General features: G+C 33.1%; 11 protein-coding genes across 14 annotated transcripts; 3 read left to right on the top strand and 8 right to left on the bottom strand.

The window, feature by feature from the left end:
• The first annotated feature begins 12,678 nt into the window (after window positions 1–12,678).
• LOC112791635 (DELLA protein 1) lies at window positions 12,679–15,639 on the top strand. The gene has a single exon (XM_025834546.3). The coding sequence runs from the start codon at window positions 13,577–13,579 to the stop codon at window positions 15,323–15,325; it is 1,749 nt and encodes a 582-aa protein (XP_025690331.1). The 5' UTR covers window positions 12,679–13,576; the 3' UTR covers window positions 15,326–15,639.
• Window positions 15,640–33,213: 17,574 nt separating this feature from the next.
• On the bottom strand, window positions 33,214–35,910 carry LOC112791634 (uncharacterized protein At4g22758). Its single transcript, XM_025834544.3, has 2 exons — window positions 35,267–35,910; window positions 33,214–33,641 (listed from the first exon to the last, which is right to left on the bottom strand). Exons 1-2 carry the CDS (start codon window positions 35,553–35,555, stop codon window positions 33,457–33,459), a joined length of 474 nt encoding a protein of 157 aa, XP_025690329.1. The 5' UTR covers window positions 35,556–35,910; the 3' UTR covers window positions 33,214–33,456.
• A 21,837-nt stretch (window positions 35,911–57,747) lies between these two features.
• Window positions 57,748–58,714, bottom strand: LOC112782643 (uncharacterized). The gene is made up of 3 exons (XM_072232068.1): window positions 58,447–58,714; window positions 58,071–58,252; window positions 57,748–57,804 (listed from the first exon to the last, which is right to left on the bottom strand). Exons 1-3 carry the CDS (start codon window positions 58,712–58,714, stop codon window positions 57,748–57,750), a joined length of 507 nt encoding a protein of 168 aa, XP_072088169.1.
• A 724-nt stretch (window positions 58,715–59,438) lies between these two features.
• Window positions 59,439–60,668, bottom strand: LOC112782635 (putative F-box protein At1g65770). Its single transcript, XM_025825117.1, has one exon. It carries the CDS (start codon window positions 60,666–60,668, stop codon window positions 59,439–59,441), a length of 1,230 nt encoding a protein of 409 aa, XP_025680902.1.
• Window positions 60,669–66,910: 6,242 nt separating this feature from the next.
• On the bottom strand, window positions 66,911–68,328 carry LOC112771423 (uncharacterized protein At4g22758-like). Its single transcript, XM_025816169.3, has 2 exons — window positions 67,818–68,328; window positions 66,911–67,367 (listed from the first exon to the last, which is right to left on the bottom strand). Exons 1-2 carry the CDS (start codon window positions 68,083–68,085, stop codon window positions 67,186–67,188), a joined length of 450 nt encoding a protein of 149 aa, XP_025671954.1. The 5' UTR covers window positions 68,086–68,328; the 3' UTR covers window positions 66,911–67,185.
• A 5,520-nt stretch (window positions 68,329–73,848) lies between these two features.
• On the bottom strand, window positions 73,849–77,751 carry LOC112791630 (protein PTST, chloroplastic). Of its 4 annotated transcripts, none has more exons than XM_025834541.3 (9): window positions 77,439–77,751; window positions 77,176–77,221; window positions 76,684–77,025; window positions 76,094–76,183; window positions 75,512–75,580; window positions 75,066–75,171; window positions 74,786–74,874; window positions 74,277–74,389; window positions 73,849–74,162 (listed from the first exon to the last, which is right to left on the bottom strand). In XM_025834541.3, the coding sequence occupies exons 3-9, from the start codon at window positions 76,930–76,932 to the stop codon at window positions 74,060–74,062; spliced, it is 819 nt and encodes a 272-aa protein (XP_025690326.1). In that variant the 5' UTR covers window positions 76,933–77,025; window positions 77,176–77,221; window positions 77,439–77,751; the 3' UTR covers window positions 73,849–74,059. The 4 variants fall into 4 exon arrangements, with proteins under 4 accessions (XP_025690326.1, XP_025690325.1, XP_072089637.1 ...); XM_025834540.3 differs by having other exon boundaries at window positions 76,684–76,996; window positions 77,439–77,750; XM_072233536.1 differs by having other exon boundaries at window positions 76,684–76,996; window positions 77,344–77,591.
• Window positions 77,752–77,901: 150 nt separating this feature from the next.
• Window positions 77,902–80,955, bottom strand: LOC112791633 (protein C2-DOMAIN ABA-RELATED 1). Its single transcript, XM_025834543.3, has 3 exons — window positions 79,634–80,955; window positions 78,796–78,891; window positions 77,902–78,474 (listed from the first exon to the last, which is right to left on the bottom strand). Exons 1-3 carry the CDS (start codon window positions 79,742–79,744, stop codon window positions 78,184–78,186), a joined length of 498 nt encoding a protein of 165 aa, XP_025690328.1. The 5' UTR covers window positions 79,745–80,955; the 3' UTR covers window positions 77,902–78,183.
• LOC112791632 (protein C2-DOMAIN ABA-RELATED 1) lies at window positions 80,438–82,395 on the bottom strand. The gene is made up of 3 exons (XM_025834542.3): window positions 81,953–82,395; window positions 81,106–81,201; window positions 80,438–80,955 (listed from the first exon to the last, which is right to left on the bottom strand). The coding sequence occupies exons 1-3, from the start codon at window positions 82,061–82,063 to the stop codon at window positions 80,665–80,667; spliced, it is 498 nt and encodes a 165-aa protein (XP_025690327.1). The 5' UTR covers window positions 82,064–82,395; the 3' UTR covers window positions 80,438–80,664.
• Window positions 82,396–104,476: 22,081 nt separating this feature from the next.
• On the top strand, window positions 104,477–106,902 carry LOC112791627 (GDP-L-galactose phosphorylase 1-like). The gene is made up of 5 exons (XM_025834537.3): window positions 104,477–104,776; window positions 104,901–105,319; window positions 105,399–105,584; window positions 105,658–105,927; window positions 106,403–106,902. Exons 1-5 carry the CDS (start codon window positions 104,659–104,661, stop codon window positions 106,706–106,708), a joined length of 1,299 nt encoding a protein of 432 aa, XP_025690322.1. The 5' UTR covers window positions 104,477–104,658; the 3' UTR covers window positions 106,709–106,902.
• Window positions 106,903–108,089: 1,187 nt separating this feature from the next.
• LOC112791628 (uncharacterized) lies at window positions 108,090–109,924 on the top strand. The gene is made up of 4 exons (XM_025834538.3): window positions 108,090–108,314; window positions 108,438–108,555; window positions 108,750–108,902; window positions 109,474–109,924. The coding sequence occupies exons 1-4, from the start codon at window positions 108,307–108,309 to the stop codon at window positions 109,630–109,632; spliced, it is 438 nt and encodes a 145-aa protein (XP_025690323.1). The 5' UTR covers window positions 108,090–108,306; the 3' UTR covers window positions 109,633–109,924.
• Window positions 109,925–112,132: 2,208 nt separating this feature from the next.
• Window positions 112,133–115,381, bottom strand: LOC112791626 (probable serine/threonine-protein kinase PBL7). The gene is made up of 6 exons (XM_025834536.2): window positions 114,376–115,381; window positions 113,885–114,142; window positions 113,619–113,791; window positions 113,450–113,529; window positions 113,178–113,325; window positions 112,133–112,867 (listed from the first exon to the last, which is right to left on the bottom strand). The coding sequence occupies exons 1-6, from the start codon at window positions 114,974–114,976 to the stop codon at window positions 112,514–112,516; spliced, it is 1,614 nt and encodes a 537-aa protein (XP_025690321.1). The 5' UTR covers window positions 114,977–115,381; the 3' UTR covers window positions 112,133–112,513.
• Window positions 115,382–115,622: the final 241 nt, after the last annotated feature.

Here is a 115,622-nt window from a genome sequence, read left to right as displayed (position 1 = left end):
AAAGGGAGGGTCATTTTTGTAACTATTCAAAGGGCCAATGCATGCATGCCCATGAGACTTATTTCAATTTTGAACCACACAATAATAGCATAGGATTCCTCATTGTTGGTTCATGTATGTCAGTCCAGTGGAATTGGAATCTCTCTTCCCCCCTTATATTAGATTGAAGATTTTGCAGCCAAATTCCGATTCACTCAATTCACACATCAATCCAAATCCAAATCCATAATGGGAGAGAGAATAATTTTGAAAATTTGCACAAATTAAAGGGTTCTTGGTGCTCTATATATACACAAGCTAAGCTAAGCAAAGTAGACCCACATAATTCCATTCATCCATCTCACATGCTCTTGCTTTATCAAATCCGAACACTCATCAAAGGGTTTTATTGCGCCTAGTACGGAGTTTAACTATATCTATTCATGTGTTTGCGGATAAAATCTAACGGACAAAGGTAACCGATTGGAGTCATCATGGAGATCTATATATCAATATCAGTATTTAATTATATATATTTGTACATGGAAATGAAATCATAGCTCAATTCTCAAATTAAGCGGCAACAAAATATATGTTTTGATCAAGTATTACCACAAAACAATGACAACATATTTGTGTTATGGTTTTCTGATCTTGTTGATCAATTTTTGTTTTAATAAATATTAAATATTTTATTTTTAAAGAATTGGTTCGTTGATTCAGTTGATTTAATAATTTTTTGCTTAATCAATTCCGATTCAATTATTTTCTTTTTTTTTTTACTAAAGATAGGAGACTTGAACTCGTAACCTCTTAATTGAGTATGGAAAAACTATGCCATTTGAGTTATTACTCATTTGCCGATTCAATTATTTTCGGCTCAGTTAAAAATTAAGTTTATCAATATTCCATATAAATAAATTTTAGAATAATGTAAAACCGATAAAATGGATTTATATATAATACTGATAAACTTAAAAGATATATAATTATTTCATAGCTTAACTAATTAGTTAATCAATAATACTATTTGAAAAAGCAATAAAAGCAATAAATCATCACTTTTTTAAAAATGGTAATATAAATATTTGTTTAGTTATTTATTAGAAAAAATAATTTAGTTGAATTGATGACTTGCATTGAGCATAATCAATGTGTTTCGTAATACCAATTAATATTGTTATAAAGAGCTCATTGAACAATAATTAAGTGGGTAATGCTAGGTAGATAAAACAAACAGTTAGAATTTGCTTTATTTAACATTAATTAGTTATCACAACAATTAATGAATGCTAAATAAGACAAGTTATGACTATTTTTTGTTACCAAATATTTTCTTAATTGAGTAGTGATAGGAATGATACAACTAACCTTACTGGGTTTCATTTCATATGGTCATTTGGTTGCTTAGTTTTGTGAGTTTCCTTATATTTGAGATTATATATATTGTTACTGATATTTTGAGTTTTTAATTATTTTTTAATATTATTATTTATACTCAACTAGAATCAATGACAAATATAAGAATATCCTGAAAATAGAAATAACTGAAGTCAATCAGTTATCATAACAGAAAGTCAAATTAGAATCAAAATCTAAATTTAAAATTGACAAAGAAATAAAGACAAAATAATAAAAATATGCAAATTACATTTTCATCAATATGATCTAATAACTCACTGCCATAGTGCTATTTTCTAAACATTATATTATTGATTAAAACTATATAATAAGTTTCCAATCATAAAATTATTATCTCCAAATCATGTTATCAAGTAACATTTTTATATAATTTTCTTATAATAATGAACATTTTGTACTATTTATTTTGCTTGCAAGACTAATGTATCTATATATACCCATAAATTGTAAAAAAAAAATAAAATAAAATTCACATGCAATTAATTTTATGTGAAATTAAGAGTTAAAATTATTAGATAATGATTTATTCAAATTTATCAAAATTTTTAATAAATTTTAAATATCAATTTCACATGAAAATAATTATATTTCTACCAAATAAAAATAGTTTAATTATAGTGATCATATTTTAGTCGTTAAATATTAAAATTTATTTGATGATTATATTATTATTTTTCAATAAATTTATTTAGTTATTTTTAAAATATATAAAAATGTCTATTAAAAAATAACTACCAGCCATGGATATTAAACTTGACACATGGTTATTAAACTTTTTTAATTAATACAATGAAGAATTTTCTTCGTCAGTGTCTATTTTTTTTCTATAATACATTTCTTAATATATTAGTATTCCTTTTTTATCAAAAAATTATATCATAACATTTTTTCAAATAATTCAAAATCTTGAATTCCATACTACTGGTAAAAAAATAAAAAATGTTTTTTATTTTGACAAAACACAAAACTAAGTAATATACTTTTCAACTCTATATATATTTTCGTCTTTTATTAGCACATACATGACAATTGACCAATTTAATTGAATTCCTAATCAAATTAAACCCAAGTGTAATCATTAATCAATAATCTTCTAACTACTGGATATATAGCGCTATAATGTATCTAGTATGTATATTTGAATTTTATTTGTTTGATGGGTAGTAGCTCCTAGCTAGCCTCCTAGTGGTGCAGTTCTAGAGTAGTAGTGTAGTACTGTTAATTGTTAAAGGATGGCATTGGCATGGTAATGCCATGGACATGCACCTTATTCAGGGAGGGCCTCCTCGCTTCCCGTCCCTACCACCCGCCGTGGTCCCTTTTCCTTCCTCTCCTAAACTATTTGTATACGGTGAATCTTATGAAACACGAATACTTCGCTGAATTAGTGTGTTTGTGTGTTAAATACATTTCGAATACTATCTTATTGATATCCGTCTAACACGCATATTTGTTGTATTTAATGGTATTTTATTAAAAATAATTTAAATACACTTAAACACATTTAAATAATACCATCACATATCAGTGTGTCTAACTTTATTCTTAATATATATTTTGGAAATAAATTTAAAAATAATATGTATTATTATTTATTAAAAATTATTAAAAATTTAATTTATATTTTAATATCAATAAAATATCAAAATATCGTGATGATTTATTTAAAAAATACTTTATATTTGATATATATGTGCTCCTGTATGTATCTTATAAGAATTTAAATTTCGTGTATCGACATATTTCATATCGTATTATGTTTTATATCTGTATCCATATCCGTGCATATAGTGATTAGTATTAACTAATATTTTATTTTTTAGTCTCTTTCCTTGTTATATATCCTTGCCTATATAGTATATATACCTTCTAAGGATTTTTAAAATTTTCTATTATATATCTTATTTTCTAGTTTTCCCACATGATATGATTCCCCCAAATAAAAAAAAAAAAAGCATAAAAGTATATAAGAGCATGGCATGTTTGGGTACTCAACTAAAAAAATGCTTCAAAAGTTTCAACATGTTTAGTTATTTTTCTGAAATGATTTTTTTAGAGAGAGAGATAGAGAGAGAGAGAATGATGTTATTTGAGTTTTTTACATATAAAATTGTTGTATAGTATAATCTTTTTCCCCTAAAACTTACCTAATTGATCACCTAAATATAAAATACATAATATAAATTATTATTGTCATTCTGTATAAAACATATTTTTTTATGCAATTTAAAACCTTAATATTTTTCTATACACAACATAAGGTTATGTTGTTGAATTTAAATTCAAGTATAATTCAAGTTCCATATTATTTAAAATTAAAAATCAGATAATCTTTATAAATGTGAGATCATTTTTATTTCTTGAATTTGTTTTTGAAAAAAAATTAAACACACTTAATTTCTAATAATAATTTTATTAAAACTTCTAGAATTCGAAATTCAAATAGAATAATTCTTATCTTTTGAGCTAATTTTTTGAGTAAGTTAAATTCATTTAATTTTTAATAAGAATGTTATTAAAACTTATAAAATTCAAATAGAACAGCTTATCTCTTGAACTAATCTTTTCAATAAATTAAATTTACTTAATTTCTAATAATAATTTTATAAAAAGTCAAAATTCAAATAGAACAATTTTCATAAACATTCTCTAATGGCGGGGAGATTTTTTTTGTTCATCTGATCAAAGGGTATAGTATTTGGGACTTGCCCCTTACGTGTCCAAAATTAAAGAAATGCCCCTAATTTACGTCTGAAACATTGAAATTTAAAACTTTTGAACAAAATGGAAAGTGTATTAGTTCGCAAAAATTCCCCAATGACAATACAATAGCGAAAGGAACAAACTAATGACTAGTATACATAAATGCATGTGAGCGATGAATCCCTTTGGTTTGAAGGGAAAATCTGCAGTTCCATTAATTAATTTATTCATTTGTTGATTTCATGTTTGGCCAGTTGGGCACCCCCACCCACCTATGTAGCTAGCTTAGCTTTTTAGAGACAACTAAGCCAAAAGTCTTGGGGTCAATGCCTCATACTACTCTCTCTATTTAATTTCTTATTCAATAAATAAATGTTATGTTGTTCCTCACAACCCATTCCCCAACCAAATGCTCTTAAATTATTTTCAAAGTGATCTCATCGATCGAATGCGTCAACTTATGTGGTGTCTATTTATGCATTCAATAATAATTATTCTAATCCCAATAATGAAAGAGAAATATATAATAGATAGATCTTAGATTAGGACATGCCATTATTTAACTACTAATTAATCACTTGGTGAAATGTATCTTGTTTGTATGATTTGCTGCCGGCGCAAACTATTAAGCGACAATAACCTATGGCTTAGCAATTATGTTCAATAATTAAGTGATATAATATGGCACTTCATGCACTGAGATTGGTGTTTAATTATATATTATTCGGATTTAATTTAATAACGATTTTTAAGATGTTGGTTTAACGTAAAGGTACAACACAGTATCTGCAGGACTCGGGAACTTTATCAGCAACCGAAGGAATCTCGTGGAGTTGTATTTCAACGAGGAAGAAGAATTGCACATCTGGGATGAAATGACAAACAGGAAAAAAAAAAAAAATTAAAAGAGAACCGCATGTGCATATGCATATGCATGAGTATTTAATTAATTAGCTGTTAACAAACTTTGTTTCATTCTTATTTAATTTGAAATTATGGAACTATGAAAAATATAACTAAATTCCAATAACATATAGGTTGATAAGAGAGAAAGAAATGAAAAATTGACATGGCCCGCGATGTGATATATATAATTTTTGAGAGGATGGTGACTATCTTAGCTAGAAAGTGTTGTGGCGATTATTTTATGTATTTTATCATCATCGCTAACTTTTTAATTGCAGATATATATAATGGAACCACACAGATATTAAAATATTTTTTTAAGATATTTTTCAATAATTAAAATTTAACATATATAATCGATTAAATTATATTATTTTTGTCAAAATTAGGCTAGACAAATTAATTTAATCGAAGAAATGGTTAATCAAATCTTAAATTGATCTAAATTAATATTTTTTTATAAAAAATGACTATAATATCCTTATTATATATAGAAAATGATTAAAATACTCTTATTTTATATATATATATATATATATATATATATATTAATTTTAAAAATTCTAAATTCTAACTCTACGATTGAAAAATAAAAGACTAAAATTTAGGATTCTCAAAATTAATATATATATATATATATATATAATAAAAATATTTTAGTCATTTTCTATAATAGGGTATTATAGTCATTTTCTATAAAAAATAATATTGATTTAGACCAGTTTAAGATTTGATTCACTATTTTTCGGTCAAATCAATTTATCTATCTTAATTTTGATAAAAATAACACGATTTAATTGATTATATGTGTTAAATTTTAATTATTAAAAAATATTTTTATAAAAAGATATTTTTAACATCTTTATCTAAATGGCTCTCATATATAATTACCTTAGGACTCCGGCGTACAGGGTCTGGTTGATCCTCGACCGTCCAATTCATTTTAGATCAAGGCAATATTTGGAGGAAAAAATAAATAAATAAAGAAAAGCAACCAGGCCAGTAACATAAATTTAAGAAGTAAATCAATTATTATAATTAAAGTAGCTTTTTCTGCTTGGAGCAATATATTTGGTTTGTGTAACTTAGAAAAACACAGAAATGACTAGATTCCCATTTCTTTGGATTTGATATGTCAACTTTCAAGAAAGTGAGAACAAATCGTTATCCGTTTGAAAGGACTACTATTTTTTTTTCCTTGTTTAAAAAAGAATATATCTAAACTGGCTTCCAATTATTAGTGCTCCCTCTTGTTTATTGATGAGGGTCAATCTTTAATAGTATGTATCAAAAGATCGATAACAAAGTTTTGCTATAATTTGATTCCAATTTCCATAAGTTAATACAAACTACATAAGATATATAACTTGCACATTAATATCCTTTTGGCTATTACTTATATTTGGTTTTCGGATGGTCTGATTTGTTTAAATTTATCAAAATTTAAATATATATTCTGAGTTTACCAATTGTTTATTTGTTCTCCAATTATAATAAGGTTTTCATTTCTTGGCATGCATAATCAATAGGATAAAATCAAGGTAATTATACAGTACCGCTCTTAATAATTAGTTCTATGGATTTGTCGCATTACTACATACTAGTTAGTGGCCCATACAATTTCGTAAACTTTGTGAACTAAACATACGTAATAGTCAACACTTATTTATGAAGAGCGGTACTTCTTGCATAGCTTAATAGTTAATACCATTCATTTTGATACGTTTTGCCTCAACACAAGGACATAGTCGGCACAAGAAGTAGGTCATATAGTACGTTATTTTCTCTGTCTTCATTGCCTAGGGTTCACCCTAACCTATTGCATTTAGCTACCTCTTGAATAATGCAAACAATGATATTAGCATCATATATACTACATGCTTAGATATATAGTTAATGTATGTATTATAATATTAACATGATGATATTTTAATGGGCATTAGTTAATAATTAGTAACTTGAGTTTTACAATGATGAAGTCGTCATATAGACATATACTCCTCTATATATCATAATTCATAATCCTATATATATGCGATGAGATCAATAATATGCTTACTTCCTAAGCCAAGTAGGTGGCATGAATATCCATTGTTTTGCACGTATATTAATAGACTATTATTACCATCCCAATTCAAAGTTTATGTTGCAAACTATATCCTTAACTTGGTGTATATACATAGATTATTACTATTATTATTATTATTATGTCAAGATACTACAGTAACACGTTTTTCAGAAATTTAAATTGATATAAAAACTATATAAATAATTATATATCTAATATATTCTTTTAAATAATTTTTTTTGAATTTATTTAAATTTTTATAAACTTTATTTTTTTTTCTTTGTTTTCTATCGTATGCCGAGCTTTTTTTTTTAGTCTAGACTTTTTAATTATAGAATTTTTAACACTATATTATAATATCGATATTATTTTTTTAAAGATTTAAGTTGATAGAAAAATATCTAATATATTTTAATTAGTTTTTTAAATCACAAGGGTGCGACGTATTATGATAGTTATTTTATCATCATTAAGTATTTTGTGAAATTTTTGGGGTTTAATTTCGACTTTTTCAGAGTTGCAAATAAAAGTATTAATTTAGTCAGCTTTGTAACGCTTTTTAATTTTAATATATATTGGAGAATAGTGTTGTGTGTTTTTGCTGTATTTGTTATTGGGGTGAAGAGTGTACCACGAAATTATGGAGGACAGTTAAAAAAAAAAAATCTAATTGCCCGGTTTTCTATTTTTGAATGAATCATGAAATCCAATCTTCCGATTTTCTCAATTACCATTAAAAAAAAAAGAAAAGTATTAAGAGATCAATAAATTTTATAATTTGTAATTATTAATTAATAATTATTAATTTTTTAATTATACAATAATAGTACGTAATTATTTGTTTTTTTTTGTTAGTTAAAAATATACGAGAATTTACAATAATAGAGAATAACACGTGAATACATTTCATTTAAAAAAATCGTAATATAACCCTTAAATAAAGGTATCAATAATAACTAATGCTTCTAAAGGGTTGTTCGTGTGAGTTTTTAAGAAATTTTTTTTTGAGTTATATTTTTTTAAAATATTTTATAAAAAAATAAAAGTAATTTTATGTTTGGATATTTTATGCAAAAAGATATTTTTATTTATTAATTATGTTTAGATATAACAGTATAAAAATATTTTTTGTTTATTTATTACATAAAAAACATATTTTTTTAAGAAAAAAAATCATTTAAAAAAGATGTAAATTACAACTTCTCAAAAATAATATTTTTTATTTTTTTAATATTTTTACTTTTATTACTAAAAATTTGTCAAATACTCTAAAAAATAATATTATAATATAATATTAAAATTTTTATGTCAAACAAAAAAATTAATATAAAATAAATAAAAAAATAAATTTAAAAGAGACTCTTGCATGAAAAATAAAAATATCAATCTCTCCCTTTAGTGTTCATGAAACCCAGTGTGATAAAGGAATATATATAATTGTGAAATTCGGTTTTTGCAGATAATATATATAGAGTACAAAAAAGTTTGAACTGTAGATATATGGAAGCATGATGAGTTGAGTAGGTAAGATGATGGTGAACCACAAGTTGAAAAACTAGAGCACTGAAATCTGTCGGCAATTCTTCTCATACTAATTAATTTTCATCATCACAGTGGTAATTTTAGTGACGAGTGGGAATATATATGTATTTGAAGGGGGCCAAGGTCCACTAATTCCAGAAACAGAGAAACAGGATAAGGCATTTGCATTTACGGGTTTTTCTTGTGGGGTTACACCAACATATATATAACGTGCACCAGAAAAAATGAAGGGCCTCAGTTCCCTGCGTTAATACCAAGTGGCCTAATAACTTCGTCACTTGTTTTGTGTCGGGATTTCGAATCCCGCCTTGTGCATACAACAATTCATTGGCCAGTGACATACCCTTAAATAGAGCCCAGATTCGCAATGGATTAATTTTTGACCTATCGGGTTGAGAAATACGGTGGACAAAAAAAAACTTCACCACTTGCTTTCAGTGCGGGACGACCTTCAAAGATTTTTATCATGATTTAAAATCACTTCTCGTCCTTTTGGTGGGGCTTTTCTTAACAAGTCACTGGTTACTGTTGGTAAATGTTTTAAGTGAAAAACACTAAAATAGTGAGGGGAGTTTTTGGAACTTTAAGAGCAATAAGAATATTATAATTTCTTCGATTCTTACTCTAATATTTTCCATAATTAAAAAAGAACAAGGAATGACTTGCAAAACTAACATCATATGATAGCAAGGGAATAAAGTAGGGGGAAAAAAAGAGAAAAGTTTCTGTCTTCAAGGTAAATTTCTTTTACAAAATAGAGCAAAAGTATGGGACTGAATCTGCCACATTGGTGATCAAATGTAGAATATGGTCATATATACACATAAATAGCATCATTTTGTTTATAATATTTCACTCTATTCGTTACCATGAATTACCAAAAGTAACACAACAACATAAATGAATTTTGAACATTTGGAATTACTTTTTCATAGAAAGAAAAAAGACTGTAAAAAACGTTATAATATTTTAGTCTTAGCAATGTGGATCAGGGTTGGCGTACGGTGTTTGAGATGTTACATTATTATCATCCATTATTATATATTTTTGGGGAAAAGATAATTAGATACCCCTTAATTGAGATTGCGACGACCATGTCCGCCATGTTTAATCTATATGAAGTGTTGACATGATCTTACTAATAAGAAAGCTAACAATTTTTTAGGGTTGATTCGGTAAAATATTGATTTCTTTAAAATAATTTTATTTTTTTAAATAATTTCCAAATGTTATAAAAGTTAAAATTGTATTTGATAAAATTATTTTTATTATTTAAAATGGTTTTAATAAATATAAATATAATAAAAAGTAAACATAAGTAAGCATATTTATTAAAATTTAAAAAATATTTTTGTTAAATACTTTTAAAAGCATATATCTCTAATTTCTCAAAGTTAAAAGTACCAATATATAATTTTTTTAATTTATCAAACGTAAAATAGGGTTAAAAAACACAAATATTTCTTCTAAAATGGTTCTCCGGTCCATATGAACGCAGAAAAAAATTATCCAACGAAAGTTTTCCAGAGAAGTTAAAGAAATACATAAAGACAATTAAATATTAAAAAAAGAATGAATGTTACTGTATTTCTATTACTACTGATTATATTTTTTTAAGCACTTTTCAATTAAACTAATGGTAGCTAGAGAGTAGAGAGCATAATATTAATATGTTCATTTTAAATATTAGATCATTTATTTATTTTTATTAATGTGAATTGTAAAAATATATGTTAAAATTATTAAGTAAAAAATTTATTATAAAAAATATATAAAATTTAATTTTCAATCATTGTTTTATATTTATTAAATAAAATATTTAAAAGTTTTTTACTAATAATAATCTTAATTGATATGTATAGGTCTAGGATACATGATAGTGAAATCCTACAATATAAGTATGCGTATACAGCAGTGATTGAACTGAAGGTTAGGATGGTAAAATAAGGGGAAAGAAAGAGTGAGAGTGAAAGTGAAACAGAGGACGCAGGTGCAGGAAGGGACCACGGGGACAAGAGAATCTGTGAAACGTGGCAGAATCACATGGCCATGGCCCTCTCTTTCTTGCTCTCACTGCTGCCCACTCCCACCTGTCACAGCCTCGCCCCACTTCCTAATTATCAACATTCCACATTGCTCTCTCTTACCACATGCTTATATTTCTTCTTTTGTTCAAATTAATGATCATAATCTGAAGATTTCAGAGCAAAGAAACGAGGGCACCACTAAATACTAATACTAATATTAAGTGCTCGCACTGATACTAATAACAAATCAATCTAAATTAAATTAGGAGGCCCCTTATCTGTAATGTGTTCCTCCGATAACGTCCCCGTCCGGATGAGGATGCCACCCTTGCGCGTAACGGAGACTCACCTAATGCCGTTTCTTCCTCATCCACCATCGTCACCTTAATTAGTTTTTAGCCAAAATTTTCTTCGAAAAAGTCTCTAGTTATTTACACACGAGTCATGTAACTTTTTCTTACCAACAAAACTCAGACTTTGTGAAGTGATAGCAATAATTGATATTTTACAGGATTTGTTTTCCAAATTAAACCAGCATGAAAAACAGAAAAAGATTAAAACGCGTAATCTCGTTAACATATGGATTTTCCTATTTATGTTGCATAATCAGTCCTAATAGTAAGAGTTAATGACGAATTGTGTTGTGAAAAATGGAAGATGATAACAACGTTACCCTGGACGTGCTTGGCTGGCAATCCCTTTTCATTTGAGAGCGAGCGCGAGAGAATAGAGCAGTAATGTTTTGTTACTGGGTCAGTGGGTCCCACGTCGGATGGTCCTAAAATCGATGTTGACGTCTGAATCCCCGTCCTCTTTGATCTTCTCTCCCCAGACCCTCTCAATCCGTGGGGCCCTCCCGTTGCTCCTCAGCTACACAATCCCCGTTCTCAAACGTAGCGCGTGAAACTATACTCGCTCTTTCAGCTCACCACTTGGCTTGTGAAGTGCACCAAGCTGCCTGTGGCTCGCTGCATGTTACCACGTGTAATATGGCGCGTGGGGGCCAAAGTTGACCCGTCCCCTTGATCTCTCCTTCATGTGCGTTGCGGGATGTTATTCCCCACTCGAACCTACGGAAGCCGATTACACACACTTGCCATAGGTCCGTCCATGGCCATGCCACCCCCTTTCTCTTCAGTGATGTATAATGACTCCTTTGTCCTTAGGTCTAAAATTTTTATTTATTTTTAGTTCGAGATTAGTCGTTGATTAGTGTCTTCGTTTTTTAAATGTTTTATAAGAAAAAACTAAAGGGTGTTTATAAGCTGAGGTATTTGGGAAAAAAATGACTTTGAATAAAGTGAAATATATTTTTCTTCCAAAATTTCAACTACAAAATACTCTTAATTGCTTTGAAATATTTCACTAGTAAAATTATTTGCTCGTAGGTAGACTCTATTGTGGTTTACTAGGAAAATATGGTGAATTTCAAAATTGTACTAATTCATCAATATTCCTCTCAAATTACTTTCATGGATGTATCTATTTTTTCTTACTGGTTAGTTTCCTTACAAACAAGATGCAGCAGATATGGCAAAAGGGATGCTAACTTTCAGAAAGCAAGAAAGAGTGATACTAAAAATAGCAAGCCTATGTGCCCCCCCTCCCAAAATAAAAGAGGAAGTGGTGTTCATTGTTGATCGAATAATTGAGGTAGCTGGAGAAGTTGCAATAATGTCATTTCAGATATTAAAGTTGCATTTTCTTTTCCCTATTCATGAGAATGGTGTCCATTTTCCCGGTCCTAATTAATATTGGAGCCCAAGATAAATTAGGGAGAACCATTTCTGTAGGAATGATATTTGAACTTTGAGTATCTAAACTACAGTTGTCATTGCTTATTTAGAAGAGTGGAGAATAAATATTATTGTCAAGTTGACTTGATTTAACAAACTCGAATATCAAATTCTATCGTTATTGTTCACTAACAACGTAACATTTAATTTGAACCCATCATGAAGTTGATATTTTTGTAAAGTGGAACTCAACTATATATAGTCCTAGTCGGGATAGTCCTCCTGAACGTACAGAAGCGTGAAATATATCCATTACAGCGTCGCCCCACACTAGGTGGCTAACTGGCTATAGTATGGGGGGACATTGGACATAGTTGTACCGGAAAATAATGAGGGAGGGGACATTAGCAGGCATAAACTTTCCAAGTCAAAATTAATAATGATGGTACTCAATCAGATACACTAATTTCTAATACTAAGGATAAGCACATTTGACACTGGCATTCGCCTGCATTATTATCTCTAACTTGAATCACTGAATCACATAATGAGCCCCCTAGAGAGTGTAAGAGACGCGCGTGGGGGAAAGGAGAAGGGGCGCGTGAGGGAGGGTGGAGCCCACTATCATTCTCGGTCCCCAAGGCTCTCAATCGATGAAGCGTACGGCCACCTGATTTTCTAGTGTATGGTGTCTGGGGTATGCACGAGCTGTACACTATCATGGGCATCTTTCTTGCCATTGCGGTGCTGCCACGGCTCTTTGATGCCCTTTTTAACTATTTTGCCGCACCCCCTCTTCATTTTCTATTAATTCTTTTTATCTCAAAAAAAAAAAAACAAAATATCAAGCTCAATATTAGAAATTTTATGAAATGAAATATCAGAAAATATAAAGGAGGAAGAGAAAAATAAGAGAGTTCCATTATTATTATGGCTTCCGTTGTTCCTTATCTTTTTCCACTCTGAGGTTTCTCTCTCTCTCGTTTCGCGTTTGGACCTCTCACCCTTTTTTCAACCCATTTTCTTCTCTTCTCTCACGGCTCATACCAATTTTCAAACCTCATAACCTCCTTCTCCTTCCCCCTTCCCTCCATTCTCCCACTGCTATGTGACCCGATTGGAACCCCAATTCTAATCCTATCTCCATTCCCATCGTTTTCGGATTCTGCCTTTCTCTTGTTGCAATCAAAGAGATGAAGAGGGATCACAGTGAAGCTGGCTCCAGCTATGGCCAGCAAGGTAGCAGCAGCAGCAGCGTGGCCAAAGGCGAATGCTCGTCAATGTCGAGCGGGAAGGCCAAGATGTGGGAGGAAGACCATGACCCAAGCTCCGGCGGCGGCGGCGGCGGCATGGACGAGCTCCTCGCTGCTCTTGGTTACAAGGTTCGCAACTCAGACATGGCTGACGTGGCCCAGAAGCTGGAGCAGCTGGAGATGGTTATGGGTACCGCGCAAGAAGACGGAATTTCACACCTGGCTACTGACACCGTTCACTACGACCCTACGGATCTATACTCCTGGGTGCAGAGCATGATCAATGAGCTCAACCCTCCCCCAAGCACCGCTGCCGCAAACGGAACAAGCAGCTCACTGCTGTGCAGCTCCCAAATCGAGGAGAACCCCTCACGCGCCTTCACGGACGACTCTGAGTACGACCTGAGAGCGATACCTGGCATCGCCGTTTACCCTCAAAACGACGAACCCAGCAACAAACGGCTGAAAACGAATCGTGTTCCAGAAATTGGGTCAGAGGGTGTTCAAGAACCGACCCGGCCAGTTGTGCTTGTGGATTCCCAAGAAACAGGTGTCCGTCTAGTCCACACCCTCTTAGCCTGCGCGGAGGCAGTCCAGCAAGAAAACCTAAAGCTGGCAGACGCGCTAGTGAAGCACGTGGGGCTACTCGCGCAGTCGCAGGCCGGTGCCATGAAGAAAGTTGCATCTTACTTTGCACAGGCACTTGCGAGGAGGATTTACCAGATTTACCCTCAAGAAGCCATGGACTCTTCTTTCTCAGATGTGCTCCACATGCACTTCTACGAGTCCTGCCCTTACCTCAAATTCGCCCACTTCACAGCCAATCAGGCCATACTCGAGGCCTTCGCTTCTGCCACCAGGGTCCACGTCATCGATTTCGGCCTCAAGCAAGGGATGCAGTGGCCCGCACTCCTGCAAGCCCTCACATTGCGTCCCGGCGGCCCACCCACTTTCCGTTTGACTGGAATAGGCCCGCCGCAGACCGACAACACTGACTCCCTGCAGCAAGTCGGATGGAAGCTTGCACAACTGGCACAAACCATAGGCGTTCAGTTCGAGTTTCGCGGCTTCGTCTGCTCTAGCCTCTCGGATCTTGACCCCGAAATGCTTGAGATCCGACCCGGAGAAGCCGTTGCGGTTAACTCCGTTTTCGAGTTGCATCGCATGCTGGCCCGCCCCGGCTCCATCGAGAAAGTTCTTGGCACGGTTAAGAAGATCAAGCCGAAGATCTTCACGGTGGTGGAGCAGGAAGCCAACCACAACGGTCCAGTTTTTGTGGATCGGTTCACGGAGGCGTTGCATTATTACTCGAGTTTGTTTGACTCGCTGGAGGGATCGGTGGCGACGGGGTTGGCGGCGCCGCCGCCGACTGAGGACCTATTGATGTCGGAGCTGTACCTCGGGAGGCAAATTTGCAACGTGGTGGCGTGCGAGGGCACAGACCGGGTGGAGCGGCACGAGACGCTGACGCAGTGGCGGGCCAGGATGGGGTCGGCCGGGTTCGAGGCGGTCCACTTGGGGTCGAACGCGTTCAAGCAAGCGAGCATGTTGCTGGCGCTGTTTGCGGGTGGGGATGGGTACAGGGTGGAGGAGAACAATGGGTGCCTCATGCTTGGGTGGCACACCAGGTCCCTGATTGCGACCTCGGCGTGGAAGCTTCCACCCCTTTCTTCTGGCGGCGAGTCTTAGTGAGTTGACTCGGCGCGTGGGGCCTGAGTTGGATGGATGGATGGTGACCTTAATTATTACTACTGTTACTACTACTACTACTATTATATACTCTGTAGATTAATTGGGGATTATTATTGGGGAAATGGCATGGTTTGAAGAAAACTTTGGAAGAAGAGTGACTCAGTAACCGAGTGAAGTGAGTGAGAGAGTGAGCGAGTCAGAGGCAGAAGATAAATAAAAGGGGAGGGTAAAAGAAAAACAACCATAGCTTGTAATTTGTAATTGTACTTTTTACTCTGCGTCTCTCTTTAGTGATTTTCGCATTTTCCAAATCACATTTGTTCAATTTTTAAGTTGAATGGCCTTTTTTTTCTTTCTTGAATATGTTTGATTAATTTTTAATTACAGTTTGAAGTCTCCTCTTTCCCTTGTTGGGGACGGAGTGATCTAGGCGAGAAAATTGTATCTAGTCTTTGTTGTTACTGCCCTTTAAGAAAAGAAAAAGACTCTTGTCGTTGTTCCTCTTGGTTACACAATTTTATATATGGATCTGATTATTTTCAAATAATACCAAGATATTTCAGAAATAATGATTCTTTTCGTATAATGCTGATGGAAGATATTAACATCCACTCATCCAGCATAGACAGAATTTTGATCAGATCAGAGTGAGGTTGCACTCCACTAAGGTGAAGCTTTGAGCTTTTGATGATATAAGTCTCTAAACCAAAAAGGTTTAATTAAACGCGATACGCTAAAAGTAAAGGCTCAAATGATAACAATTGGTGTGTTTAATAGTTATAGAAAACTAGAAAAGCTAGTGTTATGTTAAAGTTGTTACATTATTTTACCAACTTGTTTCATTATCAGTGGTAACCCACGACTCTAGATGCCAAAAATTAGGCTGAGAATAATTAAGAACATGGACATCACAATATTCTGGCATTCTGTTAGTGGTTGTTGTCCATTAAACAGGGGAAACTACTCTGCTGCTGCGTTTTGCATGAACTGCAGAGGAAGCTATAGCCATATTTCACTGAACTCAGCTGAACCCATGAACACCAATACATAAATAAACAATCGCTGCAATTTAGTTTTTTTCTGAAGCATCTAAAGTCCTGACAGCCTCAATTGCAGTACCAATCAATATACAAGAATGTTGCCTCCTTAACTTCTAGTTTGTGACTTAAGAGTTATGGCCAAGTCAAAAGAATCAATATTTTTGTTCATGTAAGAGCTAGGAAGATATATATATAATAATAATTAGCCGAATTTCAGGAGTTCGGCACCAATTGGCAAAATAGTTGCAATAATTAGTTATTAGGCAATTACTTAATTATATCAATTTGGCCATAAATTAGTGCAAGTTGCCTCCGATCCTGTTTTAGGATAATGATATCATTTTGTAGTAAGCAACGAAGCATATCCGCATGTTTCTGCCTCTTCAAGCGTACAGCTGCAGTTTTCTGTTTACTTTATTTAAGATAAGTGTCTTTGTTAGCAATATTTCACATGGAACTCCGCTTAATTATTATTATCATCATAATGGCCTTTTGAAGGGTGGAGATTAACGCTTATAACTCCAAGTGGAGTAACAAATTAAAAGTGTGTTTATCGTACATGATATCTCAATAGTTCGCAATAAAGATCATGAAGAGTTCACCATTTGTGAAACATGACAAAATTCTTACCTCAAGGGATGGATTTAACAAATAGATAAACATGTATATGATTGTTCGAATCCTAAGTGCACAATAAAAATTTACTTGAGAATTCTTGTAACTATATCAATACCACTATTTTCATATCAAAACATCAATTATAAAATCTCTGTTTCAAACATGGTTCTAAATTACTAATCTTCCCTTAGCATTTCTCACGTTACTCACAAATATTTGTTACTTTGTTAGAATTGTTGAAAAGTCAAAGACGAAATCATTAAAGTGCAGGAACCATCATAACGAATAGTATACGACCATCCATTACAAATTGACATCTAAATTTACCTTTTATTAAAAGGGGGCACTAGAAAAACGAAAGTTTTAGAGGAAAATTTTCATCCAAGTTGGAGGCCGGGGGGGAAAAAGAGGATTAAGCAATTAGGCTGATCTTAAAACAAAAATTAGTTGCAGCTTTAACTGTTTTACCCAACATTATTATTGAGAATATTTGGTAACAAAAGAATATTCGCTAAAAATTATTAAAACTTAGCATTTTTTATTTTATTTAATATATTATATTATATAATAAATAAATATTAAATAAGATAAATTTAGACCGTTTGAATTAATACGTTATTCTTGAATAAATGAAGGTATGCATATACACAAGAGTGAAAACAAGAAACTATTGAGATTGTCGCTATATATAGTAGCATATTATGTGATATTTACTGTGGTCTTACTGGTGTTTATTATGGCATTTAAAAATTATTTTCTAATTACTAAAAATATTAAATAATTAAATTTAAAAAATAACGATAAATAATAAATCAAACAAAATTTAAGCAGCATATAAAAGAATAGCACCTTTACCCTCGTAATGTGAATATCACACTCACACACATCCTTTTAGCTATTTCTGCTTTGTACTTTATGATCACTAAGGTGAAGGTGGATATACAGAGAAAGAAGCTAGGTTCGTTCCTTATGAACCTAGGTAGGCCACTGTCTACTGATAGCGGTTGCCATCAAAGCCCAAGTTTGGTTATGTTTATCTGTTTCCGTTACTAAGTATATCAAATACATAGTAGGGGCCAGCTAATCTTAGCTTTCAAACTAGTATAAATTAAAGAAAAAAATAATCATTTTTTACACATCTCAAGTTGATGAGTGATTAATTCAGGGATTCAAAAAAAATAAATGTAATAATCCAATAATAATAAGATAAGGTAAGTGTTTATTACTTTTTTTTATATGAAAATAACAACTTGTGTGACTTACATGTCCCTGTTCTTCCTCGATCGTGTGCATTGCTGTCTGATGTATCTTTTTACTGTGAAATTATTGTGATGACACTGTAAGAGTGGACAGCTAGCACTGCATGAATGCATTGTTTATTACTTGAAGTAATTAATCAAAATTCAAAACTGATTATTATAAACATATTTATCAAAATACTTTTATTTAATAATATGTAAATATATAATAACATTACTAGTTTTAACCATTTATTATATTTAAAATGATGTCAAATTAAATTTCCTTACGTTTTCATCATCAAAATTAAACTACCCCTTCTAATTTGAGAAGGAACAAAAGATAAGATTGAAAAATAGTTCTTTTTACATGTCCTTTTCCATTAGAACCTTATAACTTTTGAACTCATGAAAAAAGAGAAGATATTTTCAACTTTCTTCTTTTGTTTGAAAGATTCTTATGTTTTGAAATCGTGGCTTCTTATTGTTGTATCTTTTTCCTATGTCAATAATTTTCCAGAAGTTATGTTGTTTATCACTTCAAGCTACATGTACATATTTACAAAAAAAATAAAAAATAAACTATCAAGTATTCAATTATGTATATAAAGTTATAGACTACATTTACATATAGATTTTTTTCTCTTTCAGGTTACTTTTGGGGTAAGAGAATTCGATGTCTTCCTTCTTAGTTTGATTGCTCCTCTCTTTTAATGTGTTACATCAATGAATATTAGTAGTTAAGAAAACAAGAGTGGTCCATATTAATAATACAACATAAAAAAAATTATATAAATTAAAGTTATTCCATATTCATCAAAAGTCACGACTCATTTTAACAGTCATAATAATTAATTTTTGTTGCATATCTTCATGTTAAATTATCAACGAATGATCATTTTATAAGTAAATCGTCTAACAATATTGAATCAAATTAAATTCCCAAAATTTAATTTAAAAATAAAAAAACTTCACATTTATAAACTATCTAAAAATCACATGTTCAAAAGATATATAAAACTTGTAGTAATTAATAATGCATGCTCCTACAACCCTACAACTTTTAATGTGTTACTACTATCTATTTATAATTATTTTGATATATCTTCTAAGCTATTTATATATAGTAGTTGCTATAGATATCTATCTTAGAGCATTTTGGTGAGTAGATCACCAAATATGTACTTGGAACATTGAACTTGAACTCATATGCGGAAACTAGAAAGAATCCGTATATATACACAAATAAGGCATGAACATGGAGTATCTCTTTTTTGGCCATGAATTTGTTTTCATTCTCTATATATGGTTCTATGTAGTGGAGTGCGGTCTACAATGGCGGCCCTTTATTGCTTCCTTGTGATGAATGGTTTCTCGTGTGTGTCTTTGTGGGGATATATATATAATAAAGCAACCATATAGCTAGCTTAGCTCCTAATGAAAGTAAAAGAAATTAAATTGATGGAATTAGCATCCTCCATATGTATCAAACTAAAAGTTTGCATAAGACCGGGGCAAATATATATGCATGAGATGTGTGTGAAATAAATAACAGATTTTCACTTGATATCAATAATTTTTTAAGTAATTACAAGTAAAAGATAAAATTTAAAATCATGATTCTATAAGTGATATGTGAAGTCATTATGAGTTACATATGATGAGCATGCTTATAAGCTAAATATTTAACTGTAAATTGTAATATTATTGGTCAGAAAAGTTTGCAACATAAGGTAAAAGTTTGCAAGTTATTTTACCCGTTCTCCTTTACCTTTCATATACTATGGAAAATTGTATGATAGAATTATTTTCCGAATTATAGAAAATGGTTATCAAGATAAAGAGCAATTATACTCGAATACATGCATGCATTTATGTGGGTAAACACATGCAAGTGCACTACCGTACGTGAAAGCCCCGTAAGAATTAAAAAAACATCTAAAATTTCTCTTAAAAAATAACAAATAGTTTAGAACAAATAGTTCACAGCTAACTAATCATATATGGTCGCAATATTCATTTGTAGTCGTTTTTGTTGTGATAAGGATACTATCATACCTTAGTGGATGCCCATTTTTTATGAGGTGTAGTTTCTCAAGGATGACTATTATTTAATATGATCTTGAAAAGCTACTCATGTACATATATAAATAGGCTTAAGCCTCTGAGTATTATACATAGTGAAAAACAATAATAAAACAAAAACAAATGCTATTTTATCTCTCTTTACTTTTTATATTATTTTTATCTTTATATATATACTTATGTAATTCTCTCTAGTTACTTTTTATACTCCTTTCTATCTTTATATATATATATATATATATATATATATATATATATATATATATATATATATATTACAACATATAATATTATTATATATATAAATTATTATTGAGCTAATTATTTTAATACTAGAGTCTTCTATTTATACATCTTTATTTTATATATCTTTTATTTTACAACACGTTATCAGCACGAGATTTTGATCAAATTTTTAGGAAGACTCAGGTAACAAATTTTCATTATGTCGAAGCTCTCTCATCTTGAATTCAATACTCTTGGTATATCTGGAAACAATTATTTATCATGGATACTAGATGCTGAAATCCATCTTGATTCAATGGATCTTGGAGATACCATTAAGGCTGAAAATAATGCATCCCAGAAGGATAAAGCTAAAGCCATGATTTTTCTCCGTCGTCATCTTGACGAAGGATTGAAAAATGAATATCTCACATTAAAAGATCCTGCAGATCTTTGGAAAGACCTTGAAGAAAGGTATAATCATCAGAAAACGGTGATACTTTCTCAAGCCCGATATGAATGGACGCACTTGCGTTTACAAGATTTTAAATCTATAAATGAATATAATTCTGCAATGTTTCGAATCACCTCACGAATGAAATTATGTGGGGAAAAAATAACTGATCATGATATGTTGGAGAAAACTTTCTCAACCTTCCATGCCTTGAATGTGCTCCTGCAGCAGCAGTATCGAGAGAAAGGGTTTAAAAAATATTTTGAGTTAATTTCTTGCCTTCTTGTTGCTGAACGCAACAATGAGTTGTTATTGAAAAATCATGAAGCGCGCCCAGCTGGCGCCGCCCCATTTCCTGAAGTAAATGCGGCAAATCATTACCTCAGAAGAGGTAAATGGCAAGCTTTTAATAACAAGAAAAATTATGGAAGGAAAAAGAATTATATTCAAAAGAGAGGATCTCACCAGAAGTGGGATAAAGAAAGGAATATTGGGCAGAATAAATCAACAGAGGATAAGTGTTTTCGTTGTGGTGGAAAGGGCCATTGGTCTCGTACCTGTCGTACCCCAAGGCACCTAGTCGATCTTTACTAGGCATCTTTAAAAAAGGATGACAAAGGAAAGGAAACAAATTTTGTTTCAAATGATGCTGAGAACTCCACCACTCATTATGATGTATATGATTTCTTTGAGGATCCTGAAGGAAATATTGGTCATTTGATCAATGATGGAATAGTTTAATATGTGGGATTGTGAAGTATCTATGTAAATAAATAATGTAAAGAATTTATTGTTAAGTTTTATTTTCTATGTATTTAAGTTTCAAATGTGATGTACATAAATAATGAAATATTAATGTTTATGAATTTTGAAATTATTAAATGTGTCAAATTTAAAATAAAATTTTAGTATATGACATTATTTTATGTACAGTGTTTCTTAGAAAAATAATTCTGATCAAGTATTTAATTTAACTGTGCATACTACTCATTTTATTATTATTTGTTTTTTGAAGAGAATGGCAAGGATATGTAATGAAGATGTATGCCTTGTGGATAGTGCAAGTTCACACACTATTCTTAAAAGTGATATATATTTTACCCATCTTGTGCCAAAAGAGGAATATGTTAATACTATTATTGGCTTAGGCAATGTGATAGAAGGCTCTGAAAGAGCTATAATTTTGTTTCCTGGAGGAACAAAATTTATAATAAATAATGCACTGTTGTCTACAAAGTCTCGAAGAAACTTGTTGAGCTTTAAAGATATTCGCCGAAATGGATATCATATTGAGACTATGAATGAGGGAAATCATTAGTATTTATGTATCACAACTTATGATTCAAATAAGAAAGTTATATTAGAAAATTACCCTCACTTTCATTTGGGTTGTATTATACCAAGATTAGTGCAATTGAATCACATGCCACTGTAAACCAGAAGTTTACTAGTCCAAATGAATTCATAACTTGGCACGACCGATTGGGTCATCCGGGAACAATCATGACGAGGAGAATTATTGAAACTCTCATGGACATTCACTAAAGAACCAGAAAATTCTTAAAACTAGTGAATTTTGTTGTGCTGCATGTTCTCAGGGAAAGTTAATTCTAAGGCCATCACCAGTAAAGATTAGATTTGAGTCCCCTGAATTCCTAGAAAGGATTCAAGGTGATATATGTGGACCTATTCATCCACCATGTGCATCTTTTAGATATTTTATGGTTCTAATAGACGTATCTTCGAGATGGTCACATGTGTGCTTATTATCTTCTCGCAACCTGGCATTTGCGAGATTATTGGCTCAAATTATTTGATTAAAAACACAATTTTCAGAAAATCCAATCAAAGTAATTCGTCTTGATAATGCTGGTGAATTTATTTCCAGAAAATTTTATTAAAAATTCAGTAAAATTATAAAAATTAATAAAATAATTAAACATAAATTTAATTATATATGTATTTAAAATTAACAGTTAACACACGAAATAAATTATTTTGTATGTTATTTTATTCAAATTCAAAAAATTATTATGTTTGACTAAATAATTAATTTATTATTTTTATAATATATAAGTTTTACTAACTTAATTTAAAAATAATTATAGTTTTTTTTATATGAGTTTAGGAAATTATTGGCTCAAATTATTTGAGATGGTCACATGTGTGCTTATTATCTTCTCGCAACCTGGCGTTTGCGAGATTATTGGCTCAAATTAGATGATTAAAAGCACAATTTACAGAAAATCCAATCAAAGCAATTCGTCTTGATAATGCTGGTGAATTTACTTTCCAAACTTTTGATGCTTATTGTATGGCTAATGGAATAAGTGTTGAACATCCAATAGCTTATGTTCACACACAAAATGGGTTAGCAGAATCACTTATTAAGTGCCTCCAATTAATTGCTAGACCCTTACTTATGAGAACAAATCTCCCAACCTCGGTTTGAGAGCATGCTATTTTACATGCCGCAGCACTTATTCGTTTGAGACCAACGAGTTATCATCAATTCTCTCTTATGCAATTAGCTTTTGGCCAGCAGCCAAATGTTTCCCATTTAAGAATATTTGGGTGTGCGATATATGTTCCCAGTGCACCACCTAATCGCACCAAAATGGGACTCCAAAGAAAATTGGGAATATATGTTGGATATGATTCTCCCTTTATAGTGAGGTATTTTGAGATACAAACTGGAGATGTATTTAAAGCCCGATTTGCGGATTGTCATTTTGATAAATCAAAATTTCCAACATTAGGGGGGAGAGAATAAGCTTCCTGAAAAGGAGCTTAACTGGAATGCATCATCATTGATGCATTTAGATCCTCGATCAGGGCAATGTGAACTGGAAGTTCAAAAGATTATACATTTGTAAAGAATAGCAAATGATTTGCCTGATGCATTTTTCGATACAAAGAGGATAACTAAATCTTATATACCAGCGAAAAATGGCCCAATACGAATTGATGTCCCAGTAGGACAAGTAGCCACTGAAGCAAATTCACGCCAGAAGCGTGGCAGGCCTGTCGGTTCCAAAGACAAAAATCCTCAAAAGATAAAAGAGGTAAATAATATTCCTGTTGAAAAAGACTTAGTAGAGACACCTGCAGTTGTCCAAAATTCTGATATAACGCCAGAAGACGTTCAGGTACCTAAAAATTGTGAAAATGACGAGATCTCGATAAATTATGTCTTTACAGGAGAGAAATGGGACCGAAATAAGACAATTGTCAATGAAATATTTGCATATAATGTGGCATTAGATATCATGTATGAAAGTAAGGATCTTGAGCCAAGATCAGTCGAAGAATGTCGACAAAGGAATGATTGGCCAAAATGGAAAAAAGCCATGAAGTCTGAATTAGACTCACTTGCAAAACGTGAAGTTTTTAGACCTGTAGTCCGTACACCTGAAGATGTAAAACCTATTGGATATAAGTGGGTATTTATGAGAAAGCGAAATGAGAAAAATGAAGTTGTGCGCTATAAAGCCCGACTTGTGGCACAAGGTTTTTCACAAAGGCCCGGTATAAATTATGAAGAAACGTATTCCCCTATAGTGGATGCGATAACATTGCGTTATTTGGTCAGTTTATCTGCATATCATAAACTGCATATGCATTTAATGGATGTGGTAACAGCCTACTTATACGACTCATTAGATCGGGATATCTATATGAAAGTCCCTGAAGGACTAAAGATATCTAAACCATCCAATGAATATTCGCAAGGGTTATACTCAGTCAAATTGCAAAGATCTTTATATGGTCTGAAGCAATCTGGACGAATGTGGTATAATCGTCTTACTGAGTATCTGGCAAAAAATGGATTCATGAATGATGATATCTGTCCATGTGTTTTCATAAAGAAATTTGTATCTGGATTCATTATAATTGCTGTGTACGTTGATGATTTAAATATCATTGGAACTCGTGAAGAGATTCCAACGATTATAAAAGCTCTGAAAGAAGAGTTTGAGATGAAAGATCTTGGAAATACTAAATTTTGTCTCGGCCTGCAGATCGAGCATACAAAAAATGAGATCTTTATTCATCAAGCGACATACACAGAGAAGATCTTGAAGAGATTTTATATGGATAAGTCACATCCTTTGAGTACCCCAATGATCGTAAGATCTTTGGATGTGAAAAAGGATCAATTTCGTCCTAAAGAAGAGAATGAAGATATCCTTGGTCCTGAAGTACCATATCTTAGTGCCATTGGAGCGCTAATGTATCTTGCTAATAATACGCGACCTGACATATCATTCGCGGTGAATTTACTAGCAAGATATAGTTCCTCTCCAACCAGAAGACATTGGAGTGGAATCAAACAGATCTTTCGATATCTTCATGGAACGATTGATATGGGGTTGTTTTATCCCTATGGATCCAAGTCATAACTAGTTGGCTATGCAGATGCCGGATACTTGTCTGATCCACATAAAGGGAGATCTCAAACAGGATACCTGTTTACATATGGGGGTATAGCTATATCATGGAGGTTCACGAAACAGACAATAGCAGCAACCTCCTCTAATCATGCTGAAATACTAGCAATTCATGAAGCTAGTCGCGAGTGTTTTTGGCTGAGGAGTCTGATTTAATATATTCTGTTATCATGTGGACTGATTGATCATAAGATAGCTCCAACTGTCCTGTTTGAAGATAATACAGCATGCATTGCTCAACTTAAGGGTGGATACATCAAAGGTGATAGAACAAAGCATATTTCTCCCAAATTCTTCTTCACTAATGATCTTCAAAATCAAGGGACAATTGATGTCCAACAGATCCGCTCAAGTGACAATCTGGCATATTTATTTACAAAGTCACTCCTAAAATTTTCCTTTGAAAGATTGGTACATGAGATTGGAATGCGCCGTTTTCAAGACATTAAATGATGTCGGCAAGAGGGGGAGACTGTACTCTTTTTCCTTGGTCAGGTTTTTTCCCATTAGGTTTTTCTTGACAAGGTTTTTAATGAGGCAGTCCCCATCACTAAAGGATATTGTACTCTTTTTCCTTCACTAAGGTTTTTTCCCACTTGGTTTTTCTTTAGTAAGGTTTTAACGAGGCAATAATCCTAAATGGTCATCCAAGTGGGAGTGTTGTGATAAGGATACTATCACACCTTACGTGGATGCCCATTTTCCATGAGGTGTAGTTTCTCAAGGATGACTATTATTTACTATGATCTTGAAAAGCTACTCATGTACATATATAAATAGGCTTAACCCTCTGAGTATTATACATAGTGAAAAGCAATAATAAAACAAAAGCAAATGCTATTCTATCTCTCTTTACTTTTTATATTCCTTTCTATCTTTATATATATACTTATACAATTCTCTCTCTATTTACTTTTTATACTCCTTTCTATCTTTGTATATATATATACATTACAACATATAATATTATATATATATATATATATATATATATATATATATATATATATTATTGAACTAATTATTTTAATACTAGAGTCTTCTATCTATACATCTTTATTTTATATATCTTTTATTTTACAACAGTTTTTGGTGCATATATACGCAACAAACTAAAAATTTTAAACACTGCAACAAAACATTTTTTTGTAACGGTTTTTCTACTGCTTTGCTAAAATTTTTCACAACGGTTAAAAAAACATTGCCGATATGAGCATTCTTAATGAATTTAACGATGGTCTTAGACAACACTTAATAAAATTATCACTAATTTTTTGTAATAATTTTAAAAGTGGTGAAAACTCAGGTGCAGTCGACTTCATGTGAAGTTGATAACCGAGAGTCGTTAGATGATTTAACTGATTTGACTAAATTTTCATCTAACGGCTCTTAGCTATCAACTTTATGTGAAGTCGACTGCACGTCTGCACCTGAGTTTTCACATTTAAAAGTATAAAACAGCCACTATTTTATAACACATATTAAAATATTTTTTTATTATATTTAACAAATTGCCAATAAATTATTAATTTTTATTATATTTAGCAACAGTTTTAAATTACCAGAATTTTTGGGATTATTATTTGAAAAAGCAATGCTAGGGAACCAAAAGGGTATTAGCAAAAAACCAGCCAAATACCTTTGGGTGAATCCAAAATCTCTACGAATTAATATATATGGATGTTTTTTCTGCTAAGTATCAGAATGTTTCTATTTCATACTAAATGGACGTTATTTTATATATTTTTTGAATTTTTTTGTATTGCAAATATGAATGTCTCTATTTCTTTAAAAATTTCATTTTTTTTAATTTTATAGATATTTAATTATTTTTGCTAAAATATAATTAGATGTTTCTTTTGTTAAGTATTAGGATGTTTTTTTTCATATTAAATGAATATTTTTTTTATAATTCTATAATCGTATAGTTTGCAGAAAATAAAATTGTTTAATTTTGTATCCTTTGTTTTATTCAACATCAACAAAGTCTTATTTCATTTAAAAAAAAAAATCCGCCTTGCTGTTATTGACTACATTGTGTGCGATGAAAGCAATGTATTTGTCACTAACAACAATGGCAACATGGCCAAGATTCTTGCCGGTCGAAGGAGGTATATGTGTCACAAAAGAACTATCAGACCAAATGCCAAGAGGCTTAGTACTCTGTTCATGGAGCGGCATCAGATGGATTGGGACACTTTCGCAAAAAAAGTTAAGGCATCTCAACGAGGATTCATAGGAGAGCCAGATGAGATCAGGCTTGGACGCGGCGGCACCTCCAGAGCATTGGAGAGAGAAAGATTTGTGTGTGATTGTTGGAGGTGGGTAGGTTAATGTGAGAGAGAAGAGAAATGCTTTTATAGGTTTTAATTAGATTTACTTAATTAATTTTAAATTTTTTTAATTTTGAATTTAAAAAATTTAAAATTAATTATTAATATAAATTAATGTGATTTTATTTAATTTTTGGCTAATAACCTTTTGGTTCCATCTATTTTTCCTATTTAAAAATTCCAAACTATTGTTAATATTATTCTGATTTTTCAATTTCAAACCAAAGATTCTCATTTTTCAATAAAACTTTCTATATCAAAACATTTATATAATCAAATGATTAAGTGTCAATCAATATAAAAAAAAACGTATTACCGTACACAATATAAGTTTTGCGCTTAATTAAGTGCCAATCAAATATAACATAAAACCTCTAAAATTGTCGATGGTTTTCATAATTTGAAGTAGAAAAACTATGAACAATATCACTTAAGAGTAATGTGAGGAACCTAAAGGGTATTAGCAAAAAATCAGTCAAATATGTTTGGGTGAATCTAAAATTTCTACGAGTTAATATATATAGATGTTTTTTCTGTTAAGTAACAGAATGTTTCTTTTTCATACTAAATGGATGTTCTTTTATATATTTTTCGAATTCTTTTGTATTACAAATGTGAATGTCTCTATTTCTTTAAAATTTTATAATTTTTTTAAAATTATAACTGGATATTTCTTTTATTAAGTATTATGATGTTTTTTTTTCATATTAAATAAATGTTTTTTTATATTTATGTAATTGTTTAAAAAAATTTTTTGACTAAGATCAAGTGTGTAATTTGCAGCCAACATCCTTCTCTTCAATCACCCGTTCATCCTTTCAAAACCACATCCGAAACTAAATTCCCACCCCAACCGAGAGCCCCCTCTGTCTGTCCACCTCCCTTCATCTCTTATACTTCTTCTTTTGTTTAGTCCAGCTAAAAAAAAGCAGAAACCGAAAAAAGAAAAATTTAGCATTACTTTTTATTTTCTTTTATTTAAATTTCTGCATCTCTTTCTTAATTGCTAGCGGTGCTCCGAGGCACATAGTTGCAGTGCTGGCAGCAAGTTCTATAAGCTCTGCGGTAGAGATTAGAACGAGATGATAACTGGCACCTTGTAGTACATATTCTGTTGTAGAAGAGTGGGTTCCAGTGAAGAGGCAGAGAGAGCCTGAGAGAGAGCGATTTGTGTGTATGATTTTTGGAAGTGAGTAGGTTAATATGAGAGAGAAGAGGAAAGTTTTTATAGTTTTAATTAGGTTTTAATTAAGTTTTAAATTTTGAATTTAAAAAATTTAAAATTAATTAATTATTAATGTGATTTTGTTTAGTTTTTGGCCGATAACTTTTTGATTCCATATACTTTTCCTATCACTAATTACATCAAAATTATGCAACAAGCTGCTCCTCACGGGTAGAAGCTTCTTTCTCAGGTACATCTGCAGAGCCATTAATTAACAGAGGCAACCTTTGGTTGTGATCCATCAGCACCAAGTCTAGGTGCTTTCGATTTGGCTTCTTTTCCATTCTTACCCTCTTTGACATCTTTAGTATCTTTAAAGAAGAATAAGTAAACAATTAAGATGTCATTCTCATAAAGTCATCATATAAGTAAAAGCTCCAAATTTGTTTATACTTATAATCCAATTTGATCATATGGGGATCATTTGTGATATGCTTAAAACTGTCAATTACAATTAAACTTCATAATATGAGGAAGCCATGCGGATATTTAGCAAGTCAATATAAGAGTGGTGTTGTTGATAAGCATTACACCAAATTAAAGCAATATATATGACACACACATAAACAAAAGATTAATGATGGATAATAATTAATACTACTATTATTATGTGACAAGCACTGGCTTCCAACACAGAATATATAAGGCTTAATTATCATATCTCTCTGATTGTACATCACTCATAAGTAATTGGAGAGAGGGTCAATATCAATGGAAAATGAAATTAAATTAAAACAAAATAAAGTGAGGAAAGAAATGTTTATGGTGTCGGGTTATTGAAATGGACAAGGAGTTAGCCTCACTTTGACAGCTTCCATCAGAGAGCACTACCCTTTTTCTTCCTTGGAAAAAACATAAGGGTCCCTCCCTCCAACCCCCTTTTTTGCATCACACCCACTTTCAAGTGCTTAAGCCTCTAAGGCCCTTTTCCAACCAACCACTTCTTCAGTTTCTTTCCATTTTTCCATCACTACCTAGTAAATCAACTATCTCATATTCCCCACTTGTGTTGTGTTGAAAGGACCTTTTATATTTTTATTTTTCTTTTCAACGTCACCAATAATAATTACATTGTGATAAAAATAGTCCAGAATTCACTTTGATTAGCAAAACAAAAATTGTATCTTTTATTCTCAAAAGAACTTAAAAAAAAGCACACAACTTAATTAAATAGAACTCAATCAAATCAATTTGATAATAAAACAAAAATACATATACATATTTATACTAATAAAAAAGAGAAAAACCTTCGTGATTTAGATAATATACGACGAACTCATGACACAATATAATAATATATGCAAAATTACATTACTTTAATTAACAATACAAATATAAAGATATAAACTCTTCTACATCATTGTCACTATCATTTATATTCTATTATTTAAAATTTGTATTAACCATTTTCTTATTCATTGGACTTAAGGTAGATATTATTAAAAAAAGTAACAAATTTTGAGCAACTGAAAAGTAGTTAAAATTAATAATAATATTTTAAATTGAAAGTGCATCAAGAAGAAGAAAAGGGTTTTGATTTGATCACCAGTTGTCAAGCCAATATATATAACTCATCCACTACTATACTGATTTAAAGTTTTCCATCATCCAATCAACATCTTCTTTCACCACAGAAACCATTAGTAATGAAGAAAGGTGAGAGCTAATAATTATTGTGAACCTTTTTTAATTAATTAATTAATTAATATACTTTCTTTCTGATTGCATTACAATTTACAGCTGATCCGTCAATAGAATATGAATTAAGTGTTTCCAATGAGTTACAATCTCTACATCGATCCCCACATATTATGTTATAACTTAAAATAATGTTTCATGAACTAGAAGTTGACCCTTCCACTTGAAATTCTTGAAATTGACCTACTATCTTTTGGATGGTCATTTTGTGCCTTATACTTTTTTTTTTATCTCATATCATTCATGTGAACCTTTACTATTTGAAATTTCGATATTCATCGAATTTAGGTCACACATGGCGAGTGGGCAACTCTATCACCATCATAAATTTAGTAATAACCAGCTTTGTTTTCATTCTTCCTAAGCAAAGGGTTTTCTGATATAGACTTCTGCCTTTTTTTTTCTCTTGAAATGAATCTTATTTATTTATTAGTTTCTTATCGGTACTTTCTTTTTTATATAAACGAATATTTGTTTAATAAAAGATAAAGTTCCTTGAATTTTATATCATTTCTAAAGATACTCACATGATTATGCTTATGCGGTTAAAAAATAAGTGCTTGTTAGATTAATTGGGTAAAATATTTTTGGGCATCGCACTTTAACATATGATGTGAAAGCTAATAATCATATGGGATCTTTGATCGTCAATAATGAAGTAATACAAATGGTTTTATATGTTCAATTACCAGAATTATGGGGTTACGGTTGTGACGTAACAATTCAAATTAAGCAATTCTTATCCCTGTCAAAGAAAAAAAAAGGTTAAGCAATATTTATCTCAAAGATAAATTACCCAATTTAAATTAGATTAACTAAAATTTAGTAGCCCTAAGCTAAGCATGGATTAGATTTATCGAATACGTTAAAAATCCTCTTTGCCTAATATTATTAATTTCAACTAGGGAGCCTAATCTGTTTTTTTTTTTGGCTAGTATCTTAACCCTAAAATTTAAACTCTAAACAGTAGTAAATCTTAAATTTTAAATACTTAAACTTTAACCCTTCAAAAAAAAAATTAAAAAGATATATAATTTTACAATAAAAAAGTCGACTAAAATTAACTAATTAAAAGTTGATTTTTTTATACTTATTCCTTTATAAATAAGGCTAATTCACTTAACATGGATTAGATATATCAAATAATTTAAGAGTAGTCTATTATGAAAGATAAATGAATGAGAACATTTTGTTTTAGACGTGAGCGCGTGAGAAAGGTAATAACATGGAACTCCCACTAATTGAATGAGATTGAGACTGAAATAATATCTAGATAAAGTTGTATCTTGAACTCCTTGTCGAATCAAAGTTCAAACTTCAAACAAACACATTGTTTTTGTTGGGCCAATGGGCATTATAGAATAGTTCTTTTCATGAAAGCACTGTGCTGAGGTCTAAAGAACAGTCACACTTAGGGAGTAAAGGACCACCACCCGCGCTTAATGTCTAGTGCATCCTATATTTCTATAAACTTTTCTTTCTCATTCCATCATAAAAGGCCCACTTTTCCCGGCACTTATACATGTGTGCAATTAGAAAAGAATCAAATAAAAAAGCGAAAATAGAATGCATTTGTCTTAGTCATGACGAAAGAAAATAAATTGGAAATTGCTTCTCACTTTCTCTGTAACGCAATAATTCATTAATATATCATTCGGTTGCATTCTTTTTTTTTTTTTTTGGTAAATCGGTTGCAATCTTTATATATACATATATACCTCATTGGAGTGCCTTTCGCGATCCATTTGTTGGGCCCAAATTGCATAAAAGTGGCTATTTGTTGAAGTATTTGGTTGTACGAAATTGTAATCTTGAATTTATATTTTGGACTTTATTTAGATTTTGTCCTATGGGAAGTGGGCTAATAAGTTGTTCAGCTTATCGATCGAAGTCAAATAAGCCTATATATTCCGTCCAAAAATAAGCATACATATTATTATGGGCCAAGGATTCATCTGTTTTTTTCCTACGCATTCATGGTAATACAAATTTTGATGTCATCAGAAAAATATATTTTCGGGTCACGAAGAACATGAAGGGATTCAACGACTACAAGCGGGAAGAGCAGCTAGAGTCCACTGTGCATCATCATCAGCACAAGTTTTTTAGTGATTATTTTTTGTGTTCATGTAATGATGTTAATATTCTTTACTCAGCAATATTCTTTATAATTACATGAATACAATATATATATATATATTCTTAAAAACAACAGACAAATAGCTAAACAATCGTATCAATTGAGTTGTTTGTATAAAATAACATTAGTAACAACAGTTAATTTGTTTTGGAATTTCCACTAATAATCAAGTTGTTCCTTAGATTTTAGTTAATCAAATTTTAAGGTGAGGGGTGCACAAGAACAAGCACTTTTTGCATCAATGATGAATAACATAAAATATAAGGTGAAAATTTATTAGATGCAGGTATTTTTATTTGAAGTTGATAGTTAAAAATAATTAAATAATAATTTCGTTAAATTTATTAAATTAATTACCTAATAGTTTTTGATTATCAATTTCATATAAAAACAAATATGTTTTCACCGTCAATATATAATCTTGTGTTAATAATGTTCTAAGTAACTTGAACAAAGTGGCTAAGCGTTTATAGTGTTTTAAACGCTAAACCAAACACACTCCTAACTAATAGTAGTACACGGCTGCAACAAACACATTATTGGATAATAAAGTACAATCATAGGAAACGACATCATTGTTGTGGAACAACTCAACATGAAATGGATGGATGATGTATCTCTTCAATGGGATGAGATTTTCAATCCAAATGATTTGTTGAACCATGCCTTCCAGCCACTACCACCATTGCGTTTCTGCTGAGATATCAGCTCTGAATGTGGTTGTGTCTTTGATAAGCAAACTTGCTTCTTGCACAGCACAAAATTTCTCACCCCATAAGATCCTATGGCTTCCAAAGGATTCAAAGCTGTTATAAAGTAGTTTTTCCATCAAAATATCAGTAATTATTGTAGATAAATATAACAGATCTTACAAAATTATTCTTTTTAAAATTTACAAAAAGAAATACTCAAAAATATAGTTATAAGAATTAAATTGCAGTTCATCTGGTCATAATACTAAATTACTAATTTAATTATTGAATTACTAATTAAATCGGTTGATCAATTATAATCAAATAATTATATAAAATTTATTTTATTTTTTATACTAAATATTTTTTAGTCTTGTATTTGTGTATAATTAACTATTATTTTTAATTTTAATAATTTATTAAGTAATTTATATTTATTATATATTTTGAATATTTATTAAAAAATCATATAAACATAGAAAAAAATTATGATTAATTGAATATTTTTGCTTTTTTAATTTGTAAATATTTAATAAAATTAATATTTATTTTAATAATGGTAAATAAATTAAAAAATAATTAATTTCAAAAAAATAATAAAAAAACACATAATATGAAATTAAATTAAATTAAATTAATATAATATAAAATAATAATTATATATATACTGATTCACTCATAAAATGATAAAACACATGAAACATATCATCCTGGTGGCTAAGCCTTATCCTTGCAAATCTGCCGTTTGATCGATTCAATTGCAATAACGATCTGTATGTCAAATCGAACTGATTAAACTATCAATTTGGCAACTAACAAGAATTTTACTAATTTTATTATTAAACTCTTGTTTATGGTTGTGTTTAATAGAAGTATTTTTGTGAATGTATGGATGTGCCTTCTTATATATATTAATGCTAATTATAATTAAAATATAATAATTAATTATTATTGACAATAAATTGATAAATAATATATTAGTACTCTATGTTTTTTGATTCATCAGTTTCAAACCGACCAGTCCAGATTGGCTTTACTAACACGGTCCAAAAGGTAGCGTTTGGTAGAGAGACAAAGACAGAAAGACTGAGACTGAAAGACAGAGACCGAGAGACAGAGATTGAAACAAATCTCAGTATTCTGTTTGGTGCAAAATGGGAAACATGAATTGAAATAAGAATGAAACTCTAATTTAATTTGCACAAAGGGTAAAATTGGAATTAATTAATTGAAATGAAAGTGTTTAAGGTATAAAATGTTATTAAAGTTTCAGTCTTCATCTCTAAAAATTTCAGTCTCCTGTGTCTCTACTTTTTGGAGGTACTGAAATACTGAAATTTTGGAGACAGAGACAGAAATTTTAGTACCAGTCTCTGAACTAACAAACACAATATTGAACCTCAGTCTCTCAGTCTCTGTCTCAGTACCTGAAAACAAACGCTACCAAAGAGACCAAATTAAGACTATAACTCTGCAAGAGTTGCCAAAAAACCAGTTTAAGGAACCTATTTTCATGGCCAAAAAAAAAAGGAACCTATTTTATTTTGTTGAGTAGCGAACGAAAAACAAATAATTACGATTTGAGAAAACAGATACGAAAACATGATTACTGCCACTTTAAACTTGTTAAAATGGTAAATAATTTTTTAAAAGAGTTACCATACTCACATATTCAATACTTGTATCCCTATTGATGCACGAAACTAAAAGGGGGGGTGAAAAGTGAAAATGATTAATACCATCAAAGCATGCATTTGCAGAGTAAAGGAGGAAGTTGGTGGGATCAAAACCAAGAAGAGGAAGCCTGCCTTCACGAGCATAGGACTTGAGAGCGGTTTCAATGATAACACAAACACTGTCCTTTTCATTCACCACAAACCTTATTGGCCCTGCGCTCCCAAGTATGTTGATACTCACCAACAACCTCTTACTGCTGCTGCTGTTGTTCCTCTTCTTCTGCTGATCCTCATCATCGTCATAGCTCCTCTTTTGCATCAGCATCTTCTCAAAAGCACTCTTCTTCGTCATGATCTTCTTCTTCTTATTTTGAAGCTTTTTATTTTAATTTCCTTGTTTGAAACTGAGATGGTTCAGTGTTGCGGAAGTACCAAACGGTTTTGGAGGAAGCGAAGGAAGAGGAAGAGGGTGATGGCGCGTGAAGGGTGGTTCCACACGCTGCGAACCTTGGAGAAGAGCATCAAAGACAGAGATATACGCAGCATCCAAGAAACCTTAGCTTGGAGAAAGGAGAAGAGAGAACAGAATGTTTCGGACAAGTGCAACAAAACCCTGCACTCACTTCTTCTTATATACTCTTCTCCTCTCAATTTAACTCCTTCATTCCTTCATATATATCCTGTATCAAATTAAACCAATAAGTTACTCAAATAATTCAACACAAGATATATTACATTTAAACGCCATTATTGCTTACGATGATAATTATTTTGTTAATTTTTATAGTTTTATTAAATTTATAATTAGATTTTTATTTTTTTTAATTGAATCTCTATATTATTTTTAATTTTATAATTAAGTCTTTTTTAGTATAAAAAATATTAGAATTAATTGAATATTTCTTTGCAAATTAAAGGTATTTATAATTAAAAATTTAATTAAATTTTTTATCGTATGTATTTAAAAAAAAATATTCTGTTAATTTTAATATTTTTGACATAAGAATGATCTAATTACAAAATTTAAAACAGTGTAAAAATTTAATTAAAAAATATTATAAAAATTTTATTAAAAATTCAGTAAAATTATAAGAATTAATAGAATAATTAAATATAAATTTAATTATATATGTATTTAAAATTAACAGTTAACACACGAAATAAATTCTTTTGTATGTTATTTTATTCAAATTCAAAAAATTATTATGTTTGACTAAATAAATAATTTATTATTTTTATAATATATAAGTTTTACTAACTTAATTTAAAAATAATTATAGTTTTTTTTTTTTTATATGAGTTTAGGAAAAGTTGATCTAGTTGCACATGATAGATGACGAGTCACACTTCATGTGTCTCGTGTAAGAGTTACTTGGTGTAAGAGTTAATTGGTGTAAGAGTTAATTTGTTGAAACTTGAAAGATTCTATTTGAGAGTTTGGTGGTGCACTGGTGCAGGCAATGGCAGGGAAATGGATGGTGGCAGATAAAGCATCACAATAATAGCCAATAGGATTGAAGTTTCGGTTCGGTACCATAAACAAATTTATCATATTTTGGCATCTAACCTCCTCATGCGGCCATTATTGTATTGTTTATGTTCTTGTCATTGACTTGAGAATTGAGATGGAGTAGAAGATAGCGACACATTGCAATTTGTACCTTAATCATGCATTTGGCCCCTCCCTGCGACATTTTTTTTTCAATTATTATTATTTTGTTGATTGTTGGTTAAATAACTAATGTTTTAACAAAATGGAGCCAAATATTTTATATGATTAATTAAATTTATAAGTGAAAGTTAATTTTATTAATAGTAGGGGCGAAATATACACATATGGCCCCTTCCTGACGTACTTACTCATCAGGTTAATAATTGAAGTTATGGTTATATTATGCATCATTTTTTCTCGTCGTTAGTAATTGATTTACGCTACAAGGAGTGATGTATCTCAAACAAGTTTTTCACATTTTTCCAACGAGCGTCATAATCTTCCTACTATTCTCCCTTCACAAGCATTTACGTCACCATCATTCCCATCCACACATACCCAACCTCTCAAGTTTTAACTAAGTATTTTCAGTACGGTTGTATATTATTCATTTATTTTTGTATTGTCGGTTATTTTATTTCTATTAGTTGAAAAATAATGTTAAATAATATTGTTGAAGTAAAACAGACCTAAACATGATGTATAACGAACAGTTGAAAAGTGGCTTACAAGACCAGAAATAGAAGAAAGTCACGTTGAATAATCACGGTTGGGAATTTCATAGATGACATTTGAGACTTGAGAAGGTGTGAATAAGATGTTGAGTCGAATACAAGGTGTTTGGAATCATCTAAATCAAAGCAACATTATTTCGTGATATGTATGTTGGTTTTGGTTTATTTCCCTGTTATGAAATTAGTGTAGGGAGTGGTATGTGACATTAATTTCTTTTTTCTTTAATAACCCCATCAAATAAGTGGATGAGTATAAGAAAGAAATAATTAATAACAATAATTTTTTGCAATATATTCCTTATATTTTATCTAAATAAAAAATATTTACCTACAATTTTGGAAGTCATAGGATCTAATGGGGTGAGAAATTTTGTGCTGTTGACAAAACAGAACTTATCATATTGAAGACATATGAGCTCCATTTAAGAATTAATAAATTGGTAAATGCACGAGGTGGAATTTGAACTCTCGACATTTAATTAAGTGGACTAGTGAGCAAATTACTAGATCAACTCAACTTAACTCTCAATGATTGAACTTTATTATTATCCAGTGACAAAAATGTTAGAAAGCTGTTAGAATTTATTTATTTATTTTTGATGGTAATCAGTGGTTAAGAGAAAAGGGGTTAAATCTTAGTCTCTTTTTGCTGTGTAATGCTTGCTATCTTTTGGAATGCCTTGAGGAGATATTTTTGTTTTTTGTCTCGTACCCAACCAAGAGACTTTTTCTTTTTGTCTCGTAACCAGGCAAGAGATATTTTTTAGTTTTGTCTCATATGCAGCAGAAACAGAAATGGAGTAGAAGAGAGAGAGAATCACACCAAGAAGTATCCTGGTTCAGCTGCTAAGTGCAATGCAGCCTACATCCAGTCTCCATCACAACAATGATGGAATTTCACTATAATCATGCAGATTACAGACACCAATTCTTCCTAGGAACTATCCTTCCTATCTGAGACAAGTCCAGAATCTAACCTTGAAGGTTGTGGTAGGCTTAGAGAAGGGGGTTGAATCTATGCCTTCCTTTTAAGTTGCTGTTATAACCCTTTTAGATCTACACTTTCAATTCGGATTCTGTTTGTACTCAGCAGCGAAAATTTATGAGACACTTTATTTTTGTCTCATGAATATCAGAAAACAGAACATAGCAGAGAAGAGAAAAGCTAACGCCAGCATATATCCTGGTTCGGTTGCCTTGTGCTATGCAACCTACGTCCAGTCTCCTCCACAACAATGGAGGAATTTCCACTATAGTTAAAAGTATTACATACACCAATTTTCCATTCAAGTTCTAACCTAACTTGACATTGGCTATGCTAACACCTAACTATTCACTCTTAGTGCTAACCCAACTAAGAAAGGGATACCTAACAGGTACAAGATACAAGACACTTAACCAACCTAAAGAAATAAGAAAATAACTACTCCAGGCTTTTCTCTCAAGTGTATCACTCTGCCCTTTTTCACTCATGGCTTTTACTTGAGCTTTCTCACAATGCATTTTCTCACAAGAAATTACAGAAAGATAAACTTAGAAAAGTACATTAGAATCAGTAAAACATGAAGGAGATTGACTTCATCAACAGCCTTTGTGCTATGCGAAAATCAAATTAGCAAGCCTCTGATTCAGTTCTTCATACTGGCAGAATGCACCTTTGATTAGGTTACACTGTCCAGTTAGTTGAACTCTCTCAAAGAACACTTCTCAGAATAAAATCTCAATATTATGGTTTTCTCTCCTTGCCTTCTGAATGAACAGCAAGTTTCTTTTATCTCCTTGCATGTTCCTTGGTCCTTCTTCCAAGGTCAACACCTTGAGCCTTGAGCTTCACCAACCCACAGATTCTCTTTTTCTCCTTAATCCCCAGATTAGAAACTTTACTTCTGACTTCTTCATCTTGCCAAAAGCCATAAAGCAGCAACCACATGAGTCTTCCAATAGTCAACTTGATCTGAGTCCTTGAAAACTAACTTGGTCCCCAAGTCATGTTTAAGACCGTGGATACACAGCAGAGAAGAACAGAAACTAGTTTTCTTTTGTATCCCATTTTGGATAGAGTAGAGAGTTGGGAAGAAGAGAAGAAGATCTGATGCATGCAAGAGAAAATGGGTTACCTTTAACCTAAGCTTGATTTGGTTTGAACTTGGTGATTTGACGTCTGCCTTTCAAGCTTAATCCTTCTCTCTCTTGCTTCTTTGGTGATTAGTTTAGGGAAGAAGCTCTTTCTCTCTTTCTAACTTTTCTGAGTTTCTGACCAACTCACAGAGGTGAACGTTGCTTTTGGTTATACAAAAGAGAGGGATTTGCTTTTCTGAAATCAGATCGGGCTTGGATCGATTAGTGATATGCTTGGCCCGTTTTGATTTCTTTGGCTTCTTTCTTTGCTTTTCCTTTGGCTCTTAATTTTGCTTTCAGCCCAACATCCTTGCTGATTGCTTTTCATTCCATTTGGTCTATTGAATTTTGGCCTGCAACAATAAACAATTAGTAATAAGTAATTATAATTAATCAACACTAATTATTTATTTTGCCCAAAAATAATATTTGTCATCACTAATTAATTTTGTTAATTTCTTAACTCAACAATCTCCCCTTTGATGACAAACATGATTTAAGCAATAATCAAAAGGAAATAAATTTGAGTAAGGTTTAGAAACTCCCTTTGATTGTTGTCATTTGCTTTTATGTTGCTCCCCCTTTCTTTTTCAGAATTAGCTCCCCCTGGATTTATGCTTTCCTCTTTGTTCCTGTTTTCTATAGTACTCAAAGAGAACACTATAGAGAGCTATGCACATTAATCTTGTTTAAGGGATATCACACAAGCAACACCACATTATTAGCCTAACATCTAGCTAATATTAGCAGCTAAAAGATTCAACATGTGATTTCAAATATTAATGCAGCAATCAGACAAAAACTTCAAAAGAAATACTATTAGCTGCAGTAATGCCAAAAAGAAAATTTTTTAAGGACACACATTTACACTCTCTCATTGCTTTTACTCCCCATTTTGTCATCAAGGGCGGATAATAAGCATTATCAACAAAAACAATGCCTTGTATCCTGCAGAAAAGAGTTAGATCACAGTTCAAAGAACTAACTAAACTCCCAAAAGTGCAGCAGTATTTAGAGTTATTACAGTCATTTAAAAAGAAACTGTTAAACAGTAATAAAAGAAACATAAGTCATGAGATAAAACAGAAAGCAGCAATAGCAGTTTTCATGAGATAATTCCTAGGCATCAGAACCATTTTCCTCCGAATCAACTTCCTCTTCAACATCAGTGGCAGGGTCTTCATCCTTTTGAAGGTTATCAATGAAGGTCATGAACACAGCCACTCTATCCCTTGATTTCTTTAGGAAATTCTCATGCTTGCTAGCTAATTTCCTTTGCTCTTTGCTCATCGCAATCATGTGATTTGATTGGGAAACAAACTCCTGAACAACATCTTTTACCACATTCAGCAAAGCAGATTTCTTCCTAGTAGAGATGGATGTACCCTCAGTGGAGAGAGAAGGAGAATCCTCAGGAACAAAGTCATCATCTTCATCATCCAAGACCACCCTTTCAGTTCGAGTAGGTCCTTTGTTCTGTTTCACTGAACCACCCCCTTTTAGGTACAAATGTCTATTTTCATATTCCTCATTGGTCAAGTCAATACCAAAATACTCAAATATGCAAGTTAGAAACATGTCATAAGGAAGTGCTTTGTTCTTTTCACTCCTAACAGAGTCAAACATATATCTAACAATCAAGTATGCAAATGAAATTTTAGTTTTGGTGAGAAGGGCATATAAAACAAGAGTATCAGTGTAGGAAACCCTTTGATATGAGCCGCTTTGAGGCAGAATAATGTGGTTGACCATTCGGTGCAACTGAGCACGCTCATATCCTAGGGCTTTGTGAGTGGGTGTAATACCATCAATTAAAGAAACATGTTCACAAATGTGACCAATGCATCATGATAAGAAATTCCAACTCCTTCATCCCACTTAACCGAAGTGTAAGCACAAGGCCCAACATCAGTATACTTCAAAGCATCACTGATAGTTTCATTATTTAAAACTATGTCTCACCCCTTTACATATGAATGAGCAGTGTCTTCATGATAAGTCATGTTTGCATAAAATTCTTTGACCAATAAGGGATAAACAGGCTTTTTGATGTCAAAAAGAAGATTCCAGTCCAGAAAAATCAAGTTATCAACAAATGGAAAACCTTTTCTTTTCAAAGATGGCAGATCAGCGAGAAAAGATGAACATAGGGTGCGATACTTGATAACCCCATCATAAAAGTCATTATTCATGGCAGATTTGAATCTATAGGGGTTATAGTTCGAGTGAGAGGTCAAAAAATGAGATTTGTGATCAAAAGGTCCAATGTCTGGTTCTTTAACATTTTTGAGAGGGACTCGAGTGTTACCTCGTTGAGAGCGCACAGTAACCGACCTGGATTTGGGTTGTGTTGGTTCGGGAACAGGTTCCTCAGCTGCCGGACGTTTGCCCTTGGAGGAGCTAGGCTTCGCAGGACCAGGTTTTGAGGAGCCTGGCTTGGAAATTGTGACCTTCGGTGGTGGTGTCGGCTTGGCAGGGACAGGGTACCTTGGCGTGGTCTTGGTTCGTGCCATGGGAGTAGTGCGAGGAGGAGAGGTAGGCGGAGAAGGTGAAGGAGTGAAAGTGGGGTCTTGAGAGCGAGTTGATGGTCTAGGATATCCTGGAAGCTTATGGATCTTTTCACGCGGTGCTCTTTTAGCAATAACTTTCTTCCCCATTTGGTTAGATTTAGGCTTTTGATGGAAGAGAAGCAGTGGAGTGAGAGGGAAGAAACCGAAGGGTTTGAGGAGAAGTTATGGAGGGAAGAGAGGGAGTGTTAGTAACCGTACCCAAAAGTAGATTTCCAAAACCATGCAACTGCATCACTTTTGAAATGACATGAAAAGACCTGACCTCATAAAAGAAAGATTTTATTTGATTTAAAAATTAAAACAGGAAATTAATTTTAAATTTTGAAAAATTTTTTTGGATTAAGAACATTAAATGAAAATCCTTTAAAAAAAAATTAAGCACATAGCCCACCAAACACAACAACCAAACAAAAAATGTAACATTCATATATGGGCCCAGAGATGGTTGGATTTAAGGAAACATATTGGACCACTCTAGATCTGATTTTGAGGTTGGCCCAGATTAACTTTCACTTGAAAAAAGCCCAAAATACGCTGATTTGAAGGAAACGTTCATCACCTGCCCAGAATTGTCTCATACCTGTTTATGAGACAAAAAGCTCCAGCAAATACATCAGTATTTTTCAAATAAGGAATCATAGCTCAAAATTCCTAGACAAGTCCTAAGCATGCATATCTATCCTTAGCTAATAATTTTGTGAAAATATCTGCTAATTGCTCCTTTTATTTAACAAATTAAATACTAATATCCCCCTTTAGACATGTTCTCTTATTGAGTGAAATTTCACTTCAATATGCTTAGTCCTAGAGTGCAAAACTGGATTTTTAGAAATATTGCTGGCACTCATATTATCACACATCAAGGGAATATTTTCAGCATTTAATTTGTAATCAGCAAGCTGTGTTTTTAACCATAAAAGCTGAGAACAAGAAGAAGAAGCAGCTATGTACTCAGCCTCTGCAGTGGATAAGGCCACTGTTGGTTGCTTCTTACTTGACCAAACATTTAAGGACTTTCCAAGGAAACAACATAGGCCTGAAGTGCTCCTTCTATCAACTCTATCACCAGCAAAATTTGCATCACAATAACCAACTGCAGAAAAATCATCAATCTTAGGATACCAAAGACCAAAATTGGATATGCCATGAACATATTTAATGATCCTTTTAACTGATGAAATATGTGACTCTTTAGGTTTGGATTGAAACCTTGAACACAATCCAACACTTTGCACAATGTCGGGTCTAGAGGATGTTAAGTACATAAGAGAACCAATCATTCCTCTATACCTAGTCTCATCTACATCTTTCTCTATTTCTCCCTTATCTAATTTAGAATTAGGGTGCATGGGAGTTCACATGGGTTTGGCATTTTTTATACCAAATTTCTTAACTAATTCCTTGGCATACTTCTCTTGATGAATGAAAATACCATTTTCAGTTTGTTTAATTTGCAGCCCAAGGAAAAAATTAAGTTCACCAATCATACTAATGTCAAATTCACTTGTAATGAGTTTTTCAAATTCAGAACAAAGAGATTCATTTGCTGATCCAAAAATAATGTCATTAACATATATTTGGACTAGAATAAAATAATCATTAGAATTCTTGATAAATAGAGTTGTGTCTGTGGTGCCTCTTTGAAAACTATTTTTCAAAAGAAAAGAGCTAAGTCTCTCATACCAAGCTCTAGGAGCTTGTCTTAAACCATAGAGAGCTTTAGATAATTTGAAAATATGATCATAATGCTCTTTATTTTCAAAATCAGGTGGCTGCTTCACATACACTTCTCTATATATCACACCATTTAAAAATGCACATTTCACATCCATTTGATATAATTTAAAACCACAAAATACAGCATGGGCTAAGAGAAGTCTTATGGCTTCCATTCGGGCAACAGGGGCAAAGGATTCATCAAAGTCTATTCATTCTTCTTGGTCATATCCTTGTGCCACAAGCCTTGCCTTGTTTCTTGTAATGCTGCCATCTTCTCCTAACTTGTTCCGAAATATCCACTTGGTGCCGGTCACTTTCTTTCCACTTGGCCTTGGAACCAACGTCCACACTTGGTTCTTCTCAAACTCAAGAAGCTCTTCCTCCATTGCTTTAACCCAAGAAGGGTCACTAAGGGCTTTCTTGACATTTTGAGGCTCTATTTGTGAAAGGAGGGCAATGTTTGATTCTTCATTTTCCTTTCTAGTGGATGACCGAGTTCTAACCCCTTGAGAGACGTCCCCAATGACAAATTCCTCTGGATAATTCTTCAAGAATCTCCCTTCATGATGTCTGGTGGACTTGGAGGCAGATTCAGTTACCAAGGGATTTTGGGTGCTGCTGGCTTCAGGATATCCTTCAGATTCATGAGACAAAATGGAATTATTTCTAGAATTTTTAGCAACTGCAGTTTTTTGGTCAGGTTGAGCAGAATTTCCATTTTCTTGATTTTGCCCAGTTTCAACGTCCTTTTGAGCTTGATTTCCTGCATCACAATCTTCTAAAATGCTTTGCACCAAGTTAGTATCACAAAATGTAACATGTATGGACTCCTTAATAATTCTAGCATCTTGATGATAAACCCTATATGCTTTACTAGTTGTGGAATATCCTACAAACAAACATTCATAAGCCTTTGGATCAAATTTACCCAAATTATCCTTGTTATTTAAGACGAAACATTTGCATCCAAAGATGTGTAAGTAGTCTAAGTTTGGTGGGTAGCCTTTCCAAAGTTCATAAGGGGTTTTCTTCAAAAATTTCCTTATGATTGTTCTATTCAAAATGTGGCAAGCCGTGTTAACCACTTCAGCCCAAAGGAATTTTGGAACATTACTCTCACAAAGCATAGCTCTTGTCATCTCTTGTATGCTTCTATTTCTCCTTTCTACCACACCATTTTGTTGTGGTGTCCTTGGACAAGAGAAGTTGTGAGATATTCCAAATTCCTCACAAAAGGATTCAAACAAATAATTTTCAAATTCAGTTCCATGATTTCTTATAGAAGAGATTTTCAAATCCTTTTCATTTTGAATTTTCTTGCAAAAAGGTTCAAAGGCCGAAAAGGCTTCATTTTTGTGTGCAAGAAATAAAACCCAACCAAACCTAGTATAGTCATCCACAATTACTAAACCATAATGTTTACCACCTAGGCTTTGAGTTCTTGTTGGACCAAATAAATCAATGTGTAGCAACTCAGGTGGTCTTTTAGTAGAGATGTCTTCCTTTGGTTTAAAAGAACTTTTTGTTTGTTTTCCCATTTGGCAAGCATCACAAGTGATGTCTTTGTCAAACTTTATCAAATGAAGACCTCTTACTAATTCTTTCCTTACAAGTTTGTTTATTTGAAACATACTTGTATGGCCCAATCTCTTGTGCCATAACCACTTTTCAGATTCTTTAGAGTGAAGACAAGCTACATTTTGATCCTTTAGTTCATCAAGAGTAAGTCCATACATATTATTAAAACATTTGGCAACAAATATCACTTTATTTGTCTTTTCATTAACAATACAGCATTCAAGTCTCTTGAAGATCACTAAGTATCCTAAATCACACAGCTGACTAATACTCAAAAGATTGTGCTTCAACCCACATACCAAAAGTATATCATCAATAAAAGCAGATTGCTTATTACCTACTTCTCCAACAGCAATAATTTTACCTTTACCATCATCTCCAAAGGTCACAAAACCTCCATCATACTTATTTAGTTTGATGAAGTAGGTTGATCTTCTAGTCATGTGCCTTGAACATCCACTATCTATATATCACATGTCCTTTTTGTTCTTGGATGCTAGGGAAATCTGCATGATGAGTTTCAAGTAGCCTTAGTATCCAAATTAATTTGGATCCTTTGAAGTTAATCCATCTTGGTTGCCCAAGTGCATTGAAATTACAAACAACATTGTAAACTTTGTTTCCTACAACTCTCTTTTCAATGAAGCATTGTGCATATGAGTGACCAAATTTCTTGCAATTAACACAATGATTTTTTGATGTGTGTTGCTGAAATTGAGGTGAGTTATATTGTTTGAAATGATTAAATAGTTGAAATTTTCTGGTTTTTGGAGGAGATGAATTTCTTTTGACAAACTAATTTTTGTTATAATCATTCCTCTTTGCAAAAATATTTTCACCAGAATTTTTGAAACTCTTTGGAGTTTTCGAAAATGAGGTTTTGTTGTAGAAAAATGGTTTTTTGAAAGCAGCCTCATTTTTCGAAAAATATCCCAAACCTGGCCTGTTTGAAGTAGGTTCGGTTCTTGGTGAAGGTTCAGTTTCGCTTGTGTGAACTTCATCAAATTTCTCCTCAAGTGTGGGAACATACCCAATACCAGATTTGTTAGGTGTGTTTTTTGTATTTGATGAAGAGGCCACAAACTTTATAGAGGAAATATTAGAAACTGCATCTTCCTTGGCTATGTAGCCTAAATTAGATTTTTCAAACAATTGTCTTTGACTTGCAAGTAGTTTGTCCAAGTTACTTGAACCTTGAGCAAATTTTGTTAAGTCACCATTCAGCCTTTTAATCATATCATTTAATCTTTCATTTTCAACAATTAACTCATGAGAATGATCCATAATGTGCTTTCCTTTTAATTTTTCAAGTTCAGATTTTAAAAATCTGTTTTCTTCAATAATGTCCAAAGCACATTCAGTTTCCTTCACTTTTTCTTTCAAAAAATCATTTTCAGCTCTTAACACATCTCTTTTAGATCTACACTCCTTGTATTTATCTAGCAACTTTGATGTATTTAATGTGAGATCATCAATAATAGCATGTAAATCATCTATGGTCAAATCATAGTAGTTTACCTCATCAAGATTGTTGTTTCCAGCCATGAAACAATCTTTGTCTTCACCTTCAGATTCTTCTTCTTCATTTGATTCATTCTCAAGATCCTCCTAAGCTACCATGAGTACTCTCTTTCTTTCCTTCTTTTCTTTGTCCTCCTTTTTGAGCTTTAGACAATTTAGCTTGAAGTGTCCAGCCTCCTTGCAGTGATGGCACGTCACCTTGCTTAAGTCAAACTTGTGCTCCTTTGAACTTGAACCCTTGTATTTGCCCTTGTTCTTCATCATCCTTCTAAATCTCCTAGCAAAAAATAAAAGCTCATCATCTGAAATATCATCACTAGACTCACTCTCTTTCAGTTCTATCTGTGATTTGAGGGCTATTCCCTTTTTCTTTGAGTCTGTGTTTGTGTGTGTGGCTTTATAGGCAAGGAGTTTTCCTCTCAACTCATCATAAGTTATGGGACTTATGTTGTTGCTCTCGGTTAGGACAGTGGCAGTGTTTTCCCATTCTTTTGTGAGGCTTCTAAGGAGTTTTCTCACCAAGGTTTGTTATGCATAGTTTGTACCCATAGCATCAAGGTAGTTGATTATGATTGAGAATCTCTCAAACGCTTCATCAATGCTTTCTCCATCCTTCATGCTAAACATCTCGTACTCTTTTCGCAGCATATCGATCCTCGTTTCTTTGACTTGTTTAGTGCCTTCATGTGTAACCTAGAGTTTTTCCCATATTTCTTTGGCTGTCTTGCATCTAGACACCTTCTGGTACTCTTCAAAGCTGATAGCACAGTGAAGAAGGTTGATTGCTTTAGCATTCAGCTTTATCTTCTTCTTGTCATCTTCGTTCCACTCAGCTTATTCTTTTGGAGTCACCATTCCATCAGCACTTATTTTTGTTGGAATCTTGGGACCGCTCACAACAATCTTCCATATATTATAGTCAATGGATTGGATGAAGGTCCTTATCCTTTCTTTCCAATAGGAATAGTTCTTCCCGTTGAAGAAAGGTGGCCGGTTGTTTGACTGGCCTTCAGTGAGGGTGTAGGCAACTGTGGTTGTGCCCAAGTTGTTTGCCATTGGATCTTTGCTCCAAGAAATTAAGCTTGATTCTTGAGACCTTAGCTCTTGATACCAATTGAAGGTTGTGGTAGGCTTAGAGAAGGGGGTTGAATCTATGCCTTCCTTTTAAGTTGCTGTTATAACCCTTTTAGATCTACACTTTCAATTCGGATTCTGTTTGTACTCAGCAGCGAAAATTTATGAGATAATTTATTTTTGTCTCATGAATATCAAAAAACAGAACATAGCAGAGAAGAGAAAAGCTAACGCCAGCATATATCCTGGTTCGGTTGCGTTGTGCTATGCAACCTACGTCCAGTCTCCTCCACAACAATGGAGGAATTTCCACTATAGTTAAAAGTATTACATACACCAATTTCCCATTCAAGTTCTAACCTAACTTGACATTGGCTATGCTAACACCTAACTATTCACTCTTAGTGCTAACCCAACTAAGAAAGGGATACCTAACATGTACAAGATACAAGACACTTAACCAACCTAAAGAAATCAGAAAATAACTCTAGGATTTTCTCTCAAGTGTATCACTCTGCCCTTTTCCACTCATGGCTTTTACTTGAGCTTTCTCACAAAGCCTTTTCTCACAAGAAATTACAGAAAGATAAACTTAGAAAAGTACATTAGAATCAGTAAAACATGAAGGAGATTGACTTCATCAACAGCCTTTGTGCTATGCGAAAACTAGATTAGCAAGCCTCTGATTCAGTTTTTCAAACTGGCGGAATGCACCTTTGATTAGGTTACACTGTCCAGTTAGTTGAACTCTCTCAAAAAACACTTCTCAGAACAAAACCTCAATACTCTGGTTATCTCTCCTTGCCTTCTGAATGAACAGCAAGCTTCTTTTATCTCCTTGCATATTCCTTGGTCCTTTTTCCAAGGTCAACACCTTGAGTCTTGAGTTTCACCAACCCACAGATTCACTTTTTCTCCTTAATCCCCAAATTAGAAACTTTGCTTCTGACTTCTTCATCTTGACCAAAAGCCATAAAGCAGCAACCACATGAGTCTTCCAATAGTCAACTTGATCTGAGTCCTTAAAAACCAACTTGGTCCCCAAGTCATGTTTAAGACCGTAGATACACAGTAGAGAAGAACAGAAACTAGTTTTCCTTTGTATCCCATTTTGGATAGAGCAGAGAGTTGGGAAGAAGAGAAGAAGATCTGATGCATGCAAGAGGAAATGTGTTTCCTTTAACCTAAGCTTGATTTGGTTTGAACTTGGTGATTTGACGTCTGCCTTTCAAGCTTAATCCTTCTCTCTCTTGCTTCTTTGGTGATTAGCTTAGGGAAGAAGCTCTTTCTCTCTTTCTAACTTTTCTGAGTTTCTAACCAACTCATAGAGGTGAACGTTGCTTTTGGTTATACAAAAGAGAGGGATTTGCTTTTCTAAAATCAGATCGGGCTTGGATTGATTAGTGATATGCTTGGCCCGTTTTGATTTCTTTGGCTTCTTTCTTTGCTTTTCCTTGGGCTCTTAATTTTACTTTCAGCCCAACATCCTTGCTGATTGCTTTTCATTCCATTTGGACTATTGAATTGTGGCCTGCAACAATAAACAATATAATTAGTAATAAGTAATTATAATTAATCAATACTAATTATTTATTTTGCCCAAAAATAATGTTTGTCATCACTAATTAATTTTGTTAATTTCTTAACTCAACAAACCTCAATCCTGAACTTGACTTGGTCACCTACCAAGCTTTCAACTACTAAGTGCTAACCCAACTTGTAAGGAAATCCCCACAGAATCATGAAACACAACACAGATGTACAAAGGACTTTTAGGACATCTATGACTTTTTCTTTTAATTTTGTATACTCTGCCTTTTTATGCTCAATGGCTTTTTCTTACAAACCTCAATGTTTACCTTTTTCCATGAGACTCAAGACAGACAAAACTAAACAAAAAAAATACAACATGAAATACGTTGAAGGAGAAGAACTTCTGTTAGCTTGGGTAGCTATGAGAACTCTGTGCTTTCATTATTTTCTCCTTACTTCAAGCCTTGGCTGTTCACCCTTATTATAGAAGGGGAAGCCTCCAAGGTTGAAACGGTTGAACCGAGCTAAACTTCTTCTTCTTCAACTTAAAACCAGTTCGTCCAGAGAGGGAAGAGAGAGAACCAAATGCAAAATCCAACATGCAATTACCTTTTCCTCATCCTTTCTCACCAAGCTTCATCAATCTGAGATTTCCATCTTGACTTGCTCCCCAAGAAGGATTCCTGACCCTTGATGAGTCCTTGATGCTTGACAGCTTCATCTACTCTATTTTCTGCTTCTTCCTCCACGTAGCTACAGTAGCTACCTTTTGTGGTGGTTGATCAGAGAGTAGAGATGAGCCATACCCCAATGGATCTTCTTTTCTGACCGAGTTGGATCTTCTTCCATTTTCGGGTATGGAGAGTTTGAAACTTCCTCACCACTTTCTTACCATAAGTGGCAAAGATCTCAGCTACACCCTACTATGGATCTTCTTTTTCCTAACGCCATCATCACAATGGCCTCTTGTTTGCACATAGCTTCACTGCTACAGTGCCTCATCTCTGATAACTTGCTTCTTCTTCTTCTTTGTGACATGACCAAATCTGAAGAGAGAGAAGAGAAAAGAAAAGCTTTGGAAGTATTGAGTGGTATCAATTATAATCAATTAAAATTAATTAAAACCAACTTCCCATGCTTTTGCCTTGTAACGTGAATAACTCATTAAATGCCATAAAATCAATTTCAGATTTTCTCTTTCCATTTTCCAAGGCATTTAAAGCTAATTCATAAAATTTGAATTCCATCAAAAGTGAGCAAGGGTAACCGAAACCAAACAAGCACTACTCTTTCCCTTTTTTAATTTCAATTCGGACCAAGCTAGTTGGTCTTTCACCAAGAATTTGATTTGGGCTTTGGACAATGAAATTTGGTCCAACTAATACAATAATAATTCAGCCATATTTTTTTTAAATATTTTCTACACAAGGCTGATCATTATATTGGGCTTGTTTCAGTTTTTAGCCCAGCTACAAAATCTGCAAATAACAAAATTATTAATTAATAAATGTGGATTAAAAATTAAATTAATAATTTTGTAATTAATTATTTTAATAATGTTTGATCATCATCAAATTAATTTGGAGTTTTCCAAACTCATCAATATCTTTCATTGTTTTTGACAATTAATCAAATTTTTTTAGTTTAGTAATCCAACAACATACTTTAATCACATTTTTAAATATTAATAACTAATTGATGATCAAAAACAATAAATTCTAATAATCCTCTGTAGAGCTAAGTTTGATTTTGGGCTCATATGATGACAAACATTATTTGAGTTAATAGTCCAAGTTCGTTTAATGTGTGTGCTAGCGATGCAGGCTCAATTACTTACTCCTTAGTCCAAGTCCATAGTGCTTCAGCAATTTCAAGTGATACAAAACATCAGCCCTTTGTATTTTGATGAGTAACTAAATATGCCAAGAGAGAGAGAACCGAATTGGAGAAAAAAGGAACAAAAGATATTTGGCATCACACTGGGACAGCTGTAACACCAAGACAAAAATAAGGACACAAGGATAATTTTACTATTCCAAGGACATCACTAAAGCAAAATTCAGAATATGAGAGAGCAAAAACACAAATTTGCAAAAGTACAGAAGTAGTGGAGCAACTTCTCAGATAGCAGAGGTAAGAAAGAAATGCATGCTAAGAAAGAAAGTAAATCCAAGGACAGCAGAGGTGGTGGAATAGCTCCTCAACCAGCTGAGTTAGTGGAGTAAGATGAAAAAAGACTGCATGCCTTCAGAGACAGCTCCAACGGGTTGATGGGACAAGAAATTGGAAGAGACAAATTGGAGAGCAAACTGATGGTATAAAACAGACCTCACTTCAAACATTTGAAGGCAAGAAAAAGAGAGCAAATTCAAGAGCATCATCTCAACATACTAGAGCTGAATATGTGAGTTGAAAAAGTCATGAGAGAAAAGGCAAGAATGATGCATGAAAGAGCCATTAAAAAATCTGTGTAACTGAGTTGTTGAACTAGGACTAGTTTTCCTTACCAAATTGGGATAGCACTTGGTGAATTTGAATCTGTTTAGGTTCTCCTTCCAAGTTGGAAAAGCACTTGGGAAGATGAGCTTTGGTGAAGAAAACTTAGTGGTAGATACTAGTTGAATTAGGTAGTAGTTTAATAGTATTGGTGATTGTAATTTGTTGATTATAGTGAAAGTTCTACCATGGTTGTGGTGGAGATTAGATGTAGATTTCATGGCACATAAAAACTGAACCAGGATACATGTTGGGCTCTATCCATTCTTCTCTTTTTTATTTTATTTTTGTGTATGAGACAAAACGAAAAAAATTCCTGCATATTTAATTTTTACGAAAACAGAATTCAAGAATTTTAAATCCGAGTTAACTTTCAACCCCTTCTCAAGTTCAAGCAGTTCCATCATCCTCTAATAAAATTTGTTATAGTTTATGAAAAAAACTCCAAAGACCAAAAAATGAAAAATATAAATATGCAAACAAATAAACAAATAAGTAATATTTGACTAAAATAATGTCTGTATGTCACCTTTACATATTAAACTTGTAAACTTCGGTTAAATTAGTAGATAATTAGTTAATAAATTAGTTTTTAACAAGGAAGATTAGAAATGCAAATATTATATCAACTTAGGATAGAGCTCATCGAAACGAGAATTTTGACACCAATTTCAAAGAAAACGGTCCAAGAATAGGTTGAACGGACCGAACTGGTTGAACCGAACCCAAACCGGGCCGTCGGTCCAATCGGACCAACATATTAAATGAGCTCGAAGCCCATTTCCTTCGTAGAACGCAACAGAGGCACCAACGGTCCAGGGGAGGAAAAGAAAGGAAAACATTCCCAAAACCCTTACGGTGAGTTCCCGCTCCCGTAACTTCTCTGTCCGAGCTCCGATCGCCGCACTGTTTGCGGCCACGCATTCACCTTATCGAGCTCTATGTTTCTACCGGAATAATTTCATAGGTAACTTGCTATTTTACCTCATCCTCTTATTTCCCCCAATTTTCAAATTTTGAATGGGAATGTTGAATTTCTTTGATTTTTGATATTTTAGGATCCAATTAGTTTGAGGAAAACGTTCACTCTTGCTTATGTGAAGCTTGGGTAAGGTGAGAATATGATAATTTTATTTTAATTTCATTGAATTTGAGCTTTGAGTATTAAATTGGATATATATGTGTTATGAATGTATATTAGGTTGTGAATAAATAATTGGAGTTTGAAATTGTGAATACTGGAACTTGGAGGAAATCGGCCAAGGTATGGTTTAGGTTTCATGCATTTAATATATAATGTTCTGTGAAAACTTAGATTAGATGATCATAGGATAAGTTAGAATGCAAATGTATGATTAATGTTTAGTAGTTTGTTATTGAGTATATTTGGTTGGTGTTCGTGGATAATTAGTAATTGATTGTGGGTGGTGGTTGTCATGTTGATTTGGAAAGAACCATGATTAAATGTGTTGGATGTTGTTGTTGGTGAATATATTTGGTTGAGTGTTGTTGCTGGGTGTCGTGTTGGAAATTGATATGTTGAAAGTGAATGGAATGGAAATTGTGGATGAGAATGAGGTTTAAAAGGTTTGAAAAATTGGTTCTGGGTTGAACTTTGGAGGGCTATAACTTGGCTTCTGGAACCCCAAATTGATTACAACTCGTTTTAAATGAAAATTGGACTCGTGAAGTTTATGTTATTCAAAAAACGGAAGAAAAACAATTTAAAATGACTGAGTTATGTCCTTTGGAAGATTGAGTTTATAAAATGTGTTTGAAACCAATTCTGCAGCTTTTATTTTTTTCAAGGACGTACGCCCATCGTATGCGTGGAGTGGATTTTCGGCAATGCGTACGCGTGACCCACGCGCACGCGTGACCCACGCGCACGCGTGACATGAAGTTTACACCCACGCGTACGCATGACAAAGGAACACGCGCGCGAGCTGCATTTTTACATTTTCACGCGCACGCGTGATTCCTATTTCAGCAAATATGATTTTTAATATTTTAAACTAAATTTCAAACCTCTAAACCTCTATTTTCATTCTTTTAGTCATGAATATTAGTGTTAAACTTGATAATCAAATGAAGCTAGGAGATGGGGATAACTTGGAGGTGAAGTAAAGTTGAAAAGTGATGATTTGATTATGAGATGTTATGGATGAGTCGTATATGATACTTAATTGGATGTTCTAATGAAAGATTATGTATGAAATTTGGCTTGAATGATTTAATGATTTGAGATACGAGATTCCATGGATAAAGTGCCATGGCTTGCCACCACGTGTACCAGGTTGAAAACTCAATACTCTGTTGACCCTGCGACGTAAGTGTGACCGGGCACTATATAAATTCCCTGGAATATTACCCCCATTGAGCAATATTGATTATTTGAGATAAAGCTATGCATAGACTCTTAGGGATGCACGTCGGGGGACAATCTAAGTACAATTCAGACTTGTCGTGTTGGCTGGATAACCGACAAATGAGTCTCATCAGCCATAGGACAAGCATGCATTATATGTATTCTATTTGAATACTTGTTGTGCATTAACTGGGTGTGCCTAAGTGTACTTGCCATGCTAAATGTGTATTTGTTACTTGCAGTATTTATAACCTTCTTGTGCTTGCCTTTATCTGTTTAATTGTCTATGAAATGCTGACGGAGATGGAAGTATAGAGGAATGGTAGTACGGAACTTAAATTTAAGATTAAGTTAAGTTAGGTTTAGATACTCTTAGAAAACCACCTTTTATGGCTCCTGTTTAATACTTTAAGCTCTATAATCTGAGTGTCGGCGTTCTAGGATTGCCTCTGGCATTCTCAAGGCCTTATATATTATGTGTGTGGCACCTTTACCATACTGAGAACCTCTAGTTCTCATTCCATACTATGTTGTTGTTTTTCAGATGCAAGTCGAGAGGCGTCTTATTAGGCATCTGAGCTCCTGAAGCGAAGTGGTTACCAGGTTATTTTGGTGCACAATGATGTATATGTATGTACTTAGCTTTCTTTCCGCATAACCTAGTCTTTTGATCCTCTTAGAGGTTTATGGAGAGGCAGGGTTTTACTTATGTACATTTGGGTTTTAGATATATATATATATATATATATATATATATATATATGTATGTATGTATGTATATATATGTAAATATTCTCCGGCCAGCCTTGACTTTACAAACTGAGTTAGGAGCTTGTTATTTTGTATCTTTGGCTCTCTATTCCTACTTTTATTATTTTATGACTGATAATTACAGTTCTCTCCACATGCCAGTCATTCCGTTTCCAGAGCGTTGCATTTTTATTTCGTGATTTTTATTTTACCCATTTTTCAAGGCTCCTAGTTTATTATATTCTTTCTGCTATTATATGTACACATTTTATTTTAGAGGTCGTAGCGCCTCACCACCTCTGTATTATATCCTAGGTATAATGCTTTGTGTAATAGGGTGTTACAAAACTTGTGATGCTAATAATAAAAAAGGAAATAAACATGGCTCGACGAAAGGAAGAAATAAAGATTTAGTAAACAGTTTGCAAAATGATCTAAACACAATACTTTCCAAAAGTACAAATTAAAACTCTAAGGATAAAAAGAAAAAAAAACTAAGCTCAGGGAATATCCAAATAGGAGGACAAAAAAAGCTTACATCTGATAATACTGTTTGATAACTCTCATTTTCTAAATTGAAGATGCCAATGTTCAGGTCATTCTATTGTACAGATTGAAATTGGTACAGATTTATAGATTTTCTGCCCAAATTCATATGAGATCGACACGTTGCTCTGCTATTGCAGGGCTTGTCTATCAGTTGATGTTAGGGTTAGCTGAGCCATTAGCCAAAGTTTTTTGGTTGGACTATTTGTTGGTGGACTATGCCAAAAAAAATTTGGATATCCAAAGAAGATGGGCTTTTTTTTTTTCTTTGTGAATGGAAGGGAGAAAAAAAACCCCAGCCGCATACCCTGATGCATCAAAGGAGGGCGAAGCACTAACGATGTTATGCCCAAAATTGATGTCCTAAGTTCGAGAGACAGAGAGACAGCCGCTGAAGGTGTTGCCGCGACAGAGGTCAAAGGCTTGAAACCAACTCCAGTGTAGGTTGCTGGTTCCTCTCGTATCCGGCGTTGATTGTGGCTTTGCATGAGACGCTACCACTGCGAGCGCGGGCGGAAGCTGGTATGAAGTAGGCTGGTTTTTTAAGACAACGCACCAAGGTGGTTTGTCCCCACAGCTGCCACAATTCAACACTCGCAGTGCGACCCTCCGATTCATCATCACGTGTGGAGCCAGGCCATTTATAATGTTGACTTGGCCCCCACAGTCGTAGACCCGGCGACGACGAGGTCTACGGCCGGTCCCTTAATGATTTCCTGGTTTGTCTACCGATCTACTTCCGCTCGCCCACTGCTGCTACTTCAACTATGGAGTCAATACCAACCACCAAATTCACCTTACGTTGCTGGTATACCCCGCACTTTTATTCGGTGCTGATGGTTGCTGTGCCTGGCGTGAAGTACGGGACTATCTTCTTATGTCATTTCGTTTCTAGTCCACTCATGGCCAAAAACTAAAAACTAAAGCAAAGGCCCAGTCCACTCATGGCCAAAAACTAACAACTAAAGCAAAGGCCCAGCAAAAAACTAACAACTAAAGCAAAGGCTCAACCCACTGACTTGTTACAACCCACTTTTAGATTTATTACATCGGCTCCAGCTTTCATTAGCCGGCTCCACATTCACCTGCCAAGGTAGACAATGTTATAAAACCTTGCCAAGCCTGTTCTCTGATACTATCATCTTTGTTACTTGTCAACACCTTCTTAAAACTGTATAAATAAATCTGTATCTTATAACTGGCCATGTTATGATAGTAAACAGTGTCTAATGATTGGTCTTCAACAAAATTATCGATAAAAAAAATCTGATTTTCTTTGCAATTTGAAAAATCATCAGCCAACATTAGATAATTTGATATGGGTAACTAAATTGTAAAAAGCCAAATTACAAGCTCCATATATAGCCACAGCCATAAAATTATTGTTATTGTCATTGGTTGGAGTCAATTGACACAGGACTCTGCAATACTTTCTCTGTTTTAACGATATCAAACCTTCTATGGCTATCTGTATTCCCACATTTTTTTCCTTTTTTCAATATTCCAACCTTGACTACTAAGGCTTGTGTGTTTGTTTTCTTTTAATGGATTATATTTAAGAACATAGAGTGCTCTTAATTATCCTATCCTCCAAAGCACACGTAAAAAAATATAGGAAATTAACTATAATACAATCTAAGCAACTCCTTTTTTTTATTTTAAAATTTGAAAAACTAATATAGTAAAAAGTTATTTATTTTGTAACGGACCTATTTTTTAATTAATTGACTAAAATTACTTTATTTTTAGTTGATTTTTTAAAGAAACTGCATAAAAAATCTTCCACTTTGCATATTATATATCAAATTTCTCAATATATAGAATAAGATTAGTAGTACCTTTAATCATAAAGAGAAATGAATTGCAATACCAAACAAATAGCATATTCATTCCCATGTTAATTAATTCTGAAGTCTAAAATCAATACGGGTTGCGTGTAAATAAATAAAGAGGTCGAATGATCGATATATACATATAAAGAAAATGCATCTTTTGCTTAATAAAAAACACATATAATATATAATCTTGAGTGTTAAAAACATCGTCTATGCTATCTTGAACAAAGCAATTAAACTAGTAGTAGCAGTGGCACACAACTGCAACTAACAAACACATTATTATTGAATAACAAAGAACAATCATAGCTAGAACACTTTCTACACTAAATTGATATATCTCTTTTTTTAAAAAAAAAGAAACTTAATACAAAAAAAAAATCTAAAATCCAAAGAGAAATTAACCCATGTTCATCTTCGACATTGTTATCAACAACCAAATGGATCAACACCACACTATTCTTCATAGCTCAAATTGATATATCTCTTCAATGGGATAAAATTTTCAATCCAAATGATTTGTTGAAACATGCCTTCCAGCCACTACCACCATTGCTTTTCTGAGATATCAGCTCTGTGTTCCGTTCTGTCTTTGATGAACATACTTGCTTCTTGCACAGCACAAAGTTCCTCACCCCATAAGATCCTATGGCTTCCAATGGATTCAGAGCTCTCAAAGCAGTTTCCATAAAAACCAATAAAAATAACCAGTCAGCTTCAAAAATCTCATGAACCAAACTTTACATTATTATAATATTGGACTCTTCTAAAATCACATCTTGTTACTCTCTAACACCAAGTGTATCTCTATTCATATGATATAGAGAATTTCTATCGCTTAAAAATTTAGAGTTTGATACAAAAAAATTCATGGAAACCTAAAAAGGTGTTATTGAGTAAGAGTGATACCATCAAAGCATGCATTATAAAGGAGGAAGTCGGTGGGATCAAAACCAAGAAGAGGAAGCCTGCCTTCACGAGCATAGGACTTGAGAGCAGTTTCAATGATCGCAGAAACAGTGTCTTTTTCATTCACCACAAACCTTATTGGCCCTGCGCTCCCAAGTACGTTGATACTCACCAACAACCTCTTACACTGCTGCTGCTTCTGATCCTCGTGGCTTCCCTTGCTCTTGTTCTTCTGCATCACCATCTTCTCAAAAGCACTCTTCTTCATCATCATAAACTCTTATTCTTCTTTAACAATAAGGATTGTATGATATAAATGGTTAGTTCAAGGATCAAGGCCCACGCAGCGGTAGTACCAAACAGTTTTGTAGGAACAAAAGGAAGTGGTTGCCATTCCAAACTCCAGCAACCTTCGAGAAGAAGAAGAAGAGCATCTAAGAACCAGCATTCAACGCAAGGTTTTGAGTATGGAGTGACCTTGGAAGAATGCTATGCGAATTCAAAAATGCACTCAATTCTTCTACTTATATATTTTAATGGTTGTTATTATTGTTTATCTTTTTCAGTGATGTTAAGAGAGATATACACGCACTTAAAAGATTGTGTATTAATTTAGATCATTCATCTATGTATCATTGTATCCACTGAAAGATTTATTCCCCGTCCTATTTTCACTGTTGTGCTCTTTCTTTTTTGGTTAATAATAACTATGACCAATCAATTTATATTAACATCTTAACATGGTTAAGTTTATCTTAAGATTTGAGATTTGCGATAAAAATATAATGTCTAATTAATGATAAAAAAATAATAAAGAAATAAATAAGAAATATTTGACTAAAATAATGTCATTACATCACCTTTATATATTAAACTTGATGAAAGGAAGAAATAAAGATTTAGTAGACAGTTTGCAAAATGATCTAAACACAATACTTTCTAGAAGTACAAATTGAAAATCTAAGGATAAAAGGAAAAAAACCTAAAGCTAATTAAGGCAATATCCAAACAGGAGGACAAAAAAAGTTAACATCTGATAATACTGTTTGACAACTCTCATCTTCCAAATTGAAGATGCCAATATTATGATAGTAAACAACGTCGTCTAACGTTTGGTCATCAACAAAATTATCAGTAAAGAAGATCTGATTTCCTTTGCAATTTGAAAAATCGTCAGCCAACATTTGAACAGAACCATTGAATCCAATTACCAACACATAATTCCCCAAACTAGTTATTCTTGACCATGTGTTTGCATTTTTCTTCAATTCATAAATATCGAATTTGATAGTCTCATAGGAACGCTGATTATCTTGCTGCATCAAATTATGAACATGTCTTACCACCATCAATAAACTTCCATCAGCACAACCAATCAGGTATTTAAGATTGGTGACTTCTTCTTGAGTGACAACATCAGATGGAGGCGTGACTTCATGAGTTATTCTCACGGGCTCTGCCTTTGTGTTTGTATCAAACTCGTATAGCTGGCCATTATCATCTATTATATATATCTTCTCTTGAAAAAATATAACGTCTTGAAAGTATGTATATGGATTGGCATTGGTTGTTAATTTGATCCATTTCCTGCTATTCGACTTGTAAAAAGCCAAATGAGCTGCTCCATATAAAGCCACAGCCATAAAATTATTGTTATTGTCATTGATAGGAGCTGAATTTATAACAACCTTCCAAACTATAATTTTATATGCATATACAATGTCCGTGATGTATTTGAAGGGTCCAAGATAATAAGAACATTCATCTCCATCATCATTTACGTTTGGTAGAGTTGAGATTGGAGGAAGATCCAAGCAAACCTTTGTCAATGGATTTAGCATTCGTATAGTGCCTTCATATATGGATACAATTATTAGCCATCCATGACAAGAACCACGGATAAGATTGTATTGCAGCTCTAGTTTGAGATGGTAAATTCCCTTCTCTTCCACACTGAAAGTGTCAACAGTTTCTTCATCAATGGTAGGTAGTTGTGAGACATGGCAGATGTCCTTACCAGCTTTGAAAGGTTCTTTAGCAGCGCCACCAATAGGTACTAGCAGCCACGGAGCTTTGATGCCATTGGGAATCTTGGGAAGTTTGGAGTTCCATTGCTTGCAAACCAATGGAAGTTGTAGGTAGTCATCATATGAATAGAGTCGCTTTGCAATTTGGTTCAGCATATCTTCATGAATGTTTTCCCATTGATCAACCTCACCCATGATGTGTATGTTAGACTCGAGCTATGTCAAATTTTCAATTGACACAGGACTCTCCAATACTAATTTATGAAGAAGAAAGTGCACTACAAAAGTTTTTAGCTAAGTTATATATATAGATAGATGACAATAAAAAAAATTTGATCAATTTATGTAAATTAAGATATGATTAAAAGATAAGATTTAGATAGATTGAGGTGATACAAAAAAGATTTGAAATTTAAAGTGTTATTAAAAGATAAATAAAATCTTTTACTGTTATTATTATTTGTGTTTAATTTTAAGTAGACTAAAACCTAAATTAATTATATTATATATTATAAATTTAAAAATATTATATTGTTTACTAATTAGATAATATATAAACTAATATTAAATTTAAAGACTCAATTATAAAAATATTTATAATTTATATATAATTATTTAAAAATAAAAAATATACAATAACAGCAGTAAAAATTTTGTGAAGTTGATCTATCTCTTTTTAAATATTAACTCATGAATGTTTTATGATATATTAAAATATATGTATATATAGTAAACAAATATTAATGTGGCATTATACACTTTAAATATTTATAACTAAAAATAATTATTACAGTTTTAATGTAGATACTAATTATATTTAATAGTTATGTTTTAATTCAATTGAATAATAACATATATTAAATTTAATTATTTTTGTATCATTTTTATATAAATATCTACTATTTTTATTTTCTAAAATTGTAAAATTCTCATTTACTGCTGTGGCACAATCGTATAAATCAATATGACACAAACTTATTTTATAAAAGGTTTGTATCAATTTTTTTTAATCAAAATCTTTTAAATTTGTTTTCATCACTAGTAAAGTGAATATTTTTATTTTTTTTATTATTTTTAATACTCTTTTATATTTTAATTTTTATATTTTTTTATTCATATGATATATGTGGAATTTTTTATTCTTTCTTATCTATATGAATTTTTTTCGATTCTTTAATGAATTCTATTTTCGTTTTATATAAAAAAAATATTTTTTATTCGGAGTTGTAAAATTTGTAATTGTAATTATTATATAATACATTTATTATCAAAATTTTGCATAATATGAATTATTATGATTCTATCAAAAAGTATAAAATAAATAAAAAATTAATTATAAGTAATAATAGAATCATAAATAATAAAAATTTATAATTTAAAATAATATTAAATTACAGAGTACTGATGATACTAAAAAAATTATAGAATATATTTTTTTTGTTTAACATTTTAAAATTTATAGTACTCTCTTTCATATTTTTATTTTTTATTGTATTTATTTTATCAGAAAAGCTGCATCTATGTATTTTTACATGGTTGTTAACCAAGTAATTTCCTCCACAAACGCGTCCTCCACCCATCACTCGTTTGTCATACACGCGCTACATATAACGTGCTGACCCTAAAATTTTGCTCAACGTAAACCTTCTTCTTCTCTGCTTGCATTCTTCCATTGCCGTCGTCGTTCTCCTCTGGTGGCATTCATCTTCTCGTTTTCTTATTTCGATCTAGTTACGTTGCATTTATCTTCTTCCTATTCTTGTTCGTTTTCTTATTCGATCTGCATTTCTGAATCGAAACAATAAATGACTCAATTTCAAATCAGTAGAGCGATTTTGATTACTCTTCTGAAACGAATTAAACTCACAAAGTTTGGATTATTCAATTTTGAATAGAATTGAATGGAACACAATTGCTAATTTGAATTGAATTAAATGGACGGAGGTGTACTGAATTGAATTGATAATATGTAAATTGTAAGCAGAGTTATTTGAATTTGATTTTATATAATGGATTATGTTTCGTTCACTCAGTCTATACAATTATTTCACCATGAGTACTGTGTTCGGTTCATTCTGCAGAAAGTTATTTGAATTTGATTTTATATAACGGATTATGTTTCGTTCACTCAGTACTATACAATTGTATTGTGTTCGGTTCACCATGAGTACTATGTTCGGTTTACCAAGAGTACTGTGTTCGGTTCGTTCTGCACTATTTAAAATTTTTCTTCCTCACCTTCTACTGCTTCTTCACCGAAGAGAAAGACAAAAAAATACAGCAGCAACAACAACAAAAGAATAACGATAAGGAGAAAACACGTGAAGAAAAAGGGACGCGAAAAAGGAGGAGAAGGAGGAACGCGAAGAAGAAGGCGAACAAGAAGACGCTCCGTGCGTAAACGAGCGTGAGAAGAAGAAGAAGAAGAGAAGAAGAAGAAGCGTGGGGGAGAAGAACCGTTGGGTGTTTCACCATGAGTAATGTGTTCAGTTCATTCTGCGTAAAGCTGTTTGAATTTGATTTTATATAATGGATTATGTTTTGTTCACTCAATACTATACAATTGTATTGTGTTCAGTTCACCATGAGTACTGTGTTCGGTTCACCATGAGTACTTCGGTTCATTCTGCACTATTCAAAACTCTTCTTCCTCACCTTCTACTGCTTCTTCACCAGAGAAGAAGGAAAAGACAAAAAAATACAGCAACAACAACAAAAGAATGACGATAAGGAAAAACCACGTGAAGAAGAAGGAACGCGAAAAAGGAGGAGAAGGAGAAAGGCGAATAAGAAGACGCTCCGTGCGTAAACGAACGTGAGAAGAAGAAGCGCGGGAGAAGAACGTTAGGCAAGAGCGATTTCGTGTGTTGGGCTCGTGTATTTCACGTTTCATTTAATGGTATTAGGTTTTTTTGGTGTTGGGCCAACTTGATTACATGGTTACATGGATGTGTAGTATCCCCTTATTTTATTTATATAATAAATAATTTTTATATTATTTTACTTATGATTTTTCATGTATATTATTATTTTCTACAATTTTTATTATTTCTTTGTTCATATTAACTTTTTTTTATCATTTACTATTTTTTATGTCTAATATTTTTTATTATTTTTTTTATCATTTTTTGAATAATACTATTTTTTTATTATATAATAATTACGATTACAAATTTTAAAAAGTCGAATAAAAAATAAAATTTTTCGTACAAAACAAAAATAGAATACATCAAAGAATAGAAAAAAAAAACTCATTAGAAAGAATAAAAATTTCATAAAACGAACAACATATATTATATAAATTAGATTTCTAGAATCACTTCTCTTTTTTCCAACACGTTTATCAAACATACACATAGATATATTTTTCAAGCAGCTACATGTGAAGAAACCATGTAGGGTATCGCGATTTATATAGTGAACCAACTCCTTTATAATCCGCTACAGTGTATCGCGGGTTACCTTATACATTTATCCTTTCATAAACTGCTACCGCTACAGGGTATAGCAATTTATGCTCTTAGTGTTTTCGAACGTAAACGGCCACCGCAGGATGCAGTGGTTTACCTGTTAATGAAAATGGAATTATTCGCAGTAAGGTGTAGTGAATTACAAACAAATTGAAATGTTGCAATTCCATCTAGTAATTTGTAAAGTTGTATTTGCATAAGTTTTCTTTCTAATTATTTTATTTGCATAAATTATCTTTAAAATTTATTATTTTTGGTCATCACTTATAGTTGTTAATCTAATTCTTTTTAATTTAATAGTTCAATAACATACTTTAGCATAAAAATATTGATGACTAATTAATGATAAAAATAAATTCAAATGACTTTCTAATATTCTTTATGCAGTAATCTTGAATCAAGCATTTTGTTCAAACTACTTAAAACATTATTAATGCTATAAATTATATATATTACACGAAATGTTTAAGTATTTCAACTGGAGTTTCAATTATTTTAGCCATTAATTTTAATTATGTATATATTTTATAATTAAGATTAATAACTAAAATTATTAAAATATTAGTATTTTTGAAATATTTGAAACATTTTTTATAGATGATTTTCTTCATCATTGATGCAAAAAGTACTCGTTCTTGTGCATCCTCACCCTAAAATTTGATTTTTTTTTTTTTTGTGTCTAAACAAGGAAAGAAACAAAGCAAAAACTATCCTAAATCCGAGCGGATGATTCGTTGAAGATCAACACAAGGCTCAGACCAAATAACATGATTAGAGTTATTCTTGGCACTATATTTAGCCATCCAATCCGCAGCTCTATTTGCTTCTCGAGACACCCATTCAACGTGAACAAGCCAAGGACGAGATAAAAGCTCCTGAATCTTGTGAACCAAATCTGTTACTTCAGATGAATACCCACTTGTAAGCTCATGCATGATGGGCAGAATGTCAAGGCAATCCGTTTCACATATAATATCCCTCAAACCGCAATCCCAAGCTAAAACCAGCCCCCTCCAAGCAGCAAATAATTCACATCTGATTATAGACCAAGGGGGAATGCTTCCAGAGCAGCCCGAGATCCAATCTCCCTTAGAATCTCTAATAATACACCCAAATCCCGCTAAATTTGAATCCATATACAAGCTTGCATCACAATTAACTTTAAAACTATTACCTACCGGTGGTTCCCAACACAGGCAATTTCGGAGAGACCTAAAGGCATTGCTTCGATTCCTGTAAACCTGTAAGTCCTTGGCGGTAATTCTGGCCAAGGCAACAACCTTGTGGTCTGTCCAAGGGTTGTCAGTATTGAATATGTCATTGCACCTATGTCTCCATACCCACCAAAGTCCTGCACCAAAGGACGCCTCATTGTTAGCCAAGGCCTTCCGAAACCACTCTTCAAGAGCAGTACCAGTCGTCGAGTCCAGGATACTAGGATCCAACATATACCAAATTGCCTTTGATCGTTCACAGTCTCTAAGGCAATGCTCCATAGTCTCCTGCGCCTTGTTACATCTCTTACACATATCTGAAGAAGCTAAATGCCGCTTAATTCAGTCGTATGGTTATTCGGTTACTTATTTATTGTCTTTTCGAAGAATTATTTTTTATATTTTTATTCATATGATTATAAGTTTGAGATCAATAATGTGAAAATTAATTGAAAATAATAAATGATTGTATAACAATATTTCATAAGTTATCGATCGATCGATCTTTATATTTAAAATGGATAGACTAAATAATTTAAATTAAATAAGTTAAGAAAAAATATTACAATATATGTATAACAGAATTAAGATGAACATATTTACAAATCTTATTTATAAATTAGTTATTTCAAATATCGTTGAAATTTATTTCTTTTCCCACAGCGTTAATTGAAATCTAATATATATAAAAATTTCTATTAAAAAAACACAGTTGATCATCTGCCATCTCCGTGTACAATACTAATGAGTAAAGAATATCCACTCTTTTGCAGAAGTATTTTTTATTTTTCTCAAGTCTATATTCAATATTTTAAACCATCTTTAACTTTTAACTTTAATTTTTATTATACTTTTTTACTGTATCATATATTATCCTTTTTCGCTAACCCTTCTCTAGACCTATTCTTATTGTCACCTCACCAGTATTACTCTCCTCTTCTCTTTCATTGTATGTATCTTTTAAAATTATATTGTATTATATTATTACTTTTATTTTTTTGTGTTATTTTTCTTTAGAAATTTTAAAAAATTTTCTATTAGTATTCAGTATTCACATAGATCCACCTCCCTAAAAGAAACGATAAATAAAGACGCGTGATGGGATAAAAACTAAAATGGCTTCTATTTTTGCTGAGTAACCCCGTTTGCTGCTTCTATTTTTTTTTTAAAGAAATTGTGAAACCAAAATCTTTTATTCTTCCGCAATTATTAGCATGTTATCCATAAATTAAAAATAAAGAAAAAAAAAACAAGCAAATCTCTTTAATTCTCGACCTTTCTTTTAAATATATCCAACCTTCTATGGCTATATGTATTCCCACATTTTTTTCTTTTTTCCAATATTCCAACTTTGACTACTAAGACTTTTGTGTTTGTTTTCTTTTCATGGATTATATTTGATAACATAGAGTGCTCTTAATTATCTTATCCTTCATATTATCACATAAAAAATCATTCATTTAGCATATTATATATCGAATCTATCAATATATGGAATAAGATTAGTAGCACCTTTAATCATAAAGAGGAATGAATTGCAATACCAAACAAATAGCATATTTATTCCCATGTTAATTTTGAAGTCTAAAATCAGTACGCGTTGCATGTAAACAAAGAAGTCGATATATACATATAAAGAAGATGTATCTTTTGCTTAATAAAAAACACATAATATAATCTTGAGTGTGAAAAACATAGTGTGTGCTATCTTGAACAAAGCAATTAAACTAGTAGTAGCACTAGCACACAACTGCAACAAACACATTATTATTGAATAACAAAGAACAATCATGGCTAGAACACTGCATTGTAGAAGAATTCTACACTAAATTGATATATCTCTTTTTTTTTTAAAAAAAAAGAAATTAAACTTATTACAACTTGGCGGAATAAACAGAAAAGACACAAAAACATAAAAGATCCTAAAATTCAAACATGGATTAACCCATGATCATTTTCAAAGTTGCCATCAACAATCAAATGGATTAACACCACACCATTTTTCATAGCACAAATTGATATATCTCTTCAATGGGATAAAACTTTCAATCCAAATGATTTGTTGAACCATGCCTTCCAACCACTACCACCATTGCTTTTCTGAGATATCAGCTCTGTGTTCGGTTCTGCCTTTGATGAACACACCTGCTTCTTGCACAGCACAAAGTTCCTCACCCCATAAGATCCTATGGCTTCCAATGGATTCAGAGCTGTCAAAGCAGTTTCCATAGAAACAATAAAAATAACCAGTCAGCTTCAAAAATCTCTCATGAACCAAAGTTTACATTATTATAATATTAGACTGTTCTAAAATCACATCTTGTTACTCTCTAACACCAAGTGTATCTCTGTTCATATGATATAGAGACGTAATATCAAAAAGAAAAGTATAGATAACTAACAATATTTTTGAACAATATGTGAATAATGTGAATTAATAGAGTTAAAAGAGTAAATTTAATGAGTAGCATTAAATTAGAGTATAGTGTACTTGTATTTAATTGGTACTTGTTCATATTGTTCAAGATAATCATTGTTTATCTAACACTCTCCATATCAGAATTTCTATATCTTACAAAGTTAGAGTTTGATCTAAAAAAAATGTCTATACAAAAAAATTCATGCAAACTTAAAAAGGTGTTCTTGAGTAAGAGTGATACCATCAAAGCATGCATTATAAAGGAGGAAGTCGGTGGGATCAAAACCAAGAAGAGGAAGCCTGCCTTCACGAGCATAGGACTTGAGAGCAGTTTCAATGATCGCAGAAACAGTGTCTTTTTCATTCACCACAAACCTTATTGGCCCTGCGCTCCCAAGTACGTTGATACTCACCAACAATCTCTTACACTGCTGCTTCTTCTGATCCTCGTGGCTTCCCTTGCTCTTGTTCTTCTGCATCACCATCTTCTCAAAAGCACTCTTCTTCATCGTAAACCCTTATTCTTCTTTAACAATAAGGATTGTATGATATAAATGGTTAGTTCAAGGATCAAGGCCTACGCAGCGGTAGCACCAAACAGTTTTGTAGGAACAAAAGGAAGTGGTTGCCGTTCCAAACTCCAGCAACCTTCGAGATGAAGAAGAAGAGCATCTAAGAACCAGCATTCAACGCAAGGTTTTGAGTATGGAGTGACCTTGGAAGAATGCTATGCAAATTCAAATGTTAACTTTAGGAGACGATTTTAGATCGTTCACTATATATGCAAAGATTTATTCTCCGTCCTATTTTACTGTTGTACTATTTTTTTTTCCATTAATAATGATTATGATCGATCAATTTATATTAGGTAAATTCTATTCGATCCTCTCTAAAATAACATGCAAGTTATCTTCATATTTTAATTTGTCATAGTAATTTATTATTTGAGATAGGTTATGGTATAATTTCTTAAAATATTAATTGAAGTACATTTTCACTCCTTTATTCTTTTTTCATTATGTAAGTTCGGTCCTTTCAAGCATCGTCGACGTCGCGGTGGTGACAAGAAGCAGCGCCGTTGTTGCGATCTACTGTCTTCTCAATCTCTCTTTCTGTCCTGTATCACTCCTTACCAACATAATTAATGGTTAGTTTAGTTATTAAATTTTTTTATTAAAAAATATATCTTTATTTAATTACATAATGGAACATATATTCATATATAAAATATAATATAATAAAATAAATCTATTCAAAATACTTAAAAATATAATTAAAATTATGAACATATAAATATAATAATAAAATTTATACTCTAAACAAATGAACATATTTTTTTATCATACATAAATTATTTAAAAAATAAATATATTATTAAAATTAATAATACAAATTTAAAATGATGAAGTCTAACTTTTTTACCGTATTTTTTATAGTATTTTTATTTTTTTAATTTTTAATTTATTAGTACTTTATTATTTAATTAATGATTAAACAAATTATTTTTATAAAAAATTATTTTTTATATTATCTTAAAGAAGAGACCAATATAACAATTTAAAAAATAATGTTAAAATGATATTTTAAATAAAAAATATTTAATATTAAAATTTTTAAATACAAAAATAAATTGTATAAATATTTAAGAGATAAATATGAATACATGTCTAAAATAAATAAAATAGATAAAATAGGAGTACTCATGAGAAATAAAAAATTATTTTTGTCTGTTTTGTTTATTTTAGACATATATTTCATATTTATATCTTAAATATTTATACCATTTAATTTTGTATTTAAAATTTTAATACTAACTATTTTTTATTTAAAATATTATTTTTTAAACGGTTATATTGGTCTCTTTTTTAAGATAATACAAAAAATAATTTTTTATAAAAATAATTTATTTAATCATTAATTAAATAATAAAATACTAATAAATTAAAAATTAAAAGAATAAAAATTCTTGTAAAAAAATTGAATTTTATCATTTTAAACTTGTGTTGTGTTATTAATTTTAACAATTTATTTATTTTTTTAAATAATTTATGCATGATAAAAGATATGTTTACTTGAGTACAAATTTTATTATTATATTTATATATTCCTGATTTTAATTATACTTTTAAGTATTTTAAATAGATTTATTTTATTCTATTATATTTTACATATGAATATACGTTCTTTCATGTAATTTAATAATGATATATTTTTTAATAAAAATTTTTTAATAACCAAACTAACCATTAATTATATTGGTAAGAAGTGATCCACGGCAGAAAGAGTAATCAAGTAAGAGGACAGATTGGAAAGGAGGGTAAAGTTACGGAGAATGAAAATTCAGCGACAGCGTTAAGAGATGATGCACTAAAGAAAGAGAAATTGAGTGATGATAAAATTGTCAAAGAATAAGGAAAGAAAAAAATGCTAACTTTTATTGATTGTTGATTGATTGAATTGAATTATAAATTATGAAGGTAAAACTATATATATATATATATATATATATATATATATATATATATATATATATATATAGCATTAGCTTAAGAAAGATAAAAGCAAATAAAGATAAGATAAGAACAACTAAAGATAAGATAAAGAAAAGATAAGATAAGATAATAAAAATTAAAATTGTAATTGAATTTATGTATTCTATTGGGTTAAGGTGGAGAGTAGTTCGACGATGGTGATGCTTAGAAAGACAGAAGCTAGGTAATGAAGAAAGAATAGAGGAGTGGAAAGGTGCTTCAATCAACGGGGATGAAGTTTTGATATTTTAAAAAATTATATCATTACCCATCATAAATAATAAATTACAGAATAATTCAATTATAGTTAAAATAATGACCAATTAAAATGTGGCACATCATAAAAAGTAACTTATATATTATTTTAAAAGAGGTTGGATAAAATTCACATTTATATTAACATGTTAACATACAGGGGCTTGCTACACATACAAGTAAAAAGGCCGTACAAGTTTTACAAGTTATCAGCCCAAACTTCATTAACACGCGCATTAATTCATTTTGAATGGAGCGTAACTACACGCGCCCTACTCAAACGGTTCCTCTTCGTCGTCTTCTTCTTCTTCTTCTCTTCTTCTTCTTCTTCTTCCTCTTCCTCTTCCTCTTCTTCTTCTTCTTTTTCTTCTTCTTCTTCGTTTTTTTTTTCGATTTTCATGGTTTCTGAAATTCTTCTTCTTCTTTTTGCTGCACGTTCTTCTTCCTCTTACTCTTCTTCTTCTCATTTTCTTTCGTTTCTGCACGTTCTTCTTCCTCGTTTTTCTCTTCTTCTTCTTCTTCATTTACGTCTTTTCTCTCTGTTTTCTCTTTTTTTTTTCGATTTTTCATGGTAAAATCGTTTTTGAAGAAGAAAAAGCAACAGAAGATGAGGAGGAGAAAGAGAAAGAGTTTTGAATTATGCATAAGATGTACTTCAACGAATTTTGGATGTATTTTTTTAAATCCTTTGGGTGTATTTTCTGTAACCCTTTGGGTGTATTCTTATAATCGTTTGGGTGAATTCTTGTAACCATTTGGGTGTATTTTCTGTAATCCTTTAGGTGCATTTCTGTAATCATTTGGGTGTATTTGAGTGATATCTGACTGATATCTAGGGGTGTATCTGACTCATATCTATGAGTGTATCTTACTGATATCTATGGGTGTATTTTTCATTTCAGAAAAAATGGCAAGCATTATAGAAATACACTCAAACGATTACATAAAATACACCCAAGAGATTACAGAAATACACCCAAACGGTTACAGGAATTCACCCAAACGATTATAGAAATACACCCAAAAGATTACAGAAAATACACCCAAAGGATTTAAGAAATACACCCAAAATCATGCATAATTCAGAACTCTTTCTCTTTCTCCTCCTCATCTTCTGCTACTTCTTCTTATTCAAAAACGATTTCAAAGCTTGATGTCAAAAAACAATAGAAATCGAGAATAACGAAAAAAGAAAATAGAGAGAAAAGCATGTAAATGAAGAAGGAGAAAGAGAAGGCAAGAAACAAAAGAAAAGAAGAAGAAGAAGAGGAAGAGGAAGAAGAACGTGCAGCAAGAAGAAGAAGAATGTGCAATGAAAACGTGCCGTAACAGTATGTGGAGGAACTAACGTCAACGACGAAGAACAAACCAGTGAGAAAGGAGGAGAAAAGAACGATCGAAAAAGAAGGAGAAGAAGAACGGATGTAGCGCGTGTAAGGAACGTAGCACTTGCAGCGAATTTTGGGGATTAGAGTTTAATTGGCTTGTAAGAATCGCTTGTACGCAGAGTTTTTCCCTAACATAAATTAACATAGGATTTAAGTTCGTTATCTTATGGTTTTTTTTTTTTTGTGACTGCGTTATCTTATGATTTAAGATTTGCGATATCTATCTTAAATTTTAAATTTAGTTATATATATATATATATATATATATATATATATATATATATAATCATTTTTAACAAGATAATACTTTTAAAATTTTTATTAAAATTTAAAATATTATAAAATTAAATGTTATATATTTGATTGAAAATCTAAATATCACATTTAATTTAAAACTAGAATATTGGTAGAAAAATATAGATTAAAAAAACCAAATATTAAACTCCGTTGGAAATGTATATATAACTCAAATTGTAAACCTAAAAGAAAATTTGAGAGGACTTATACAATTTTAAAATGATGCTAGGTGTATATTAAAATATAACTATAAATATAAAATATATATGAAAAGATAAAATACATATTAAAAATAAATTAAATTATATATATTTATACACAAATATATAATAGCTAATTTTAGTATTTAAATTTTGATATGAACATTTTTAAAAATTCAATTAGGGAGTTAATTTTTTTAACCAAAAGCAACAAATCTTTTTAAAATATTTTTTATCTTAAATTTTAAATCTTAAATGTCAAATCCTAATCCTATATCCTCAAAAAATAAAGGTTAAAAAGATTTCATAAACAGAAATTAATAATACTAACTAATACTGCCCTTTTTTTAATCTGTAACATCTACAAAAAAATCTCCATTTTATTTTTTTGATGTATTTAATTCTTTTATTTAGTTTTTTCTTGTTGATAAGACGACCATTGTTTACTCTATAACATGACAAATAACTTCGATACACATATAGAAACTTATATTTATTTACACGCAAAAGTATCTTATTATCATCCTCTTCATAGAATGATACACGAAAAGTTAGTGGAATTCTTGATAATAGGGTTTTCTCAAATAAATAAAATTATATATATATATATATATATATATATATATATATATATATATATATATATATATCAATTTTGTTAGGTAGACAATAACTTTTGTGAACAATGAGCTCTAGAATTGACCAAATAAAATAAAAAAACATTCCACCTTCAAATTATCCTCTAAATCCTAATATTAGGATAACCATCTGCACACCTAGTGAATTGAATATTTAGTCATTATTAACTGTATATGAGTAAACCAAATCAAAAGGAATAACTATCCAATTAAGAACCAAGTTGGGTTGGTCTAGTGGTTAGCTCACTAGTCCGCTTAAGCAAGTGTCGGGGGTTCGAATCCCGCCTTGTGCATGCAGCAACTCATTGGCCAGCGGCAAACCCTTAAATGGAGCTCAGTACCGCGACGGATTAGTCCTTGGCCTGTCGGGTTGGGGGATACCGTGGGAAACCAAAAAAAAAAAAAAAACTATCCAATTAAGAATCAACATTGTTAACTAGTATTCTCATTATTCACATTGTTTAGTATTCTCCTTGTTTCCTATACTTTTTCTATATATATTCACTCCACAATCCACTTTATTTAATTAACTAGATTTAGGTGGACATGAGGGTGACAAAAGTAAACAAAATATAATGAGAGAGAGTTGGAAGGTCATTTGGTGAAGGGGGATTCTTTTTGAGGGGTTGCTGCATGGAGCAGGCAAAGGATAATAATACCGTATTAGTGGCAGTGAAATGGATGGTGTAGCAGGTAAGGAATAGCATGAAAGTTGCGTTTATGCCTTTGTTTACCATAAACAAATTTATCAAACTTGGCATCTAGTTCCTAAATAATTCTTTCCTTTGACTTGAGATTTTCAGGAGATGGCATGCATGGCGCCACATTGTGTCCTTAATCAGTTACTATCTCTCGCTTTCAGTCTCACGCTGGCATTGTATAACAAGTCCAAATTAAAGTTTTATAACCCTTCAATAATTCGTCTAACTTTTTTGGTTCAATGTCATCTTACAGAATGAACCATTTAAAACCCACCAAAATCATAATAGTAAAAAGAAACTTCTTTTACATGAAAAGTTCATAGATGCAGAACAAGCTGAATTTTACAAATAACTCAAAATTATTTTATGACGTTGCATTGGCATAAACTCACTAGGTTATAAACTAAGCTAAATATAGTTGCAAAGTTCAAAAAGTTGCTAGGATTGAAATTAATCAACATAACAGGCATGATTCACTCGACAACTAACAAATTGTTTTTGGTTAATCCTTCACCAATAATGGGGAACTCAGGTGATAGCTTCCATTCACCGTCTACTAAGAATTTGATTTCATACCTGCACATAGTAATATTTTGGGTTTTTGGGGGGTTAGAGAAGAAGACCATACAGTGTTAACTGTTATAAGCTCAATATATAGCGTTAAAGCAAGATGAGAAATATGGTAGGTACCTCCCGGGTCTCAGCATCAACGTTGTTGAGAACCTAGTGTAAGAACCAGTATACTCAGGTGAAAGGTGCTCTCCTTGGCTCCAACCATCAAAGGTCCCCAAAACTTGCACGTTCTGAATCAAACAAGCGATCTATGAAATAACAGTAGTTCAATGATTCAAGCTAGCTACCTATGCCACGCAAGTCAACTATGCCCTTATCTATAGAAAGCTATATATTCTGACAGCATTAGCATTAAGTGTTGCAAAGGTAAGAGAGATATTGTTATGTGATCATTAGGGTTCCCTGGTAGAAAGCTCAAGCATACAGGGTTGGATTGTTTGTGTTTTGATTTTATTAAATTAAAATTCATATTTTAAGGTCTGATGTGATGTTGGTACTAGGAGCTCAAGCGTGAATAGCATTTCCCTAATCAATAATACTGTAGTGAAAGTACATTATCTATGATTCAGAGTTTCAAACCAAATTCTCATTCAACATTTTGGAAGTCTACCATTGAATGTGTTTACCTCAGCCATTCCAACCCAAAAAATAGAAACCTTCTTGGACTGTGCCGCACCAACGTCCTTTATTTGTTCCATCAATTGTTCATGTACAGCTATGTAGGCAAAAACAATTGCATGTTGCACCAATTAGTACATATAAAGGGGAAATGCTTGGTGTGACAATGCACTGCCATTAATTGTATTTGCTAACTTCACATGCAAACCAGCATATAATTGTCCTCAAATAACTTGTGAACCAAATAAGATGGAGCTTATCAGGAGGAATAACCAGGGCAAACCATACCTTCTAATCGAGTAACCAGGTGAGAATGAATGTACTTTCCGTTGATCTTCCTTGAACCTTCTGGAATACCAGATTTTGCTATTTCTTCTGCTAGTTTGACCAAAGCCTGCACCCAAGTAAGCAATATCATACCACTGCCCACATTTCTCAACAGCTTGACCAATCTCGTATGCACCACATTAAAATTGCTCAGGAAAACTAGTACTGCTCACACTAAAATTCAAGATATTTTAACTAAAGATTAGTATTTTTGTATCCTCAAATTCATTTTGTATTTTAAATTTTTGGTTCAACAAAATATAAAATTTGTACGCTTGTTTCATTTCCATTTCATGTTTATCTAGCTACAGACAGTAAGCTTTGACTATCATCCCGACTTTTGTTAGGAGCCTGTAAGACTATCTGTTGGTGGCACAAAAAGTGAAAAGATAGCAGTAGATGTAAACCTGAACTTCAAGTTCCATGACAGCAAGCTCACTTTTAAAATTTACCAATGCATCTTCCTTTATATGCAACTGCAAAGAAAGAGACCATTTTGAAGTTTAGTTTAAAGCCCATATCAGTAGCCTCAAATAACTCTTAACCAAGACATACTAAAATTGTAGTTAAGTCATGTTCTTTCAGCACTAACCCCGTATATAAATCAACTACTATAACAATGAAAATTGTCGAGGCCAAATGAACTTATCAAACCACGTTTACTTTCCACTTTGGATGTCCATTCATGTTTCCTGTTGATCTATTTCCATTTAACAGCAACAAAACCAAAACTAATTGTCTTGTTTTACTGGCATGATACTTAGAAAGATGCTAGATCCATCTGCCCACATCTGACATGCCTTCTCCACATAAATCTTTTTACAGTTAGACTCAAATAAGCTCATCTTGTAAAAGATTTAATCAAACTCAGAACATAAGGTATTGTGCTATTACCATAAACTTCCTAAACAAGGAAAAATGCTATCATAAGGAAAATTTCACCTAGATTTCGATTTAAAAACAACGCAAACAAATGTATATGCACGCACCTGCCTTTTGAGGAACCGATTATGCTGGTTGGCTTCACTAAGCTTCTTCGTAAGTTTTTCTCTTTCAGAATCAACAAGCAGAGCCATTATCTGTTTAAAAAGTTTGGGATGGGAGATTTTTGTAAGATAATTAACCCAAGTATCAAGAATAGTATAACCACTCTGGCAAAAAGAAAAAAACATAATTCTTATTACTTAAATATAAGCATTGTCAGCCCAACAAAGTATTCTCGGATTACTGCAGTAAACAAGCAAGTTCACTGTATCAAATTCAAGCCACTTCTATTATTGTATACGAGCTTGCCTTTGTTATTGGTCATATATTCATGAAATATCTTCCCTAACTCATCTGAAAATACTTTTGAAAATCTGATAGTACTCGTGTTCCTTGATACTTACATCTATCATTCTCTCCTAACTCCCAAGGGTGTTTGTTCCAAATGTCAGTTATACAAGCATTTTAATACTGAATCAAATTTTGTTTCAGTCATACTAAATGAGATGCAAAGATAGTGTTTAAGATATATAAAGACGGGACAATCTCTCATCAAACAACAAATGACAACTACAAAGTGACTAAAAAGGAATACCTGTTCTTTGGTAAGTGGTTGTGCCAAATTTTCCGATTCTTCTTCAGCATAAGGATCCTCATCCTCAGTGGAATTTTCTCCAGGTTGTAAAGATGAAGATTCCTCCAAACTAGTTGCCATGGAACGCGTTCGACAGAAAAAAGACCTTCTTGGACACACTGCAGTAAAAGCTCGATAGGGCGATGTGAATTTGCGCAAGGTCCATCTTGGATTCTGGACAGCCACATTATTATACGGAAGTTTCTGCATGTTCTCCCATCCTACTGTTCTTGAAGTATTGGAAAAGAATAATCCCTCTGTTTTGGGACTACACCTACTCAAATTATGAAAGAACAGTGATAACTAGTAATACATAAGTCAGAACCTCAAATGCAAAATCCAATAACCCTAAAACGAAATTCTACTGCCTTATGATTGTTATGATTATAAATTCTGCTAATATCAAGAATATTATAAACAAAATCCAACATGCATTTCCCAGCTAAAGCTTACCTTGCAATATTCATTTCCATCAAGAGGTTTTTACTTTTTACTTCCCCTGTCAGAAAGAGGAGAGAACCAAAAATCAAGATCTATTCATGGAGATAGGTTGGATCTTACATTACAGCATGGTGTGATTGAAAGGGAAATGCTAACATAAAGTAAAAATATAGGGTTCACCATTAACACAATCTCGCTACGGAATCCATTGCAGTGTTAACAGAAAAGAATGTAATGCGTTGGAGGAGAGTGTAGGTAGGGAATTAAAGACATACCAAGAGAGTGTGGCACGAACTGCACAAGTTTTGTGTAGTGATTTCTATTTCTGGGTTTAGAAGAGACTAGAGTGATGCTGTGATGCACTTCTTCAATCTTCACTCACTCGTATGTTGAATTCTTCAATTCAGTTCTGTTCTGTGGCCACAAACAAAACATCAATATGGATCAGGGGCCAGTATGTAAATTTGTTTATGACACGTGGGAATTTCAGATCACTAGATTAGAGAGTGGATGATGGAAGCTGCTTTGGCTTATTCCGTGTATTAAGATTCAACACTAACCACACATAAAATACCCAATTACTCTATTGATATTTTTATGTAATTAAAAGCATTAATTATAAATATTTTTAATAATAAATGCAACAAGATAAGATGACTTTTTGTCCCTGGCCTCAACATTTATTATGGTTTATGATGAAGATCATCTTTTATAAAATATAAAACGAACAAAACAACGTTGCTCAAACCAATGGAAATATATTTATAAGCAACCATTAACATCAGCATCTCTGATTCTCTGTTTCTGCTTTCTAGAACATTGCACAGGATTCACATTATTGAAGATCAACATCACAAGTACTTCTATGAACTATTTCAATCACCAGTAGCAATTGTTACGCTAAGGAGTAAGGATGATTATGTTACAAGAAGCGAGCTATGTTTTTGTCCTAATTTTTTATTAGACAACAAACCAACTCAATGGAATGTCCTAATGTTTTTGTCCACACATTTTAGGTGTTCAAAGAGCCTTGGCACCAGGAATGTCAATCCAATGGAGTTGTAGCTCCACTTCACCAGACTCCACATTTCTTAGCCTAAGAACCATGTTCTGAACCACTTTGCCATCTCTCCACACAATGTGGCTCTCCTCTGCCAAACAGTTCTGTCTGCTAGGCTGCACCCTTTTGACTATGGTGTCATTCGGGACGCCTTGAGGCCGCATCTTCACCGCTTCCACAAACGGACTGATATCAAACTCAGCATCCCCCATTTTGTCATCAAGGCTGAATGTGTCCTTGTCATGCACAAACTGCATCAATCACATTCACACAGTTAGTACTTCCACTCTTCTAGTGTTACTCCTTAGAATGTGATCATAAAATTTAACCAATTCATATGTTATGATCTTAAACTGTGAGACGATAGTGTCATCTTGATTATGTCACATAATAACAGTGAATAATAAAACATAATATGCGTCTGTAACAGGACTAGTACCTAATCAGGACAAAAATACAGAGATTTCAAAATAATAGATTTTTTTTAAAAAAAAATATATCTTTAATAGAATTTTCCTACGAATTTTCTCTTAAACAATGACAGAAACTGCTATAAAAATAGTGATACTTACTAGCTGTACTGGGAGACTAGGATCTGAAATAGACAAAGTCAAATCATCATTCCATTCAGGGTTGATACTCTTCTTCACCACCTTAGTCTTCACCTTCTGCATGAACAATAATTATGGAGAATTTTTAGTTAGATGCTACAGATTGTATATTACAACAAACCCCACATAGTTGCTAACTTCTCCATTCTATGATATAGCATATAGTTAGAAAATAGCTTTGCTTGTCCCTTACACTTCCATTTCAGCATGCCTTTAGTAAGAAGACATGATTTGAACAAACAAGTCTATGGATTTGGTTCCTAATTTCTTATAATCCAGATGAACATGTTGCAGCTCAAAGGTTACCTCAGGAAAAAAAATATTATATTATTCTAAGTTGTTTTCCTAGGTTTCTTGGATAATAGAAGACCAAAAATTAAAATAATAGAATAAAATTTGGTGCACCAGTTGACAAAGTTCCAAAATCATATATAACTATTATGAGGAGATGGAAATAAGTTACAGTTTCCATTGTGTTACTAAAGTCAAAACTCACTATGGTGTTCAAGCATCAGAATTGGGATATTGAGACTTTTGCTATGAATAAGAAATTAAAGTAACTAATTGGCATTTTAAAGTCACAAATAAAAAGAAGAAGAAAAAAGAAAGATTAACACCAAACAAGCCATAAAGAGAACAAATGCCTTGAGCAAAAGAACTAAATCAAACAGACAAAAGAAAACAGCAAAGAATCAAAGATGAACAATCATAAGAAACAGTCAGAAAAACACAAAAGAGGCCAGCAAGAAGAACAAACAAGAGACAAAAAAATTTTGCAAGAGAATGAAGAAAGTTGAACCTGCTTGCCCATTCTGATGATGATATAAGGGTCACTGCTTAGTACATCCCTTACAGCAAGGTTAACCCCTTTTTGGACATGAATTCTCAGCAGACCCATCATGTGCTCCATTGTGGAAAAAAATCCAGAGAAAAAATCGGCAGAATGATATAGAACTGGGACAGAATATAGTTGCAGGTCACCTCTGCCACAAAAGCACCCAATATTGCTGCCTTATTTATTTATTGCCACTTCCCACTTTGACATTGACATGTTCTATATTTATTATTAATAGGAACCAATCGAAAAAAAGGGGAAATTTATAAACAAAAAAGAAAGAATACTAGTTACACAATTTAGTATTAACAAATAACAATGTTGTTATTCGTGGCCACAAACATGAACTGGATGGGGACGAGCATGGAAATTTGCTTGTTTTAGATATATTATACGCTGTTTAGTAATTGAAACGGATTAAAATCTTAAATTTCTCTGATTGTGTACCTATTAAACAAATGAAAACAGCAATTACCAAAAAACAATGAGACAAAAATGAAATCACCAAGTTTTTTTCTTTTTATTTGTTAATCTTATTTCTTTCTCTTAACTCTAGATTTTCTGTCTTCCCCCAATTCACAAGTCACGCGAAATGAACAAAAGGTACAAGAAACGTGGGGATTTGAGATCAGTAGAGAGTGCAAGATTGTTAAGCATGTCCTACATAGCTGTGTTTGTCATCTTCTATGCACGAAACTTCAACAATCATTCAATCAACGTTCAACACACACCACAAATCAGAACTCCCAAATTACCCTTGGATAATTCTGGCAGTAACAAACTCACAACTCTTTGATTTCGATAACTTACAGGTGGGCAGAAAAGCTTTTAGTGGTTTCTTAAAACGTCTTAATAAATATTAATTAAACTACATATTACCATTTTCACTAATTCGGTATAAACCGGTGCAACTCTGTTTCTACTTTCTAAAACATTGCAAAAGTGATTACATTAGAAGATTAACATTCCTTGAGGCTGAAAGCTGAAAGTGTTTTCTAGAGGCCCTTGGAACCAGGAATGTCAATCCAATGAAGTTGAAGTTCCACTTCACCACACTCCACATTTCTAAGCCTGAGAACCATATTTTGAACCACTTTGCCATCCCTCACCACAATTTGGCTCTCTTCTGCCAAGCAGTTCTGTCTGCTAGGCTGCACCCTTGTAACTATGGTGTCATTAGGGACACCATGCAGCCGCATCTTCACCGCTTCAATAAACGAACCAATCTCAAACACAGCATCCCCCATTTTGTCATCAAAGCTCAATCTGTCCCTGTCATATACATGCTGACATTCATTCTCATATTAGTACTTATTCATAATTCCATTAAGCTAATTACATGTGTAGTTGGTTTCACATACTAATTTCTAATACTATTTAGAGTGATTTAATGAATGTAACAAATTGGATTACATGTAGCAAGAAGGAATACTTACTAGGTGCACTGGAAGATTGGGATCTGAAATGGAGAGAGTCAAATCATCATTCCATTCAGGGTTCAGATTCTTCTTCACTACCCGAGTCTTCAGCTTCTGCATGACACATTAATTAATGGAGCAAAGAGTTAAGGTGCTATCGTTATAGTAGATAATAAAGTTGCGTTGAAAAACAAAGAAGAAAGAAAACAGAAACACGCAAGGGCTACTTTGGGAATTAAAAGAATAAATTTTCCCAGCTTGGTTTGTATTTTGTATTTATTTATTTTTTTAAAAAAATTATAAAAACAAAGTTCTAATAAAATAATAATAATAATAATAATAATAATAATAATAATAATAATAATAATAAATGTTTTCTTAAATCAAACGCATGGAATGCGCTTTTGTTTTCTTGGAAAAGAGCAGAGCAAAGCAGAATTAGAAGCTTCACCGCTTCAATCACGGAAGAAAACAGATTAATCAATGTTTCAAAATCATGACTATGGGGTGAAGTCAAAATTAACTCTGGTGTTCAAGTATCAAAAATTTGGAATGAATCTTTTCCATTTTTTTTAGGGTATAAAATATATAATAAAAAATCATACTTTACTTTAAATAAAATTTTTTGAGAAGATTTAATTTCTCAAAACAGAATATTAATTTATTAACAAATTAAGAGTTTACAGACAGGAAAACTAGGGAGGAAAAATATCAATACCACAATACAAAGAGACCAAATATTTTGTTGAATGCCCAGAAAAAAAAAAGAAAGAAGAAAAAGAGAAAGCGAATAATCAAAGATGAACAACATCAGCGGCCGGAAAAGAGACACAAGAAGTTTGGAAGAGATTGAAGAAAGTTGAACCTGCTTGCCCATTTTGATGATGATATAAGGATCACTGCTCACTACATCTCTGATAGCGAGATTAACCCCTCTTTGGACATGAATTCTCAGAAGACCCATCATGTTCTCCATTATGAGAAAATATTTCGGACTTGAGAGAATTGAGCAAAATGGAAAAGAATTAAAACAGAACAGAACAGTGGGTAGAAATGGAATGGCGGCAATAAATAGAGTATTATTTAGTTCTTGCCTCTTCTCACTTTGACAATAACATGTTCTATATTAATTTATAGAATCCATTAAATAGTAATAATTTAAATAATTAATTTAAACTGTTGTGACTAATTATTACGAAGTCCTAATAGTGAAGTTTCATTTTTTACTATTTAAACCAATGTTATTTAGCGCAGGGTATATTCGTACTATTTCATTTTCATCCCATGGACTAGAATAAGTCCTGTCATAAAAGGTCAAATAATGGTTATCAAAGCTGACTAAATAAATTATGGAATCTTCTAAGTGCCCGTATCAATCCAAAATAAATACAAAAAATAATAAAAAAAATTTAAATTTTTTTATTTTTTATCATCATTTTTAGTTATTAACTTAATTTTTTAATCTAATAATTTAATAATATATTTTAACTTATATTTTTTAATATAAATAATTAATTAATGACCAAAACAATCAATTTTAATGACTTGCAAGGTGCAACCATAAAATCAATCATTTTTAATTAAAGGTTTAATTACTCCGTTGGTCCTTATAGTTTCACAAAATTTTTAATTAGATCTTTATACTTTTTTTCTTTTTAATTGAGTTTTTGCACCAAATTTTTTTATAATTGGTTCTCTACACTTTTTTTTATTTAAGTCCCTATACCAATTTTTTTTTTAGTTGGATCCCTATAAAATTAAGTCAATTACTACTAAGAAGGACTTAATTGAAAAAAAAATGTAGTGCAAGAACCCAATTAAAAAGAAAAAAATATAGGGACCTAATTGAAAATTTCACAGAATTATAGGGACCAAAAGAATAGTTAAACCTTAATTAAATATATTATTTATGCATTTTTTTCATAGGTTGTTCTCGACTTTTTCAATTGAATAAAATAAAAAGAATTTAGGTTTATATAAATTTTCTAAATCAAATTCCAATACACGAATTTTCTCTTTTTATATTTATATAAATCATCTCAGATCAAATAATTTTAAATTGATTCATTAAATATTATATCTTAGGACGACTTATGTTTAAAATTTTTTTTAGAAAATTGACATAAATCGTCCCAAGATCACAAGTGTCATTTTTAAGCTTAAAACACACTTGGGTGGAATAATTTACTTGCAGAATGGGTATACCTCAAAATTCTTTCACGATTTTATATGTGAATGAGTAAAACACAAAGGATTATACAATTTATGAAGAGAATAAGTCTATAAATGAAGGAATATAGCGTAAATCGTCTTTAAATGTGTAGGAAAAAAGAAAAAAATGTCTAAAAGTGTATTTTTGTTCGTTCATCATAAAAAAAAATTGATAAAAATAAAAGTGAAAGTGTTATTTTTTTCTTAAAAAAAGCATATTGATGTGTTTGTAAATCCGTCAACGAATTTGATGGATTTACAAAATAGTATGTTACATAAATTGAAAAAGTGTTGTAAAAAATGTGTAAACCGAGCATCTTTTAGAATTTCTATCTCACTTAGGCAAGATTACGTTAAATTTAAAAATATATGAAATTTAAGGCGATAACAACATGTGAGTTATTTCACAATCAAGCTAGATTTTTATATTCGTGCACTATAGAGTTGTTTGCGAATATGGTTGATATAGATGGTGGCTCAGGAGGATCTATTCTGAATTCACCAACCATGGGATAAAGAAGAGTTATAGTGACATTCTAGCGGGTCAATAGGTTATTGTCCACATGTTGTTCTGACATTTGTAGTAAATTTTTCTGTTCAGGCAGATGATTCAAATGACTTGGATGATATGCATATTTTTGGGGAGCTTACAACTGCAATAAGAACAACACCTGTACTGAAAAGTGCATTTGCATTATTCATGGAGATTAGAGATAGAGATCTAATTGCAAAAGTTATAAAAGATGATGAATCGGATTTGAAACCACTTATTATTAGTGATGATAACGATGACGAGAGAGACGCAACACTTATCGAAAGATCTCATGTCCATTCAAACTCTCAAACACAACAGTACCCTTCTTACTTCTCTAATTTGGATCTTGAGGTCATGGACTAATATACATTTTCATATCAACAACTCCCTAGTATTTATGGACATGTATGGGATGCTTGGCACAAATGAATTTAAAATCAGCCAATGGTTCCAGAGCAAAGAAAAAAGTTGTCTCACAATGAAGAATTACAATATCCGTTGAGGTGTTAAGTATCAAGTGTTTGAGTCTGATCAATTGAAGTATCGCGAAAAGTATGTTTAGTTTGATAATGAATATAATTGGTTGATATGTATGAATATAAAGCAGTGTAAAGACTACTGAAAAGTAAGAAAGTAATGAAAAGCACACATGTTTAGCATAGAAATATCCACTTATCCCAAACAACTTGATTACTATGTGACATATGCGTCGATACTATCATTAGTTACGGCGGATGCATCAATTTCTGCGTCAATAAAGTCGACCACATGCGCAATACCATTTAAACAATACATCTCTCCCTCATTGCCAGCCATCTTACTCCCTAAGTATCATTGAATCATGCTCCCATGCCCTCTATTGTGATTCGCCGCTCACCGCTACTTGTTGCGTTGGCCTCCAATGCCTCTAGAAATACACTTCCTTCTCTCTTTAAATTTCTTCTCGACAAGCTTCACAGCTTGTGAAAAGTGAAAATAGGTCCTCAATAGACTGAGAATAAATCGCGAATAAATATTATGGCTCTCCAATTAGCATAAATTGTTCCACCCCTTTTAGCTTTACAAAAACGAGTAAATTATTTTAGACATTTTAAGATTACAAGAATACGTAAATTGTTATCGTCCTTTGTGTTTTAAACTTTAAAGCTTTACTCACTAGTCACTACACCTTTAAAAAATGGCAATTTACTATAATAAATAAAATAGGATCCAATATTATCAGATTACACAATAAAAAACGGATACCAAAATGTATTTTTCTCATAATCTATGTAAACCGCGACAGGGGTCCCGCAGTTTACGAATACACGTAATCCGCTACAAGGATGTCGCGGATTACGTTCTAGGGAAAATAAGCATAATTCGCGACAGCGGTGTCGCGGTTTATGTGTGAATAACGAGTGTGCATAAACCGCGACAGAGATCTAGCGGTTTATGCGTTAGTGAGCAGTTTGCATAAGCATAAAATAAAATAAGTGTATGGTAAACAAAAACATACATAACACACATATAAGTCCATGGAAATAAACTAAGTACCATCATATAATACAAAAATACACGACAAATCTGACAAACATAGGTATCATCAATGAAAACATAAAATAAACAACTACGGCTCCTGCCTGTCCTTATCCTCCTCGTGAGAGTCATGTCCAAATGCGCCTAAGAGATGCAACCCTGTACCACATCGAGCGGCCCGTCTTACTCTGACTGGCCTCTAGCACTGCTGTGCTGGAGGATCGACAGACATGCCCACGCTATATGCAGATGAAGGCGTCCCTCCCATGCCCAACCAACTGTCATATGGGATGCTAGCAGGCTCATTCAGGTCTACATGAAACTGGGACGGGTACCCCTAAGGGTCAGACATCTGGGGCTGGTACCGCTGCATATCCTCCATATCTGGGTAGTACCCCTGTGCAACGGCCATCTGGGGCTGGGTCTCCGGCACCTGATCCTGAGGGGTATGGTGCTAAAAATGCGGAGGGTCGTCATCCTGAATGAGATCTGCAAAGTCGGAATAGAACTGTGAACTGTCGACCTCGTGGTCCATATCCATCGTGAAAGTCAGGCCCGCCAGACAATCTACAAACCTTGACAGAACATATTTATTAGTCCATTAGCTAATAAATATATAGTTAATTACAAGATAAAAATGAAAACAAAATGAATAAATTTACATCTCGATCACCTAAGCGGTCCAACGCTAGGCGACACTGGATACCTCTCTCCTTCTTGCAGTCGGATGTCAGCAAGTGGGTGGCCCACCTAAACGAACACAATGTTATACACATGTATAAATTGCTAATGTCCTAGTTAACAGGTAGAACCATAATAAAAAAAATTACGGTTCAAGTCTAACTGTACAGATATGTATACCTGGAAGCCAATGGGAAGGATTAGGTGTTGAATTCTCGCGGCCTGAGGCTAGGAAACCGCCAGAAAATCTATGACTGCAGTAGCTGTAGGGGGCCTGCCAAGTTTGTCACGTTTTTGTTGGCCACCCGACACATGTAGCGATATAGCCAAGCCAACACTGCCGACCCCCAACTATAACTGCCCATATCATCAAGTCTCGCCACAAAGGGCAACCACCGTATATGAACCCGATTTCCACTCTTGTCACCGAACAATTGAGTGGAAAGTAGCATCATAATATAAGCCCGTGCATATATGCGTACGGTCTCCTCCATAGCATCATCTGGCAGCACCATAAACCTCTCATGAAACCAGGTGAAGTGAACTGTATACTGCTTTACCTTATTCTGTGGTGGAAGCTCGCCAAACAGTTCCTAAAACCACTCACACACTGGTTTGCCTTCTTCCATAAGCTTCTCAAAATCTATAAGGCACCCGGATATAGGTAAACCATCCACGGGTAGCCCCAGTTAGTATGCTACATCCTGCAGCGTGATAGTGCACTCTCCAAAAGGCATATGAAAGGTATGCGTCTCAAAACGCCACCTCTCAATGAAAGTGCTGACTAAGGGCTCGTCCAACAAGAACTACCTGGCGTTGAGTCTCGCCAGGTGGTACAAACCAGCCCTCTCCAGATATGGTACGATCCTGTCATGCAGAGGCATGTTCTGCTGCCTCCGGACACTATAAATACACCTAGTCGGCTGGAGCATATGACAGAAGAAACCAAACATATAAAAAATCCAACACTAATTTAAAGTAATCTAACACAAAAAATACAATATTAAAGTTTAAATAGGTAACATAAAGTTCCTATTTTCTAATCACAAAACTTAATGAAAGGCATAAATGATTCAATATCTTAATCTAAATTAATTAAATATTAAATTTTATAATTTAAAATAATAATTTAAATCTAAATTTAAATACCTAAATCACAATCATTGGAAAAATATTATATGAAATACATTAACTAAAAATAACCAAATTAACCTCTTCGTTTATGCTACCAGCAACGTGCGCAACGCCGTTGAGCCTGTAAAGACTGCGTGCCTCCGCTATAGTCCCGACTCGATCTCAACTCAACCAACCCACACTTTTTTCTCTTTTCCTCTCTCTAGAAAACCTCTCTTTCTTTCTCTAAAAAACTTTACAGCCACCACAAATGTAATCTGCGAGACCCCTAAAGTGTATTTATACTAACGCATAAACCGCTAGACTTTTGTCGCGATTTATGCACACTCGTCATTCACACATAAACCGCGACATTCCTGTCGCAAATTATACTTATTTTTCCTAGAACATAATCCGCAACATTCCAATTACGAATTATGTGTATTCATAAACCGCGGAATCCTATTACAATTTATATAGATTATGAGAAAAATGTATTTTAGTATAGATTTTTCATTTTGTGTAATCTGATAATATTAAATTTCATTTTATTTATTATAGTAAATTGTCCTGAAAAAATTTATATTCATTTTCGCTTGCTCAATATTTTAAGATGGATTACATGTTTTTCGAAAATGAATTTTAAACATAAATCATTATAAGATGTCAACTTTTACCAATTAACCTAAAGTACAACTACCTAACACGAATTATATAAATATGAAACAGAATATATGTATCGAAAATTGATTTAAAAAAATCATATAATCTTAAATCTCCTTTATTTTATTTAAATAAAAAAAATAATTGTTCCACTCCGATCCCCTCTTCCCCCTCTTCTTCATAATTATAAGTGAGGCCAAATTCATTTTTATATTCAAATATTTATAATAAAAACTGACGTGATTGACAAAACATTTCTTAGTACTTAATTTAATAAAAAAATATTTTTTATAAATAATTTATTGAAATTAATTTTTAAAAAATTACAATATCTATGTTTAATAAATCTAAATAAAAAATTTTTAATAAACATAAAAAACAATATTTTGTTTGATAAGAGATTTTTAAGTTCAAAATAAACATAATAGATTAGATATAAGAAAGAATTTTGATTGTGAATGGAATTTGATATCAAAAATTAATTTAAGATAAATTTAAATATTTATTAATATATAAATCATATTAACATACACTTTCTATTTTAATAGATATAAAGTAACTTTCTAATTTAGTAATATTTTTAATTTTTTAAAACTATAAATTCAAACACATGATATTTTTAAATATTTATGTTTTTAAAAAATACAATCATTTCTCCGAAAAAAATTTACTGAATCATAGTATCTTGTATTCTTGTCCTTACCGAGCTATATATGCACGCATTTTTATATTTTTGGTTTGATAAAGATAGCACTTTTTAATGCATTTAGGCAGTATTTATTGCTCCTTTGCAAAGTTTTAAGTCAAAAATTGAAAAAATGGGTAAGGCAGCCCCCCCCCCCCCCCCCCCACACACACACATATATATAATTTAAAATTAATTATTAAAATCAATTATTATACATAAATAATTTAAATTATTTTTAATAAATATTTATATTTTAATATATTTTTTATATTAATAATTGACGTTGGTGACTCAGGTTAATTTATCCGTAACATCGTGGTATATATAATTGTTTCTAGAAAACGGTATGCCACAGGTTTTGGCCAGTAACGAATAGCTAACTAAAGTTGGTGTTGCCAAAGAGAGGCAAACAAACACGTTAAGCGTGTTTGCAGTCTTCGGTCTTCACTCTTCCCGTCTTCCGTCTTCCTCAAGGTATAATCAAGCGTGTGAGCGTCAGACCGTGTGGTAGTAAACTCTTTTATATTATTCTATCAAAAATATTAAAAAGTTATAAAAATTTATTATTTTTATAATTAATTATTAATATTTAAAAATTTAGAAAACAATATATTATTAAATTATTAAATTTAAAAAATTAAATTAATAGATAAAAATAATAGTAAAAATTAATAAATTATAATAATTTTTTATTTTTTTTATATGTTTGTTTGAGTATATTGATAAATTCATATGTGCTTGTTCATACACAGGCCTAACAACAGGGCCCAGATCCAATAGTACGTAGAGGTCCAATCCATAAGATTGGCCATCCTCCGCAAACCGACCTCCTCGTAAGAGGTCGGGTTCGATATAGGTTCTACTATAAAGAAGTCGGAGACGAAGATTAGTTGGCAGATAACACTTATTCAAATAAGTAACTATCCCTAGAATCTCTCAACCCACTTCCAAGAGTCAAATCTTAACCTCTCTAAGATAAAGAGACGGTTATTCTCCTTAAAAGGTGGAACCACTCCAATGGTGGTTATTGGTTCACCACTATAAGTACACTGACAACCCTCAGGTATTCCTAAGTTCCCATACTCTCTAAACCTGCTGAGACCCTTGCTAACTTAGGCATCGGAGTGTCTTTGCAGGTACCACCCCCTTCTCCTTCATTCGCACACAAGTCGGACAGAGGTCTCACGCGCGGGATCAAGTTTGAAGGCCTCCTTTCCAAAACGATTGGGCCAACTGTGCGAGTCCAGTCCATCAACCTCCGGTTACCCAACGTAACAATACTAATATAATAAAAATATATCAAAATAATAAAACTAATATATGGAGGACTTCCCGTGAAAAAAAAATTGAACGCCAGAATACAATCCGTTAAATTCTGGTGTTCAAAATGCAGTCGGTCACAAGAAAGTGTTTTTTATTATTTCTGGAAGTGTCGTAACTGAAGCTTGGAGATACTCAAATCTGTCATGGCCGATTCAAGCTCGAGAACCATGAGAGTAGTGAATTCGATTATGCAGAACTGAGATTGAGGGAAAATCTGAATGACAAGAGACCAGTAGCAGCAAACCTCATATAACAAATCTGGGAAAAAAGATTTAAATAGCATAATCTTCTCATCATCACTTAGCTTGTAGATGGAAGAGGTCAATAATCACAGCTTGGATAACTTTTGATGAGATGGTCGAGGAAGAGGCGTGCACCGCAGAGGAAGAGACGTGTGGCAAGACGCAGAGGAAGAAGGAAGACACGTGTGTAGCAGGCCGACGATTCTAGTTATGACGGAAAGGAGAAACAAGGTTACTGCTCTGGTTCTGTGTTTGAGAGTGTGACAATGAGGAAGGAGCAGAAGAAAAAGAAGAGAGAAGAAAGGAGACGTCGGGACACCGTGACGACCGGCAGTGGATTGAACAAATAGATAAAGAGAGGAAGAAAAGGTACTGACGGTTCTTGACCGAAGAAAAAGGAGAAAGAAAAAAGAAGAAGATAAGATAAAAGAAGAAGAGGTGACGGTGACAACAAACTTTGAGAGGCGCGTGAAGGCGTGTTTCAGCTCTCAATGACCATAATTTTGAGTAATATAGGGAGAGAGTGAATGAAATAACCAAGACAACACCAGGTTATATATGTTGGGAATAAGTAGTATGACCACAATCCAATCAATCACGTGTCAAATAATTTGTTATTGTTATTATATTAAAATGTTAATATAATAACGTCCTTGATTAAATTTAGAGATTTATCATTGTGATAGTGATCACAATATTGAGAGATAAATCTTTTATAATTTAATCTAAATTGTTCTTGGTCATATAATTATTAAAAAGGACATTAATAATTCGGAAAGATCAATATATATATATATAATGGTCTTCATTGGATGAAGATTAATAGATCTCATTTATTAAATTATATATATATATATGGTGCATATATGGATATGAACAAGGTTGTCAAACTCGCGAGTCTAGGTAAACTCGTGGAGCTGACCTAGACTCGACTCGTAGACTCGACTCGTAGACTCGTACGAGTTTACCTGTTATACATTTTTTATAAAAAAATATATATAGCATGTATAATATATATATTTACTCAGATATAGACATTCAAACCTAACAATTTCAACATCAAAACACATAATAAATTAACATAATACTACAATTACAAGTTACAACAAGTCAACAAGTACTTTGGATCACACATTTAAATCCTTCACAAGTATCTATCTAGTTCAACATAAAACACACAATTACACAATCAAAGGTTCATAAGACACAACCAAAACACAAAAGAAACCAACAAAGCAACAATTAAATTTCTAATAAACTCTAAAACTCAAATCCTCCAATATCTTCATCTTCCATGGCATCAACATCATCATCTTCACCATCTTCATCAGAAACATCATTTCTTTCAGGCTCAGGTTCAACACGGCCAACAAAATCATCATCATCATTTACATGTTCATCTTCTAGGAATACTAGGAAGCGAAGACCCTGTCCCTGAACCAGCATTCTCAGACATTTTGTATTTTTATCCCTAAAAATCAACAACCCAAACAACAAATTCAGATTCATATTATCCACTAACTAAATTCAGATTCAGATTATCCACTAACTAAATTCATAACTAATACTAGTTTCAGCTACACAGCCTACACTTACAAGTTACAACAATAATGTTCAAAAGATGAAAAATTTTCAGCATCAGAAGACTTAATCATCACTCCAATACTCACTTTATCACACAACAGATACATTTTCATTTAAACTAACAATTCAGACTTCAGAGTTTCAATTAAACTAACACAGTAACACTAAGTCACTAACAATTCAGACTTCAGAGTTTCAATTCAGACTTCAGAGTTTCAATTAAGATATTTTAGACTTTCAATTTAGACTTCAGAGTTTCAATTCAGGCTTCAAAGTTTCAGTAAACTAAACATAACTACATAAGTACATAACAGAAGCAGAAAACAAAAGAAAAAAATATATCACAGCAGCACTATCCACACATTTTAACCATGATTGAAGCATGAAGCATGAAGCACAGAAGCAGGCAAGCAGCATCGGTTTTTTTTCACACATTATGACATTAATTTTTTTTCAACAGATCAAACACAGATCAGGGACTTAATAAGTTTGCAGAATTGAATAATTGATACCAAAATTGTTAGCATTTGAATAATTGAATTAGTTTAACAAATTTACCTTGGAGATCGACAGACTTGAAGCAGATCGGAAGTGATTCAGCGAAGAACAACTGAACAAGGCTGACGAGGGCAGAACAAGGGAGGGGAGGCAAACGGCGTGGTGGTGGGCTCTGGCGCTGTGCGCCTCTGCGTGGTGGTGGGCTCTGCGAGACTGCGACTCTGCGTGGTGGTCCTTCACTGCGTGGTGGTGACCTAGTGGGCTCTGCAATGCTGCGTGGGTGAGCGGTGGGGGATGAGGGATGAGGCGAGGGGAGGTGAGAACTCTGCGTGGTGGTGGGCTCTGCGAGACTGCGACTCTGCGTGGTGGTCCTTCACTGCATGGTGGTGACCTAGTGGGCTCTGCAACGCTGCGTGGGTGAGCAGTGGGGGATGAGGGATGAGGCGAGGGGAGGTGAGAAGGCGAGGGATCCGTCTGGACTCTGGCGTCCGGCCTCTGCGTGGCGGCGCAGACAACGGCGCCGGTAGATGGTGGAGGGAGTGAGGAGTGAGGCTGGCCGTGGGGGACTTGGTGGAGGGTTTCGAACTTCACTTAGGGAGTGAGGAGTGAGGAGTGGGTGTGGGTTACCGGGTTTGGGTTAGCCACTTAGCTGTAGGGTTTTTTTTTTTTTCCTGGCCCAAAACGACGCCGTTTTGGCGAAAATGGGCAACGAAATTAAACTCGCTGACTCGCTAACAAACTCGCGAGTTTGAACGATTTTATCCGAGTCTAGCCGAGTCAACCCGAGTTTATCCAGAAACGAGTTTATGTCCGAGTCAACTCGATTCCACTACCTAAACTCGTAAACTCGTACGAGTTTACGAGTTAACTCGCGAGTTTGACAACCATGGATATGAACCATTAAACTGACTCACTTTGAGAATTCCTAATGATTACAATCACCGCATATTTGTCAATAGGATATTCTCAAGATGAACATAGTAATAGAGTTTCCTTTGACCTGCGACTGTCATAGTAATTAACAATGTATTTATTATACTTTGATTCCGGACACCTAATACCCTAGGGTGCTAGTTGAATGGACATTGGGTATGATTTAAATAATTGTAGAATTAATGATTAGTCAATACTCTCGGTAAAGAGTTTGAGCTCTATGATTATAATGACTGAGATGAATGAAACCTTGGCCAAGGGAATTGAATGAATGAAGAAATGAGTTTCTTAAGTCATTCACAGTTCATTATAATAATGGTAACATGTTAGAGTTTGACAATTAAACCATACTCTAAGGGTTAACCAAGAGCTGGAAAGATGGAAGGAATTATACTTTGTTCTTCTGAGGTTCTTAGTAAAAATATATTACTTCATACTATCGGGTCGTTGAGAAATGTTGCTAGACGCCAACCTTGATTAGTAAATTTAGTATGACTAATTTACTACCCGCTTAGTATTGAACCTATGGGGTCACATACTAACGAGTGTTCTAATCTTTGCTGTAGAATTATTTAATTATTACTTTGATTTGATCAAATAAATAATTATATTAATTCAAATAGAATATTATTATATTTTTTGCTAGCACCAAGAATATAATAATAGTATAATAATTGAGAATATTAAATGAGATTTAAGAGTAATTAGTTATTCTATTTCTAAATTTGAATTCTAAATTTGGATGAGATCCTTATTGATTCTGTTTCAAATTGAGTTATGATATGATTTATAAAATTGAAAGATTCAGATTTGGAATTTCAATATATGATTTAAATTTGAATTGAGAATCAAATTTAAAATCAATAACAAATCTCATACTATATATATGTACGTCAAGAGTACAGAAAAGTAACGAGAATAAAGAGAGAATAACAAGAGTTTTATTCCTTTACCTCTATACATATAAATGTATGTGAGCCTAATTCTTGGAGAAGAATTTTATGGTGTGCAAAGAGTTGCAAAGAGGTTCTCAATTTAGATCAGATATTCATTGGTCAAAAAGTTGACAGCAAAAGGTTGGTCTCGGCGTGGATACGCATAGAGTCTTCGTACAATCGAAGAATAAAGTTTTTACTAAAGCGTCTAAAGGTATCAATATCTTATCTATATGTTGTTTATTATTGGAATAAAGTTTAAGTACAAAATAGATCTTTAGGATTACTTTATTACTTCCGCTGCGTGTTATGAACACATGGTAATCCTTCAATATATTGCAACGCTCCCATATTAAAAATAGAGGATTATCAGTTTAGAGGAGAAGGAATAGAACCAATAAGAAAGTCATATTTGTTTTTGGAGATGATGACCATAGAAAAGGATCCACACTACTGCCAGTAAGGACAGGAGTGACAAGGACAGATGTTGGATTGATCACTAGGATGAATATAAAAAGGGCTAGTGGGATCTTGTGCTACGTTAGAAGATGATTCTGCCATTAGGAATGAAGAAGACAATGGCGACTGATTATTTGGGTCCGAAGAAGATACGTGGTGATTTTTTACCAAAAAATTAATAGCTTATCCTCTTCAAGGAGGATACCATGATTCTGATATCATATTAAATTTCTTGGAGAAAAACAGAATATATAAAGATAATATTATATGAAATTGTTGTGTTGAAATTGTTATTACATCATACAAGAATTATGCTATTTATAAAAATATTTTAACTAATATCGTAAATATCCATTTACTAACTACTAGTCATTACTAACTTAACTCCCAATTACTAACAATTCTAATAATATTTAATATATATCATATCAATATTTTTATTAAAATACTCTTATAATTTAATAAAAAATATATTTTATTTAATTTAAAAAATCTAAATATTCTTTTTTAAATGTTGGATAAAAATTATTTTTTAAAATTTAACTAATTTTAATCCTATAAATTTAAATAATTTAAAAAATAAAATAAAAATATATTTAATTATTTATTCACCTTAGAAGATATGACTTTAATCTTGTTAATTCTATTAATCTTAATCTCTTATAATTATTCATACTAAAAAAATACATAAAAAAATCAAAAAAATTTTTATTGAATTTTTTCACCTCACCTTCACAGTTTTAAATAAGGGTCTCTCTTACTTTCAATTCTAATCAAACTCTCTCTTTGCTCTCCGTTATCACTAACACATTAGAGTCTCCTTCAATTCAATTCAGAGGAGGAAGTTTGAGATATATTTTTGCAATTTTATTTAATGTAGATAAAATTCATAATTCGATGAACTAAATCTAACACTAGTCCAATCCAAAATTTCAACCGTTTAAGATAGAGAATCGAAACAAATCGATCAAATCCGTAATAAACCGGAAAAAAAGGTCAAATCCGGTGAAAATCAAAAGAAGAAATGATTAATGATGGCAAATATTTTTTTTAATTCTATTATTGATTAATGATGGTAAGTTCTCTTAATTGATATTTAATTTTTATATACCATTAATATAACAAAAATTATACTTATATATAACTATGTATTATATAGATTCAATAACCACTAACTAATTCTTAATTTGTAACAAAATGTTTAACATATGTTATTATTTTATACGAAGACAATATAAGACTGATTCTGGCCCTAAGGAATTCCCAAAATACAGATAAAATCAAAAGAGGAAATCAAAGCTGCGTGCATTTGACGCACATTGAAGTGTTCTGTTATACATGGTATCGTAGCAAACTGGAAGGTAGGTTTATACAGGGGAGATATTATCTTATCACTTTCTTAGTGTATGTGCTCATATTTGTTTGATAGCTATGTTGTTCTTTTAATTATAGTGTCTAAATGGTCTAATTTATTTTTATAAATAAAAATATTAAATATTTAAAATTAATTAAATAGTATCTATTTTTTTAATAAATTAAGCATAATATTAAATACACCATAATATTTACTATGTATCTATTGTATATCTATTATTTATTAATAAAATAAAGGGCAAAAAATCATAATAAGCCAACTGACTCCAAAAATTACGTAAATAAGCCAAAGCAAAAATCGTTTCAGCAATAAGCCAGATCGTATTTTTATATAATTCGAACCAGGTTGGTTCGAACTCTATTTGTTAGTAAATCGAACTAGGTGAGTTCGAATTAGGTTTTTTTGGTTGGTAATAAATCGAACCAGCTTGGTTCGAATTAAGAATGAACGTAATTCGAACCAGGTTGGTTCGAATTACAGAGTGAAACGGTTCTGGTGTAATTCGAACCGGGATGGTTCGAATTACACAAATCATAGTTCGAACCAGTCCGGTTCGAATTAGTTTGAGACTCAGCTGTATATATATGGTTCCAAACGTGAGTTAGTCTCATTAGAGGGAGTAAGATGGATAGTGAGGAGAGTTTTGTGGTTTTGGTGCATCACAGAGGATCTGTTAATAGAAAAACTCGTTCCGGAGTAAAATTCACAGATAAGAATCCTCTATGTATTATCGTAACTTCTACGACGAGTTATGATGACCTTGTTAGCGCTGTACTGATGAAGCTCGGTCTGGAAGGTGCGAAGCGGGTGAAGAAATTTTTCTATCGCATTCCAGTCACGGTGCTACAGAATACCGTGAAGTATGATTGCTTCACGATTAATAACGATGTGGACTTGCAAGTAATGTTTCTTTGTCGGCGGCAGTTTCCGGAGGTGAGGACACCAGAGTTGTTGGCACGGCTGGTTGATGTGGTATCCAGCTCTGGTGGTTCGAACCGGAATACGAACACTATAGCGAATCTAGCAGGTTCTAGTTCCCGGGCTGCTGTTGCTTCCTCCTCCGTCCCTGTGTACGAACCAGTGGTCCAACCTGTCGCCTCCCCGTCTTTTGCTGTTGACCTCAATGGCACCGAAGGCGACGAGGTAGTGGAAAGGGAAAATTTGCCAAACGCTTTAGTGGGAGTTGCACCTGTTGGCGTTGGAGAAGGTTTTTTGGGTGATGAAGAGGGGGATGACGTCGAGCCGGATATGATTGACGATGACAGCGCTGATGATATTGAAGCGAATGGGCCTGCATTGGCGGTAGGTGGTTCTAGCTCTGGCACACAGCAGTATCCACCACATTTTTCCTCGTTGGACTTGGACGCCATGAGACAGGAGGGGATTTTAGGGCACGCTGTTGGATTCGGAGCTAGAGATGCGGAAGGGACTGGTGGTCTGACAGAGTTCCAGGTTGGTCAGCAATTCCAGGATAAAAATGAGGCCCTTTTAAGTGTGAAGACTTACAGCATCCGGCGAGGGGTACAGTACAAGGTGGTGGAGTCCGATCACCGCCGGTATGTGGGGAAGTGTTCCGAGTTTGGGAATGGGTGCACATGGTTGATTCGACAGTCTCCGGAAGCGCAAGGGCATTTGGGAGGTCAAACGGTACAATGGACCTCACACTTGCCTGGCCACATCCATCTCGAGTGACCACAGGAGTTTGGATTATCATGTCATTTCGGCGTTCATTATGCCAATGGTTAGGGCTGATGCATCCGTGAGCATAAAGGTGCTCCTGAACCACACGGCAGCGCACTTTGGTTTTAGGCCGACTTACCGGAGGATTTGGATGGCGAAGCAGAAATCTATTGCCCTCATATACGGTGACTGGGATGAGTCCTACAACGACCTGCCTAGGTGGGTGTTGGGTGTCCAGCTGACGATGCCTGGGAGTGTTGCGGTCCTGAAGACGAGCCCGGTTCGAGTTGGAGGACAGGTGGACGAATCTCAAGCGTACTTCCACAGACTGTACCTCACCAAACTGCGGCAGAACACGATCTATCTGATGCCACTCTATCACAGCAAAGTAGATCAGCGCGGTGACAGAGCGCCACAACGCCATATGCCGTGGCTCCAAAACCTATGGATGCACAACCTGAAGTACGTCGAGACTACTGTACGGCATCCAAATAAACTGCAAAAGGAACTCACCCTTGTCAGGGCAACTGTAGCACACAACTAGAAACGCTTGATTCTAAAAGGACACTTGTTAACTAGCATACTCACCTCCCTGTCCTGTAACCGTTCTATCCTGAGCCTCCACATTTGCACTCTAGGACCCTTCTCGCTCCCGAAAGGGTTGTAACCTGACCATCTGCACCATACACATGTGTTACATCTACTGAAATATGTGTTCAAATTATGCAACAGAATATTAATGAATACGCAGTTATGTATGTCAAATTGAAATAGAGAAGGCCTAGTATAGTACCTCGAGGCCAACGGCCAGCTCAACTCCTCATAACCTGCAGGCCTAAACCGAGGAAAGCGCCAAAAGATCCAAGACTGAAGTAGCTGAAGTGGGCCCGCTAACTTGACGACATGTCTGTTTGCCACTCGGCACATGCACCGGTACAACCAAGCCAGTGCGGCAGAACCCCAGCTGTAGGTACCCAGCTCCTCCAGCCTCGCTACGTACGGAAGCCATCTGATGTGAATCCGGTTCCCTGACTTGTCCGCAAACAGCTGCGTGCCCAACAACATCATGATATACGCACGGGCATATCGGCGCACAGTCTCATCATCTGCATCCTCAGGGCACTCACCGAAAGTCTCCTGAAACCAGCTGCAGTTCACTGCGTACTTCTGAACTTGACTGGGAGGAGGTATAACTCCGAGCAACTCCTGGAACCAGACCCAGGTTGGACGGCCACCCTCGATGTATATATGAAACTCTGACAAGCACCCGCTCACGTAACGGCCGTCTACTGGCAAACCCAGCTGGTATGCCACGTCCTGGAGTGTGATCGTGCACTCTCCGAACGGCATATGGAACGTGTGCGTCTCGGGACGCCATCGCTCTACGAATGCACTGACAAGGGCCTCGTCTAGTCGGAACCATCGGTCGTTCAGCCTTGCAAGATGGTATAGACCTGCCATCTGCAAGTACGGAACGTATCTGTCATCAAGTCGCATGCCCTGCTGCCGCCGCATGCTCCTAATGCATCGCTGGGGCTGCGCACAAAATGAACCGCATAGTTAGAACCAGCTTAAAAACCAACCACAACCATAAGCAGCACGATAAATCATCAACATACCATTCTGCTAAATAAAACCGCATAACATTACATGAAAAATAACCAACTGGAAAACAAATCCATAGACCGCACAACTAAACCAGTAAAATAAACCAGCCTAACGAGATCCACTAACAAGAAACAGCTTAACTAAACAGGTTTACGTAAAAGAGCTACGGTAAAACAACTACCATCAAAAAAGTCAAACAAATCACCAACATAAAACCACTAACGAAAACCACCTACCCTAAACCACTAACATAAACCGCTTGCATTGCCCACTCGCAAAAACCGCTAACATATACCACCAACATAAACCACCAACAGAAACCACTAACTTAAACCACTAGCATAAACCACTAACTTAAACCGCTAACTTAAACCACTAACATAAACCACCTACATAAACTACTAACATAAACCACTAACATAAACCACCAACAGAAACCACTAACTTAAACCACTAGCATAAACCACTAACTTAAACCGCTAACTTAAACCACTAACATAAACCACCTACATAAACCACTAACATAAACCACTAACATAAACCACCATCTAACCCACATGCAAAACCACTAAGGCACAAATACCGCTAGAATCAAAAATATTTCCGTACTAACCTCCTCGTTGATGACCCCGGCTATATGAGCGACTCCGTCCAAGCGATATAACCGTGCCGGATCGTCCCCCATGAGCAGAGTATTCCGTTCAGGTCTTCCTCGGAGAGAATCTGGGTCGTTTTCTCTGAGATTTTGTGGGGTAGGGGGGAGGAATAATAGTTCGAATGAGGGTGATTCGAACTCCTTATATAGCCGAATCACCCATAATTCGAACCACCTTAGTTCGATTTATGAAAGAGCGCTCCAACGGTAATTCGAACCAGCTTGGTTCGAATTACATGTGTTGCAGAATTGGACATAGTTCGAACTAGCCTAGTTCGAATTACATGGGATTGGAGTTCGAACCACCTTGGTTCGAATTACATTGAAATCTCCACTTCCCTAATTCGAACCATCCTGGTTCGATTTATTCAGCTTTCTAGTTCGAACCACCCTGGTTCGAATTACATAAAAATGGCGTCTGGCTTGTTGCTTAAACGATTTTCAGTTTGGCGTATTTACGTTACACCATTCTTATTGTGGCTTATTAAGGTTTTTATAAAGTATATTTATTATTTAACCGTTTTCTATATTTAATATTTACATATAGGAAGATAATCTTTTCCAAAAAGTTTAGGAGTTAACTACTTTTCTGCCGTTATTAACTTAATTTTATTTTATTCTTTTTCATTCTCTCTCTTTCTTCACTTTTTTTTAATTTGTTCAAAAAATATATTTAATTTTTTTATTAATTAATTATTAGTTAAAAAATTGATTTTTTTGTATCTATAACAAAAACTAAAATAAACAGAAAAACAATCCAAAAAATTATACAGTAAAATCTAATAAAATTTGCTTGAGATCATCATTTTTATTGAATCTATGTTAAATGAAAATAAACACTTAGTTCCTATCTTAGCTAGATAATTCACACTTAACATTAATTTCTCTTCTAATCCAAGTGAATAACACTCGTCAGTTTTTATTTAACAACTCCATAATCTTTTTTATAATATTTATATTTTTTCCTGCAATATAATTGATAATATTATTCAGCAAAAAATATACTTTTATAGAATCAGTTTCACAAATAAAAAAATCACAACCAACTTTTTACATAATTATAAAATTATTTCAGATTGCTAATAATTCATTTTTGAAAATTGAATAAAAAGACAAGCGCTTCGAACTACTCAGCATTTAAGTACCATAATGATCACGGATAATACATTTAAAGTCTGCTATAAAAAAATTTTAAAAAAATACTAATATTACAGTTGACCTTAAGAACATTTTAAAAAGTGGCTGTTACAAAAAAATTTTGGACTGTATAATCCAAAAGTTTTTATTCTTTTTCACTCTTAAAAAAAATTGATCCTTTAATAGTCCATAATGTATATTATTGAATACATTTAGAATTTCACTAACTATTTTCAATATAAAACCTCTTATGGTATTTGACACAAAAGTAGCTCAGCTGGGTGTAATATATGAATATGGACACTTTTTTCGTTGGAGCAAAAAGGTATTTCGTTGGTGGTGAAATACTCTATTTCATTAGAAGTAAAAAGGATTAAGGTTATAAGGGATGGTTTGGTAAAATTTTTATTTTTTAAAAGTGATAATATATTAGTATTTATATTTGATAAATTAAATTAAAAATAAATTTTAATAAGTATAAATAATAATAAGTGTATTTGATAAAATAATTTTTAAAATTTAAAAAATAATATAATAAATATTAATATAAAAATTAAATTTAAATATTAATTAATATATAAGATTATATTATTAAATTTTTTAATTTTAATAAGTACAAATTAATTTTAAAAGGTTTTTATTTATGTGTTTTCAAAAACTAACATTTTTTATTTTTAAAATTGAAAGCATAAGTACATAAATTTTTTAATTTATTAAACATAAAATAAGATACTTATGATTTTAAAAACACAAACACTTATTTGTTCAAAAAAATTTATTAAATTAATTCCAAGTGTGAAAGAAATATAAAATTAATTTCACATAAAAAATAAGAAAGAATAAAAAATTTATAAGAAAATAGATCTATTAATTAGACACATTAAAATTTTAATGAGTTGAATGTGGCGTTTTTTTGTTTTGTATTTTTTCTTTTATTTGGCTCCTTCTCCAAATTTTCTTTTTTTTTGTTGTCAGTTTGTCACATACATGTGTCTCTCATGCAGCCATTAAGAAATAAAGCTTTAAATTTAAATAATTTAACTAAAATATTTGTACAACTTTACACATCAGAAAAATAAAATATCTGTTTGAATAAATTATAATCATTCATCCAAAAAGATAAACTAAAAATAAATAACTCATCTTCAAATGCTTTACTAACTGTTCTAATTTTTTTCCGTCCAAATTCTTAAAAAACCAACATAATATATTGTATATATATAATTGAAAAATATTTGCACCTTGAATAGCAATTATGATAATGCAAATTCAGTAGTTATCACAAAAATAATAACTATTCTTACTCAGTGTTTCTTTCTTCTTCCTCTCAACTCCTTAAGAATGTTTTCTGCTTTAAACTTCGATATTCATTACCTACCGAAAACATTTTGATCTTTATTACCTACAATAAACATTTCGTTTTTCTACAAAATGTTGCTTTTTGCCCTAACAAAATAATACTTTTTGCCCCCAACAAAATGCTATGATTTCATATTTTAATAATTCAGACAATCAGTTCTTCTTATTTTTAATATTAGCCATTAAACTAATCATTTCAATTGCAGCCTTAGAAAATCCTAATTTTAATGTATAATATAAAATATTTTATATAATTATTTAATTATATTATTTTTTTAGTATTATAAAATTAAAATACATTTTTTTTAATCGTACATTAATATATAAATATTGCGTACACGTGTAAAATATTTTAATCTTAAAGTTCATCAAAATGTAACATTTGAACATAGAAAGACGGAACTCGAACAATAATATACTTTAAATCCACTAAAACAAAAAACATTTCATTCTATTTATCCACCAATTTTAGTTTTTTGCCTTCTACCTTACTCTTCTTTTATCGCAGCCGCTTCACTCCTCTTTCCTGTCGTACCGTCACTAACACATCTTATCGCCGTTATCACCGTCTGCAGAAGTAATGCCTCGTACCACCACTGCACCTTCTTCCCCCATGCGTCGCGCCGCCCTATATTCCCTACAACTGACGTTGCCACTGCACCTTCTTCTTCCCTGCATTGTGCCCTCTACCCTTGATGCTGTCGTTATACCTTTTTCTCCTATACGTCGCGCTGCCCCTGTTTTCCTGCAAGTGACGCTGCCGTTGCACGCCTTTTTCTCCCTTCTGTGACATCGCACCGTTGCCAAGTCAAAGACCTTGTTCTGCTGCTGTTCCAATACTACACCTTTGTCCTTGCTTCCACGCCGTTGCATCGTGTCTTCGTCACCTTCATCACATGCCGTTTTGTTTCGTTTACTCAAATGGTATGATCCAAATAAAAGAACTATCCGATGCGGAGATATACCCAAATAAACATCCACTTTAAAATGAAAAAAATCATTCGTATACATAGTAACATTCGACTTAACTGATAAAAAACAAGTAACGATACAGTAGCTGCAAAACACTAACGTCATGATATAGCAACGGCAGTGGTGACACAGAATTGCGAGAGAACGATTGCAAAAAAAAAATAAAAAATAAAAAATTATAATTAAACCTAATTAATTCAAAAGTTAATTTTTAAAATTGAAATTAATTTTTTAACTTATTATTTAGATTATTCAGACAAAATGTTGTTATCTCATACTTTCTTAAAAAAAAAAGTTAGTATCATTTTTTTGTCCAAATGTCTAGAGTATATATTAACGTTGTGTTTTATTTATGCCACAAACGTTTAAAATGCTGATGATATACATGTAACAAAATCTTATAATATTATCATTGTGAATAAATTTTAAAAGAGTTAAAAAAATCAAAACCTTTTTACTTGAATAAAATAAATTAAATAAGAACCAGAACTACCTGATCACCCCCAAAGTTAAAAAAAATGTATATAGATATATATCCTGTTATTCTTTTTTATATAAATAGGATAACATAGTGGGCGTAAATTTTATATATTAGTCATATAATTTTAGTTTTTATATACTTATTTTATTTAAGTAAAAAAATCCAAAAATCAATAAAAATTAATTAAAATAGAAAAAATTAAAGGTAACTTAATTAGATTCAATAGTGCACTACTACAATCTTTTCTCCCATTCTAAGTTATCATCAGACTATTATATTTATATGAGACCAGATTTTATCTAATAAATTGAGAAAAATAAAGTCCAAGAAAATATTCATCATCTATATTATATTAATGGAGTTTGAAATGAGAGGATAATAATGTTGATTTACTTTAAAAATATTTTAGATATAAATCCATCGTTTGAAAAAATATCGAACACAATATTTGAATTTTGAAGGGAAAAAAGGTAGTCTACAAAAGAAGAAGAAGATAGGATTGTAAAAACAGAAAGAATAAGCTGATGAAAATGGATGTTAATAAGAGAAAGAATTTGAAAAGATGGAGTTGATAAAAAAAAGATTTGTAAACATTGCAACTAATTAACTGTCAACAGAAAATGATGACGTAAAGGATAAGTGTGGAGGCGACGTAATAAATAACTAATAACGTATATAATAGTTTGATTTATGGATTGTGGAAGTGGCACACAAAACGAGAAACCAGGCTCAATTTTAGGGGCAACACTAAAACTCAAACCAAAACAAAACCTTACCAATTAACCACATTCGTTCAACTTTAGAGTTTGCATTGAGAGCCTCCACCACCATATTCATCTTAATTATTGTGGTGGTGGTTGTCGTTGTTTTCAGCACGGTGGCAAGGGACTAGCTCTTCCTTGCTTCCTGTGCTAATTAAACATGTTGACCATTAAGAGGGTTGCTACTGTTGTTTCCAATTATCAGGAAGACGATCATTCTGATAATAAGCCTTCCTTTGGTTGTGGCCGCAATTGCCTTGGTTCATGTTGCCTACCTGGTTTGTTTCTTTATTTTTCATGATTTCGCTGCATGCATGCATGCCTCTATCATCGTTTATTATTATTATGCAATTAAAATACCTGCTGTTTTTGTTTTTGATGTACATAAATATTTGATTTCAGTTTCGAAGCTTCCAATTTACTTGTTCAAGAAAGACGGGGATGTTGGTTTGGCAGAATCATGTGAGGGAGTTTCTGAAATATCATTCCTTCACAACTTGCTCCTTGGACAGTGGCAGGACAGAATGAACCGCGGCCTCTTCAGGTATGACGTCACCGATTGCCAGACCAAAATCATCCCCGGCCACCACGGCTTCATAGCCCAGCTCAACGAAGGCCGCCACCTCAAGAAGCGTCCCACCGAGTTCCGAGTTGACCAAGTCCTTCAGCCCTTCGATGAAAACAAGTTCAATTTCAAGAAAATTGGACAGGAGGAGGTGCTCTTCATCTTTGACCAGAGCGTTGACCACAGAAGCCATTTGTTGGCCAATGAATCTGTTGAAAACATGCCATCAGCATCTCCCAATGTGGTTGCAATCAATGTTAGTTTATTAAACTAAACTCATAAGAAAATTTTCATATATGGATATGAAGGTTGATTGACTTTGATGTTATTATTAGGTGAGTCCTATTGAGTATGGACATGTTCTTTTGATCCCTCGTGTCCTGGATTGCTTTCCTCAGAGGATCGATCATGAAAGCCTCCGACTTGCAATGCACATGGCTAAAGAAGCTGCTGATCCATTCTTCAGATTGGGTTACAATAGTCTGGGTGCATTTGCCACCATCAATCATCTCCACTTCCAAGTATATTAAATTCGCAAGAATTTTCTGGATTCATAAATAGGGTAAAAACTAATAAAAACTAACTTTGCTGCAGGCTTATTACTTGGCAGCACCCTTCCCAGTTGAGAAAGCCAAAAGGCAGAAAATAAAAACTGTACAAAATAAGGGGCATCAATGTCCTCAAGGACTCTCTGTATCTCAGCTCTTGGACTATCCGGTTCGAGGACTTGTTTTTGAGGGTGGGAACACCACACGTGATCTTTCTGATACCGTTGCAAACTCTCTTGTTTTCCTTCAGAACAACAACATCCCCTTCAATTTTCTCATCTCTGATTGTGGTAACAAGATATATCTGTTCCCTCAGGTGAAAATTCTATCTATCTGTTTCCATTGATCTAATTAGATTTGGTTTTGAAGCAAATTATATATTTATATTTGGTAGTTCCTTTAAAAGTAACTATGCTAGCACTTAAATTAAGGAATATAATAGAGCAATGCTAGGAGCCAACAATTTTTGTGATTGTTAGCCATCAATGATAATTTGATGGTGTGAGATTGGTGTGAGATTTCATCCAATGACTCACATTTCTCTGCTGGTTACATGCTGGCCAAAATTCAATAAAACTGTTGGCCCCCTAGAGTTTTCCATTATAATATATTAAAGTGGCTACTTTTACTTTTATTTAAAGTGTGCCTAAACAAATAAGTTACACTTTTTAAATAAAGATCATCATGAGAAGATGTTTTTGATATTTTCATTGGAGTAGTTGCCATATATTAATATGTATAGCAATCTCTCAAACTTTGTTGTTATAAGTTGTTTAATTTTTATGAGACAGTGCTTTGCGGAGAGGCAAGCACTTGGGGAAGTTAGCCAAGAAATCCTACAAGCACAAGTAAATCCAGCAGTGTGGGAGATAAGTGGACACATAGTGCTCAAGAGGATGGTTGATTTCGACCAAGCATCTGAAGCATACGCATGGAAACTCCTGGCTGAGGTTTCGCTGTCGGAAGAGAGGTTCCAAGAGGTGAAGGCCTGTGTTCTTAATGCCGCAGCAATGCGTGAGATAGTTAATGCGGAAGGAATCAATCAAGAAGATGAAATGGTTCAAAACTTTGTACCAAGCACTTCTTGTGCTGCTTAACAACTACATCTAGATAGTTTATTTGCTCCAACATTGAAGAATGGCTTCAAGTGTGTTTAGGTTGCCATGTAGCCATAGAATAATCTGCAATGTGCAACACTTTATGGCTGATTTTTTTAGTAATGGACAAAAGTGTTGCGTTATCCTTGTAACTGCTGTGTTTTAATCTAATATGAAAGTGTATTTTTTAAAAATTTAAAAGGTATTTTCAGGGATAGGGATGTGAGCTCGGAAAAGTATGAAATATTTAAAAAAAATAAAATACAAAAAACAAATCTAATCCTTAGATTTGTATATTAAAAAAAATTAAAAATCACAAATCAAATTTATGATTTCTATAAAAAAAAAATACATCAAATTTTATATTGCTAAAAAATACTATTCAAAAGGCAACACCAACATTAAAAAACGACACTTTGCATTCATGTCATGTGACTTCTTCCTCCCATTTCAATTCACCTTGCATTCTTGCATCAGTGTAGCTAGCTAAATCTGAATGTACCTACATGTGAGTTACTAGACTTGTGGCATTCTAAAATTCTTGACCAAGAACAATATCTTTAATTTTTTATTCATTAGACATATTAATTTTTACGTCAAAATTTAATAAAATAATATATAAATCAGCTCCTATTTTTATTTAATAAAGATATAACCGTTCATAAATTTTTTTTAGATTATTTTTCTATAAACAAATCAATTGTTCTAACAAAATAAAAATTTTCTGAATACTAAGATACACCAAGTCACCAACTGACCAACTAAATTTTTTAGAAACTGATTTGGGATATTATTTTTTTAAAAAAATTGATACTATAACATTCTAATTCCACAGCATTAAAAATATTCTTTATAGAAAACAATAGTCCCATGGCAGTATCCCTTTTTCTTAAGGAAATAGTTGAATTTCGTTACTCACAAAGGCATAAAGTACAAGAATCAGATTTTTTTTTTTGGGGTGTACAATCAGATATTTTGTTGGTATACAGAATCAGTAAGATTAGTATCTCGCTAGTCCACTTTTTGTTTTGGTTGTAACTTCTGCACTTCAATCTTTGGTCATGGTGCCAATGAGTCTTAGCTCACATGGCATATCTCTCTTTCCTCACCTCAAAGGTTGCAGATTCAAACCCGACCGGTTGTCATGGTCTGGTCAAGAAACCTCGGGGCTCCCAAATTACAACCAACCCGTTCAGTACCAAGATTAAGGCCGTTCCGTATTTGTTAATTGTATTCCAAATCCTAAAATATCGCAGTAATTTTCAGAAGGAATTAAGGCCCAATAGTATTATCCATTGAACTCAGCCCAAACTTAGTTCAAGGCCTGATAAAATAAAACGCTAAATCAAATCGGGCTTAGGCCCATATCTGTACCAGAAAAAATGAGAAAGAACGCGATAGCGAAACATAACCAACGACGCAGCGTGAGCGGCGACTCCGACGACTGAGGCGGCGGCTGCATAAGGCAGAGGGCGGTGCCGCGACCAATTTCCCTTTGCGGTTCTGTTTTCATTCCTTTTTTATTTTCATTTTGAAGTGTTTCCCCGCTGATTCAGTAGCATTTGTCACCGTTGCTCTCACTCTCTGCTCTCTCGAAGATGAAAATGTAAGTCTATTAACTTTTTTTAAAATGTTTTCCCCCCCAAAATTATATATTCTTTCAATTGAAGCTTTGACTCTCTAGCAGGGATTTCGGTTAATGCTCTGATAACAATTTTGTTGATGATAGCTTAGAGGCAAATAATGGTGCCCTCACCAACTTCGAGGTGCTTGATTTCTTACGAGCTAAAGGAGCTTCCAAAGATCCTACTAGGGTTCTTGCCAAAGTAGCCCAGTCTGAATACAAGGTATTAAAAACCCGATTTAATTTGGATATGCAATGAATTTATATCGCCACATAAATAGATTTGTTTGAATCGTACTTGACACTGTTAGTTTGTGAAAATATCCTTAGTTATTTATTCCGGTAACTTCAATAGATGGTTATACTACATTTTTTTTTATCTATGTATGAGTTATGACCCTGATGCATCTCCATCAGGTTTATGATTATCTGATTGATACTGCTGCTCGTGATCAAACAAGAGAGAGCATCAATGAGTTCTTGGAAAGTGTTAAAAGCCATGATCTAGCAAAAGCTGAGATTCTCAACATAATCAACATCAGGCCCACCAACATAGTCGAAATTTTCCCCGTATGTTGCCAATAATGTTTACAAGTTATATTTGCCCTGAACTTTTTAGTTTTTACCCACTAATACTTGTATTTCGCTTTAGTAAACTGGTTAGCAGTAACACACTAACATATAAGCAATAGAATATTCCTGAGAATTAATAGGTACCTTGACATTATTACATAACTTCTAAATACTATGGAAAATTGTTAGCTCTGAATTCATCTTAGTATGATTCGGAAACTCATAAGGAAAAGTGATTAGTCATCCTCGAACCCATATCTGAGTCCTTGTAGCCTATAACATAAATGACAAAACCTTGTCTTCTAAGTTCCTTGTTCAATGTGAATTTGGGGTACGTCAATTCTTGATTGGTTGCATTTGTTTTGAAATGAGAAAAGTAATTATGATGGTGCATGAATTATTAAGCCATAGAATCACCCTGCTATGTTATGTTATTTTTATGTTTGATATTGACAATCGATGAACTCGGTGATATGCTTTTGAGTTTGTTGTTTATCTTCACTTGTGTTTAGCATTTATTTGAGTAGTTCTAATTAGAGTTTTGGTGTGCTTTGCTTTTGTTACATAGATCATAGAGTGTTGTGATACTCGTTTTTCGGATGAAGAGCTCACAGAAATAGTTGAGCTTGTGAAGAGAACATTGCCACCACCCCCTGAAGATGCCAATGGTGCTGAACCAACAAAATCAAATGGTGAGGAAGGTGGGGAACAAATGGAAACAAGTTGATATCCTACTTGTGACCATAGAATTTTGTGAATAGCACCACGGGATCTCAAGAAAGTAGTTCGGTTATAGTTTTCTATTAGTTGGTATGCTGAGATTTAGAATTAGGTTCGTTTTTCAAGGGTGTAAGTGTGTTGGTTACTGCCTTATTGGTGATGAAATACACATGCAAGGTGCATTGCCAAATTTGCAATATCGCACAGCAGGAAATTTTCTTTTTTCTCCTTTTTTGTTGCAATAATCTTTTATTAGTTGTCATATTATGGTATAAATCATAGAAGATTACACGAGTAAATATCCAATTTAGTTCTTGAAATTGCAGGTGGGCATCAATTTTTGATCCCCTGAAATTTTAAAATGCTTAATTAAGTTATTGAAATGAGAAATGCAAACCCTGTTAGGTTTTACTCCTCCTATACCATTTTCACACTATTATTGCAATGGTCAACTGGAGCATTATATATTGGAAGATCAGCGTGAAACTTAATATCTAATAAATTATGTGATCATTTGATTATGGATGATTAGTGCCTCCTGCCTAGGGGTCCAAGTAAGCAACATAGTATGAATCCTGATTCTTGGGCAAATTATGTTTTCTCTCATCGAGGTGTTTTCCTTTATATTCGGCCTCTTCTCTTTTTTTAATAACTTCGCATTTGATATCACTATATCAGTAATCTACTAAATCTCCATTTTTGTATCTGAGATTCACGCGATTATCTATTTTGGTCCTCGAAATTCAAAATTACCTATACTGGTCCTCTAGATTCAAGCCTCGACACCAATGTGGTTTCTCAACTCTTTCCGGTGATGACTAGACAAATGGTATGCTGAAATGGCACCCTCCTGCCACGCTGGATGATGAGTAAACGACGTCGTTTATCCTTGACATCCAAATAAGTCAGAAATGTCGTCGCTTTGTATATGAAGGGAGAAGAAATGATGGAGACCCAAAATAAAGTATTCTTCTTCTTCTCTACCTTCACCATTCTTCATTTCTGACTTGTTTAGACGTCAAGGGTAATCGACGTCGTTTACTCATCATCTAGTGTAGTAGGGAGAGTGCTATATCAGCACTCCATTTGCCTAGTTATCGTCGGAAAGAGTCGAGTGATCATATTAGTGCCCGAACTTAAATCTGAAAGACTAATATAAGTAATTTTGAATTTCGGGAACCAAATTAAGTAATCGCATTAATCTCAGGGACCAAAATGGGTATTTAGTCATCAGTAATCTCTAATATGAGAAAAGCTTTTCACTTTACAGTTTTCATACATCAGTCCTTTCTAATTAGCCTAAAAAATCTTTAGCACTATTGTTTGTTCCCTGGTTCCCCCTCTTATTAAATATATAGTTATTAGAAGCTTTAGGGCTGCATCACTTCTTAAGACATTATAAAGCATATGATTTAGCTGCCACATGCCCACATCTAACATAAGAAAATTGCCTCAATTTGGTAAAACATTTTCAATCATTACTCCTAATGAACACATGCTTAAATTCCGTACTTTTTCTTAACAAATAGTTTTTTTTTTTAAAACCATAGCTTATTTTGGTGAGTTAGTTATTTTGTGAACACCCGATACTAAAGGATGGCCTTACCTTAACGGCAACCAAAATGCTTTAAAAGCCAAGCTCTCAAGACATTTACACCTCCCAATCTCCATTTTCAGTGTGAAAACAACACAACAAATCTCATTTTCACTCATACAACCCAAACAAGAACAAGAAGATCCTACAATGGCTGACGATGATCCACAAGATGTAGCTGACAGGGAAAAAATATTCAAGAATTTTGATGCCAATGGTGATGGTCAAATCTCTTCCTCGGAGCTCGGCGAAGCACTCAAGACACTAGGATCGGTGACCCCAGAGGAAGTGCAACGGATGATGGAAGAGCTCGACACAGATGGCGACGGCTTCATTTCGTACGAGGAATTCACGGCGTTTGCAAGAGAGAACCGTGGCCTAGTCAGGGATGTCGCCAAGATCTTCTAATTCATTTCTTGCCTTCCTTGTTCATTCTCCATCCTTTTAATCTAGTTGTGTACATCTTTGTGCTATGTAATCAACGATTACTAGAGAAAAATGTTTGATGTTCTATGTTTTATTAGTTATGTGGTTATGTCTTGTGATTGATTAGCTTTTTGTTTTCCATGTCTTTGGTATGTCCAACTTGCATTATTATTAAACAAAGAACCTTATCCTACACATAAAGGGTATGTGACTAGATGTTGAGATGCTCTAATAATCTCCAAAGAGAGAAGAGGAGGGGAGAGAGAGAGGGAGGAGAAAGGGGGGGCTTCTTTAAAACAACAAATCTTGAGATGTACCTACACAAGTAGACATGATACATCTTGTTGACATAGGATAATGTCCATATAATGACATAAATAATAGGGAGGGCCGATCATATAGGATCATAAGAAAAAAGAAAACGACAATAAACTTACATGAAACTACATGTGCTTTACTAAAATAATAATGATGATGAGATTGCACATGTTCCAAAATGAATCCATTAGTGTAAGAACAAATAGTTCTATGAATGTTGTTCAATATGTTACTTTGATGTTTAGCCACTGAGAACTTCAAAATGAAAGTTTTCTATTCTCCAATCCAACCTAAACTTTGTGCGGCGGTAACTTGTAAGAATAAAAGATATTGTTTTACAACATGAAGCACAAACAATGAACTACACTTCACCTTTTGACAATAAGGTAAAACACAAAGGGAAGATATCTACAGACAAACCAATCTTTGTCTTAGCTCCTAGTTCTATTTACAATTTCAACACGCTTAGATATATATATCTTTAATACTCTAGTCAGAAAAGTAAGAATCATGGCAAAAAGTGAATTATTTTGAGGTAGTTATCATGTTTTTAACGACCATAGAGATAATCCTCATCCTCAAACTCAGAAACTCCTAGCATTGCCAAAGCCAAGTGACTTTTCATCTCATTATTTGTTTGTTCTAGCTGAGAATAACAATCAATCACACATCCATTCCCGAGAAAACCAGACTTCTTTCTTTTAGAGAATAGAGGTTCTTCTTCACCTTTCAGTATCGCGATAATCTCGTGTATGCCGGGTCGCCGAGATTCCTCGTTTGTGACAGAAGCGGCTGCTGCTTCGATCATCCGAGCGATTTGATTTGAGAATCTCAAACTGCATTTGAGTTGAGGATCGAGCAGCTCGTCAATGGCTCCTTTCCCTTTCTGTAGAAAAGGCTTAGCCTGCAAATGTATGTCAAATTTGATGTTTGTCAACAAGGGAATGTCCATTTGAAAATGAACCAGAAAATTGAACAATTTTCAGTTTTGTTTTGATTTGATTCGTAAGAGAAGCATACAACTAGGCTATCATAGTGTCTTCTGTGATAAAGACAAGGTGAAATTGATATTACTGCTTTCTTTAATGTACTATTAGAAAGGAGCAAGTTATGCTTAAAATGTTTGTTGTTATCAATCTCAATCCAAAAAGAAAACCATCATCAGTCAGGAGTTATGGCAAAACTGTGCAAGAATTAAAGTGTTTTTAACTCACCCATAGGACCAAGTTCTCCTCCCCCTGAGACCTTTTTGCTTCAATTGGTTTCCGACCAGTTATAAGTTCCAATAGGACAACTCCAAAAGCATAAACATCAGTCTTATCTGATACTTTACCATGTTGGAAATACTCAGGAGCCAAATATCTGTTAGAAAAATGTTGATATAGTATATTTAACTTCAGTGATTTGAGCATGAAAACTAATAATGCCAAAAATTCCGAAGTTCTGCATATTCAATTTGAAGGGAATCGAGGGAATATGATCGTACCCAAATGTTCCTTTGACAGTTTTGCAAAGGAAAGGAACTGAAGGCGCCGTAGTCCAAGTAGCTAACCCGAAATCACATAACTACAATTCAACAAAAACAATCAAAATGACTTGCAAGGCCAATTAAGACATTGTTTCATATCATCCGACCAATTCGCAACAAAACTCACCTTGGGAGTCTTCTTAGAAGAAAGCAGAATATTAGAGGGCTTAATGTCTCTGTGAACAACACATCTTTCAGTTCCATTATGCAGATAAGCCACAGCCTCTGCAATCCCAATTGCAACTTTGTACCTCACAGACCATGGAAGGGGTGAACTACCCTTCCCACCCTTCTTCCTCCCTGTAGAATAAGCCTTGTTATAATCAGTCATATTCATTGACTTCAAACCAAAGCCTCACTGAAAATACAATAATCAGATAAATGAGTACCCACCATGCAAGTGCCGCTCCAAGCTGCCACCTGAGACATACTTGTACACCAAGAACAAACCCTCCTCCGGGTCAATACAAAAACCAACAAGGGGAACGACGTTTGGGCTATGAAGGGAACTTGCAATCATCAATTCTCTACAAAATGCCTTTGCAGACTCCTTATCTTCCTTATCCAAGCGTTTTATAGCCACCACAGTTCTCAAAATCCCAACTCTCCCTCTAAAAACACAGCTCAACGCCCCTCTCCCCAATACTCTACCTAACCAACACAAATACAAAGAACCAATCATGATCTCTAACACACAAAAAGGAACCAACTTCAACCAAAACAATATCACAACACCAGCAATACAAAAGGGTTTTGCTAACGAGTTTGAAAAGTTTCTAATCTCTTCATACATTCAGTGTCATTAGAAACTTAAAAATATTATTTTTATGATAAAAATCTCAACTTTTAAATCCATATAGAAGGCAAGAGGGGGGAAAAGTCACCTTTGGAGAAATTGCGGGTAGCAGAGAGTATTTCAGCATAGGTGAATCTGATCAAAGAGTGTGCAACTGGGGAAATGCTCTTCTCCAAAGACTCAATCCTCCTCCACTTGATCTCTCTGGCGCGTGATTCACTGACACCATTGTCCAAATTCACCATGAGAACCGTTGCAGCACTTGAAGAACTCATGTTGAGGGACTCCAACTCAACCTGAGAACAGAAGCTGAACCTGAAAGAAGAGTGAACCGATTGAGGCTCTGCATTGTTCAACAGTTCAGCTCCACAGCCACCAGACTCGGCAAGAAGCCAAGCCTTGTTGTGCTCCAAATTACCCTTCTTGTTGCTGCATTCATCATCTTTGCAGCTATTCCTCCTCCTACTCGAAGAAGAAGAAGAAGGAGGGGGAGAAGAAGGGCTGGAAAGACATGCAAAACCAAAATCCCAAATCATTTTTCCGAGAAAGGTTCTGAATTTGAGGTTGTTGTGGTCACAGTAGTGATGTGCAAGTAGAGAGGAGGACGAAGAGGAAGGAGGAGGAAGAGGAACATTTGGGGCAATGGAAATGTCACTGGAATCAGTGCAGGTTCCTTGGGAGAAACCCATTGTGATGAAGTAGATCCCACAACAAAGTGGCACAGAAACCCAGTGGAGAGAGAAGAAATTAAAAAAACTGAATAAAGTTAAAGCTGCTTTGCTTGTGGGGTTGGAGAGAATTTTCTTAGCAGCAACCTACAGAAAAGAAGAGGAGAGAGTATGGGTGTCTAATCTAACTTATAAATAATAATAATAATATACAGTAGTTGTTAAATGGAGAAAATTTTTGGAATGTGACATTGCATTTGCATCATTATCAATTTCTGATTCAGCAGAGTGGGAGAAGGTGATGAAATAAAGAAAGATTGTAAAAAATGTATTGCAGGATAGAGAAAGAGAGAGAGAGAGAGTGAAGAAGACTGGGAAACTACAAAGACAACATCTTTAGGCCATTATTTAGTAGCTAACCATGGTGGGTCATCCTATTGGGACTAATCAAGCAAATATAGACCTACTCATTATCTAATTATTATTATTATTACTATTATCATTACATCCAAGTTCTGAAACTCTGAAAGTGAGAGATAGCCAAAAAAAAAACATTTTTTTTCTTTTGAAAAACTTAGAAATATATTGTGTGTATGGGATATAAAATAACTACATGAATAATGAAAGCATTATGGGCTTTTTTATTTTTTTCAGAATACCATGTGGA

The sequence above is a fragment of the Arachis hypogaea genome, chromosome 3 (genome assembly GCF_003086295.3).
Source record: "Arachis hypogaea cultivar Tifrunner chromosome 3, arahy.Tifrunner.gnm2.J5K5, whole genome shotgun sequence".
Taxonomy (NCBI): domain Eukaryota; kingdom Viridiplantae; phylum Streptophyta; class Magnoliopsida; order Fabales; family Fabaceae; genus Arachis; species Arachis hypogaea.
Note: the sequence above shows the minus strand (reverse complement) of the source record. Positions and strands in the feature narration are given on the sequence as shown.

Coding starts and splice junctions, on each gene's coding strand:
- LOC112791635 (XM_025834546.3), top strand. CDS start 13,577: ATGAAGAGGGATCACAGTGAAGCTGGCTCCAGCTATGGCCAGCAAGGT.
- LOC112791634 (XM_025834544.3), bottom strand. CDS start 35,555: ATGACGAAGAAGAGTGCTTTTGAGAAGATGCTGATGCAAAAGAGGAGC. Junction 33,642..35,266: donor TGCAAATGCATGCTTTGATG/GTATTAATCATT, acceptor ACTTTATAACAG/CTTTGAATCCTTTGGAAGCC.
- LOC112782643 (XM_072232068.1), bottom strand. CDS start 58,714: ATGAAGAAGAGTGCTTTTGAGAAGATGGTGATGCAGAAGAACAAGAGC. Junction 58,253..58,446: donor TTATAATGCATGCTTTGATG/GTATCACTCTTA, acceptor AGATTTTTGAAG/CTGACTGGTTATTTTTATTG. Junction 57,805..58,070: donor ATGGTGGTAGTGGCTGGAAG/GCATGTTTCAAC, acceptor TGTGTTTGTTAG/TTGCAGTTGTGTGCCACTGC.
- LOC112782635 (XM_025825117.1), bottom strand. CDS start 60,668: ATGGGTGAGGTTGATCAATGGGAAAACATTCATGAAGATATGCTGAAC.
- LOC112771423 (XM_025816169.3), bottom strand. CDS start 68,085: ATGAAGAAGAGTGCTTTTGAGAAGATGGTGATGCAGAAGAACAAGAGC. Junction 67,368..67,817: donor TTATAATGCATGCTTTGATG/GTATCACTCTTA, acceptor CTGCTTTGACAG/CTCTGAATCCATTGGAAGCC.
- LOC112791630 (XM_025834540.3), bottom strand. CDS start 77,195: ATGGAAATGAATATTGCAAG. Junction 74,875..75,065: donor CCTGGTTACTCGATTAGAAG/GTATGGTTTGCC, acceptor TTGCCTACATAG/CTGTACATGAACAATTGATG. Junction 74,163..74,276: donor TTGATGCTGAGACCCGGGAG/GTACCTACCATA, acceptor TACTATGTGCAG/GTATGAAATCAAATTCTTAG.
- LOC112791633 (XM_025834543.3), bottom strand. CDS start 79,744: ATGGAGCACATGATGGGTCTGCTGAGAATTCATGTCCAAAAAGGGGTT. Junction 78,892..79,633: donor TCATCAGAATGGGCAAGCAG/GTTCAACTTTCT, acceptor TTGTTCATGCAG/AAGGTGAAGACTAAGGTGGT. Junction 78,475..78,795: donor CTAGTCTCCCAGTACAGCTA/GTAAGTATCACT, acceptor TGATTGATGCAG/TTTGTGCATGACAAGGACAC.
- LOC112791632 (XM_025834542.3), bottom strand. CDS start 82,063: ATGGAGAACATGATGGGTCTTCTGAGAATTCATGTCCAAAGAGGGGTT. Junction 81,202..81,952: donor TCATCAAAATGGGCAAGCAG/GTTCAACTTTCT, acceptor TGTGTCATGCAG/AAGCTGAAGACTCGGGTAGT. Junction 80,956..81,105: donor CCAATCTTCCAGTGCACCTA/GTAAGTATTCCT, acceptor AATGAATGTCAG/CATGTATATGACAGGGACAG.
- LOC112791627 (XM_025834537.3), top strand. CDS start 104,659: ATGTTGACCATTAAGAGGGTTGCTACTGTTGTTTCCAATTATCAGGAA. Junction 104,777..104,900: donor TGGTTCATGTTGCCTACCTG/GTTTGTTTCTTT, acceptor ATTTGATTTCAG/TTTCGAAGCTTCCAATTTAC. Junction 105,928..106,402: donor AGATATATCTGTTCCCTCAG/GTGAAAATTCTA, acceptor TTTATGAGACAG/TGCTTTGCGGAGAGGCAAGC.
- LOC112791628 (XM_025834538.3), top strand. Junction 108,556..108,749: donor TAGCCCAGTCTGAATACAAG/GTATTAAAAACC, acceptor CATCTCCATCAG/GTTTATGATTATCTGATTGA. Junction 108,903..109,473: donor ACATAGTCGAAATTTTCCCC/GTATGTTGCCAA, acceptor TTTGTTACATAG/ATCATAGAGTGTTGTGATAC.
- LOC112791626 (XM_025834536.2), bottom strand. CDS start 114,976: ATGGGTTTCTCCCAAGGAACCTGCACTGATTCCAGTGACATTTCCATT. Junction 113,326..113,449: donor ACTGTCAAAGGAACATTTGG/GTACGATCATAT, acceptor TTTTTCTAACAG/ATATTTGGCTCCTGAGTATT. Junction 112,868..113,177: donor AGGAGAACTTGGTCCTATGG/GTGAGTTAAAAA, acceptor ATACATTTGCAG/GCTAAGCCTTTTCTACAGAA.